Below are 113,685 nucleotides of genomic sequence, written 5' to 3'. Positions count from 1 at the left end.
ACTTGCCCCTGCTGGGGGGAAACCCTGTGATACACAGGAGCCCCAGCAGGCCATTCAGCTTTTCAAAAGCCTCAAATCAGATGATTATTTCTCCTGGCAGCAATCTTTGAGGATTACAGAAAATTTGTTAAAGGAGTAAATATCAATGAATAGCAAGGCTAAGAGTAGTTGAAAGAGATGGCAGCTATCTGTTAAGAACAATCTCTGCAAGCTAGGAGCAAATAAACCATTCCTTTTTTCTATTTTCCAGTGCAGTGTGTTGAAAGGCATGGCTTGATCTCATCCTCAATAACCTTTGTAATTTTGTCATGAAAGGCAATCTAAATATTGCCATGTTGAGAGACATGGTGTTTTTTGAACTTTGTAGCTTAACATGGAGACATTACTGAATATATATATTGTTGGAGGAATTCCCAAGGACTCACTCAGTACAATAAAAGGAGTGGAATGGGCCAGTAAAAGAGAACAAGACGAGAGAAAAGATATGGAGGTGCAGAAGCCTGTGTCTGTTGGGGTTTTCCATTTCTGTATGTTAAAAAATAAAATGATTTTCTTTTAAGTTCATTGGATGTTTATGCATGATATAATTCATCTTAACTATGTGACGTGCTCCTTTTTTTTTTTTTTTGTCTTCGTTCTTTCTAAGCTGTATTGGAAAAGAGGGACCACTTTTTTACTTATTCTGTTTCTGTAAAGAAAGTGTTGCAAGATAGGAGCACAGAATTGCCACTGTGTGATTAGTAAAAGGCTTTGGTTTTAGATCTGAAGATAGATTTGCCATTCCAAATATATATATGATTTAATGTAATAAAACATATTATTTCTTCTTACAAATCTCATTTCATATGTTAAGAATGTTGTACTTACAAAAACATCAGTCATTTGAACGGGCCTTAAAAGATTCTCTGGGTTCAGAGCTGCCACTTATGAAGTAGGATGTTTTCTCCTGAGCTTGCTGTATTATTTGACAGACCTAATGAGAAGGAATTCTGTGTTTGTGCCTGCTGATTCCTCCTGCTGGTTTAATGGGACAATGCTGATTCAGAAATTGCAGAGAAATGCATTATTTTTCCGCAATTTAATTCCTTACAAATACTATTGTAAATCTGAAAGGAGTGAAAATTCAATTTGACATTCCTGAAGGCAAATGGCATACAGTTGCAGCCTCTAATAGAGAACACTGAGGAACACCTTAAATGATTCTCAGTTGTTATGGTCTCTTTGGCCTTTCATGTGTAAGCAAGCCAGCTTCTTCCAGGCTGTGTGGTTGTGCTCTATCTAGGCCGGTAGAAAAAGGAGATGTTCAAATTCATATGCAGATCAGGTATCTGGATTCAGATCTCTGGTATACATCACCTTGATGGGCCTTGAATTGCTACAGTTTTAATAACCAAGAAGAATAGGCAGTGGAAGAATTTCTGTTCTGCTTGAAGTTCATTTATGTTGTGATCAGAACTCTGAGCGCTGCCTTTTCCTCCTGCACTTCACTGAGCATTTGAAGAGACAGCTCTTGGAGACAGGATTTATGGATACAAAGACGTTTATAGGGACAAGAACATGATCTCACAGAGCAGCATGAATAATGTGAAAATTATTTGAGGAGCAAGGAAATTGAAGAGTAACATGCCATTGTCCAGGTAGGGGAGCTGAATGGTGGTTTTCATCACAACTGTAGCAATCATATTGGAACAGAAAGAATTTCTGCTAAAAGTATTAGCTGTACAATATCCAGCTAAGCATCATTAAAGAAAATATGCAATGGACAGTGGAAGCAGGAAAAGAACTTACGGCTTCTCTGTGCTAGGGAAGTCCCTTATTACAGAGTTACAGAATGAAAGCTTCCATAAATTTTGCCTTTGTCTTACATTCCTTTCTGCATGAGGCCTAGCTGCAGTTGGAATGCTAAAATCATGCAGTTCTGTGTTTTGTTGGCTTTGGGACTGTTGCATGTCCTAGGTCTTCGCTTTCCTGACCAGGAGCTCAAGCCCCAGAGTTACTGTGCAAAAGGAGGTTCTGGCTACCTTCCCTTATGCTAGTACTCATGTTCAGGAAAGGAAGCATTATGATGGTTGGGCCATATGATCTTACTGGTCTTTCCAACCTTAATGATTCTGTGATTCTGATGACATAGGATGCACTTGTAATAGGCTCTAGTGATTAGATTTGCCACAAAGCAGTTTAAGTCCCTCACCCTTTATATCTGAGAGGTGATTCTCCTGTATTTCCTAGGTAGCCAAAAAAAGGAGAAGTGGACATCTCAATTAATAGTGTAGATCACCTTTTGCAACTCTCTGACTCAAACTTCAAAGATTCTGCCTGTGTTTTGACAATAAGAAATTTTCTTATTCTCAGGTAATAACTTTATTATTTCTTTATAGGAATAAGCCTCAAACAGAAATGTATTACCCGACTTTGCATGAGATTAAGCTGCTAAGTATATTGTGACCTCAATAGTTGCAAATATGATCCATGTGGAACGAGTCAGTTGTTGTGTTTCTGCAAGTCTGGGGGTTTTCTTTTACATGAAGGAGGAAATTGAGGGTGAATGGTTTAATAGAAAAGGAAACAGGAATGGAAAGCCTGCAAAGAATAGCAGCTGGATAACTTCTGAGAAAATTGTATCTCTACAGCATAATGCAAAACAAGCCCAACCTATCCTGCCAACTGCTATACGCTTGTTTATACACTGTCAAACACATCTGTACACAGTCTTATTGCTATACATCTCCAATGATTAATCTCTGACTCCTCTCACTCCCTATGCACTCCCTCTGTTCTTACTGCAGAGCTGAAATTTCCATGAAAAGAAACCCTCAGAATCATCTTACGTAAATGGAGAAGAGCTCTGCTCATAGCTTACAGTGGATGCTTAAAGGAAGAGTGGAGTACGCACAGAAAAGTGCACAGTAAATAATTAAATCCTTACCTGATATATTTATCCAGCCCAGAATCCTTCAGAGAAGACTTCTTCCTTTATAAGAAGTAACAAATAATCATTCCTTATTTACAATTTCACTCCTGTTTGTGCTACTTTAATCCTCTGTCATACCACCTCCGGGTTTTGTTTTGTTTTATTTTTTTCCCAAGATGAGGAATTCTGGTGGGATTACCCTCTCTTCATATTAATTCAATATTTCTGATATTATTAGTTGGGCTTGTGCACCCTTTCTATTTCTTCAATGTATTCTACAGTATTAATTTAGGCATGAGAGGACAAGAACTGAATACAGGATTAAAGAAATAAGTTATTGATCCAGTCAGTGATGACAGGACTCTCTCACTGCCATTATTGTTTGTCTACTCTTACACCTTCTTTGATATTGTTCTGTAGTTAGAATTATTTTTCTGCAAAGTGAATTACACTGCACTTACTAACATTGAATTTAATATCCCTTTCATACCTAGTAACTCAATGTTTTCCATCAATATTAGATTTGAGTACTCCAGTTAAAACTTTGGACCTCTCTGTTACCCTCTTTTCCAGATCACTTATTATGCTGAACAACATAAATTCATGGGGGAATTCACTTCAAGCTTTTTCCAATATGAAAAATAACCACCTGTTTTCTGTCTTTTGCTGCCTTTAATCTACGTAAAGGAATATTCCATGTTTATTTTTTATTTTTTGAGGGAATTCATGAAGCTTTTCAGAAATCTAAATAGAATACAGCATCAAGATGACCCAGTCTCTGTTAGCTCCTGGAGTTCTTTCAAGAGCTCTAGTAGTTTTGTGACGCAAAACTCTCTATCTACTACTTCTGTTTTTCATTACGGTCTATGTTGGTTACTCAAAAGCCAGTATTTCCCTGGATTATTCTTTGAGTCCTTCTCAAAAAAATCTCATTTAGTACTTCTTTTTCTCTGGTACTGAAACTACCCAAAGCCTTTGATTTATTTGCTGTAATTACTTGGTCAGCAATTGCATTTTGAGTTCCTTTATAGATTTATTATAAGAAAGCAAGTGAGTACAAGTATAGGTTATGCAAGGCTTGTAGGAAAGATACTTGTATTTTATTAAACCAAAGGATTTATTTGGAAAACAAATCGTAAGTTATCACTTTTCTTTACCTGTCTTGCCTCGTTTACCCTTTCAGAAAATTGAGGCTACAGAAATCCTACCTTTATAGCATGGGTGGATTTGCAGAAGGCTTAAGACCTCTTTTGAGTTTTTAAATGATTCTTTTAAACAGCTTTTTTGTTTCTGCAGACATTTGGCACTTTAAATAGCTTTTTGGGCTTATTGTTGTCTCTTTATTTTGTTGTTGCTGTTTCAAATTGTACTGGGTCTTGTTTGTTATTTAGGATTAAATAATAGTTTATCATTTTTTTTCTTGCATGTACTTTCATAAAACGACTCCAAGAAGCAACTGTTTACATAGCCTAATTTGTACCTACATCAATTCTGGGAAATAGATGTCATAAGGTTAGAAGACATGGAACAATCATGGAATCTCCACATACCCAAACTCTTTTCCCCAGTAGTAGGAGGGGACCTTTTCCACACTGTGCATTGGAAATTGTCCTTGACTTGCTCATTGAGATGGATAGCAGACATATTAAACTGTTTGCTAACAATTGAGAGAAGCTTGTGATCACAGTCCAGAGCTCAAGCCTTTGTCTTATCCTAGTGTAGTCCTCCAGTGCAGACAAAGTCTGTGTCACGGTGCACTATTACATTTACCTTGTCTAGTATGATTGGACTGTTCCATTGTTATTGATTGTCTGCCCTTCAAGCTCTCTGATTGTCTCTAGCACTTCACTCACCTCAGTTTGGTCAGATGATTGATAGCACAGCGCCAACAACATATGGCTCTTTTTATCATGGAATGAAATTGCACAGCCATTGAAATTCTGTATTACAACACATACTGTTGTTTGTCACCATATGTTCTTTAGCATTAATGTGTAAAAAGAAACAACTTGTCTTGTATGAAATCTGTTTTCCTTTATTAATGTTCCAATGCACACCTTCCTGTCATTAAACTTTCATAACCAAAGTTTCATTTTAAAACAAATATGGGCATTCCCCAGTGCTTCTGCCATTTAATCTACTTTAAAACTGAGGTATTTGAATGGAGATATTTAGACATTTGACTTGATCTGGTTGCCTATCTTGATGTGAGCTAATTACTTGGAGTATTAGTTGCTTTTCTTTGTTTTGTTTTGCTTGTTTTTCAGTCCCTTCTATTTTTTTTTTATTATTATTTTTTTTTTAAGTCATAGGTTTTCTGTGATTTCATACCACACAGATGTATTGCTCTGAACAATTTACTTTCCACACTTGGCATGTTTTCCTCGGTTTTCAGTTTAAAATTATCTCGCAGCACTTTTAATCTTAAATGTCACCTGCACCGATTCTATTTTGATTAGGTAGAACCATCTTATATAAACTCTGTCTACCTCAAAAATTTACCAGATACTAGTAAATATAATCTCCTTTTCTGTACAAGTTTAATCAATCATGCACTGAGCCTCTGCTGTCTGACACAGTGTACGTGACAAGGACCATTTTGAAAAATGCTTCTATGTAGTAACTGATTTTTTAGTTTCTTGGTTTAAGATTTCTTTCAGGACCTCTCCAGCTGATCCTCTGTTATTCTTGTTCATATGGTTAATTACCATTGAGTGTTTCTCTTCACTGAGTGTGAAGATGTCTGAATTTCTCATGCTATGTGCCATGTTTTCGACAGTATGTGCTTTTTATAGTAAAATGTTTGCTCGTGTTTGTAACTTTTTCATGATCCTGCTTAATTTTGTTAGAAATGAAGGAGATCTTTTTCTCCTAAAGGGAGGCCATCTTGCTTAGGACACTCAGCTACTTTTGAACCACACGATACCTGTTGGGTAACTCTCAGTGAGCACACATAGCTGTCAGGATACCCTTCTTGAAGATGATGTTGTCCTGCAGGTGAAAATCAGATCCTCAGATTAGATCCATTCTTCCCTCCAGGGGTAACTAGCTGCTGCCCTGTCTGTGATATAGCATGCTGGACAGAGCTTCCACTGAGTGCAAGGAAGGCTATGGATGACCTGTACAGATATGACAAGATTCACACTGTGTCTAAAGGATCATCTGGCTTCATCCTCATGTTCTGTCTCAGAGGTGAAAGTCCTTGACTTGTCTATCCTTTCAGCCAAAGTATAATTCATTTTTGGGTTAAAAAATACTGTCTGGCTAGTAAATGGCTTTTTTGTGTTTTATCTGTTTGTGAGTTTGGGTTTTCTAAAATAATTTAACCCTTTCTGGTCAAGGATCCCATCCCAAGTGGAATTTAGTAGTGGTCTTGTACATGTTGCCATTGAATTTGAGGCTGTCTGCTCACCGTTTTATACAACCATGAAGATTGCTTTCACTGTGGCTCTGCTTGCAGAGCAGTGGAAATTCAGGATTTAAGACTCATCCCTCCTACCTGGAGAGGATGGTCTTTTTACAAGAAGAGTTGTCTTCAACGTCTATCCTAAGCTGTTGTTTGAGATTGTTAGTGTATTTCACTTTAGGTAGAAAATGAATATGCTATCACTGATCTATGCACATTCCATGCAAGCTCAAGTCACTCTAGCAGCCTTACTGAAGAGACGTGTTAATTCCAACCACAGGAACTTCATGCTCAACTTTACCAACCATTGTTCTATTGCAGAAGTGCTGCATCTGAAAGGAGACCCTTCATGCTTAGGATACTAAGATCTCATTTGACTTAAATTACGTGAGAGGCATAATGGAACATTGCTTGGAGACACACACATTGTGAAAGTGCTTAACAAACATGAAAAGGAGAAAAAGCAATTATGAATGATTGAAGTATAAAGAAACAGAGTCCATGGTTATTCACTACCAGTCTTTTCTCCTTTAAAGGCTCTGCGAATCAGTGGAATGATTTCTGTCCATTAAGAGTAAAAAAAGCATAAACTTACATCTTTTTCTCGTCTGTGAAAGGAGTGTGAAGAGAAGGACAGTGCAGGTGTGACCTTCAGCAACTGCAAAGACAAGTCTCCAGTCTCAAGCTTGTGTGCATGTAGTGTGCAGTATTAGCTTTTGCAGCATGGCCTGAAAATTACTGCCAACCAGATTCTTCTTCCTTTCTTTGGCTTACTCTGATTTTCTTCTGGTTACCTTTTTTTAAAAATATACTTCCCCCTGCCACTGATTCATAAAAAAAAAAAAAAAAAGTGGAAAATTCTGAATTGCCTGAATTCTGCCTGAACTCTGTTACTTTCAATGCATGAAGGTAAGGTACTTTCAATGGATGAAGTCCTCAGCTCTTCCCTTCCAGAGACTGCACAGTCTAGGTAAGAGAAAGCTGTAAGAAACTTCACATCCTCTCACTCTGCTAGTTGCCACCACTTCCCACCACTATTCTTCCTAAGATTAAAAAGATCTAAATACATGTAAAATTACATTGTCTCCATCTCAGTGCATTTTCTTCAAGTCTACTGATGCAGCGTGATATTATTTAAATTAAAGCGTTACTTGAATTTTAATCCCTTAACTGTGGTTTTCTTATAAACAGAATTAGCACTTCTGATGCTACTATTTTGTATGGAGACAGCATTACAGGAGTCAGGTTGCATCAGCAAGAAAACATTCACAATGCAAACTAATGTTTTATTTAATGACTATTTGAATTTTCCTTTCAGAAAACATTGTACACAAGGAGGACGGTGAGTTAAAGGGGAGATTTTGAGTACAACTCGGCAGAAGAGAGAACAAATTACGTATCCTTTGCTGAAAGATTAGTCTCTTTTCTTGGGAAGTGTTTAAGCAGAACACCGAAAAGTACTTCCTTCCCTCTTCTTCAAAACTGTGTGACATCTGATCAGGCACTTTGCTGTTGAACTTACGCTGTAAGCTGGAAGGTTAGAGATGGTGAGTCACACATCTCTCTTTGCTAAAGACAGTAACAGCATAATCAAAGAGGAAAGAAAGTGCAGGCTTATGCGAAAGGATAAGACTGTAGGTGTCCCACCAGCAGTTGTATTTGCACCAACTCCCTGTGAGTGATAAATAAGAAAGTCACATATCCACTTCCTCTCTGAAGCACCTGTCTTGAAGATCACTCAGCATTCCTTTAAGGCAAGTGGGAGGAAGGAATTGGCAATGAACATTCTCCCTTCAAACAAACAAGGGCTTAAAAGCCCTATGAATCAGGGCTTTTTGTAATGGGAAGAAGTACAGGGACGATATCTCTCAGCTTGCCAGAACTATATTATTGTAAGGGGGAGTGGTAAGAAAGATAAGGAAGTGCTTCCTTTTGAACAGGTTCATTATTCAGTGGAACAGAGGGCGTACTGTGTGTGGATTGGGAGGGTGAATCAGCGTGGATAATTAATTCCTTCTCATAAAATAGGGTTTATTCCTTACTCTCAAGGTGAAAGAAGGTGGTCAAAAACCTTGTCATTAGTTCCAAAAAGCAAGTTTTGATGTTGTCCTCTGTTGAAGCAGTAGAAATTTTTCCTCTTAATAAGCATCTCCATATCAAACTATGTTGAACAGTTTGTTGATAAAAAGGTAGTCTGGGGCCAAGATTAGGCCCAAGGCTTATCCAACAAACCTCATGAGTTTTGCTTCCAGCTATAGCAGATGGCAAAGAAGGATGTACAGTAGCTGTAGAGCATAAAGGAAAAACAGTCAGTGATGCAGGGAGTTGTTGCCTAACAAATCATGCTTGTGTGTAAAGATGTGAAGATGACAGAGTTAATCATTCTTCTGGCTCTATGCACAATTTAGAGAAATGTAACAATTAAAAGTGAATTTCAGGCTATTTGTCTTTATTTATTTCCTTTTTTTCTTTTCTATTGTTGTTTTTCTTTTATCAGGACATTTCTCCATCCTACTTTCATCTTAGTGACAGAAAGAGAACGAGACTTTGAGTGCACATGTGTAGTTACCAGGGCTATACCAAGGGCTCCAGATGTACATTAATGGCAAGGCTGTGAACTGTATTTAGGTGTGACCTCGAACTTCATGGGCCAGACAACATTCAGTCTGCTAGTATTTTTATTTAAACTGAGTAGTCATGAAGTTTCACATCTAGCTAGGCCTGACTATTGCCTGTGTGCTCAGCTTCTTGTCTGCTGGAGTTCCGCGGAGCACTGCAACTTGCAGTTCAGGAAAAGAAACAGAGGTACAACCTCAGAGCTTAGGTCACACTGAGTGTCAGATGGGGAATGGAAAAGAAAGGATGTTTTTCACATTTTAATCAAAGGCACAAAGACCAATGAGGTTTAAAAACATCAAGCATAAGACTTCATACTCATCTTTTGAATCAGAATGTTTTGATACATTTAGAAAATAAATTTTACTGTAATGAAACAATTCTAGCTTTTCTTCAGAGCCTGTAGATCAGATTCTTATTCTTCTTGCATAAACATCTTGATTTGTAGACAACCAATAATCAAAAAGTTGAGGCTTCCTAAGACTTGCAATGAAATTCTGATAAATTGTAACATAACAACAGTCAGGCCTACTTTAAGAGCTGCAGCTGCTGTTGGAGACTTCTTGCCTCTGAGTTTCTATACAAAGGGCCACAATTTATTGGTGAAATCTCAGCAGCATGAGATGTACTGCATAGAGGGTGTCCCAGCAAAGACCATAGGCCTGTTTTTCTCTCCTCTCTCTCTGCTTTATCCAGCACAGGAGCAGAGTTTGTGTTCCTTTTACTACTACTTGTTTCCTACTAGTTTCATGCCCAATTTGTCTTTATTTTCTCCTGTCAGAGAGCATCCCAATGCAGACTTTATACTACCATGATGACCACAACTGTCTTGCAACATGCAGAGTGCTAAGAGGCACATTGCATTCCTGAATGTGGCTGAACTCTAACTATAGCCATGGAAAGTAAATACCTGGCTAGTGTTTTGTGAAGAGTCTGAAGGGGCTTGGCTGCTGAACCTGGGAGATGGAGATGGGCAATACAACAGTGGCCCGGGCTTCAGCTAGTGTAGTATCCAGCATGCAGATGCAAATGTTATGTTCTGGCTCGGGAGAAAGTTGAATCACTACAGGATAAGAAAAACAGTATGCGCAGCATGATGATCAAGGACACATTAATTGTTTTGCTTGAGTGCAGAAGGGTATGCTACATCAGATATAACGTTGTTAACAGCTAGTTAGTATGGCATAAAAGGCTTCTTCTCTGTCCTTATGCTGGTAAGAGCATAGCTACTTGGAAATAGTTTCTTGAAAACAAGCCGTGAGAAAGTCACAAGTTGTACATGTTTGTCTCACTGGGTTTCCTCTCAGAGATACTGGGTTGTGTCTGTCACTATCTTTTCACTACTTCTGCTTCCTTTTAAGAAAACACAGAGCCTGTGAACTGGAGAGTATGAGGGAGAGGAAGGGACAGAGAAGGAGGAAATAATAGAGGAAGGAGAAAAATAGATAGCAGAAGCAGGAGATGGAGGGCTGAACATCAGATAGATTGAAGGGTGTTAAGGAAACATGTGAAATGAGAATGGAAAGAAGTCGTCTTGGTTTTAGCTTTGAGAAAGAGCTATTGGATTTGGTCACAATCTGACATGACAGCTGATGAAGCCAATGGACATAGTGCCCCTTACAATAAAATAAAAACTTAATGGAGTACAGAATCACATTCAGAATTTGAGCAGTTCTACATTTTAGGGGGGAGTGTGTCACTGTGCAATCTTTCAAGAAACCAGTGGAGCTCCTGGAGGTTTGTGCAGTGGTCCTTGGAGCACTGGATGAGATAGGGCTGCACTGCTGAGTGAGGCATACCTGGTGGATCACGTCTACCTGCATGCATCTGGAGGTTCCGGTGATGTTCTTCTCAGTCTGGAGCCAGGAAAAGTTCCTGCACTAGGTGAAAGTAATAGGTTCACATAAGTGCCCCTGGAGATGAACATGCTGTAGAAAATTTGCCAAGAACTGGGAAAACACCCTGAGCGCTAGTAGAATTTACATGCACTCGTCAGTCTTGCTTCTCATGTGTTTCACTCACACAGAGTAATCCTTTTAATGTTTCATATGTAAAAAGGCACTCTAATTGTTTCCTCATAGCAGCTTTTATCTCCTTGAGAGAATATGTTGTTGTTCAGGCATGTTAAACCTGTAGCCTACATGTGGTTCAGCACAGCTGGTTCTGGTGCCTGCCCTGGGCATGGAACCATCACTTAGCACTAATGAAACACTTAATGCTGCCTGGACTGAAAACAGTGCATGGGGAGGGTGCAGTGTAGTGCTGACTCAAATTATGGCAAATAATTGTATGCCACCAATATTCTATCACATTTTGTTGCTGTGTGACAGATGGCAGAGTGGCAGTCTGACAAAATGGCGTCATTTATATATATATATATATACACTCAGAAGTGTATATAGAGCAAAGGCATGTCATTGAATTCCTCCGTGTGGAAAAAATGTCACTCATTGATGCATGCTGAATGTTTATGGAGAACAAACAGTGAGGTGTTTGCACAGGCAGCCCAGAGAGGCTGCAGATGCCCTGTCCCTAATGGTGTTCAAGGCCAGGTTGGATGGGGCTGTGAGCAGCCTGGTCTAGTATTTGATCCTTGAGGTCCCTCTTAACACAGGCCATTCTATGATGCGAGCACAGTGGGGTAGTGGATGCTGTGTTTCAGCAGTGGTGGCAGTAGTGGTGGGTCACCTCTGCAGATGCAAATAGTTATAAGCACAGCATGCAGGCTCTTGTTCATTGCTGGTGAAAATGCATAGCTAATGGTGGTGACTACATTACAAGAAAGTGCTTTGTGGTTGAGAATTTGCCCTATGTGTTGTAGTTTCCATGGAAAATGTTAGGAGGCATTACTTTTGGAGCAACCTTCATAGCTGTGATCCAAGTGGATTTCTCTTCACACAGTGAAGAGTTCACAGCAACCTTTTGGCCCAGGCAAGCCAGAAGGTTGGACACCCGTGCTGTTGTTCCTTTTATTGATGGCCTTATGCCTATTGCTTCTTTTTGAAAAGATCATGACAGCATAGTATGACCAAACACATCCCCGGGAATGGAGCCAGCAAGAAGACTTTCTGCCATGTAGGAAAGGAGAGAGCAAAAAGTAGTGTGTACTTTGTACAGTCTAATCTTTGGAGGCACTTTAAAAAGTAAATGGCTTTCTATTCTCCGTATCTCTCTCTCAGCCATTTCCTGATCTCATCCGTAAGGGCCATGCAAATCTTGTGATCCAAATAAATGACATCCCAATAGGTGGATATCACCAAAACAGGCATGGTGTGATGCATACTTCAGATTTTATGAAAATAGTGGCTGAGTTCCACTGGAGTTGACTCTTGTGTGTCTGTTTCTCACTAGCAGAATTCTGCAGCCTTATCTATCTGCACATCTCTCTTGAACTGCTGGATTTGTTTTTGATCTCACATCTGTGACGTCTCTATCTCCTTAAGGCAATGTTGCTAATCTCCGTTCCACAGACAGAGATCGTGCTATTTTTGCCTCTATGTATTATCTTCTACTTACGCTAATTGACTTCCACCTGATCTCTGGCTCCCTGCAGTCTAAGTCAGTGATGCATAACTCTAGAGAAAGGGTCTTCACAAAGATTAACTTCTCTGTTACTTCTCCAATCCCAATACTTTTAGCTTTCCACCCCTATCTTTGCAATCAGCCTGACCCCTTGCCTTGAAGATCCTTCTGCCCCACTTCATCCCTTGCTCTAAAGAGGAGCTTTGCTTCCTTTTTCAAACCCAGCTTTCCATGCAAAAGTGCTCTCTGTTCTTCATCACATCGTTTCGAGAATTTGGATGCGAAGGAAAAGTTTTCTGGAGGACAAGAATGTATTCTGTAGCCATGAAAGTGTGATTGCTTTGTGTTTTGCTCCTTTGTGGCTTGAAGATTGAAGACAAACAGATCTCATCTTGTTTTGACAGGAGAATGAGGGCTGAAATGTGAAGAGGACCTGCTGTTGGAGCAAGGACAAAAAAGGGAAAAGCTGGTAGATAATGTTAGAACAAATTGAAGGGGTATGAAGGTGCCAGGAATTTATTCACACTGACAGTTTTTAAGCCTGTGTCAATCTATTAAAGATGGCCTGTAGCAATGTTACTGCTGTGTTTAGATAGGGAAGCAGCATGGCCCCTCAGATGAGAATACCAAGGTTGTTGGGACAGAAATTTCTTTGAAAAGATGTCTTATGAAGCACAGGTTGATAAACTGCTAACACTACAAAATGCATTGACCAACCAGAATGGAAATTTTGGCTGAATTCCTCCTTGCCTCTCTGAGCATAACCTCCCTCTCAGGCAAATATGTATATTCCTTTACCTTTCTCACTTAGAAATGACACACTCTCAGCTCATTCAAGCAAAGACTGACTTTGATAGTGGAGAGTGTGCACAAGATTCAACCACCGTGAGTGATCAGTAATAGTTCCAAATTGTTCATACAGCCTCAAGTTTGTGCCAGGTCTTCAAAGGTGGAGGGGTGACCACAGTGCTCTGTTAGAAGCTGCAGAACAGTCAGGGGGAAGCTGGCATAAATAAATTGGCTCTTGTATTTTGCGGTTATATGCTTCTTGAGAGAGAGAGATCAGCTCTTTTACACTTCTGTAAGTCATGTGAAAGACAGATTGGTTATGTTAATTATTTCTTTGAAATCTTGCTTTGCCTTCCGAGCACCCTGATCGAGCTGTAGATGTCCCTATTTATTGCAGGGGAGTTGGGCCAGATGACCTTCAAGAGTTCCTTCCAACTCAAATGATTCTATAATTTTCCTTTTATCAAGCTTCACACTCAGTACATGTAAGATTCCTGAGACAAGGCCCTTTATTTTGAACTGCAAAGTATCACTGAAAGCTCTAGAGCTGCATAAATGCTGATGCTAGCAGTCACATTGCCTGAGTCTATACTGCTAAATAAATCAGGGCCAAGATGTAGTATCAAGCACTGCCTTGGAACTGCTCATACTGCTTTTTGTTGTCAGCACTCTCCGGCTATGGTTTGGCCTCTGCCAACTAATGCTCTCCAGGGCAACATCCTGGTACAATTTGAGAGATAGCACAGTCACTGTTCCCAGTGGGCAACATGGACATCACCGTGGCAGGTTTGGCTTTCTCTAGTGTCCTTCAGCAGAATACTGGTAATTTTGCAACTGGGCCATGCAACACAAAATCTTGCTCTCATGCTATGAGTACAGCTGTAAGACAGTGCTCACATTGTGCTGCATGCATCACTTTGGTGAAAGCAAGCACAAAAACTTCACTTTGTAGGACAAGGGGGTTTGATAGGTTGAAGAAGAAGGACTTTAAACTAAGAGAGGGGAGATCTAAGTTAGATGTTAGGAGGATATTCTTTACTCAGAGAGTGTTCAGGTGCTGGCACAGGCTGCCTAGAGAGCTGTGGGCACCCCATCCCTGGAGGTGTTCAAGGCCAGGTTGGATAGGGCTTTGGGCTTCTTGATCTGGTGGGTAGGCAGCCCTACCCATGGCAGGGGGTGGGACAGCATAGGCTCCAATATAAGCCTTTCTATGATTCTATGACTCTAGTCTGTGTTTTAGACTGTAAAGAAACCATGGGAGACCTGGCAGGCAAGCAGGGCTATACAGTGTGGTTATGCTCATTTAGCATGAGTTCCAAAGAATGGTCCCTGGCTCTGTTTTGCTTACAATAAAAGCACAACCTTTCTCAAAAGCTAATTTGTGCTTGCACATCTTGGCATAGAATTGGAGTTGGCAGTAGATGCGTGGCGCCTTGCTGTTGCATAGAAAAGGCTGAGGCTTGCATCTTCTGAGGAAAATACAAGAGATGTGGCCAAAGATTCATTCTGGCTTCCTGGAAGACTATGCAGCCCCTTACAGGAGCTCTTGTTTGTATGCAGAGATCACCTTAGAGAGCTGTCAATTAGGCAGCTGTCAATAGCAGCTATGCCCTTTGCTTTTCACCTAAACAGGATGACTAAGAACGGTTCAGCTGAGTTCCCTGGAGCTAAGGCAGAGACAGTGAAGATTCCCTATTCTACACTGATTCTACAGATCTCTTGTCAGACATCAGAAGTGCCACTTAAAACCTCACTTTGTCAGCTGTACTTACCTGCTCATAGAATCAGAGCGCAACACAGTGCTGCCTATTGGCCAGGCTTCCATGCATGAGCACTGCTGATGCAAGTATGGCTTCTTAGACAGCAATCCCTTGCTTGGCTTCCAGTGCTCCACACCCAGTGGTGTTCCTCCCAGCCTGAAAGCGGACCCAGCAGGAAACAAGGAGAAATTGCTGTGCATTCAGCCTATTCCTTTCTTCAGTACATGTATTAGCTAAAAAGGGGCAGGCCATAATTCTCATATACCTGCACTTATATAAGCTTGCTTTGCATGCCACTGATAGATATGATTGGCAGGGGAAAAAGCCTGATTTAGCTAGGGCTTCTTTCTAAAAACAGGTAATCAATTTCAGCTCAAGCATCTCAGGTTATAGGAAAAGAAAATGATTTTGCTTGGGCACATAATAAGCTTGGATAATCAGTTTTCCTGCATAAAAGCAATGAATCCAAGTGTTTAAAAGAAAAGGAATCTTATTAAAAGGGGTAAAATGGAAACTCAAAATGAACAGTGGAAGGTCTATTTACTGAAGTCACCAACAGAACCTGAAAGCATCTTAGTAAAGTAACCCACTCCCAAATTTTGCCAGGAGTTGAGAGAGTCCCTTGTTCCTGTGTAAGGAAATGTTGTTCCTAAATCTCTGTTGTTCTCAAATGCAGCGATTTCATCTCTGATGCACCTCCTCTATGACGACAGGCTGAAAGAGCTGGGCTTGTTCAGCCTGGAGAAAAGAAGGCTGCGGGGTGACCTCATGGCAGCCTTTCAGTACCTAAAAGGAGCCTACAAACAGGAGGGGAATCAAATCTTTGAAAAGGTTGATGACTGCAGGACAAGGGAAAATGGTTTTAAGTTCGAGGGAGGGAAGATTTAGGTTGGATGTCAGGGGGAAGTTCTTTACAGAGAGAGTGGTGAGGTGCTGGAACAGGCTGCCCAGAGAGGCTGTGGATGCCCCGTCCCTGGAGGTGTTCAAGGCCAGGTTGGATGGGGCCCTGGGCAGCCTGGTCTAGTGTTAAATGGGGAGGTTGGTGGCCCTGCATGTGGCAGAGGGGTTGGAGATTCATGATCCTTGAGGTTCCTTCCAACCCTGGCCATTCTGTGATTCTGTGAATCTGTGATGCTGGGCCACTGCTGTAGCAGATCTAGCCCAAGAAACCTTGGTTCACAGTCCTCACACTTCCTCCTCAACATTTCAGATCCTCAGGGGAAGAGTCATTGGCAAGCAAAATCCAAAGATAACCCTCAGAAAAGAAAAGAAAAAAATTACACTTCTTCCTCCATAGCTCCTTTGTTCTATGAGTATCAACAACACAGGAAATTCCTAAAGCTCAAAACATTATTCTCTCCTAGTGAGTAATGGTGTTTTAAATGCCTTTCAACAGAAGACAGAATTGCATTTCAGCCATAGTATCCAAGACTGAAATCCACTGAAGCCAATTCACTTGCATTCTCTTTGTTGGGATCTCCAGCCACTTTGGGAAGCTCTGGATTTCTCTTTTATCCCATTATAGGGAGGATTAGCAGGAAGTACTCCATTCCTTTAGGAATACCGGGTTTATCTCGGGAAAGATGTAGCTCTGAATTTAAGTTTTATTTCAGTGGAAGCTTTACAGTATAGTGAACTTATAGCAGGGTGAAGACTTTGATAAGAACCCTTGCACCGACTTCTTACAATTGTTACCATTTCTTTAGTGAGCCATTCTAAATCACTTGCGCTGGAGATGTCGGAGATTGGAATCATTCAGCATAGGATGGGATAGGAAGAAGTCAGAGGGCTGAATGAAAAAATATTGGCTGGAGAACAGAAAATCTTCCTTATCAGTGATATCCTTCAGAACCACTTGTTTCTCAATTACAGGCATGCATAAACCTAAACTAGGAAACATCATTTACTTCAGGAAAAACTAGAAGGTAGGAGAATTATAGAATCATAGATGAATTGGAAGGAATCTTTAAAAGGTCATCTGCTCTAACTCCCTTGCGATGAATAGAGACACCTACAGGTAGATCGGGGCGCACAGCCTCTCCAGCCTGACCTCGGATGTCCCAGGGATGGGGCATCTTCCACCTCTTTGGGCTGCCTGTCCCAGTGCCTCACTACTCTTATTGTAAAAAACTTCTTCCTTATATCCAGTCTAAATCTCCTCTCTTTCAGTTTGAGACCATTTCCCCTTGTCCTATAAAGAACCTTGGATGTAATTGGTATCTTCAATTTCAAATTGCTATAGTATGGTTATCTGTATTTCAAGCACATTAACTGTTTATAGATGTCTGAAACAGCACTTAAATAGCTATTTTGGTAAACAGTTTAAGAAAGCTAGAGAATAATCCTTTTTTTTTTTTTTTTTTTTTTTTTTTTTTTTTGTAAGCTCTTGCCTGCAGATAAAACATTGGCTCACAGCTGCCACCCAATGATAAAACCTGGTAAAATCACTGAAACGCATTGCAAAGTGCTTAGTGAGACTGTACAGCGGATACCAACTAATTTCTCACTGTATAAAAAAGGCAATGAAAAGCCATTTCCCTTTCCATTTCTTTTCCACTCCTCTTCCCCAACATTTTCATAGCCCACCACTCATTTCATTACCTGTACTGAGGTCTTTTCCTTAAGAAAATTTGTTTTGTTAACTTGTTAACTTTGTTTTTCTTTCCCTTCTGTATTGATCTTCTACTGGTCATCAAGTGGAATCTGTTCAAAGTACTGTAGGTAAGCAAGCAAGTAAGAATGAATGGCTGAGAGTATATGAATGGGTAGAATAGAGACATTCAGCTGTGGTGAGAGCTTATTTCAGACCAGCTCTTGCCTACTTGCATCTGACATGCTATTTGGAGATACCAAAACTAGCTTAAAATATGCATGTTTGGGTGCCCAAAGCAATCCAGTCATCATGGAGTGCCACACAGTAGTGTTCCTAGCCAAGATTCTGGCTAAATTATTCTGTTCATCACTCAGAAACTTCAAGTACTCATTGATTTCGGGAGCTGAGCTGTCTCCTTGAAAGCCATCTCAGTTATCTCAGCAGCTTTTGATGTGTCACCCTTTGCAAAGTGTTTGCCCTTGTCTCTGCTGTCATTTGGTGAAGCATAGAGATGAAGGGGAATTGACATGTGTGTGTGTTTAGTTGGCATCGAACAGCTGCCACCCATTCAAGTCCACTATACAGTGTCAACTATTTTGTATCGTTTAACTGCTTATAAATACAATATTTTATTTTATAGGAAGCACGCAAAATGACTTTGCTGCTCTTTGCTGCGGAAGGCAAACAACATGGTTTGTGACAGCATGTAATGATGCAGCAAGACCTTCCAGTCTGTTTTCCTTCTTATCAAGTCTCTTCATTAGCCTTTCATGGGTAGCAAAGTGCATTTTCTCCAAGCTGTACAGTAATTCTGCAGTCTGTCTGCTCAGACATTAGGAAGAGAGCTGTAAAGTCTGTATGCTGATTCAGCCCACATGTTATGTCTTAAGTGTGTATTAGCTAACCATACCCTGAACTGCCTACTTTCAATACGCCAAACAATATTGGTATATTTCTGTTTACTGGATTAGGACTTGCCCCATGCACTGTTTCAGAAGATGGTATTTATTATGGATTCACATTGGTCATCAGTGACAGATGAACCCAGAACGGGGTGTTCTTACAAAGCAGTGCAATGTATGATGCTATGAGGCCCCCCTTCAGCCCCCTCTGATCTGGGCTGAACAGACCAAGAGACCTCAATTACCCCTCATGCTTCTTGCCTTCCAGACCATCTTTGTAGACCTCCTTTGGACACTCTCTAATAGTTTCATATCCTTCTTATATTGGTGCCAAAAACTGCATGCAGTATTTGAGATAAGGCTGCATCAGTGCAGAGCAGTTCATCCTTCACTGCTTTTACGCAGTCAGCGCACTGTTACCTAATCCCCAACCAATGAAGGGTAGAGTAAAAATCTTAATTCTGCCCCCAGAACAGGATGTATCACTTAGTGGAGTAGCAGCCTTTTAAAACTGTGAAAGTTTGGGACCAGAGGGGACTGGACTCAGGACATCACTATTTCCAGATATAAATTGCTGCACCAAACTGGTATGGAGCTGGAAGGACCAATCCTGCAGTAAGGACCAACAGGAATCCCCAAACACCCTACGGGTCTGGCAGCATTCAAACATCTTGGTGATCCTAGGTTATTGTTCAGATACACTTTCTGAACTTCAGATTGTGCACACTGTGTGGTAGATGCATACAGTTTGGTGATGATGCTTCTCTGGGAGATTGGGAAAGGGCTAGCATAGATGAGTACAGTTTATGAGAGTTTCAGTAGGAGTCCATTCACACTGTGGATTCAGGGAGGGTGACATTCAAAAGTCCTGCTCACTTTCACCTGGACTTCATTCTCCCTATTGTCCTCTCATACCACTCAGTGGGATTCCTGGCCCTGCATCATCGGTCCTACTCCATCTTATGAGCTTATATGGCCTTGTCTCACTACCACCTACTTCTACCCTCTGAAAAGGAATCTACTTCACACCTAAGTCAGGCCCACTTTACCAGTGACCATCAAAAGTGTATATATATATATATGTGTATATATATATATATTTTTGCATTTGCATTCAGATTTATCTTGCATTGCTCTCTCAAAGACACTCTACCCGAGAGGGAAGGAGAGTAATAGAAAAAAATCTGTAGCTGACAACTATTAAGCAATGGGTTGGTGCTCTACATGGAGGTTTATTAGATGGTTGAGGAAGAAGATCATGTAGTGAATGCAGTTCAGTACTTCATCTTCTAGGGCTTGACTTTTTTCTTCCCATATTTATCCTCCAATGCCTTCTGCAGGTTAAGATTTAAGGCATTTTTCTGATGCCACCTCCCTGTAAAGAAGAAAACGATGGTTCATTTACTGCCTCCCTTCTGATGCTGTTATCCCTCAGGGATTTTTCTAGTTGCAGAAAATCCTCTCGTTTAAATGCCAATCTGTAGTCCCCATCTTTGTCCAGATTCATCCATTACCCCTGACAGAGGCAGCACCCTGCTCAGGAATTCAGCAACGTACTTTTCCTGACAGATTCCATACCTAGCTCATCAATCCTCCTTCCATGCCAGTTCCTGGGATCCCTGGTTGCCTTCTGAAGTACATCAGGGGTGTAGGAATCTTTCATTAAGCTTCTGCTTTCCAGTGGGCCACCTACAAGAAACAGCAAATGAGGAAATGTATGCAGATATCACCCTAATGCAGTCCTGGAATTGAAGCAGAGGAGCAACACCAGCAGTTTCAAGGGCACAGGAAAAGTCATGTGTTGACTGCAATACCCTTGATCAGATTTGTGGCTTGATGCTGAATAATAGTTTCATTATCACCCAGGAGGGAGCTTATTTTTGCCAGTGCATCTGCTTTTCATACTTAAGGATGAGACATGTTTACAGGGTACAGTAAGGGCATCACCTTTATTTGTATCCCAGTGCACTTTCTTTACTCAAGTGCCCACCTGATCTCCCTTTGAATCTCCTCAACCAACTGAGTAGCTTCCTACTCAACATTACAGCTCCACAAAAAGCACTATTGCACCACTCCAGGCCTTCCTGAGTTCCTATTCTGCCATAATACTTAAAATTAGCTCCTAACTGTGACTTCTCTGTTTACTGCCTCTTGACTTCTGGACATTTGGGGAGCATTATTTTTATTCTCTCCTTCTCAGTTTCCTTTTTATTGTACCCTCTCCGTGATAATAATAATTTTGAGCTTCCTGGGAGAAGATGTTCCTCCTTTCTGTGTGACAAAGCTCAGGACAATGCAATCTCCAATACCTAACAGAGGTTTGAGAAGACATTTCAAAGGCCCATCTCTCTAAATATCTTGAAGATAAGTAATGCTAGTATTGAAAATTGAGGTAATTTGAGACAAGAGATGACAGGGCACATTGAATTCCAAATGGTGTTCATTTAGCACTGAGTAGGGAGAACTGGGGTCATAATACAGCTTCAATTTTCATGCCTTGGAAATTAAAGGGGAGAGAAGAAGAGAGGAAAGAAGTATGTAGAAAGGGAGGCTCTAGCTTTCTTGGGAAAGGAGTAACTGTGGTTATCAAAGAAGTAAGAGGTCAGACTCTGTCCAAACCAATGCAGCTGCTCTGAGCCCAGGCACAACGCAGACAGAACCAGCTTGAAGGTCAGGCATAGGTACAAGCATCTCTTACCTTGGAAGATGTTTGACCTCAGGTTGAAACCCAGCTCGTTGAAATCACCAAATGACTCCAGCTTTTTTTTTAGCACCTCAGAGCGGTCACTGAGTCTTTTCTGTCCTATGACAAGTGCTGTCATGCACAGAGACCGCCGCTCCTGAAAACACAAACAGCAAGAAACAATCATCTTTCAGCACTCCCTACATGCAAGAGACTCCTGGTGTTTCCATCCCTGCATAAGCTTTTGAGCTACAAGAAGTCCCTGGGACTCGACTCTGCCCTTGAGTCTCCTTCAGCAGTTTCTGTATGCATTGCATGGGACATTCGGAAATGGTAAAATAGGTGCAAATCAGAAAGGGACAAGGGTGTTGGACTCTGGACTGGGTCCAGGTGCCACCCTGTTTCACCCTGTGAGCTACTATTCTGCCGGCCTCTGGGAACCTTATAAATGAAGGGGTGAAGGAAAAACAAACTGAAAAAAAAAAACCCACCAATGGAGATGTGAAAGGCTGGCTGTGGAACATGTCACTGTCCCTTACTGTGAAGTCCCAAATCATCTCTCTCTCTGTCTTCTAGAAACTGCTAATATTTCACCCTGTACCATAAAACATCCTTCAGTATGCCATAAAGGAGATGTAAAACATCTTTCCTAATACCTCTTCATTGCTGTTAAGTTCATCAGCACAGGCAAGTTTATTTTTGCTGTTGTCACAGGTCAAACTGTTTTTCTTCTCCAGAGGCATCTTCCATTCTGCTTTCATATCTGGCGCTATTGATGACAGGGACTTATTGGTCTCCTTGGCTTTTTCACAGCTGGTTTTGGTGGTCTTCCACAGAGATCCAGGCATTTTAGAACCTGGGGTTTGCTGCTGGCCTGCTCCTAACTCTTTGCCATTGTGCATGGATTTGGTGTTCTCTGCCTCCGTCTGCCTGGATGCTGCAGACGCATGGGAAATGCTGTTCCTGCTTCTTGGCTCAAGCCTTGCCCTTGGGTCTTTGGTGGCAGAAGTATCTTCTCTTTCCTCTTCAAGTCTTCTTGAATGATGATTCTGCATGTGGGGAGTTTTGGCTTGGAGATTCTGTTTTCTCTGAATATTTTTATTCTGAATACCCTTTACCGAAGGAGATGCTTTGGATTTGATATATGTGGAGTTCTTCATTGTTCCCCGAGCTGCTTGGCTCTTCGAGATCTTGCAGGAGGCTGTGCTGGAAGTCTTTTGGGATATTCTCTGTCTGCTGGGACTTAAGCCTGCTGGAAGATGCTCTTTTTTCTCTTCCTCAGGTTCCACTTAAAGACAAAAGGCATAGCTCAGTGAACTTGATACTGTCTGGATGATTGAAGGGGGTAACTTAAATGGAGCTGGAAAAAACCTGGCATGTCACTCTGTCATTGGCAAACAACAAAAGAATTAAAGTCTTAAAAGAGAGAAAGAAAGCAGAAATGAACAACAATAGACTTGTGTCAAATTTCATGCTGAACCAGAAGGTGCCTGAGGAGTCTTAAATGTTTTTGATACATGAACAGGCACAGAAATATGCAAGTAAAAGTCCTATGGTCAGACATGTACACACATGTCTGTATTTTCTTACATGTAGGTGGTTTTTCCAACTCATGATCATTGCCACACTCATGAAGATCCATTTAGTGTCTGTCACTCATTCATATTTGTTGAGTTTACTGAATAACAGCAGCTTACTGCACAGGGAGATATGGAGACAAGGTTGGGGAAAACACGCAGAGGGATTTTAACCCACCAGTCTCCTCAGGAAGGAAAGAGGGAATGACACACTGCATCACAAGCTGTATTGCAAAGCAAGCTCTGTAGGAGGGACAGCTTCACTGCTATCTTGCTTACCTGATGCACTGTTGGTAGGCACAGAGTCACTTTGGGCCACATCAAGTCTGGGGGATGTTGGGACCTCTGTCAATGCCTTAGAAGAAATACAAATGCTGTGTCAGGTGCAGAGAAGGGAATTAAGGGAATGGCCTTGCTCATTTGCTCATCTTTTGGTGACATACTTTATTCTTAAGCAGATGGAGTGTAGCTAATTTCACTCAAGTGAACTCTGTGAGAGGTTAGAGCTGAAGCCACGCTCTATGATGGTGAACATGTTGTTTGTGAGTCTATCAGTAATATAAGAGTGATCTGGATCAGGCAGGGATATACGTCTGCATTTGTCAAATGAGCTCAGGGTATGTTATACATGCTTAGCTTCTGCTCAGTTTTTTGGAATACAGACACCAGCTGAGGGGGCAGGAAGCCCACTGCTTCAAGGTTAGCTCATGGGAACAAACAGGGCTGATCTGAGCCATCAACTTCTTCCACGGTATACCAGCACTTTGCAGCAGCATGGCTGGTACAACATTGGGAAACTGGAGCCACTGTGTAAGTCAGGCTCCAAGTGTAAATGCTGCGTGCTGTGCAAATGTGGCAAGAGAAATAACTTCTTCCACAAAGAGAAAATTGCCTTGATACGCAAAGAGGGTAGCCCTGACTCATGTGGCGGCATCTCCTCTTCTGTATTGCTTTTAAAGAAGAGCTAAACATTTAAACATGTGCAGGAATCTGTGCTTCTAAATAAACTGTCTTAACTCCCACCTCTTACTTAAAACAAAATTGTGTCTGTTATTATTACTACATTCAGTGGAAAGAACATTCCAGTTCACCATTGTAGAAATTCCTCCTCTCTCAATGAAGCAGAATTTCTGAGTACAGAGGCAATGTTCTAATTTCTCAAGCCCCATTCACTGATAACCTTCATTTTCCCAGTTCGTGCTGGACAAAATGATGCTGAAGTCCTGCAATTGCCCTTACTTTCCTTACTTGTAATTGGATTTGACTTTATTGCTATTGTTTATCGTTCATTTTACTTCTGAGCCAGAAAGTCCAAAGTCAAAATACCATTCTGAGACTCCTAAATCTTAATACGAAAAAGGACTCTAAGATCATTTGGCTATCCTCCTGAGTAACAGACACCACAGAACTATGTCTACTTATTCCTTTGTTAAACCAATTATGTGAGGGACAATAAATGACATACCAGAAAAGACATTTATCGATCAAACATAAAAATGATTAAACTTGATACCTCCTTCTGAAATACAAAAGAAGAGTGTTTCTATAGTCTTTGACTTCCTTTACATCGAGCCATGGAAGAAATACAGATGTAAAATCAGCAGGCCATTCTCACCCAGTCAACAGCCGTGATCAAGCACGGTCTTATATGCCTTCTGCATCTGGCTGGGCCTCCAAAATATGAGGATACTTAATTGACTTTCCAGACCTGAGAAGTTCCATAGATGTTACAGTGTAGTGGGATCATTTCTATCCTCTTTTTTTTTTTTTTTTTTTTTTCTTCCAATACAGAAAAGATTGAAGATTTAACTAGGGGCAAAGCCCCTTCCAAAATTACCTCTCCCATCTGATCCATGGTCCCTGATGTAGTGCCACGGTGATTCTTACAAGCAGGCAGGTCCTGATGGGTATGGAGGTGGTCTGAAGGTTGAAAGGCAGGAACAGTTGCTAGGGAACAACTTTCTCTCTATCTATGAGCTGTAGTCACCATGGGAACCAGAAGAAACATGGCAGAGATGAGCAGCATCCTTGCTGATCAAAAAACAAAACCAAAAACAAGCGAACAAAAACAGAAAAAAACAAAACAAAACAAAACCAAAACCAACATAGGAAAGAGTAAAAGACTCATGTCTGTGTCCATAAGTCTTCATCCCATACATAGGATTTCTTGGAGACTTTCATGAGGCAATCCTGACTATCAACAAGACTATTTCAGCAGAACTGGATCTTATACCAAATGGTTCATGTGAGCTCACTGATCCCCATCAGAGAGGCAGGGAAAGGTGCCCCCATTTTCCACATTGGAAAATGGAGTTGGTTGGCTGTCAAACAGCATCACATCCAGTCAGTAACAGAACCAAAGCCTGGCTCTCCTGTATTCAGCACACAGAGCTATAATTCAGACCCAGAGTTTTCATATGTTGCACTACACCATGGACTTGCATTCTCATAAGGCCACAAGAATTTCTGGAAGTCTCAAGGGAAGAGTGCAAATCTCCCTCATGCTGCAAAGCTGCTTTTCCCACCCAGCACAAAGAAGTCAGGGGCAACAGAAAATAATTGGAGACGTTCATAAGTGCATTATTTTAGAAATAGACTTTATTTCATTGTGAGAAACTGCAAGCTGTGATAGAAAACTACTGATCATTCCGTGAAAAATGGACAAAATAAAATCAGCATGATTTTTTTTTTTTTTCCTCTTTTTTCTACCTCTTCCCTTTCCTTTCTGCACCCTGGCCTACAGAAAGCCTAAGGAACAACTCTCCCTCTAGCCCTTGCTGCGCTTCACCTCAGTGACCTTGTACTGAGGTGGGGCACGGTGGAACCACTCGGACCAGGAGCCATCATAAACTGCCACATCAGGCTTGCCGCAAAGGTAGGCTGCCAAGGCAATGTGGCATGCAGTGACACCTTTGCGGCATGTGGCAGTCAGTGGCTTTGAGAGATCCACTTTCTTCTCACGGAACATCTGCTGAATCTCCTCAATACTCTTCTCGTGGCCGCTTTCTGTTAGGAATGTTGAGAAGGGCATGTTCACAGCACCAGGGATGTGACCGGATTCCAGCCCTGCAAGAGCAAACAAGAAGAAAAAATATGAGCAAGGAGTCATTAATGTGGGTGATGAGGGATACCTGCAAAAGAGACACTAAAGAGACATCACCGCAGATACTCCCCAAGATGCTCAGTTGTTTCAGGTGGTGATGGAGGTGCAAAACAGTTTGCGACTAAAAAGAGGGCAAACATTATTTAACTTGGCTAAAGTTATTTAGAAAACTGTTTCCCCCCGAAAGCAATAGGAGGTAGGAATCTGAAAGCCTTGGCAGCTCTAAATATGACAAGAATCAAAGAGCCATGACAGGAAAGATCCTAGCAAAGGTATTATGCACACCTGCATAAAGAGAAACACAGCAGTATATTTCTGACCTTCCTTAAGTATGCCAGCATCATGTAGGGACACAGCATTCCTGTGTCACATTAAAATCATGCTTCAGAAAAATAAAGCAACCTTAAAGTGATAGACTGATTACTGATAGGACAGATATACCAGGGCAACAGAGCCAGAGGAGTAAGAATTTAAAGTTTCTATCACTTTTTATCTACCTCATGGATGAAATCAGTGCGAGTTCTGTTTCTCAACTGGTAACACTAACCAGTTAAGCTGAAACTTACATCTCAAGAACAAGTTCTCCAGAGAGATGCAGGTACACAAATACAATGGATGAGATTTTCATCACATCCTTGAAACTCTCACCATAGGTTTAATTGAAGTCTATTACATTCAACTCAAGTTTTTCCACAGACTTTGAGAAGCTTTAGATCAAGCCCTGTCAAAGCAGGAAACACTAAGTATTACCTTGAATGGCTCCTTGCTAGGTTTGAATTTCTAACAAGATAGCCCTGGGAAAGTTGCAAAAATGGTAATCTTTCATTTATAGCTTTCCACTTCCCTAAGGCATTAGAGTAGCTGATCTCAGGAGATGGGAAGAGATTGGAGCAGGGAATCTTTGTTGTAGCCAAAAGATTAAAGTAACATTTGGTCATAGACTGGTATCACCATAATGATGCTGCAGTTTCATTGCTCATGCAAAATGATGTCATGACATGACAGGACATCCCACAAGGAAACAGGATTATAAGGTCCTGTTAAAGAGGGGATTTTTGCTCAGCTGGGCAAAACTAGCTTATAGGCAGCCAAAGTTCTCTAGAGAACCTTTAGACAGCACAATCTCTCACTGTTCAAGATGGACCCACTTGATTCATCCTGAGCATCGTACAAATCTGACACTGCTGCACCAACACAGATAAGTCTGTGATAATAACTGCAGCCTCATATCATTCTAGGGCTCTGGGGAAGTAGTTGAAGGTCAAGAAGTCCTGGGGGCTGAACAAGAGAGACCAGTCCTTGCTCAAAGAGGCTTTCTGGGTCACTGATTCAGTTTGTAGCTGTTCCAGGTCTAATGATCACAATATGTATGTTTGCATCCTCTTACTGGAGACTGCAGTCTTACATTCACCACCTTTAAACACATATTTAGTTAGGAGTAAGGCATCAAGAACTCTCATTTTAGAGTATTTTGGCTTATATCTGTAGCGAGATTCAAAAGTTTGTTAGAGTCAGAAAGAGCAGTGCTCAGGCTGTGCAAGGGAAAGTGGGGGAATCTGTAGAAACAGCACTTACTCCTGTGTGTGGGCACTCGGCTGAACAAACTAGCTGACACTGCACTATCACAGCTCCTCAAACTGCTGAACAAGTGCTCTTGAGTGGCTGAGGAAGTTTTACCAGCTCCCTCTCTTCTAGCTCCCTCCCTTGGGCATCAAACAGTACTTGGGTTACTTGCCCTCTTCTCAGATCGAGATAATAATGGTCCCCTTAACCTTATGTCCAAAGTATCAGTGAGACTCAAATGGATCAAATCTGCTTTGAAGCTGCTTTCAATAGCTGGAAGAAAGGATCAAACATTACATCCATGCACGCGTGTTTCCTTTTCTCTTACTTTGCAAATCGATTTTGTTGTCAAATAAACTGAGCCCTTAGTTAAAGTGCAAATTTATGAAGGTATTTTATTCAATTCTGCCGTCACTTCACATATTTTCTTGAAAAGTTTTTTGAAACCATTACAGTCTACTGATGTTACATTATGAGAGCAACAGCTAATAGGCCATTCTGTATCCCCTAGCCTAAGTAAAAAGACAAGCTTTGCCAGTGTTTCTCTCCTTTAAAACCATGTTCTGATGTGATCTTATTAAATGTCTCATTTCGTTAAGCTGCAATGTCACATGACTGATTTTTGACTTCTGTTTGGGACAGAAATTATCTGCCTCACAGATTTGAGCACATGGACATCTTTTGGTTATATACTCCATTTAAAAATGATCATTTCTGCCTCTCTCCCCTTTGTTACCCCTCACACTACTCTGTAATAGACAATATCCTCAGTGGTAAAAAAACAAAAATGACAATAGGAAACACCATATCAAAATACTATGCATGTACAAGAAAACCCAAACATCCAGACAATCAAAAAATCCAACAGCACAGCTCCAGTATAATTCTGAAGAAAGTACACAGTCTTTCACCCAGAACCCCTGCTAACTGCATAGCAACCTTATTTACTCTCTCTCTCCTTGTTCTCTTTTTATTCACTTTGCTCCAGCAGTTTTTGTTGTTTTAATTTCCTTCGCCAAGTCTCTCTCACTCAGCTTGGCTTCTGGCAATTCTTCCTCACACTTTGTAACCTGCAATATGTTATCTTCTTTACTGTTTAATCCCCTTTTCCACATCTGTTAGGTTCTTTGCTTAAACCTCTCTTTTTTATTGGCTATTTATCTAGCTAAGAGTACAGTTCCTTCTCTCCAGACTTTCCCTTTGTGACAAAAGCTCCAAATGGAATTTCCTCTGGGCAAAAAGATTAAAGATGTGCCTTGTTCACATTTAACTCCCTGTGGTCCTGGAGCTAGCAGAGTACAAATAGCTGTTCCCTTCAAAACCCCCTCTGTTTTCAAATAGACCATTCTATTCTATATTCTACTAATGATTACATCTGACCTAATGTGAACTCACTGGAAAGAAAAGTTCAGTCCTGGCCTGATACATCCTTGTAGCCAGATCAAATAAGTCTTTGCCATTAGTCTCAAAACACTGTGCACGTACAGGGCCAGAAGAGTTGACTTGAAGAATTGGCATGATGCTCATTGTGGCATCTGATGTTTGTCAGTCCAGTCAAAGGATGGACACCTTTGCCTGTAAGCTCTTGTAGAATGAAACAGACTTTGGAAGTCTCCATCTCCATGTTGTGCCTCAGGTACTATTTCATGGACAACGTAGAGCCAGTGTGCATTACGCTACAGACTCCTCTTGGAGAAGAGAGGGATGTAGTAGTAACATCTCATTCTCCCCCCCACTGCCACTGAACACTCAAGCTAAGCAAGAGCTTTGTTTCAGAGATCTGAGAGCTTGGAAAATGAGCAGAACCCAAAGAGTAGTGTATGTCCACGGGAGACAGGGACACAGAGGAGCCCAGGAACACAGCACTATGTAGGGTCATTTAACCACTGATCAGCTGTAGATGCACACCATGTACCAACGCAAGAGCTTCTTTTTCATCCAAAGCAATACTTGTATTTAAAACCCATGGCATTCAGCTTAAAGACACGTCATTTATCTTTCTCTACCCTGGCAATTGCTGTAAACCTCTACCAGGAACTAAAAATGAAGCATGTATCGTGGCTTATTTCAAGCATTACAGAGACCTAAGTCCTAGCAAGGTAACGGTTATATAAGAATAAAACAGGGGCAGTTGATTCCTACCACAAGGAGCTGAAAAAATTAAACAGACAAAAGAGTCAGCTGAAATTAGCCTCTTCTGGAGATGGAGTTCATGGAACTGGAGAGATTAATGGACTTAATTAGGAAGTCAAGAGCTGAGGCAATAATTAAACTGAAATCACCTGAGAACACATTAAGTTCCTTAACCTCAAGACCATTCTTCTTTTCTAAATTGCAGGCTACGTTTCTTCTCCCTGATTGAATGACCCCTGTAATTAATCAGCATTGATTTCAAATTGCTCTTTTAGGTATAAGCGCTACCTTTTACCTACCACTGGTTGCAATGCAGCTATTGGCTAGCTTGGCTCAGAAAGTTGACGAGCTCTTGCAGAATGAGCAGCTGCAGATGGAGTGCTTACCCTGCTGGATCTGCTGTGAGAAGCAGAACTGGACTACCACAAATAAACTGTTTCATGCTGACTCACTTCAAAGGAAAAATCTGTTTCCAAGATGCTGTCAGGGGCTGCAGAATTTGTCATCCGGTGACAACTCCCACTTTGGGAAAGAGAATATGAAATCCACCACCACCACCAGCAAAGAATGCTTTATTCATGTTTTGAGGTTAAAATTACATCTTCACTTTGATGGGCTGTAGTAGGCAAGGAAACAGAATGAGCAATAAGCCTAACTACCTTCTCTCTCTGCAACAGCCTACTCTGTTACTCCTGTTAACTCTCCGACCTTCCACAGCACCTAGCAGAGGTGAAGCATGTTTGGGGTTCACCACAGACACTTAGGCATTTAGTATCCAAAGAGGAGCTGCAAGAAAGAAGTGGACTGACTCCTTAGCAGGATCTCTTGCGATATGACAGAGGAGAGATTTAGATTGTAGTTTTCTACAGTAAGGATAGTAAAGCACTGGAACAGCTTGCCTAGAGAGACGGTGGATGCCCTATCCCTGGTGATATCCCTGGAGGGACTCTGAGCACCCTGACTGAGCTGTAGGCATCCCTGTTCGTTGTAGTTGGATCAAATGGTCTACAGGAGTCCCTTCCAACTCAAATGGTTCTGATTTTATGTGTACATAGCCATTACAGCCAAATAGTTTTGGGGTTTGGTGGTGGGAATTTATTTCAGGATGAGACCCTCTGAGTGTAGGACACAATGTCCCACTCAAAGGCTGTAAAGCAGCACACACAATGAAACTAGTCTGAAAGCCCACCTGCAATGCAGAAGCACAGCACAGCTATTGGACCTTGCAATCTTGTTTCACATCCACTCCTGTGGAGCATACTGTAGCTCCAACCAAACTACTGCTGCTGAGTTTTTCTTTCTGTTTTTTAACTCCCACTTTTAAAACCATTTGATTGATTCTGATTTTAGGAGAAGTTATTTTGCAATATACCAAGGTTTACATTACACAGTACAGGCCTCCTTTAGGAACCAACTCAAATTTCATTCCAGGCACGCTGCTGCACCAGCTGTCCCCACTGCACAGTATTTCTTCCACCTCTATTGCTTGTGTGTCCAGTGATTGAGGTAACAAAATCAATTTTAATTTCTGTTATTTGCATCTAAAAAGAGACAGGGTGATAGCACAGAATATCCCAAGTAGGAAGGCGCCCACAAGGATCACCGAATTCAGCTATTGCCTCTATGTCTAGGATGTGTTTGGGGCTTTCCCTTCTTGTTAGATTTATGGCAGAGAGCAGAAGCACAATGATTACAATCAGAAGTTCTCTATTTGTTGGGAATCAGAGCAATAAGGAAAACGTCTCTTGAGTAACAGCACTGCCTGAAACAAACTGGGCTTTCACTAGTGCATTCATTAATGTGAGAAGTGCCTGGATTAATACTGTTAGTTTGTGCGCATCTGTTAGTACTAGATTAAGCTCTAAAGAAACCAGGGAAAGCCCTCATCTCCCATTCTGCATTGTCTCATGTGCCTGACTATCTTCTGCAGGGTGTGGGAAGGAGCATTCTGGAGCCAACTGACTTCAGACTTCTGGGTGTTTTCCATTCCCTTTTCTGCTATTTTCTCCTGCAGCTTTACAACGAATTACAAGAAAAAGCATCCCGTGAGAGTGTTGGAATCCAAGTGCTCAAACACGGATCCCTTAAGGTAAATCCATGAGTTGGGTTGAGGCACGCCCGCTGGCTGGGAGCTGTTCCACCACCAACGCTCATCCTGCAACAACACAGGGAGCAGTTCCCTCTACTTTACCTTGGTCCAGCTCAGTGCCCTGAAACCGGCCCGCAGGGCGGGAATCCACCATCTGGAACTTCTTGGACCCCACATTCTCCATCATCTCCTCGAAGGTCTTTAGCAGGGTCTTGTCCAGCTTGGCCTTAAAGACCGCCGGCGCGGGCTGGCTGAGCTCCGCCGTCACGGGATGGCCCTCCTTCACCCAGTTCTTGAAGCCACCGTTCAGCACGGAGACCTCGCGGTGCCCAAAGACCCGGAACATCCACCAGGCGCGGGGGGCATAGAAGGTACCCAGCTCGTCGCCGTCATACACCACCACGTGGGTGTCGTTGCCGACCCCCAGGCGCCCCACGTAGTCGGCGAAGTGGGCCTCGCTCGGCAGCATGAAATCATACGGGGAGGATTTATCCCGGCACTCCTCGATGTCGAAGAAGGACGCGCCGGGAATGTGCCTCTCCCTGAACTCCTGCCGGGCGTTGCGCTCTTGCGGAGGATACCAGGAGGCATCCAGCACCCGCAGCCCTGCCCCGACCCTACCGGCCCGCACAGCCTCGGACAGCCACTTGGCGCTGACCAGCGCGCGGCCAAACGCCTGCGCCGCCATCTCAAAGCACCGAGGCCAAAGACCGAAGCGGCGACGGCCGCGATGGGCCGGGCCGCGGGCTAGGCGCGGCCAATCAGCCCGCGCGGGCGGGGCGAGGCCCATCCCTCCACAACACGCACAAAATGGCGGCACGGGGGCGGGCGGCACCGCCCCGCTGGGAGGGGCCCGGCTCCCGCCCCCCGAAGCGGTATAGGCCACGGCTGTCGGGGAGCTGCTCGGCAGAGGCGAGGTACAGGGCCTTGTGCGTTCACGCTCTGTGTGCGGGGTGCTCGGGGCGGTTGGCTGCAGGGCAATAGGTGCTGCGGGCTGAGCCTCCCTCGGCACAGGACCCATCTCCTCGGGGTCCTGGGGCTGCCTTGCTCCCTTGGTGCTATCAGTGCTGGGTGTGAAGGGCCCTGGGCATAGCTGCCCTGCTTGGTGCAAGGCTTAGGTTGAGCTCTGTGCGACACTTTATCCTCAGGGCTGGAGCATTTTGTCAAGAGAGGTTCAGGTTGGATATTAAGAAAAATTTCCTCTCCATAAGAGCAGTGCTGCAGTGGCACAGGCTGCCCAGGCAGGTGGTGCAGTCACCGTCCCTGGAGGTGTTCCAGAGCTGTGTGGAAGTGGCGCTGAGAACATGGTCAGTGGGCATGGTGGGGATGGGCTGGAGGTTGGACTGGGTGATCATAGAGGTCTTTTTCAGCCTTAGTGATTCTTTGATTGTAAATTTACCACTGTAGGCTTAGCTAGCATTTCAATGCATACACAGGGCTTTGGTACCTAAATATGTCTTTTTGTGAGGCTGGCCTCTAATATGTAGCTTTCTTGCTTTTGCAGGCAGGTGTCTCAGGTAGTCTCAGCCAGGATTTGGGAGCGATGTCGCAACAACTCCTCTACCGCGCTCTGGTCTCTGCAAAATGGCTTTCAGAAGCCATCAAGTCCAAGCAAACTGGACAGGCTTTGAAGGTTGTGGATGCATCCTGGTATTTGCCAAAGATGAAGCGTGACCCAAAACAGGAGTTTGAGGAGCGCCATATCCCTGATGCAGTTTTCTTTGACATTGACCAGTGCAGTGATCGTACTTCACCTTACGATCACATGATGCCCAAGGCCGATGAGTTTGCAGAGTATGTGGGGAAGCTGGGTGTGGGGAATGATTCCCATGTTGTGGTGTATGATGGCAGCGACCAAGGACTCTTCTCAGCACCACGGGTGTGGTGGATGTTCCGCGTCTTTGGACATGAAGCAGTTTCCCTTCTAGATGGTGGCCTGAAGAACTGGCTGCGAGAGGGATTTCCACTGAGCTCTGGGAAAACCCAGGTAGCTCCAACTGATTTCCATGCCACTTTAGACAAGTGCATGGTGAAAACTTATGAGGACATCTTAGATAACTTGGATTCCCATCGTTTCCAAGTCGTGGATGCGCGTGTTGAAGGACGGTTCCGGGGAATAGAGCCAGAACCCCGAGATGGTAATGTGCCTGCACAGATACTGGCATAGTAAGCCAGTGGGTAGTAGGGAGACTTAACGTGTTCTGAGTTTGACTCCTGTAAAGGTAGGGATGGGAAATGTTATTTTCCTTTATGGGTAGTACTTGAAACAATGTATTCACTCTTTCTCTTTGCCCTTTGGCTGCTGCTGTTTGGAAACTCTGGAGTGGGGAAGCTATGGTTTATTTGTTGGTTTTGTTTTTGTTTTTCTTGAAGGGCTGGGATGAGATAAGCAGTTCTCATACACCTCAAAGATGTATTTTGATCTCTCCATGTACTAGTGCTCCTCTTCCATCAGAAGAGAAGTGGAAGTGCTACTACAGACAGACTGCAGTGTGGGTTGCTCTGATGGAGGAAAGATGTGGAGGGGGTTGAGAGGAAGAACAGAACTTTAACGAAAATTAATGTTATATTTTTTGTTTAAACAAAATACATTTAACAGTAAATACCCCTTGTGAAATACAGAAATACAGAATTTTTGCAGTAGAATCCTCCCAAACAGTAGAAGTTAATTCCTATGTGTACTGCTTTTCTTTCAGGAATTGAGCCTGGTCATATCCCTGGCTCCCTGAACATTCCCTTCACCAGTTTCCTCACAGAATCTGGATTAGAGAAGACCCCAGAGCAGATCAGAAGTCTGTTCCAAGAGAAGAAAGTGGACCTCTCGAAGCCTCTGGTAGCTACATGTGGCTCTGGGGTCACTGCCTGCCACGTGGCTCTGGGGGCATACCTCTGTGGCAAGCCAGATGTTGCTGTGTATGATGGGGCCTGGGTGGAATGGTACATGAGGGCGCAGCCTGAAAATATTATTTCTGAGGGAAAGGGGAAGACTGTGTAATGAGCTGCTTCATCTCTTAGTCATATAGATGCTCTGCCTTGAAACTGGATTTGGGAAAAAGATGAGTTTATATGTTCCTGGTTAAGTGTCATAAGGTGAAGGTGTTAGGGAACACATATTGGCACACGGTGCTTTGCACTTTTGCCTTCTCTGACTCTTTAGGAGCATAAAGATGACCTGACCATCCTGCTCTAGGTGACCATGCATGAGCAGGCAGGTGGGTTGTCCAAGATGATCTCCAGAGCTCTCTTTCAACCTCAACCGTTCTGTTGATCTGTGACAACTTTGCAGTTTCACATGGAGAGAGCACTGATGGCACTGTGGGAATGTTGCTGTGTCAAGCCAGGCTTATGACTCAAGACATTCACCATGTTTAGTCATAGGATGGTAATATTTGTGTATGTGCCTCATGGTCTTACTCTCTGCCTTTGTCCTAGAAGCCAGCCAGATACATCAGGACTATTTTGGATGAAAAGCCCAGGGGAAAAAAAAAAATAAAGTTTTTAAAGGAGGAAGTGTGGCTTCCAAGTTGACACTCGCCAAAGTTAGAGATATAGTTTGCATTTCTTGTATTTGGAGTTTTAAGTGCAATGTGTATATTTAGCCAATTTTGTATCCCTATTGCTCGAAATTCCCCCCTTAAAAAAAAAAAAAAAAAAATCTGGAATTTAAAAAAGAGCAAATAAACATTTGTTTCAAGGTCTTTCTGCTGAATGGTGCTTATCTAAGTGGTGCTTGGATGAATTCTTTCCAAGAAATTGTCTAGATTATTTACACGGGGTGTTTTCTTCTTCAATGAGTAGAGCTCCTTTTCTTACCCTCGAGGAGCTCTTTGGACCTGGAAAGATAATGGTGTGTTTTTCTCTTGGGACATGTTACTCTTGGGTCTTTTTCCCATCTCCCTCCTTACAGTCCTTGATTGTTTTTTGTTTTTAAACTCCATGTTACAATGGACTGTATAGGTGTCACATTCTGTCAGTGGAACATGGAGGGGAGGGAAAGAATGACCAGATTTACTCTTTTCAGTAAGTTTCCCATTGTTTCCATGAGACTTACCATGTAACCTTAAAAAACAGTGCAACTCTAACCTTCAGCAGAGCAGCGCAAAAGGGCAAGATTCTTTTTTTCCAAATGACCATTGTTTTATATTTGAGAGCTGAAAATCCCCATAGGTATCTCTGCCCATGTTCAACAGTTTGTTTTACCTAGGATTTTCTCCCTTAAAAAAAAAAACAAAAAACAAAAAAAAAAAAACCTGCATCTTTTGTGGTTCACTGGTAACTTAGTTAATAAGGTTCTGCTCTGGGGCATGCAGCTACGTGTGCCTGTTGATGTCAGAGATGATGTGGTCATGCTTTCTAGAGAATGCTTATAGTCACAGATTTGCAGGGTTCCTACCAAGACATTGAATCCAGCAGCTGGATGCACTTCCATTTGAGTTTTTTTCTCCATCTGCATTGGCTGTAGCCCTGGCTTATGTGGACACAGGCTCCATTTTTTTTGGATCTCATGTGGAGTAAAGAATTCTACTGTTCAGATGATTTCTTCCTTTTTCCTACCCGCTCACCCACACATACATTATGAACCTTTTCCACAACCCTGCCCCCCCACTTCCAGTGATCGAAAACATTAAATTTCCTTGGTTGCATTCTGTGTAGCAACTCAGCTCCTCAGGTCCTGGGGCTGACACTGCAGCAAGCGTTGAGTATACAGAGTGCATGGGAGACTGAAACAAGTGACCTTCAAGGAGGCAGAGCAAGACACAGATTAAAATAAAATAATAAAGCTTTATCTTCATCAGCTTCTATTTAGCTCTTTCAGTTTAAACTTCCTGAAAGAGCTTTTTGCAAGTTGCATCACATCTTGAAAATTGCGAAGGCTTACCATTCTGGATTAGCTCCTGATCTAATTGGCTGTTTAATTTTATTCTTCCTGCTAGGGAAAGATTTTCTATTCCCATGGTTTATGGATTTCCCCACCCATCTAATTGCTGTATTTGCAAAGGCTGGTAGCAACACTTTGCTTTAATCCAAGTGGGGTAATTTTCTAGCAACTGTTTCCTGCAGTAGAAAGGGAGGGACTGGTCCATGTGTCATGTAGGACATCTGATGCTTTTTTCTAACTGATGGCACTTGTAAAAGGCTTTTTAAGCTGAAGTATGGTACTGGGATAAAAATGGAAGGATAAGCACTGGTGTGAATCAGCTGGCAGGTTCTAAATTCTCTGTGGATGGGCCTCCCAATGTGAACAACAAGAACCCTGCTTTTTAAGACACTTTAAATATATTTGTACAGACAGCATTGTCTAATTCGTGATCCTGTAAGAGGATCTGGCCTCTGACATCTTTTCAAGATTTTTAGCTTTTCATTGCACCAGCCAAGCTTACTTGTGGTTGGTCATGAAGGTTTAACTTTCTGGGTGTGGTAAGGAGGTGTGGCAGATTTTGTCAATATGTACAAATGGGCAAACAGGACTACTGTGCCTGCCCTGCTTCTCCATGAAAATTATTTTCTTAGTGAAAATGAAAGCATTCTTTCAGTGTTCATCATTTACAGTAGATGCAGGGGGCTAGCTTTGTCTTTTATCTTTCAGAGCATCCAGCACACTGCTGCACTGCCCTTGTTTCTTTTTGGGACAAAGCAGTCCTTGGTGTTAGTGGGAATCTCTCTGCTTCCTCTTGATCCTGAGTGTCTTTCCTCTATCATGCGTGTCAGGCAGAGGTGTCTGGTGCAGCCCAGCAAGTCACCTGGAGGCGACAAAATGAAAGATTTTCTTCTCCCCGTGCTCTGTGTTTTTACTGTGTGACTCTGTGGCATCCAGCAGGGCCCTTCCCCTCTCTGGTAAGTGTGCCAAGACTTGCAGAACTCAACTGCTCTTTTCCCTGCTGCCTTTAGAATTACAAAATCTTCTCAGCAGTTTTTCCGATTCCCAGCTTTCAGCAAATCTTTTACCAAGCACTTAGCTTTGCTTTGATTTCCCCTTTCAGGAGAAATGGAGAACTTCCTCCCCACAGCAAGATATTTTGTGTTTTTGGTGTATGCCCTGTTACATCATATACCAAAAATCTGTCCCAGACGGTCTTCTGATGTTTTCCCTCCCTTTAGCTGAGATCTGTTCTCACACTGCGAAGAACTAGGAACACTGTGGGATCTGAGACAAAGTTTTCAAAGCCTGGAAACTGCAAAAGCCTATTTTGAGCCATAACAGATGCTGCCGGACATATGGAACAGCTGAGGGGACTTGCACCAGGACTAAAAATGTTCTGCAGATCTTTATATCTCTGTCTCAGTGGGTGGGTTCCCTATGGAACTGGAAACAGGGAAAGGGAGAAGTGGAGATGAGTGCATATCACTAATGTTTATAACTCTCCTCTGAAAAATTTGCTGTTGGGAAAGAGGAATCGCATATTTTGGGTAACATAGCATTCCTGGTGAAAGAGCAGTAGCTTAAAAATCAACTCTGATGTGGGAATGGGGTCACATTGACCTGTGGCTAACTTCAGGCTTGAGCTTTTCCAGCTCTGTATAAATTTGAGTATTTGAGGTCAACATGTAAACTTTTAATTGGTATATTTTATTATCTGCAATGCTTTTATAGACAGCAAAAGCAGTCTGGGACTTGTGAACAAACAGTCTGGTCAATGAATAACCCTGTGCCTCTTTCAGAGCACAGCTCAGATTTGAGAGTTTGAGTATTCCCAGCCCTGCAGGGATGACCATGGTGGCAATGGCTTGGATCTGCTCTGCACCTGGCAACGTAGCAGTGTGTGCATTATGTGAAGCAGTAGTAATGGAGATGGAGAGGAAACACTGCAGCTGCCTCGTAGGTTCACACATGGATCTGAATTCAGTGGGAAAGGAAAATCTCAGAACCACAGAATCATTAAGTTTGGAAAAGACCACTAAGATGACGTAGTCCAACCTCCAGTCCACCCCCACCATGCCTACTGACCACGTCCCTCAGTGCCACATCCACACGGCGCTGGAACACCTCCAGGGATGATGACTGCACCACTTGCCTGGGCAGCCTGTGCCACTGCAGCACTGCTCTTTTGGAGAGGAAATTTTTCCTAATATCCAACCTGAACTTCTCCTGTCACAGCTTAAGACCATTCCTTCTCATCCTATTACTGTTACCTTGGAGAAGAGGCCAACCTCCAGCTTGCTATAACTTCCTTTCAAGTTATGAGAGTGATAAGCTGACTCTCCTCTTCTCCGGACTGAATAATTCCAGCTCCCCCAGTTACTCTCCATCAGACTTGTGCTCCAGTCCCCTCACGGCTCCATTGCCCTTCTCTGGAAATGCTCCAGGGCCTCAGTGTGTTTCTTGTATGGAGGGGCTCAAAACTGAACACAGTACTTGAGGTACAGCCTCACTAGTGCCAAATACAGAGCGACAGTCACCTCCTTACTCCTGCTGATTGCACTATTTCTGATACAAGCTGCAATGCCACTGGTCTTCTATGCCATCTGGGCACACTGCTAGCTCATATTCAGATGCTGTTGACTAGTAACCCCATATCCTTTACCTCCAATCAGCTTTCCAGCCACTCTGCTCCAGTCCTATAATGTTGCATGGTGTTGTTGTGACCAAAGTGCAGGACCTGGCATTTAGTCTTGCTGAAGCTCATACAGTTGGCCTCTGTCCATTGATCCAGCCTATCCAGTTCTCTGTAGGGCCATCTGCAAACTCACTGAGGGTGCACTCAGTTGCCTTGTCCAGACAGACAATAAAGCTCTTAAACAAGGCCAGCCCCAATACTTACCACAGGGTAATACCACTCGTGGCTGGTTATCATCTGCATTTAACTTCAAAATGCCTAAGAATGAGCATTTCTCTCCTCCTACAATTCCACATCATTGTGTAGCTCATGTTTTGACCACAGGTCTGGCCATATAAGATATCCTTCTGTCTCTGCAGTTCCCTCTCAATCCCTTTTCCCCAGTTCTGGTGCCAGTCATTCTTTCACATACAGAGTTTCACCTTCCAAGAACATGTCTGTGTCTCTCACATGTACCTCCTGCTCATGTCATCATACATTTGCAACACAGCTCCACTTTTTATAGGGATTAAGCATGAACAGGTCTCTAACAACAATCCCACAGTCTCACATTCCTCACCTGTCTTCTTTCTCCCCTGCCACCTTCTTCCTTCCCTGCTTCTGTGAAATCCTGCTGCATTATTTCATGCTTGACTTCCCTGTGGGCCATTTGTTCCCCCACAAACTTTCCCAAATCTCAAAGCAGCACCACTGTCTCTTCCCACACCACTGTTTCTTTCCACTAATATCCACTGCATGAGTGATAGTAATCACTGTTACTTGTAGAGGTTTGTCTTGGTCCTCCCACCTTTTCTGGTCCTAGCACACAACTAGGTGTTATTTACACACTATTCTGTACACAAGTACATTGCTCACAGTAACTCGAGAAAGATCAGCTCACCTGCATACTATAGAATTTTTCTCTTCCTGGTCCAACATGCCTGGCTCAGCTGGCAGTCAAACAGCTCTTCTGGTTGCAAGTCTACTGTCTTCCTCTCATCAGCATGTCCCATGTAGGGATTTTCCTTTGCCCAATTTGTTGTGGGCTTAATGGCAAATATCAGTGCTACTTGCCTTCCACCATAGAGAAGAGAAAAGATGGTTTCTTCTCTCCAGCGCCTCATGCCACAATGTGTTCATTAACTAAATGATCATGCAGGTTGAAACCCAGATGTGTTTGCAGTCTGCCTGAGTGGTGACACTGCCTATGCTGACACACCATGATTCCTTCTCCCACTGATGCTCCAAAACTCAACACCTCCTAAGAGCAGCTCCACAGATTCAGTGATGCATCGCATGCAATGTACCCAGCTGGACTCTTCAGGCTGTGATGTATGTATACTGAATGCTGCAGTGTCTGCAGCTTTCTGCAGGTTTTAACAGCAGGCCTGCTGGCTGCTGAACAAAGAATCTCTCAGTTTACCCCTTCCTGTTTTACCTTTGTCCTTGTTCAGGCCCGCTACTTATCTATAGAGAGGCTACTCAGCTTTCCCTGCCCCTGGTCTGTCTGGGCAACTGGACTGTCCCTGTGATCAGCTTTGTGGGGCTGTATGGCATTGCATACTCGTGTTGCTCTCTATAAGCTCTTGCTCGCTGTTGTCTCTGACTCTGTGGAAATGTCTTATATGTGCTTATCATCAAAGCAGGAGGAGCTGCCATTCATTATTTGAATTTACTTCTCCGCTGTTCTATTGCTTAATTTTAATGGACCTTAAGAAGGGCAGCTCAGAACTATATCCAGTGATGGTGTGCAAATCAGGCTCTTATGTAGCCCACCCCAACTACTCATTATAGCATTTCAGCTGGTAACTCGCCCTGGACTGTCTTCTTCCTAAAAGAGATTTTCACTTACAATGAGAAACTCCCTGGCCTGAGGGAGTTCCAGTAAAGCTCGTACTGTCTATTGCAGAAAACAAGGGATGGGGTTGTTCTACCTTGACCTCTTTTCGTACTTACATGTTACTGCTTCAGATTGAACTACTTGCCTTTCACCCCATTGCCCTTGGGTGAGCAAGTGTTGGCTACAGATGGCAACTAGCATTGGTGGAAGAAGGTGTGCTCTGAATACAGGCCATCCCTGACCCATGAGCAGCATTGGCATGGGAGATGTTGGAGAGGAAGGCATCAAAAACAAGGGATTGGATCTAAACTGGAGAGAGAGACTGAGGGGCTGTGAAACAGGCTTGGAGGAAAGGGAGGCAAGCTGAACCCTTAATAGAAAAAGGAACAAAACAAAGGCAGGGCAGATTCCTGGGAGGGGAAGATAAGGGGCGGTAGGCTGCCACCTTCTACCGCTGCATTCATATCAGGGAGCCACGGTCCTCCTTGTCTGTCTCTGCTGCAGTTGTGGCCAGAGCTCACAGGATCATATATTCCTAATACACCAGAGTGTAATGCAAAGCTTTCATATATGCCATGGCTCTGCCAGAGCCAGAGGTAGGAAGGAAACAGTCTCACAGCCCAGAGTTGTGTTGTACTGTTTGATGCTTCAGCTCAGGTTGGTGACAGTCTAAGCATCCTTTATGTCTTCTGCTCAGTGGAGAGTGGCCCAGGGACTGCAGACTAATTTATTAATGGACCTGCTCAATGCAAATAGGAAAAAAAAAAATTAATCTCTCTCTATTAATGGTCACTATAGAGTTGGCCAGCTCTTGATATAAATTAAAGGAGACCCAAAGTTATTTGATTTTACACCCTGCAGCAGCTGATTTGTTCCTGTGCTTAGATTAGTTGGAGGTCAGCAATTTCAAAACATTTTCCTTGTTACCTTCTCTTCCCCCCCCCCCCTTCCCTTTGCATTCCTCCACAGAAGGAGCAAAGTACAGCTATATCATCTTTGTCAAGAGAATTCTGGGCAATTTGGGGAAGGGTGTCACTATGCTCATGTTCTGTGATGATAAAAGAGAGTGATTTTTAAGCAAAAGAAAAGAGAGAATGAAGAAAAGACAAGAAATGTGAATAAAACATGATCTTTATTTTTCCACTAACTTCCCCCCCAGTAACCCCCACCTCAAAAGACCTAAGACCTATGTGAAAGAACAAAGTGTCTGCAGGGCACAATGGTGCTCCTGCAGTGCTGCATTGCCCTGGCAAGGAGGAACCACAAAGTTGCTTTAGGTGAAGGAAAACTTTGGGCCACATTCAGGTGAAACATCAGCCTTTCCTTTCCATCCCCGATGTGCCTGAGCTGCTGACAAGCACTATTGTGTTTAAGAGGGAGAGGGAAAAGCAGAGCTGCTGCAGAAAGAACTCATTCAGGTCATGTCCATGCCACGGAGTGCATTTGAACAGAGTCCCATGGGTATGAATTGCTGAGCTCCATGCTTGACTTGGCAGGAGGAGTGGCAGAGGCAGGGCTGTGCTCAGCAAGGAGCAATTGGCACATTGGTATCTGCATGTGGTACGCCTGGGGCAGAGGTAAAGATCCATGCAGAGCAGAATTACAATCTGAGCACTCTGCAGCCAAGACAGCAACAGAGCTGGGAAACAGTGGTCTCTGGAATGGTTTGTGACGGTAGGACCACACCAAGGGGGAGGAGGAAGGGGAACATTAGCTGAATCAGCATCTCTTCTGAGTCAGAACAAAAATTATTCCTGTCCCCCTGCCAGCACTTTGTGCAGATCCAAGATACCGTTCCCAGAAGAGTCCCTACGTATGTTAGCAGGAAGACAACTGTCTGCACACTTTGCAGCAAGAACAGCGTGGCAACTGATGCAGCACAGTGCTGTGAGCCTGGGGTAATGTATCTCCTGAAGGGAAAGCTGTGGAGTGCAGTGCTGACGGGCTTAATCTGCTGACTGCCAGAGATCAGAGATCTTCTTTCTGACTCCAGGGATGCCTGCCTGCAAGATCCATGACTCAAAGCAAGCAAATGACTAGCTGTAGTGTCAGGGTTATGTATTACAGCATCCCCTTTTGTGGGGACGGCAGGATGGAAAAAACTACAGTTCCCAGCACCCTTTTGTGCATGTCCCTGAGACTACAGTTCCCAGAACCTTTTCATGAGCTGGGGAGGGTGTACATGGAAGTAATTGCTGAGGAATTTTGCATCACACCCCATACTTTCAGTGCGGCCAGCCCTCGGGTAAAAACCGAAACAGAGGAAAAGCCAGGGAGCACTGAGACTGTGGATTTGCCCACACCTAATAACTGCAACACAGGGCATCCTTCTCCTCCTGGTGTCTCCCTGGGCAGACGCAGGGAGGATCCTTGCCCCTAAGGGAAACACGGCTGCTGCGGAAGGAGAGCAGACAAACTACAGATCCCAGCATTCCCCAGCAGGCAGCACCTGCGGCAGTCCCTGCATGCCAGGGGGAGTGAGGATGTGGATGGAGGGCGGGGAAGAGATGAAGGGTGCTGTGGGGCTGCGCTGCACCTGGGACCCACCCCCCGTTGATGCCCAGGCCAAGTGGGTGAGGCTCAATGTGGGGGGCACCATCTTCCTTACCACCAGGCAGACCCTGTGCCGGGAGCGGAAATCTTTCCTGTGTCGCTTGTGCCAGGGCGAGGAGCTGCAGTCGGACCGGGTAAGGCAGCTGCATTGCCTCCTGCACCATGCCCCTCTGAGCACGGGGAGGGCTGGAGCCAGACCCCAACAGCTGTAGGAGTAACCCAGAGAAAAATACCTTCGCTTTCTCAGCTATCCCAGAAAGAATTTTATCTTTCCAGTTACTGCCTGGCTGTGTTGTAGCCCAGCATCTAATTTCCCCACCTGGGGAAAAGCAAGGCTGTGTCCCCTCCATCACCTCAGATGCCCTGGGGGTACCTCCCAGATGTAGCTGCCTGACTCAACCTTTTTCCCTAGGAGGGATCTCTGCTCCCTCACACCAGGCCTGTACACGTGGTTGCAGGAGCTTGAGGTCAGATTTTTGGCTTTCTAAGCTGGACTGGTCCATGCTGAGATGGACATTCTGAGCATAATAATGCAGGACTTAAAATCTGAGTGAAGTTATCTTTGCTATGGTCTTCTATAGAGATATAGCATATCTCAGGAGAGTGAATTGCAGATGGGTGCAGGCCAAGATGCCCCACATTTTTTCACCTCATGGTCTACCTCTTGTTGCTAGGATGAGACTGGTGCATACCTAATAGACCGGGACCCTACTTACTTTGGACCCATCCTGAATTTCCTCCGTCATGGGAAGCTGGTCCTGGATAAAGATATGGCTGAAGAGGGTGAGTCTTGAAGCTCAGAAGCTTCCCATTTAACCACTGCTGGAGCAGAACAGTAGAATTTGTAGTTGACTTCCTTGTCTTTCATTATTCTGAAGATTGGTGTGGGAGATTTGAGAAGGTCATCCTTGCAGCTCTTGGAAAGCATGTTTCCTTCACTAAGTGGGAACGGAGCAGGTGGAGAAGGCATCCTGCATGTAAGAGTCCTTATGGCTGTTAGTTGAGCAGAGGTGTCACTGAGATGGAAGCAGACTAGGTCTCTCATCCTCGATAAACTGTTTTATTACTTGTTCCTGATACACTTTTAACCAGGCTTTGTGACTGAGGTTTGTGTTAATGACTGAGTGTTTCTAATTAGGAGTGAAAACCCAGAAGACCAAACAGACCAACTGACTGTAATAAACCCCATAATTAATCAGTGACATGTAATGTATGCTAATAGTGCTCTGATGGGCTGTGGACTGCAGCAATTCCAGTGGAGCAAGCCAAACAAACCAATCCCTCATTTGATGTTGACAGAGTCCAATAGGATAACTCAGTAACATCATCATGGTGTTACGAGCCAGCAATCCCCAATGCCTCATTATTTTTTGGATGTTAGGGACTAACAAGCAGCCAATTTCAAAGACAGGCTGTGCTGTCCAGCCCTTGCCAAGCACAGTTGCTGCAGGTTCATTAGCCTTCTTGCCTCTCTTACATATTTTTACCAAGGAGTGTTTTATTCAGAGTCATTTTATGAGTTACAATGCAAAAAATACATCTAAGAAATAGTGCAGAATTTTAATAAGCACGATTCAGAGATGTTCCTTACTTATTGATTGTCACCCTCCGGTCAGACAGAGTTCAGCCAAGGCTTTTAACACCAGATCTGAAACGTAAACAGGAGTCTTGTTCTGTTCACAGCTTATCTGTTGCCTTTTGCTCCTGACACAGACAGGCTAGCATGAAACCAACCCGTTAGAGGGCTCCTGGCTGAATGAGGGACTCTGAGTGGATCTGAGTCCTCAAGTAGGGAAGAATCAAACCCCTACCAGCACCGTCTGCATGCTGATTTGGATACACGTAAATGTTGGTTCCTGGACTCCTTCCCTTCACTAACCCACTGAGAACCCACCTTCCTTTCCCTGATGGCTTGTTAGCAAGCAGGAGGGTCTCAGGAGAGGTGAAGGATGCAAACACCAAGCAGAAAAATCAAAACAGTTCTCTATTTGCCTGCTCTGTGATGAAGCACAGGTGAGAGAAAAAAATCTTGAAATAATATGGGGATGCAACTCTAACAGGAGGAGGATGGAATTTTTTTTCTGTGGACAAGCCAGAACAAATTGTGGTTCTCTACCTTCCAAAGAGGGCTGGAACAAAGTGATAACTAGTGGTCACTGAGAGCATGGATCCTACATTTATTCTGCTTGGCCTGTAATCTGAAAGTCAATTTTGGACTCTCAGGGAAATCCTCTTCTTCCCTGGAAATATAATAGCAGAACTTGGCAACAACCTTCACTGTTCCTGTAATGGTAGACAGCATAAAGAAATTGGGGTGAGCAGTAGAACACAACACAAGAGGGCCAGTGCTCAATTCTCTGCAGTAAAGGTTTCAAGCAACAGGAACTTGTTAAAGTTCTGAGTAAGGCTTATGTATCATTTCACCCAAGGGACATAACCTTGAGAAGTGTACTTAGAGTTGGTTCTTTTTGGCTTGTAAAACAATATGGCTGTTAACTTTGTGGTTTCTGTGTCATTCTTTCTTAGGGGTCCTGGAAGAAGCAGAGTTCTATAACATTGGTCCCTTAATCCGAATAATTAAGGATCGACTGGAGGAGAAGGACTACACAGTGATGCAGGTATTGTGGGAAACATCAAGCAAAGATAGTGAAGGAAGGAGGAAATGCTTAAAAGGAGAATGAAATCTAAAGGGAGAGCAGGCGAGGGAGAGGCAGAAAGGAATGGAAAGAAACAACTAATTAGAGTTTATTGCTAATCTCTGTTTAGCAAAATCTTGCTTGGGGACAGGCTAACACCAATTTAGTCACAATAAACAAGTTCCACATTTGTTTTGCAGCTCCAGAGGTAGTGCTGGATGTAGACTCTGAAACAAAATTGGCTTCTAGAAGAAGCCTGCTAGTTGCTGTGGTTGGCAACCCTGCACACAGCAGGGGAGTTGGAACTAGATGATCATTATGGTCTCTTTCAACCCAGGCCATTCTATGATTCAATGATTCTAAGATTCTGTGTTTGTGGTGAGAGAGAAGGTGTTGTGGGAAGGACTATTCTGGTATGGGGAGTCCTGAGAGTGTAATCACAGTGAAGAATGTAGGGATACTTCTAGAGAAACCTGAAAGGAACAAGTGAAGAAATGTCCGTAGAAGAGAAATGCAGAAAATGAGGCACAAGAAATCAATCCCGTGGCACAGTCACACCTTGTCTTGGCTAATAACCTTTTCAAAACTGTCTTCTGGGAATCTTGACTGATATCTCACTTTTCATCATGTCTGCCCTAGGATGTAAGCCTCCAGCAATGCAATCACTCTGTGCTTGCAAAATCCCATCAATATTTGTGGCATTTGCATAAATGACTTTGTAATGACAAATGCAAACTCCCTGTTGGAAAGAGCCCACTGTCTTCTGAGGACATTGCATAAAGCTCTCAGCTGAGTTCCTTTTCTCCAAAAGTGATAGCATCGTTCTTGCTCCCCAGAACAGCACAGTACAAGGCTTGGTTGTGCTTTCCACCCCATCTTGGATATGGTGAGAAGGATAGGTTTGTAAAGAAGGGGTGCTACCTCTTCCTTCTGCAGATGGGCAGTGGCCTTTAGTATTTGACCTCTGTCAACATCCTTGTCTGCAATTTTTTCTGTCAGGTGCCTCCTAAACATGTCTACCGTGTGCTGCAGTGCCAGGAAGAGGAGCTCACTCAAATGGTTTCCACTATGTCTGATGGATGGCGCTTTGAGCAGGTATGGGGAGGATAGAGGAGGAGGGTGAGGAGTTGTCTTTTGGAACACAGATAGATGGCTGTATGGATGCCATACAGCCCCCAGGCAAGGTATCTTCCCTATCTGAGAATATTGAGTCAGTTGTTGATGGTGCTGTCACACCTACCATCTCTCGCCTCTTCTCTTGAAGCTTAGAGGACGTTCCCTGTTTTCTGCACTTGCTCAGCCTAGTTATAAGGCCTTTCTACTGGGGGTGGAGGCTGGAGTCCTGCTGTGTAGCAGGCTTCCTCCTTTACTCCCTAGGTAAAGTGGAAGTTTGCAGTAACATGTTTGTTATCACTTCTTTTGTCTTCTCCAGCTTGTGAACATTGGCTCGTGCTACAACTATGGGAATGAGGATCAGACAGAGTTCCTGTGTGTGGTCTCCAAGGAACTGTACAACTCTCCCAGTGGTCTGAGCTCTGAGTCCAGCCACAAAGTCAAGGTGAGACCAACTTCACTATGGCCTTTCTCCTATTGCTTATGAAACAATTTGCTCTTGTCACCCCCTCTTCCTTTCTTCTCTCCACTGTGACTGTGGAGCACTCAGTAGTGAAATAGATGGTGATATACAGGGGCTTTATGACATTACACCACGACATTACACCAATGGCCCAAAAAAAGGAATGCATATGTTCAAGTAGTGATGCCTGGCTGTGTGTGCCAAATAGCTTTACCAAGTGATCCTGGCACTTCTCATGCTTCTCTAAAATCTTCCTCATACCTCCTCATGACCATGCTGTGTGATTTCCCCAAGGTTTCTGCAGCATTCTCATTCTTTTTTGAGTCCCATCTAAGTGACAGGAGGTCACTTTCTCCCCTTTGAAGGGAGGGATGGGAAAATGTGGTGTTGCATGACAATGTGTAGACACCTAGATAGAAGAAGGAGCACTAGAAACTGATGGAAGCTGTTGGGCAGTGGGATCACAACACTTGTAAGAACAGCCCTTATATGTTGCTCTATAAGAAAAGTCTCTTTGCCCTCTGACCCAGCGCTGTCTTGGCTGTGGGGAAATGTCCCTTTCTATTTCAGCATCATGACCATTGCTTTATGCACTTGTGTATCAGCAAGAACTTCCATGGCTCATCTGGCAAGTGTCTCCACTCTTTCTTCCCTTTGTCCTGCATGCTGGCCTGCAGAGCGCAGAGGAGGACGTGGAGGAAGAAGAGCAGGAGATGGAGGAGGAGGCAGAGGCAGAAGCAGAAGAGAAAGGTGCAGCAAATCCTTGAGGAAAAAAATAGACTAACCCCCAGGCATAGATTCATCCACCTTTCTGGTGAGAACTCACAGCTAGCAGCAGGGAAGAACTAGGGCAAGTGTGGGGTGGAGGGGACGTCCTCCCAGGGAGCAGGAGTCTATCTGGAGATAAAGCTCGTAGGGAGGGGTTGTTACCTTGGCTGCTGCTTTACATTTTTAACTGTTTGGTTTATTTATATTTTTATTTGCAGACTGTCCATGTACTGGACACTCCCTCCTGCTCCCCTCCATCTCCATCTCTGCACTGTCACCTTCCTGGGACACCCTACCCCATTCCCCAGCCTCCAGAATTCTCCCCTCTGCTCTCTTTGCCCCTCACAGCCTCCTTCCAGTGGACCTGGTTCCCGTCTCCCCTTCCAAACCCAAGATTCTGTTTGTTCCCTCCTCAGGGCCCCATCTCTCTGTTCCTCACTTTTCCTACTCTGCAGGTATGTTACCTATATGCACTCTCAGATCCTGCCAGTTTGAGCTCTGCATGAGTGACTCACATCCTTCCTTCTTGTGGATAAAGTCCTGGTTTGTAGAGCTTGGGGAGGGGGAGAAGCAAGGGGAGGTTGAGTCATTTCAAAGGTGGCTTTTCTGATTTTCATCATACATGTGCCTTTACTTGCCAAGCAGTTCTTCCAGCTCTGGGCTGAAGGCTCTGGAAGCAGCAGGAAAGGTGCAATCAGGAGTAAGGAGGAGGGTGGGGAAGAATGGGGAAGAATGCAAAGCAGGCAGGGATGGCACAGGGGAATGCCTGCCATGTGGCAGCCTGCCATGCATGCCAGATCACTTCTCCTGATTGCCATCCATTCTTGCAGCTCCTCTGCCCTGCTCTGCTCATGCTTCCCTTGACATTGCAGTGCCAGAGGGTGCTGAAGGTGCAGTGGAAGCTGTGGGTCCCTGCTCCAGATGTTCCTACAGCTGCGCTTGGAAGGGGCCTCTGCTCTGCCTCCTACTGAGGCTTCCCATCTGCAGCTGAACAAAGAAAGCATTCATAGGAGGACCCCTCTCTCTAGCCAGAAAACAGATTTCTTGTTGAACTGGTGGCGCTCAGTGCCACTTTCCATGCTAGTGGGGGGCACTTGTTAGCTGGATAGCATTTCTCACTTCCCCTGTTCAAGAGCCCCCTTGTTTGTGGCTATGGGAGATGAGTGTTATTCTCTCAAAAGGCAGTGTGTGTTAATCAGACTTCTCCCTCATTTTTCTCTTTTCACCCCACCCTCAATCCTCTTCCTTTCCTTCTTCTTTTCCCTCTCCCTTTCTTTCTTCTTTTTCCTTTTCCTTTTCCTTTCCTTTCTTTATATCTTGTTTCCTCTGTCACATGCTCTTTCCCTTTTTCTGTTTCTTGCCCTCTTTGATTTGGTTTCTCTCTCTCTCTCTCTCCTTCTCTAGCAGTTACAAGCCAGAGGCCTGAGGATGTGATCCTGAATCTGCACTCCAGCCTTTTAATTTCTGCTTGATATCTTTATTTTTGTACGGTAGCACATGGCAGCCCCCTGTGCCGCAGTGACACCCGCAGCCCCCTTCACTCTCACACTCAGCTGTTGACTTTTACAAACTCATATCTGCCCAGAGGAGGGCAAATGCTCCAAGGAGAGCTGCAGGACCTGGAGCCCCATCCTTTTCCTAGCAGAATGGCTTTCTTTAATGTCACAGTGGCCCCTGCTGGGGACATCAGTGATCAACCACTGCAGAACTTTGCTTCCTTCCTGAGCAATGGTGCCCAGATGTGGCAGCATTTGCACTAGGACCACTCCTTGTCCATTCACAGTTGCAGGCAACTGGTCTGGGCTTTTGCCCAGAGGGCAAATGCAGAGACGCTGTTGTTTTTTGTTTTTTTTTTCTTTCTGGGCCACCTGCATTGCTGGTGGAATATCCCTGTGCTGGGTTTCTCCTTGCTGGTATCTCACTCCCTGTCCCCCTAAACATCTCTACATTGGATGGGTGAATGGAGGCAGGTGTGTGCTGCCTGAGTACCTGTTGGGGATGTGTTGGTACCTGACAGAAGGTCTGGTAGGACAGGAGCATCCCTGCCTCAGAGAGCCAGGGGTTCACTTCACCACTGTGTCTGAAGATGCCAGGTTGTAGCTCCTAAATAAATCTCAGACTTTCTTCCTCCTTGCTGCCTCTCATTCCAAGTGGTAGAAATTTGGCGTTGGGAGGCTGGACGAAAGGATCACCTGGAGCCATCGGAAGTTGAGCCTGACTACTGGGCACAGGGATATCTCCTGCTGCATTTGTGCTGCATCTCCATGCAGGTGGAGCTACAGAGCAGGTTTGCTAATCGCTGTCCACACCCCTAAGCTGTAATGATGAAGACTGCCTATCTTGATGACATGTTGACCCTGCTGTGTCTGGGACATAGCTGGGAGGGAGGGCAGGAAACTTGCACCAGTTTGCCAGTGCCAGGACTGGAGTTTGGCCAAAAAGATTCAAACCCCAAAAGAATTTGTAACAGAATAATCATAGAATCATAGAAGTTGGAAAAGAGGACTAAGATTATCCAGTCCAGCCACCAGCCCACCCCCACCATGCCCACTGACCATATCCCTCAGTGCCGCATCCACACGGCTCTGGAACACCTCCAGGGATGATGACTGCACCACCTCCCTGGGCAGCCTGTGCCACTGCAGCACCGCTCTTTCTGGGAAAAAAAATTTCCAAATATCCAACCTGAACCTCCCCTGGTGCAACTTCAGGCCATCAGCTCTCATCCTAACTAGTAGACAATAATAAATCAAATTAAAGCAAAAAAAAAAAAAAAAAAAATCAAATTATTTTTATTTCCAGAGTGGCCATGTTATATATATACATATACCTACTTATGCATATATATATACATGTATGTATGTATGTATATCGTCAGTAAAAAACAGCTAAACCCATAGCAGTCACTTTCCAAAGCACTGTGCCCCTAAGCCTTCTCCTTCACCTCCTGCATTATCTGAGTTAGGATTCTGAAGCAGCTGAGAATCCCTCATGTTGAAGGTGTTCAGAAGGGCTGAAGGGAGAGAATAGGAGGGACGCTCTAATAGTTTTACTGCAGGCCTGGGATCTTCTGAGGGGCTCCAAGAGCAGCAGCTGGGTGCTGTTCCAACAGGGAGGCAGGGCATGATGCTGAACTCGTGTATGAGAGTCAGTGAGACGTGAAGAGTTGCCTGGCGGAGCTGAACAGCACACACCAGCTAAGAAAATAAGCAATTAGGAAGATGGAAGAGGAGGAGTGATGGGAGGGGAAGTGGGAAGAAGAATGAGCAGCAGGAAGGAAGAGGGAGGGAGATTGATTTCACAGTTACTGGAATCTCTAACTACATCAGTCACATTTTCTTTCAGCAGACGTTCCAGCGTAAGACTGTGGCTGAATCACATGGTTCATGGAAAGTTCAGCTCTTCTTGTACGTGGCTGTGCCTGATTTCCTCTGCAGTCCCCGGTGCAAGCTTTTGTGTTTTTCTTTTCACCCTTCTCAAAAGAGCATCCTGGGGCTGACAACATCCCCTACAGAAACTCTCTTTCTTTGAGAGGCAAATGAGCAAGGTCAGGAATGAGTGCCATTGTGAGCGTAGATCTGATAAGGAGAAAGTAGAGGTGCGTGTTTCTCAGCTCATGGTTTGGTTTATCCAGCTCAGAACTTGTGTGATCCTGGTGTACACTCCATAGTAATTTGGAAGCCCGCATCCCATTCCCCAGCTGACCAAGCCAGCTAGAAACCATCTGCCACTGGGCTCCTCACAGGCCAGTGGACCTCCAGAATCACCCTAGAGAAAGGGAGAGAAAAATGGCGTGATGGTGACCCACTGGCTTCTCCTACTATGTGTTCTTCATTGGCTTCGGAGTCCCTGTGCACATATCTCCTCAACTTATGTCTGCACCATCCACAACATCCCTTATGCCTTAGACAGATGTCAAAATTGTCTCCTGCGCAAACATCTGATGTATTGCTGCATTCTTTCATCATGCAAATCCCTCCCCCTTAGCCAGCTCCCAGGCAGCTGGCAGATCTATTGTTTCCTTCTGCTCTGAGGCATTTGCAAATACATGGAGAGCGAGGAAGCTGGTGGAATTTAACAGGATATCCTGAGGGATGGGAAACAGAGGAATTGCTTGAGATTGATTTACTATAATGAAGGAACTGACTGGTTACTGTGTCTGACAGATGCTAGTGAAAAGAGAGGGGAAGACTGATGTAGACATGTGACTTTGAAGGGGGAGGTGAAGAGTGGAAAATAAGCTGGAATGAGAAACTGAGAAGTTTCTGTGTATTTGGATTGTGTCTAAGGCAAAAATACTGGGAAGAAGTTGTCCTGTGAGCTGTTTTAGGCCACTGAGATCTGAGGAGTAACTGGGAATTCAGGTGTTTGACAGTCAGTCTTCTCACCCTCATTTCAGGCTATGGAGTGCGTTTGGGAGGCCTGGGACACAGTTCACCCATGCTACCCACCCTGCTCCCACAACCCCACTGTCACCTGGCAGGCATCCTTCTTGCCCTTGTTGTAGCCAGCACAGAGCATCCTGGGAGAAATCATGTAGTGATAGGCCTCGCTGCAGATGTCCTGCTGGATGATCTGCACATCCACCTTCTGCAAGATATTGCTAATGTGCCCTGGGGATAGAGCACCAAGAGCAATGCAGGTGAGAAAAGGTGGAGCTTCCCACAGCTGGCCCAGTTCCCCCAGCCCATCCCCATCTCATTGCCTGCTGAAAGCTGCCGCCTGAATTTCTCTTCTGTCCACGAGCATCAGTTTCTGACTTTCAGCAGTGCACTCCACCTGCCTGTCAGGAATAGCATTTCCCTGCTTTCCCTGCAGGAATATGTCATGGGCATTTTAGCTTTTGGGACAAGGAGGGTTCTGTTTTGGGTCAACTTCTGGAATGCCAGCATTTAGGTTTGCTTCTCTTTGAAGTGATTTTTAAGCCATTCTGACTAAGCAAATCCGGGAGTGTTCAGTTCTGGACAGAATCCTCTAAGTATTTCCATTTGAGAAGCAAAGGGAGGAATTCTGATTGTGACTGAAGACACAAAGCTGAACTGAATGAGCATGTATGTATTCCTGTGCCAAGCACTACTAAGCAGTCTGGGTCTGTTTGGTGGCCTTGAGGGAGGGGAATGTGAAGGATTATTCCCAAATTGCTAAACTCTCTTTTCCTTACAAAACAAGTGGACTCTGGGAATCATGGGAACATATCTTGGACCATGCTGTCTCCCAGCTGTGTATGGGCTCTGTGTGTCCAAACTATGCTAATGTGGTTCTTGAACATCACTCAGACCCTGCACTAAATTTACTAGCACAGTTGTTGCTTGTGAAGGTATGGCTGATAGGATCTTTAATAGGGCATCCCCAGGAGAGACAGTTTGATGAAGGGTAGTCTTTTGTCTCAACTCTCTCCATTTGGGCACTGTCTCTGGAGAACAATATGACAGGAGCCAACATGCCTGCATAGTGTGAGGTTGGGCTTTGGGACTGGGGCTGCTCCATGACCACGGGTAGCCAGACTAATAAATTCTGCAGGGTTATTCTAGACTTTGGATGAAGGGACGCATGCTGTCATCAAATATCTTACTAGACTCTCAAATTTACCTCTTTGAAAGAGATTTTGAGACATTCAGCAGGTAAACTGTGACCAAAAAGCAAAGGGAGTGAAGGATGCATAATACTTCAGGGTGAGCAGAAGGCTGTTCTACCTACCCTACACCTGAACCTATGTTTCCACCTTAGTCCTGCTGCTGTAAGCCACCAGCAAAAACACTGCACTTACCACCTTCCTTGAGGGCTCCCCAGCCAGTGATCCAGCAGTGAAGGCCAGGCTCAAAGATGTGGGAAGTGGCAGGCAAGCAGATGGGCTGGATGAAGGGCGAGATGATCACAGGATGGTCCAGCTGGAGCAGGGCCACATCATAGTCATGGCTGTCCTCCTCATAATAAGGGTGGAGGAAGAGGCGGATCACTTTGAAGGACACCTCTGTGTGGCTGGTGATGTTTTGGAAGTATTTGCCCAAGTAAATGGTCCAGACAGAGGGAGAAGCCAGTCTGCAGGATGTAGCAGAGAAGAAAACTCATCACATAAACAGGGAAGGATGGGAAGAGGTTATCATCAAGATGATACCTCTAAGAAAATCCTATCTCCAGCAGGAGAGTGAGGAGCACAGGGGAACTTTCCCTGGCCCTAAGCAGAAAGAAGCAGGAAAAGATTGTTTTAGACTCAAAATTTTGTCTTTTTGCCTTACACATGCTGTTTTCTCCTACACTACCTATCTGGGTACGAAAACCTCCCTGTTTTCCTATGGCCATCTCTCTGTTCCTCTTTTCTATCCTTCTATTTCTTATCTCTCACCCAACTTGCAGTGTCTCCCTGTCAAGCGCATGCACAGACATACCATCTAACAGGGCTGAACTAGCTTTATCCATTCTGCATCAGGACTCCTCAAGATGACCAAAGTTCGTGTTTCCTCCTGAAAGGACAGGCCCTGGGGATGAGGAGTGTGGGAACCAAACAGCATCTTCAGCAGGTGATGGTATCCCAGTCTCATCCTACCACACGCTGATCTGTCCACAGCAGTAGCAGCATTGGGAACAGGTCAGAGCCAAAGGAAAGGAGGACCAACCTATGAGGTGTCTTTCACCACCATTGTTCACCCAATGCCACACTATGAATCTTAACATCCTTCTCTGCTCCATCACCCTCCCCTCTCTATTCACCTCTCATCCTGGAAGCAATGTGCAGCTGAGACCACCCAGCGGTCAGCAATGAGCGTTCCCCCACAGATGTGGCGTCCCCGGACTTGCAGGCTGGCTTGCCATGGCCATTCTCCTTCCACAGAGTTAGCACCACCAATGATCCTGCTGAGAGGGGCCTGCAGCCCACAGTCTGTGGAGAAGAAGACATGGTTCATTCTTTAGTGGATGAAGGAACATGAGATATCTTGTCTGCCCTTCCTTGGAGTTGGAAATTGATGATCTTTGTGGTCCCTTCCAACCCAAGCCATTCTATGATTCTGTGATTCTACAATTCTACTCCTTTGGACCCTTGCCCTACCTGGTAATGCGGAAGCTTCAGAGACACCAAGAAGGGCATTCAAAGCATAAACTCTCTCCCTGCCCAAATTGGGGTTGTGGGGCATCCTGAATCTGTCTGTCTAACTTGGGGTTGAGCATTTTCTTACCACAGTGCTTCTCATCAGATAGGTCCTTGCAGTCCACAGTGGCATCACACAGCGGGTTGGGTTTCTTAACACAGGTCCCATCGTCACAACGGTGGGTGAAAGGACCACAGGGGACCACTGTGAAGATGAAGGGGAGACAAGGCTAGGGGAATGTGAGCTACACTACCAACAGCCTTGGTTTGAGAGTAGGACAAGGCATGTGTCAGCCCCTCCCTGTCCCTTCCCTACCTTCATTGCAGTGCTCCTCATCGCTCCCATTGACACAGTCCTGCTGCTGATTGCAGACCCTGCTGAACTCAATGCAGGTGCTGTCCTCTTGGCACTGGAACTTTGCAGGGCACACTGCACAGGATGAAAGCAACCAGCAATTAAATACACTAGACATAGGTGCAATGTCACCAATAGGCTCCATAACCTCTTTCCCTGCCTCATGAGGGCCTGGCAGCCTGTGCACAAGGCATTTAATTTCAGGTTCTTGTTGTTGGTCTTTGCCTGAGCTACGCTGTAGATATTTCTGCACCACATCTTATACTTTGCTGATTTTGACCTGGCTCGCCTTGATTTCTTGGCTTCACCTCAGACCTGCCTCAACACTGTAGGCTTGTCTCATGGACCTGGGCTCTGAGTTGACTTTGGCTACCATCTCCATAGCTGCTCTGCTTACCTTGCTCAAATTCTACTGGGTGGCATGCTGGCTGCTGAAGTCAGTGTTCCTCCTCTTTGCTCTCACCCTCAGCTCATGGATCACCTTCCCTTACAGAGCAGCTGCTCCTGCTCTGTGGTAGGTGAGTCCTGAACCTTGATGGATTTCCTGATGTCTATGACGTCTGGTAGTTGCTCAGGATGGAAACCAATGCCTACTCATCACAGCTTGATTTCTGATTATGAATTTATATAGCAAGAACTGTTGTTTGCTCTGTTATTTTGTTTATTTATGTGCAACACCAAACATGATGGACTTCTACCTCCTAGGCATTTTCTTACTGCAAAGACTCTAATTTTTTCACTAATTAGTGTGAGGCCTCCAGAAGATTAAAGGCACATGAAGGCATGAGGCAATGTGAAAACTGGTTTTAAAGACAAGATCTGTTCCATATAGGAGGATGAATAATCAGACATGTAACAATTGCAAGAATGTAAGACCATCTATCTGCAAGAGGGAAGTATACAAGCCCCGATGTCAGAGACCTGGATGATGGGACATAGTGCATCCTCAGCAAATCTTCAGAAAATACAAAAGAAGGTGATCCTTCCCCTCTATTCAGCTCTGGTGAGAGACTTCCAGAGCATTGTGTTCATTTCAGGGCTTGATAGTACTCAAAACCTGACTGCCCAAGACCACGAACAACCTAGGTGACCTACTTCAGGTGGTAAGGCACTGGAAGAGGTTGCCCAGAGAGCTATTGGGTATCCCATTCCCATCCAAGGTCAGGCTGGACGGACTCTGAGCACCCTGATAGAGCTGTGGGTGTCCCTGCACGTTGAAGGGGAGTTGGACCAAGATAATTCCATGATTCACTGACACCCCCCCATAGCTGCCCCTCAAACTCAGTAATTCTGTGAGAACTTTCATGGTTTCACCAGCAAATGAAAATTTCCTTTTGAAAGATTTCTCCATTTTTATTCTCTTATTCTCTTTTGTATTTTAGACTGAATTCTGAATCCTTCAGAATTGGCCACTGTCTTCAGTAGTTCAGGGATCTTACTGTCTGAAAAAACAGCCAGAGGGGACAACTAATGAAAAATTAGTTGTGGCAGCAATGTGATGAGCACCCACTCATACCAGGGATGGGATATGGTTTGAATTAGGTGTCTTGTCTGAGTCTGAACAGCTCTTCCTATGAGAACAAAACTTTGCAGCAATCCTGGGATACTGTGGACAGATACTTTCTGAGCCAGTAACAACTGGTATTTGTGCTGAGAATTGATGTTTGGTCAAAATATTTCCCAACTGGTTGGCTACATATTGTTCAGGATTTCTTCATTTAATGTGTCACAAATGGCCTGGGGGAATGAGGAGGGAGCAGAGCGGATGGTGGTTTTGAGGTGGCGTTGACAGGGAAGGAGGGTTGGGAAGGGGACACTGAGTGCAAAGACAGTAGAGGGGGCTGCAGGCCAGGGCTGAGACAGATTGCTGGGACAGGGTGGTGGAGAACAGGATAAGGTGGTGGGCAGAGGGATCTTTCAGACTGTCTGAGCTCTTGGTGCATGATATCAGGGTTCTCCAGGGATGACTGCACTATGCACAGGAGATGTAGTTGATGCTCCATCTCTGGAGACACCCAAGGTCAGGCTGGAAGGGCTCTGAGCACCCTGATATAGCTGTAGGTACTCCTGTACATTGCAGGGGAGTTGGACCAGATGCCCTTTAAAGGTCTCTTCTAACTCAAACCATTCTATGGTTCTATGAATAATTGCTGCTGCTCCTTCTGGAACAATCTGAAACCACTTGGCAGTGGGATAACACTTTTGTGGATGCACAGAGTTTATCTCTTGAAGGGGGAAGCACAGGCTGTACTCTGGTCATGTGGATCCTTCCCCATCTCTTCCTACCTTTGGAAGAGCGAGGAGTTGTGTCCTCCTGGGATCAAGAACAAGCAGCTGGAAATCACCACTTACCACAGTTTCTCTCATCCAGCCCATTGGGGCAATCTTTGATTCCATCACAGGCTGGGACGCACAAGCCATTCACTGAACACAGGAACTCTCTGGGACAGGCTGTGAAACCACCAGAAAGCAATCAGTCCCCACTGACTGGAAACCTTGAAGCAGAGCATGGTGACTTAAAAGTGGAGCATGGAACCGCATACCTTCCTGACTACACACAAGCTGCAGCAGCTTGCACGTGGCCTTACTAAAATCCCCCAATCTTGCTACATCATCCACCTGCCTGGCACACTCTACCTCTGATCTAGCACTGTTCCATGACTCCTGAGCACTGCAGCAAAAATGAAGTCATTTCTCTGGGGCTGTGATTAAATCTTTGTCAGGGCCACAAATGAGCTGTTTTTAGACACTTGTTGCCAGGTACACATTTTCAGGTACTGGCATGGATTACAGCAACCCTATAGAAGGGAACTGGAAAAACCTTGGAAAGGAGTATGGGTGCACAATTGCATACGTATGTGTGCATTATTTGTGTGTAGTTTCATTTCTCTCTCACTTGCACCTCTTCCAAGTCGAGCAGGAAACAGATCTCTCTAAGAGCTCTTATGATTGAAACAAACACCACTTCAAGTCAGAGATGGCCTCCCATTGAAATCCCAAGGCCAATCCATGCTGTGGGCACAGGGGTGAGCCAGTAAGCAGTGTTCTGGAGCTGGGCCTTGGTGCCAGAATGCTCTGGGAACATGAGTCAGAGATGATTGCTGAAGCAGCTTTAGATGTAAACACTTCTTTTTTGGAGATCAGTGGTGTGTGCATCACAGCGTTCATGAACATGTGCACTTGGCACCTGGAGCTCATGGGATGTGCTTTGTGTTTCTCCTAAGACAACCCAAGCACATAAGGGGCTGCTTGTAGACGTCTGGGACCTCCACCACCCTTCTAAGGAGCAAAGGGGAGTCCTGAACTTACGATCAGATTGGTTGTACAGGCTGTAAGCTGCCTGCACGCCGGGGCCAGTTAAGGAGATCTGCGAGGTGAAGGTGATGGCAATGTCAGCAGAGGATGTGACTGGGATCCTCTCGGCATAAGCTTGTAGGGTCCGCAGGCCGCACAACCTGAGGAGCAAACACAGATGGGATGTCCCCGGCAGCAAGGGAGAAGACAGCCAAGTGGGGCAAGCGGGTTTTCTGGGGCTGGGGATGATGGGAAGGAGACCACACAGACAGGCTGCAGGAGATAAGGCAAAATACTTTAAAATGGTATAAGGTTATGAAGGAGCAACGGGAAAAGGCTGTGATTTACACCCATGTCCATTCAGCATGTAGGAGAGCTGACACTGGATCTTGCTCTGCCTGGTTGGATCTTGCTCTTCCTGGCCACAGAACAGTGGCTGAGCAAGACCAAGAGGGGAACGAGTAACCCTGTAGAAACAAGAGGCCCTGTGTGGGCACAAGGCAACATAACATAGCTAGGGCCTGCCCCAAAATGACTGAAAAAGGTGGATGACAAAGACCCAGAGATAAATAGGAATGAAAAAAAAAAACACCACACACGTATGCTGTGGTGGGAACTGATGCAGAAAAAAGGGAAACAAGTAGAAAGGCCAAGAAATCAGAAGCTAAATACCTGGGCACAACAAGGCACAATTAAGCCTGATGAACAAGATGAGAACAACCTACACATATTGTCACTCAGTTCTACCCTCTAGCCATACACAAGTCCAGAGTGACCCTACTTTTGGACATTTCCCAATGTGGGGGCAAGCGTTGAAGCCAGGCTACACAAAGTAGCTCAATTCTTATATATATCTTCCCTAAGAAATCAAGTTGCAGAAACTGTAGATCTGATGGTTGCAGAGAGGAAGGTAAGTTGAAAAAAAAAAAAAAAAAAGAAAATCCTAAGCCAGGGGAATGCAATGTTCAGTAACTTCTGGATCAGATCCTTCAGAGGAAAAGAAGTTACCACTGCAGGAATGGTAGGGAGGAAGTCAGTGAGGCATGCTGGGGAAGGTTTTGGAGGGAAGAAGACAATCTTGCAGTGATTGTTAGGAAACAAAAGGGTCCATCCAGCTCAGAGCCTGCTTTGAGTGCATGCAGCTGTGTCTCCTTGCATCTAGGTGATGGTGAGCAGCAGCCTATGTATGGAGGAGGCTGATTATGGGAAGTCCCACAGGGGTATGCGGTTCTAATCAAAGCAGGAGGATCTGGAACTTGGCGGAAGATCTGTACGGAGGTGGATGCGAGGCAACGGCACACGCAGATAATAGTGCAGAGGTGGTGACAGGCAGATTTGCAAACACAGGAGGCGTGGGAGGACACCAAGGTTACACACAGAGGGGAAAACTAGGAAGCATGATGCAAACAGCAAGACAGAGAAGGCAGGCTGGTAATTCGGAGCAAATTTATAGGAAATGTGTTCACTAGGGAGCCTGTGAATGAGAGAGGCTGAAAAAGAAGTAGGCAGGCAAGAAAGAAGCACCATCCCAGATAGTGACCACGGAGCACAGTGGTGGGATCTCCCTCAGACCTGGTGGCTGAATTGAGAAGGGAACCTACAAAGGTTTCATCCCAGTTGAGGAGTGGAAGCAAGAGGCAGAAACCAGGACACTAGCACAAACCTTCTGTTCTGAATTATCCACTGGCCTTGTGTACAGGGCAGGTCCTGCTTCTGTCTGCTGAGTGCATAAGCGTCAAACCACAGAGTGACCCCATAGTCGAGGGATGGGACCTGCAGGGGAGGAGGTTGAGAGCAGTGTGGAAATGGTGGCTTCCTGTGAGTGCTACAGACCACCCCATGCAACAGAAGTGAGCAGGGTAGATGTGAAGAGGAGAGCTACCAGTTCACACATTGCAAACCAGAAGGAAGGACCATCTAAATGAGGCCCAGGTTATAGCCAAAGGTGGCTCTGCTGCCAGTCTCAGATTGTGGTAATTTCTAGTAATCTGGTTTTGTCTTGAAGAACAGCTCTGGAGCCAAGATTCCAAATTCCTGCTCAGCAATGGCATCTCTGCTTTAGCATGCAATATGAGACTCCCTCGCCTCCAGAAACACATATAAAGTGCAGGCTAGGCAGGCTGCTGCCATCTTCTCATGATTGTCTTATGGAGAGAACTGGCCAAGTGCTGTACACCACCTGAATCATAGAATCAAAGAATCATAGCATTATAGATTTATAGAATCACAGAACCACAGAATGGTGTGGAATACCACATGGATTTCAGGGAGAAGGTGGATGCTCTTGTAGGGGCTGGCTCTTACCGACATGTGCCAGGTGCACTGGGTATTGGGCGAGTAGTAACTGGGGTAATGTGGGGTGCTGATCATCCCCTGCAAGTCCAGGCCTTCCCGCAGGGTTATATTCACTCCACAGGCTGTAAACAAAGACATGGAAAACTCTGCTACCTGTCAGATCATACTCAGCCTGGTATATCATGTACTTAACCAACTCTGGTAGGGAATGAAAGAGGGTCTAAGACCTGATGCTAACATTCATAGAATCGCAGAATCATTGAGGTTGAAAAAAAGACCTCTTACATCAAACAGTTCAGCCATCAGCCCATCCCCACCATGCCCACTAATCATGTCCCTCACATCCATGTGGTTCTTCAACATCTCCCAAGATGGTGACTCCACCACTTCCCTACGCAGCCTGCGCCCATGCAGCAGCACTCTTTGGGAGAAAAAGTTTTTCCTAATATCCAACCTGAACCTCCCTTGGCACAAGTTGAAGCCATTAGCTCTCATCCTATCATGGTTACCTGGGAGGTGAAGACAACCCTCACCTCACCACAACCTGCTTTCAGGTCCTTGTTAGAGAATGCATTGTGGAATGCATTCATGGAAATGTGACTCCCTTTAAAAGGCCATTTCCACCTGGCAAGAGTTTTAGCTTTCTCCTCTTGTCCAAAGAAGCACAACGACAATGTATTTTGTTGCTTTAGTTTCTTATATTAAATTATATGAGTGTAGCTGGATGTGTGGCCCAGATGCTATCTGGTCTGTGCAGTCACAAGAGCTTGAGCTTGTTTCTGATCATTCTGGGCCCTGCTTGCCAGAGTCTGGGCTGCCTAGTCTTGAGGCAGATACTGATATGTGAGCTCAGGCCAGTGAGCAAAATTTAACTTGCTTTTTGCTCACCAGTTCTACCTTTGCAATCTTGGCCCCTAATGGGAATGGAGCACCTCTAGGTGCACTGTATTGTAGGAGATAACCTTTCTGCACTTATGGCCACCCACCTCTAGCCTTCCTCACCTTTGAGGGGCACCACCTGTGCTGAGAGGACGAAGGGGTCATAGTAGCTGTACAGGGCTTTCTTCCACACAATGGACATGACAGGGCCTGATGAAAGGACTTCCACAACAGGCTCCTGCCGGCTGCAACCATAGATCCTGAAAGGAGAACAAAGAAATGGGGAAAAATGATGGGAGTGAAGCAAGAAACAAACAAAGGAAAGAGAAGAATGACAAAGAGAGAAAGCAGATGTCTGTGTTTTGTTGTCCAAAGAACATGCCCATTGTGACACTCTAACTGAATCAAATATAGGGCCAGCAGAGAGACAGCTTGTGCTGCTGTAATCTATCAGACTGCAGGGCTGACTGTGTGCTATCCCACATCAGTGACTTCAGCTCATCAGTGAGAGACAGGCATCAAAGAGAATTTCCTCTGATGAAGTCTAACACCTTCCCCTGCTGTTGTGTGTTCTGCCATCCTGCCTTGCTCCCCCACCATGCCTGCCCTACTCAGGAGCTACTTACGAGGTGATGAGGTGTTTCTCCAGGGGACCAGCTGCGTCATACATAGCCAGGCGGTCCCTGCAGTCTGGCAGAGTCCACTCTAAGCGTAGCTTGATCATGTAGCCCTCGAGGCCATGGAGGTGCCAAAGACAACTGGAGGCCAGGTAGTCAGGGCCCTCCAGTGTTAAGATGTCATCCTCCTGGACGTAGCTGTATCTGTAGCAACCTGAACGCAGAGGAAACATAGACGGTTTTGAATGTCAGGGTGCTGTAACTGGAGGGAAGAGGGGCTTAGGGGTGGTTATAAAGGAACTTAAGATATGGGATTGTCACTTGGAATATCAGTGTGTGCTCCGTTTCAGGGTTAGGTTGAATCATCTCAGTGATCTCAGGTTACTTTCACGCATGTCTCAGTGACACCAATCCCCTCTTACTGGTGTCCCAGCTTCCCTCTGGTTTAGAACTGTCCCCGCTCCCTTGGTTAAGCCCATCCTGTCTCAGGTTTAAAATATAACAGCACAGTCATCTTCCACTGGCTTCCTTTTCTTTTGCATCTCTTTCTTCTCTCTTCCCCATATTCTTCCCAGATTTACAACCCCCATGTTTGCTTTCCAGGCTTTCCTTTTGCTTTCCATGTTCAGCTGCCTCCCAAACCTTCATTTTTGAGTAAGGTCAGCTTATAGGTGAGTTTCTAATAGCAAAGCTAATACAAATTGCCAGCCACAACACTTAAAGCACTGCTCACAATTATTGAAAGCAGTTTCAATCATCATTAGGACAATAGATTGCACCACATCCAGTGCAGAGCCATGGAGGGAAACCCCCAGCTTTATACAATAGATTTTCTTGTGCTCCCTTGCTAGTGCTCTTATCTCCCCTTCCCAGGTTTTACAGCCTCAAGAAACTAATAGACCTTCTGTCCTCTGTAAATATCCCTCCCACAAGGTAATAAACTCAAAAGGAAAATAAAAGATAGCCTACCCAGAGTGGATTTCAGCACTACTATGTCTTTCACAGTGGATTCTGTTAGAAAAGAAATATATAAAGAAAGATAAACAAAAAGAAAAATGGTTGTATCTGCATGCTAGCATAGCAGGTGATTACTCCCTTCCTATGTAGATGACTCCCTTAAAACTTTGGCTTGGGACACTCTCCATGTACTTCTGTTCTCTCAGAGACCTGTTTCAGACATGCATTTCTCATCCTATCCCACTGTAAAATCTCCCTGGCCCCTGCCTCAAATCCAGCATCCCTAATCCCTAATTATTTCCATCCTACCACAGGCTTCTCTGCTTTTTTCCCTTTCCCACTCCCTGGTGCTACTTCAGGGGATTTTTCCCTTTCTTACCAGGGCTGAGCATTGCATTAGGCACTCCTTTCCCTGGAAGCCACAGCACAGATCACAGCCTCCCGTCCCAGAGCCTCCACCTTGTTCTTTGAGTTCAGATAACTGAAAAGCATGGGATTTATTGAAGGTGGAGAAGCAGGTCTCTTGATGGTGTGCTGTTGATAGCTACTGAATAGCCTACAACATCCATCTTTAAGGAATCATAGAATCATTAGGGTTGGAAAAGATCTGCAAGATCATCAAGTCCAACCATAAACTCGTCACCACCAAGAGGAGAGGGGAGCCCAGGAGTGATGCCTCTGGGCTTTAACTCATGCTTTGGAGCTGCTGGCAGCTCTGCCTCCTGGACTGAATGCTCCTGGTATCCTGGTGCTAGTCCCCAAATTAGAGAATCACAAAGGTTGGAAAGGACCTCTAAGATCATCTAGTTCAGTCGTCAACCCATCACCACCAGGCCTGCTAAACCCAGGTCCCCAGGTGCTACATCTCCACTATTCTTGAACACCTCAGTGTTCAGGACAGGGACTCCACCAAATATCCAGGTCCCAGCTGATACCGAAGTCCAGGTCCTGAAATTTTGCATCTGAAGTCATGGGGTAAATTTGATCTCTGCCCTCTCACACTACCAGGAGTTTGGCTTCTTAATTCTACTGCTACGGGTGACAGCTTGTGCTATCAGGCTCTGCTGATATCTTTGTGAATAACCACAGCTTTTTAGGGTTAAACACAGAAGAGTAACTCAAAAATTCAAATGATGCCTCTGTGTCCCCCCCTGAGACCACTCCTTGGTGTGGGATAGACTCCTGGGGAGAGGTTTCTGGGGATGTGCAGAGAAAAGCAACAGCATGGACTCTAAATTTACACAGAACAAAGTTACAGGGTACACAACCCTTTTGGGAGCTGGGCCCTACTTCAGCCTTCCAGCTGAACAGGGAGCAGCCAGGGATCAGGTGCAACTGCCAGAACAAGAGGCACCATGAGGTCAGCTGGGTGTGAGGACTGCTGCTGGAAACTTGTCTAGGCTGGGGCTTTTGTCTTTTTTGGCTACTAAGCAAAGCTTCCAATTCTGCAGGGAGGGCTCTGGTGTTTTGTCATGGTACAAACAGATGTTGTGGAAAGGATGATCCTGCAGGCATAAGGAGAGGCACATGTGCTGTGTGTAGGGAAGGACATGCTGAGATGGCTTTACATGCTCTTTCATGTGAAGGTAATAAAACTGAGTTCCTGCAGGGAGAATGAAGGAAGTCTTGATACTCTCTGGGGGTAATGAGGGACCTGAGGTGAGTGTGGTTGTTAAAAATAAAGGACTGGAAGGCTGGAAAATGTTCCTGCACTAGTCAGTAGTCCACAGCAACAAGAATTCATATTTAGAGCTAAGCAGGTCAGCAAGTGAGACTGTCAGAAAGCAATGAAGTGCTAATGGCTTGCTGTTAGCTGGCTATTTTTTCACTTTGCTTTTAAAGAGCAAAGGAAGCCAGAGGTTAAGACACTGGACTGAACTCACTCTGGCCCTGCAGTGTAAAAGTTTGTGGCTTAGACTGGAATGCAGGAAGGATGAGGGAAAGCAGCAAGAGCCAGAGAAACTATGATTAGCGTGTTAGCTCTAAAATGGGAAGATGTGCTTTCTGCTCACGCAAATCTACCTGAAATGAAGACAGCAGTGAAACAGATGCAAAGGGAATAAGAGGAAACTGGGGACAGCTAAAAGAATGGCACCATCATTTGTATTTTTTGTGAATTACATTATGAAGCAAATAAATAGAAAATGCAAGATGGGCTGACTTTGAAGCAGTTAGCATATTGTCTTTTGACATCTCTCTTAAGAAAGTTAATTTAAGTTGGCTGAGCATAAGGTCTAGTATGCTGGAAACAAATTATAGGCAGAAACAAATGATAAGCAGAAGTGACTAATTCTAACTGCAGGCAGAGAGGTGTTCCTGGGATGCTAATGCAGTTTCAACACAATATCTTAACACAAATATATGGATGAGGGAGTGAGATCATTTTAAGAGAATCAAATTTACTTTAGGGACATCAGAAAAATTACAGCCAAATCAAAACAACTGAGACGTGGAGGGAAAAATTAAAGAAATATGAGTGGGATATATTAACATAAGATTTATCTTTGAAAAATGCAACATTGTCTGGGGAAAAAAAAACTTGGAGCTGTAACATTTAATGTGAAGAAGAAAGTTGGAAGTGAGGTACTGTAGAGGAAAGAAGAAACACAATGTATTTTAAAACCTCTGTGGTTTGGGGCTCTGTAGGAGGGATCAGATCAGGAGGAGCAGCTAAGTTTCATTATAAAGGCTAAATACAAATTCCACTGAACTGCACTGAATGCAGACACATCCTGTAGCCCTTTACCTAGCACACATTTAGAGAACTTCCGTAGGATTTCTTTTTAAACAGGCTGTGATCTTTACTTTGGGAAGGAACTGTAGCTGCTGCAATGCGTTGTCTCAGAGTAAGACTAATGGTGGCTTAAATATGTTGACTTTGTTCCCTCAGTCAAGTAGACTGGCGTATGAAAGGAGACAACGAAAGGAGACAACCTAGTTGATCAGCTCAGTTCAAAATTTGCAATAAAGTCATGAGCTGTGTAAGATGTTTCTTCACAGAAGCCAAGGCTGACTGGGAGAAGGTGAAAAAAAAATTGTTACCTAACTGGTCTTGATCAGCTGCATCTCCAAGAACGTTTAATCCTTCAAATAAAGGATGTTCATTATGAAAGCTGAATTCCTCTATGAGGCAGAAACATATGTAATTGTCTTGATCTTTATTCCTTCCTTATCCTCTTAGATTTGTTCTATTTCCTTCAGCGGTGACTTCTGCTCTCTTCTTATATCCTCTCTTTAGAACCTTTGGCCAAATTTGGGCCATTTCTGACTGCTTAGGCCACATTTGAGCAGCTGGTACTTACCCAGCAGAATCAGAGAGTCTGGATTGACCCTGTACTCTGCCTGGTAGGACAGGCCACCCGAACTGTTGAAGCTCTTGGTAAGCTCTTGGTGGAGCACTGCATTTACCCTCTCAGCAGTCATCTTCTTCTGCTGACTCTCAGGAATTTGGAGGGTAATCCAGAAGAAGAAGGTCAAAGCCCCCTCCCTAACAGAGAAACAGCATGTTAAATATCTTCTGGGGTGGCAAACCCAGGAGATTAAACCCCCAGTGTCTATCCACAAATCCAAGCATTTCTGAGAGGACCCTCAAACTCATTGCTCAGAAGAATTACTGTGGCTGGTGTAGAAGAGCTGCTATGGCCACAGTACTAGTTAAAGCTCAGGCCTTTGCAGGAGGAATCCATTTTATGCCATCTGCCTTTAGTGATGACCATACACAGGCAAATTAATGCAACCAAGTCTGGTTAAATGAGTAGTATCATTTCAGGTACAAGTGACCTTTGGTTACTGCTGACCAGGATCTGAAATGACACCCTCAAGACTTCATTGTATCACCTCTCAGTGGTGGCAAGGGGATGATATGCAACTCATTACCTTATCACAAGCCATTAATGCTGGGGAGGCTCAAGTTGCTGGAGAATGGGACTGGGAAGGCTTTGTCCAACCAGCTGACAGAAAACTGGGTGGTGGATGGGAAAGGACTGGGAAAGGGATGTTGAAGCAAAATCTTCTTCAGTAAAAAGCTAGAGGAAGAATTGCAAGTGAGAGAATTCCTTCCTCTTTGAAAATGGAGTCACATCAAAATTGGATTTTTGTTTATCTGAAGGACAAGTTTAGGGGTGTAGTTTTCCATGGAGGAAAAATAACCAAACACAAAAAAACAGAAGCAATTGTATGTATCAGTTTGGAAGTTATTCCAGCTTTCTTGAATTACTGTGATGGTCCCAGATCTGTCCCATTCTGCTGTTCCCTATTCCCAGCTGGAGCACGTGTCTTGGCCGAAACACCTTTTCCAAGGTGCATTCTGACCTCTCCATTTTGGTGCTTAGAATCAGGACACAAAAAATGACTTCCTCAAATTGGAGAAATTGATTTCCAGCTGCTTAGTTTTTACTGAGAATGCCAAGCCCAGATTTTTTTTGTTCCAGTTCTTCTCAGTCAGATAATTTCAAATTAAAATACAATAATTTTCCCTCACTTGAACTTCTGTCCCTTTGAGGAAAAAAAAAAATCGATTTTGGCTTTTCATCTTGACCATGGATGAATATGAACATCAAAACATCCATAGCTCTATCATACTGGAGTGACTGGACATGGACTGCCCAACCTAGCCTTGTGCTCATAATGGTAACTGCAGCAGCTTGTCATGACCAGATTTCAGTGAAACCAATGTACAAGGGAACTTTCTCCTGCAAACAAGCAAAAATACCGTGGATGTTACTCACCCAAAGGCATACACTGTGCTTGAGTTGTAATACCGACCCAGCTCTGTGGAATGAATGAGATCCTTCAACTGCAATGAGAAAGTCACTTGATAACAATCATGCAATGATTACAGTGATGAAGTACGTATCTCCAGCCCTCCATCCCTCTTGCTGCACAGACCCACCAGGTCTGTTATTTAGACGAGGATATTTGACCCCTTCCTCTTTCACTCACTGAACTGCCTCAGGGCCAGCTCTGGTCATAATATTGCCCTTACCATGTTCTGGAGTTTAGCTGACTCCAGCCAGAAGGCTCTGGATTCCACCTGCCCAAGCTCTGAGAAGTATCGACGATTGAGGACCTGGAGGCTGCCGGAGTAAAACTGCAGGATGGTTGGTTCCAGGTGCCATGGTTTGTAGTCTGCCAACAGAAGACACTCATAGATTACCTTGCTATATGTAGGAGAGAGGGATTTGCTCAGTAATTTACCCATTTTTCATCTATAAAGATCACCAAAAGTCACAAGTGCTCTTTGGCCTGGACATTGCCTTTACTATACCCCATCCACCTCCTATACAGGTATAAAATATGTTGAATTTTTACCTAGGAAGTACCATGTTGCTGCAGCAGCTCCAGCCAGCAAGAGAAAGACTATTCCAAGAGACACATAGCGGAGGCGGACACGTGAGTTAGTCTCTGAATCACTCTTTGAGAGGGAGCTGGCATCTTCCTCCTGTTCCTCAGCCTCCATCAGGGGTATCTAGTGACAGAGTTTACCATAATCAGGATGAGTTTCCAACAACCTCTTACTTGCATCTTGGGAAGTGCAGTCAGCTCTGTGATCCTCTCTCCAGATCTATATCCCCCAAGATATCTGTGGACTAACCATCAAACATTTTGCTCAGTGCAAATGCAAGTTGAACATCTATACAAGTAGAAGACAGGTTTCTGGGACACTGTCCCATCTGTGCTCCCTGGGAATCCCCCAGTTTTCAAAGAAAGTCATAGAATCATAGGATTTGAAGGGACACTTAAAGGCCATCCAACCCAACTCCCCTGCAATGAACAGGGACAGCTACAGCTAGATTAGGGTGCTCAGAGCCTGGTCCAGCCTGAGCAAGAATGTCTCCACGAATGGGGCATACACCAAAATCCCTGGGTTTCCTCTCCTTCTGCCCAAAACGCAAGTGAGTACAATAATAAAATTCCTCACAGACAAGACTGTTGTCCCCTCAGGCTGGGGATGGTTTTAAAACTGATATTTTGTTGACCTGGAGATCAACACAAAAATAAATCAGTGCCCTCAATTTCATAAAGAAGTCCCGCACAGCAGCCCCAGCCTGGGAGCCTGAAGTTGCACTTTGCTCTCAGTCCCCACAAGCAAACAAACCATGCCATTCCCACACAGACACACATCCCAGGGCTAAGCCCATGGTGGCCCTGACTCAGGGGCTGTGCTAGCACAGTGAGAGCATGCAAACAACTTCCATCCTTGGGGATCGTTCACAGGACAAAGACTTCTTGGCCTGCCTCCTCTCCCCCCCATTACTGAGCCTTAACACTCCAGACTGGCTTGCAGCACAGAGACATGCTCACACGACGTAAACACCAAGCGATCCACTCCAGAAAATCAAACCTAGCTTGGCAAACATCGACACTTTGACGCACAGCAGCACAGTGCTTGCTCTGAGGCACTCTTCCAGAGGTGCATGCAGTACAAACAAACCTAGCAGGGCTTCCCTGCAGGGTCACCTTTCTGTGGGTTCTCCTCACCGAACCCATTGGGCGGTCCAGGGGAGCCGCTACTGTAGGATCTTTACAGCAACAGCAGACATAAGCAAAGAACCACAAACCAAGGGGCAGGGCGAGGGGAGGAGAGCAGGAAACAACAGCAGAAGAACCTCTTTCTTTGAAGGTTTAATTGTAGACACAGGGGTTTCCCCCCGGAGCTACAGACCTACCTTTGAAACCTGCTGCTGCCTTGCGAGGATGAGCCCACACGCCCCACGCGAGGCAGCTCACACACGCACAGGGAGGGAGAGGAGAGAACATCTATTTACCCAGGCTCAAGGTCTCTTCAGGGATCAATAATTGGATGCCATGTCCCTTCAGCTCGGCCTTTGTCCTGCACTGTCCCGCTGCGGTGGGTCAGCACACCCTGTGCACTCAGAGATCGAGATTTCAGAGGCTTGCTGCGGGAGATCTGCAGTCTAGGAGCACCTCCAGCTGTAGCGAGAGCAACCCTGGAGGCTGATGCAGGTAGTTAGGCTGTCCTCCTCAGGGGACAGAGAGTTGCTGAGCGACTGTTGTATGTCTCAGACACCCTCCTTGGTCCCATCGGGTGCTGGCAGGCAGAGCTCCTTGTCTGACAGGCGTAGAAGGCTCAAAAGAGGGAAGCAGACTGCATGGAGTGATGGCAGCAGTCGTGCTGATGAAAGCAAAGCACAGTGTCCATCAGTACAGACCTGAAGAAGTCCCTCTGGTCTTCCTGGGCTCCTTGCTGCCCACTGTCCTGCTGTGGTGCTCCTCACACTCAGTTGCACCACTACTCCCTCTTTCCTGCAGCATCTGCTGCCTTCTATTCCCAGGTCTTTCTTGCCTGCACTACTTTCTCCCTATGGCCCCACAGCTCTGTTTGTGTCCCTTATTTTTCACAGTGTAAATAGAGCTATCCTGTCAATAAAGCTGGGAGGAGAACACATGGTCTACTCTTGAGCCAGGACTGAGTTCCAGCCAATGGGGGGCCAACTTGTGATTGAGTGGCATTCTGAACCTGCCTGGCCTATGTACGGCTCAGTGCTTCCTCCTTGCAGTCTGTGGAGGTGTCACACAGTCAGGTTGGGTTTCTTCCCATCATCACTGTTGTAGTAGCTTTGTGGTGGGTTTTAGTAGAGAAAATGTTAAGCGTGGATGAAACCTGCAGCTTTTGACTGGGAACGTGTCAATGTGGTTATTCTGACTAAGCCATTGCTGCACATATGGGAAACTGAGGCATGCAATGATAATAAGAAATGCTTTCAGAACTGCACTTTCAGAAATGTCTCTGAGCCAAATTTTCCCTAGATAACTGAAGAATAGCTGTATCTCTAAGTGTAAATGTATGGCTTTCCAAAACTTACACTATGAGAGTTTGCCACAGTGGGTCAGAACCCAGCTGAGGGTATTTCCCAGTGCCAGAGATCTTACTTTTTTGTATCCATCTTTCCTGGAAAGAAGCACCTTCCTTCTCTGGTATTTTCAGAAGAACAAAATATACAGGATTTCAATCTGATCTATATAAACATACCACATCTATCACCACAGCCTTTTGAATCAACCAAGGACCCAAAACCTTGATCAGATTTGACTTCAGAGGAATTCCTTTATTGCAAATACTATTTACTTACTGCTTCTCCACAGCAAAAAAAGAGAAACAAAATAAAAACAAAACAACCAACAAACAGGAGGAATGTGGGATGTGGCTGAGAGTGATGTTGCAAATAAAGTATTTTGGAAAGAGGGAGATGAGAGATGTCAGAGAGATGACAGCTATCTTTGTTACCTCCAGGTTTAAGATGAAGAGAGCACTGGTGTCTGTGGCTGTTAGCTGAGCTGCTGTTCAGTTTCAGTATGACTCTGGTACTGATGGACACTGTCATCTGTGTTCTGACTTGCACTGCGTGTTCACATCAGCTTGGGAGGGGAACGTTTGCCCCTGTGACATTTCCAGAGAGCTCTCAGGGACCCAGAAGAGAAAGGGCCCCATATCGCTGAGTGTTGTGTCACTGGTGTTCACAACCTGGGTTACTCACATACGAGACCACATGACCTCGTCTTCCTGGAAGAAAGGTCCAGTTATCGACAGATCTTATGTTGAGCGCTTCCTGCCGCAGAGTGTCACACATTCACACCCAGTGTGGCTGCTAATGCAGTGCTAACAGCTTGCCGGTTCGAAAGCTGTCAGCATTTTCACAAGGGGGAAAATTACTGAACCAGCAGGATGGTCCTCAGGGCCCCACAGCGGGATTCACTTCCAGCTCTGCTCTCTGGGCACATCTCAGTAGAACTGCCTCCTTCTTATGGTAGTATACCAAACTTCCTGTGCTTGCTGTAGCTAAGACATCTTTCTTTCTTTCTTAACCTTGGCAACCTGTGAAGTGGTGCATCTGCCCCTCAGAATTTCAGTCTGACCCTTCTCCTATTTGCCTGAATGTTGGAGCTGACTCAGAACCTGCTGAAGTCCATAGGGGAAATGCCATTCACTATGAAGGGCTTCTGATAGTTTACTTGCAGCTGTGCCCTTCAGGCAAATGTCTTTTGATACATCCCCTTTCTTTGCCCTGGCTTCAAAACCTGCTTGCCCACACAGTGCAAATACCCCTGTTTTAGGTGGTGGTGTGCCTTAAGAAAGGGAGGAGCAAGAGGGCTAAAGTCGTCCCATCTTTACCAAGCTTTACCTAGTCCCGCATTTAGAAAATCTTTTTGGGGCCCCCCCCCCCCCCAATTCCAAATAAAACTCTGTAGATTCCTTAATATTTCTTTTATTTACAAAAAGGAAAAAGGGGTAGGTTTTTTATACTCATTATAGCAGCAAGAATAATTGAGAAGCTTATGAAGGTCTACATAGGGACAGGAGAACCATCAGTAGAACTGGGATCCTTGACCTATGTAAGATATCAATTTGCCTGTTGAGGCAAGGGATTCAGTGTCTCCTTTTGAGCTCCACCTGGAAAGAATCCCAAAGCACAGCAAATAGCTGGGCAAATCTTGTGCTTGCTCATCTAGGAAGCTGTGGGGGTATTCTTCACCTGATATGTCCTGGAGGCAAAGGGTCAGTCTACATCTTGAGGCGGATGAAGAAGCTGATAAGCAGAGGATAAGGGTTGCCCCAGACCTCTCTGTTGTAGGCAGAATCAAGTCCCTTGAGCTGCTCTTTTGAGGTGATACTCAAAGGGATGGCAAAAGTACCAAGAGGTTTGATAACTTTGAAAGTTTTTGATCTTAGAAGAAAGATCTGTAGCAATAAATTGGTATTTTCCCATTTCTGAGTACTCCTGAAACACGGCAAGAGAAGAGACAGACAGTACAGATGTTGAATGCAAGGATGGATGGAAGCAGAACAGCATGTCTCGCTCTGCCTTAACGCTTCTCTTCTGTGTTATTGCTGCTTATCAACCCAGATATGCAAAGAAGAAAAGTAGTCTCTGCAGCCTTCATTTTTTTTTTTGGTGCGTGGATTGAAGTTTTCTTTTCAATGAAGGTGCTGATTCGTGAGTTAGTTTTCTGGGCTCATTTACCATATCTTTGCCGCTAACTAGGCAATGGTTTCCCCTGAGCAATGGAAGGAATGGGCAGCACCTTCACGACGTTTTCCACTAATACAGGATGTGGAATGAACTACTCTGCAATCAGCTTATCGTAGTCAAATAATGGTATTTTGCCAGAAAAGCAGAGAGGCTTTCGATTTCATGAAAAATATTGCAGCAAGAATGGGAAATTATGTGTGTTCTTTTTACTGCCATCATTAGACTTGGGGGAGAAAGTGGAAGGGGAGGGGATTTCCCCAGTGTTTTTAACCCAATAATGGGGATTTCTTTTAACACTGCACTGCTTAGACAGCTGACACAGCTATGGCTCTGAGCTAATCTTAGAACCTGAGTTTAAAACTAGAGTGAGCAGCTCAGAATGTACTTTGATTAAAACCTGAAATGAGGAAGAACATCATAGGAAAAAAAAAATAAAAGACACTCTGGGTTAGTCAGGAAGAGATGTCTTCATGTACTTTGTCATCAGCCCCATCTATGAATTTATGCCTTGTTCATCCTATTCCTTCTGCAGTTTTGCATCCCTGTACAGTAACTCTGTTCTCCAGCCTCGTTAAAGAACAGTTCCAGTGGTTCAGTGACTGGAGACTACATTCATGCTCTGAATAGGAGAAATGTCCATCTAGTCTTCCCCACATAGAAGGTCTTTCCTATGCTTGTAGACTTCCCCCAAGTGATCCTAGACAGAGCCACAGCTGTATTGACTTTGGAGGTCCTTAAGAGAAAGGTAGGCACCAGTGTTTGGCACTTGGCTGGAAAAGGTTGTTCTGCAAAGATCCTCATCCTGGGTTTGCCTTAGAGTTGTAGGCTGAGAAAAGGAAGAGGTAGCATGTGCTGCTGGAGCACTGGGATCAATTGGAAGGCCTGCTTTCCCACTTGATACATCAGAAGTATTGTTGTCATGCAGGTCTGGTGAGTCAGGAAAGTCTATGTCCACCTGGCATGGGGCCTCAGCATATTGTAAAGCTGCTTTGTCAGTCATCTGCTCATCCTGCTTCAGAACTGGTGTTGGTGAGGTGCTTGCTCTTGACAGAGAAGCCACAGCCCACTGGGTTTCACTTTGTGTCTCTGCCACGAAGGAGATATTTTGGAAGCCCTGGATCCCATGTATACAGTGCAGAAAGTTATAGGGCAACACTGGCATGTCCTCTGCCAGTGTGCAGAGGTCTGGGGAGGGAAGATCATGGTAAGTCTCGCTGTCCTCACTGCCATTGCTCTCCTGGGTGAAAGGCTCATATGTGAAGTAGACCTGACAGGGCTCAATCTCAAAGGAGTTGGGAAGGTGGAAGAAGAAGTAGCCCTGGTTGGTGAAGCAGCTGGACACAGAGTGTCCACTGGTTTCTGAAGGAGGATCAGGTGCCAAAGTTCCCTTGGAAAGCTGGGATTCCTGATCGTTCTTCTGCATCACCTCCAGCATTGAGATTTCTGGGGCTGTACTGTTCACACACATGGCAGATGTGGAGAATGGGGAGGAGAGCCATTTCTGATGGGAAAGAAACATAGGAGAGAGACTGTTATGCTCAAAATATAACACAGTGAGGAACAAAGAGCCTCTTCTTCTGAGCTATTAAGTGGCCTTTTGTCTGCCCAAGCAATTGGAACTGGGGATACGGAAATCCATGTCTGTGTTGTCCCAATTGCAGTGTTTCAAAGGCACTATATCTTTCTGTCACTATAAAATCAATAGCAGATCTTGCAAATCCATTTTGAGATTTCTAGAGGTAATTGAGGAGGGATGACTAAAAGGAAAGGTGAGGAGAAAAGGAGAGAGAAGAGAGGAGAAGAGAGAGGAGAGGACAGGAGATGAGAGGAAAGGAAAAAGATAAAGTGACAAGACTGGAATGAGGAGTGGAGGTGGAAACAGAGAAAGCAGTACTCAGCTGTGTCTCATGCAATCTATTCCTAGGAACTGAACCAATTTTTAATACTACATGGCTGCATGTAGCTCTCTTGTCTGAACTGCTCTTCCAATTTGATTGTGACTGGACTTTTACATTCACCACAAGTTACATCCTGCAGTGTGCCGTTATCCTTATAAATAATCCGGTTTTGATAATATCCAACTTAATTTCATTTATAGACAGTAAAGCAAATTCTTCTAGTTCTTTTCAACACTGAGAAAGTGACTCTGATGCCCACTGCACCTCGCTCCCTGGCACTCTCTTCCCTTCTAAGTTTAGCTTTCAAAGGCTTTTTGCACTTAGACTTTTCCAAAGCTTTGCTGTCCTATGGATCCTCTGCATTTTGTCTCCATCCTTCTTAAAGTGAGATTGCTCATGGGACCACCTCCCAGTCTTGCATCTGATGCTCCCTTTAAAAATGCACAGAATGGTAATTGTCTCCTTGCAGCTGCCCATATTCAAGAAGAATTTGGGGAAGGAAGAAAGAGGTGAAAGACGAGGTGGGGAAGGAAAGGAAAGGAAAGAAGAATGTAGAATATGGCTAACTATAATCCAGAATAATGGCAACTCACATCAAGAGCAAAGGTAAAACCATCAGCCAGAAGGGAGAGAAAGCAGAAAATCTGTGAAGAGCTGGGCAGTCTGGGACAGGTGGAGGGAAAGAAGCAGGCTGGAAGGGGATCTGAGAGGCCAAGCTGCCTCCCACAAGTTCTTTTTATTTTCTCAGGGTGTCCTGTTAGGGGAGCAGCATGCTGAGGTTTGCGTGGTTTGCCGTTTCTCAGTTCTGAAATCAGAGACGCATCAACCGGGTGTCAGGTTTTAGGTCAAAAAATAAAACTCAGAGAACCCAGCATCTGGTGCTACAGACACATGGGCTGTGTGTGCACGTGTAGGTCCACGCACCCGATGTCTGCCCAAGGCACAAGCAACTGGACCATCCTCTCCCTCATTTTTCCCTAATAACCATCTGGACCCTTCTTGTACCTGAATGTCGCCTCCGTGAACAGAGATGAGTGGGGGAAAGAACTTCTCAGGATCTGGGATGTGAATCTTCAGGATCTTCTTAAACCTTGAGAAAAGAGAAGGAGATTGAGATATGAAGAAGGGCCTGATCCTAACCTCTCTGGCACTGTGGTGGTGGACGAGCACTGCAGCTCACAGGTACTATCTTGATATGGGGGAAAGGTAAAGCACAAGAGTGATCCCAAAGGCTCACAACCAACAGTTCACAGCCTTCTCTACCTTGGTGGTCACCTTAGCATTTCCATTGCCCTCTGCTCATTTATAGGTCTGAAAAGGTTTCTTGTTTTCACAGCCCAGCTACTGCAAGATGTCCCTCTCTTTGCTCACACCACAATAACTCAGTGGACCACATGACATGAACAGGACCTCGCCAAATGATACAGTTGGAACTTATTGGATGTGCAAGCCCATGAGAGCATGCCATACAACAGTAGAATGACCTCTGCTTTACTGGAACCAATGTGTTGTCACTTGAGGCAGCATGAAGTGATATCATCTGCTCCTTGTCCCTCCAAGAGGTTGGCTGGTCCTGTCAGCACATTGCTAGTGCATTGCTGTGGGATGCTCAGAGAAGAGACCCTTCTGACCTCTGCAGGCAATCAAGGCACTCTTGAAGCATGAGAATTTGCTAGTTTTTAAATATAAACTAACATCACTTGAATACAAACTTACATCACCGCAGATGCTATTTTTATTCATGCATGTCTAATCCTTCCTTGCATCTTACCTCAGCATTATCCTTCATCCAAACTCACAAGTTAATTACACTCTGTGGAGATAGGCCTCTTTGTCTCCCTGCGTGCCATATAGCTAGTCCTTCCTCACCTTTTTGTTATGACTGAAGGCAGAGCACAGTGAGCAGTGATTTTACTTGTGTCTATCTTAAATTAATACCTTTCTTCTTTCTTTACAAAGAAGCCATCTCAACTTCTGCTGCCTTCTTCCCTGAGAATATTTTTGTCACCAGTATCATTTGGTGCTGCAGTGGCACAGGCTGCACGGGGAGGTGGTGGAGTCACCCTGGAGGTGTTCCAGAACAGTGGGGATGTGGCACTGAGGAACATGTTTAGTGGGCATGGTGGGGGTGGGCTGATGGTTGGACTGAGTGATCTCAGAGGTCTTTTCCAACCTTAATGATTCTACAATTCTAGGATTAGTGCCCAGTTTCTCTGTGCCTGTCCAGAGAAGAGAAAACCTGAAGCCATTTCTAATCTCACTTCAAAATGCTGAGACATGAATAATATGAGTATGCCGAGTAATGCTTGTTAAAAAATAAACAAGAATATGAAAGACACACAATATACAGCAGAGCAGCAAACAGGAAAACTGATTCTCATTTACCATCTTGGGGTCCGTAAGTTTATAAGGAAGGCAGACCCAATGATCACAAAGATGCACGTGCTCACTATAATCGCTGGCAGGACTGGCCGGGATGTTCCTGCAGGATAGGAGACAAGGAGGGAGTTGCCATGAACATTTAGCCAGGGTTCTGGGCGTTGGAGCTACAGCACATTCATGGCTATTCAGACTGATCTAACTAAGTCTTTCCATGTTATTATTATATGATGAGTTGCTAATAATAATAATAATAAAAATATAGCATAATGCAATGTAACATAATACAATATAATTATAATGAGATGGGATGGGATAGAATTGAATAGAGCAGAATATGTAGGTCAGATAAATGAGTTCTTCTCTGCTATGTGGGATGTGTTGGAGCTTTGATGGGTTTCAGTGTCTGCTTGGCATGGTTTAACAGATAATTCTCGCTAAACAGCTGGAACTCCCTCTTCATAACAGCACCACAGCTGAGGACTGCCATGGATGAGGTGTCACAGTCCACTAGTAGAAGTGCTCAACATCCCGCCCTATTCATTGCAAAAGGAAGCAGAGAGTCCTACAATCAGTTTAAGAGGGGTTGCGGAATTCAAAGAGCATTATGAGTCAGTGGAAAAATAGAATCATGGGGTTCATGGGTCTGGGTGAGAGGGCAGCAGGACCAAGAAGGGACAAGGCTGGGGTCAAGGGCTTAGCCTCTTCCTTTGGATATATGGAGGAAAGCTTTCAGAAGGCTACAGCTTTCCACCACATGCTAATTTTGACACTTGAATTGTAAGGATAGGACAAAGTGAGTGAATTTCCTCATTACTAGCTCTGCCAGCATTCCTCAACCTTTTCTGGCATCATCTCCAACTTTTTAAATCTGCCTCTTTCACACATCTCCCAAAGGCACCTTTGCCTGGTCATCTCCTTCCATCCCTAAGGCCCCTTGCTGTGGGCCTGCACAGCTTTTCTGTAGCACTTGTGAGGAAGCAGAGAGATACGAAAGAAGACAGTTTTAGAAAGCCCTTTCTTTGCCTGTCCTTGAGACACTACTCACATCACTTTGTCTCCTCTGCCTTTGGTACCTTGGTTATCTTTGGGTCTTGGTTGCTATGACAACTGGTTGCGGCTGTATCCTGTTCATTGACATCACACACTGTCAAAATTTGATCGCCACAGCAACACAGTGCCCTTTCTAAACATAGCTCCTGTGTTTATATCAGCACCAGGAACAACAGGGAGGGACTGGGCAGGGACAGAGCAGGGTGACGTGAAGAGGAATAACCTCTAGCAGCTTGTTTTCCAGGAAAGATGTGGCAGAGACCACAGCCCATGACTCACTAAAGAGGCTTGCTCAGAGCCTTGTATTTCAAGGCTGTAGGTGTCCACCGTGCTGTGGTTAATGGTAATGACTGGTGCAACTCTCAGCAGAGCTTTTTGGGAGGGACTTACACACCTGTAAATCTCTTTCCTTCTCTATGAGACTTTACTTCTTAGACTCAAGTCTCATTGCACCGATCAGTGTCTTCACTGAACTGACCCTGATTTGTACCTTCTGAATTTTGCCTGCCCTCTGGGAGGCAGAGGGGTTGCTGCTATTTAATCTGTTGGGACTGGGAATCTTTGTGCTTATGTGCTGTTAAGCCAGACTGACCTGACAGATTAGGAGGAACTGACAGTTTCCAATCATCTCACTGTTCTTCAGTTAATGCAATCCTTCCTACCCCTCTTCTTCCAGATTTTCATCCTGATTTGGGCCTCCTGCCTTGGTCCTCCTGCCTTGTTTTATCTGAGTTCCCTCTTCCCTCTCCCCGTCAGGCTGCCTGACTCTGATCCTTACCTTCAACATGTGTGCTCCACAGTACTGTCTTGCTCCATTCACTCCACACACCTTTGCAGGTACTTGAGGCACCTGGCTTTGCACGGACAGCAGCCTCGTACTTCATGTTGGGGGAGAGTCTTTCAAAAGGTGCCCACATCTGGTCCTGACTAATGATGAAGGTCTTGGCTTCCTGGAACAGGGACAAAATTAGAGCATCTCCAGCATCCTGCTGTGGCTCATATATTCATTCTTTGCAAGGCCCTCAGAGAGGACCTGTCTCAGATCCCTCCACTTTGTGCATTGCTTGTTTGCACTGGAGGACAAATCTTCACTTTGCATTTTTCATCCCAGAGGATACCTGCCCGTTGCTTTGTATTTCTCATCACTTTCAGGTGTGCCCTGGAGCTACCTGGATTTCTTTTGTGACAATGCCAAGTAAAATGAGCTTCCTATCTCTTTCCATGTCATTACCAAACACTGGCAGTAGATGACACACATAAAAGGGAGAGGGGAGGCTAGCCCCTCTCCAGCTTCACAGAATCATAGAATCATAAAGGATGGACAACTAGGATCATAAAATCCAACCGTCAGCCCACCCCCACCATGCCCACTGCCCACGTCCCTCAGTGCCACATCCACATGGCTCTGGAACACCTTCAGGGACGGTGACTGCACCACCTCTCTGGGCAGCCTGTGCCACTGCAGCATTCTCTTATGGAGAATAAGTGTTTCCTAATATCCAGCCTGAACCTATCCTGGCGCAGCTTGAAGCCATTCTCTATACCGTCACTTGTTTCAATCTGAGAGGAATTTCCTGGGTGATGTAAGGAAGACCAGGTTTTGTATGGTGTCTACTCACCTCCCATGACTGACTCGTGGTTCGGTACCGCACTTCGTATTGCCGCTCCCCATTCAAGTAGTGAGAGGAAATATTCAGACTCCACGTTAAGTTGTACGTGTTTTTAGCTTTGCTGAACAGCTGAAGGTTTCCTGGAGGCCACAATTTTACTGGAAAGAGAAAGAGAGCTGGAATGTCACCAGTGCACTCTCTGTCTGTTACCAGGCTCCAGTGTCAGACACCGTGGCAGCTGGGTTGGTGCATAGGCACACAGAGCCATCTATGGCTGAGTGAGATCCTTAGTGATTTCCTTCTCTCTGTTCATCCTTCTTACCCACTGGCCCTGGTGACAAAAGGCCTGGGAGTACAGTAAAGGCAGCTCCTCCAGTAGCCTGTGAGAATGGCCACTGCATTCATCCTGTCTCATGGGGTTATCCACAAGGCAGTTGTATGGACAGGAAAGGAGCACAGTTGGGGTGACAGCTTCTTCTCAGCTGCTCTTTCAGAGAGCTACAGCCACAGGGGCAGGAGTTACACAGACTGTCTGGGGTGAATCTTCTCAACCTCTGATTCTAGGCATGACTTCTTATGACTCACATTGCAGTAACTTCACTGGATGTCTTCTCAAGCCAAATAAACTCACACATCCAGCAAAAAAAAAAAAAAAAAAGAACTAAGAAGATGATTTTTGACTGGATTAGTGAGTTGAATCAAGTCAGCAGATTGATTCTTGGCAAAGCTGGCTTAAAGGAGAGTGGAAGCACATGTCTTGTAGGAGGGGCAGAGCAGCAAGACTTTCTCGCCTTGTAGCACGTATTTTTCAGAAAGTCAGCTGAGCTGTCATAGCTTGTTTGAAGCCAGAACTCCTATCACAATGTATTATCATTCATCAGTGTCCCACGTACAGAGCAGAATGGGAAGTGGCTGACATGACATCACACTGCACACTAAATGGGGTGGGAGTCAATATGGTCAAATTGCTAGTTGTAGCAGGGGACAGTGAAAAGAGGTAATTCTGCTGTGAGCGTTGCTGCTAGTTGTAGACAGGGACAAGAAATTGGGTATCCCTTCATAGGGAAGCTTCAAGGACTGCAAGACAGAAGAGCACTCACTATTTCGAAGTGGACTAAAATCCTCCAGTCGTGCAGGTATAGACCTATTGTCCCCAGTCTGGCAGTGTACAGACATGGTAAGACGATCTGCAGCAGTGAAGCATTGCATCTGCAAAGAAAATTTACCACTAGTAACAAGGAGCCTCATCAACAACCACTGATACTTCCAAGCATTTCCTGCATATAAGAGAGTTAAAAATTCTTGACAATGAGTACGGGTGACACTTGTCTTTGAAAAGCAAAAGCTTCAGTTTTCAGCAGAGGAAACAAAACTCTTTACTCATTTTTTGTTGTTGCTCACTGAAGAGCAGGGCACAAAATATTTTGGTACGGTATTTTGCTGGGATTGCTGTATGTGCTGACTAAGCAGGAAAAAGTTACTTTCAGCAAGTGACATTTATTGAGATAAAATATTTTGACTAAAATGCTTTATGTTCACTGGTAAGATTGAGATAACATTGGTATTCAATTTTACTCTTGAAATGAGTAGAACTCTTGAACTGATAGAACACAGTTCTGCGATGATACTAAAGAGCTATGTACATCACACAGATCTGAATAAGAAATGGACCAAACAGCTTGATTAGAAAGAAAACATGTTTGAAAGAATAGCTTATGGAGTTGTTTACCAGCCCTACAATTTGCCTTCACGTATGATGTGTGAAAGTAAAAAAGCTTGGCTGTTGTCAGAACTCGTTGTGACTCTGCCAATAAGGGGAATTAGCTATTTTATTTTTTCTTTCTGAAAACACAGAAATTACAGCAATTTCTGGATATGACTGAGGGAAGTACCCAACAAGCCTGAAAAAAGAGACTGATTTAAATAACGAATAATAAGCAGAGGTTTTGTATCAATATTGGTTTCATTGATGTACAGCTGTTGCATCTTGCATTTGGCACATTTTACCAGGATTCACAGTAGTTAATAATTTGGAAAATGGTACTGAACTCTTCAAGGGAGATGAGGTCTAGAGGTGTCTTCAGAGCTGGGGTCATGGTCATTCCTCTTCAGAGGAAGAAATGGGGGCAACACCTAGATAAATGTGATATGGGACGCTGCACACAATCTACCCTGCACTTCTTCTGCATGACTCAGGGCATTATGACCCAGCTCACGCCCCACATAGGGCAACACACAACAAGCCCAAGCCTAAAACTGCAGTCAAGGCCTGGATTTTCATAATGCTCCTGAGAGTCACACTCTATATTCCTCAAATTGACATACCATCCTTACAATTAGTCAGGACATCCTAAAGGAATTACTCACATTATAGTCTTTGCTGAAAATCTTGATGCATCTCCTCAGCCCAGTCATGTGTTCTGCCTTGGGTAACGCACATTGCTCAGATCTTTCAGATGAAGAATGTAACCTGGGTTTTAAACAGGAGAATTCCAGTAAGCTGGGGAATCTGTTTTACATGTAGTCAGATTTTATCTGACACTAAAGGCCTTTCAAAGTATGTTGCATCCTACCACACTCATCGAACAGCTTACAGCTAGGATATAGTCCCTCTTTCCCTCCCCACTGCATCACTCAGACAAGTTTTACGTGCTGGCATATGGAGAACAAATGCATCCCAGATATCTCAAACCAAAGACAATAAGAGGCTTCCAAGCTTCTGTCTAACTCCTCTGCTACATATTGAATTGGGAGACAGTTGCCAGTTTCAGCCCCTTTAAGGTTTTACTCATTTCCTTCAAGCCACTGACAGCCCTATAGCATCTCAGATACCAGGCAGGAGGCATTTTCCAAACCAGGTCACATCCCAGCCAGCCAGGAACATACCTTACTTCTTGATTCAATTCCACAGGGCAAGGATATGTTTGGTTGTCAAGGTCCATGTACCCAGCTTCAGAATGTGTCTGCCTACCTCACCCCATTGGAGACATCTCTACTGACAGTCAGGAGCAACTTACCCATGCCAAAACCACACTAGTCTTTTCTTATGATAGGCACTCAGAGAATCCCTGGGTAGGACAGTAACTCTTACTGAAAATGTCATACTTGGAGACCACAGAGAAACAGCCCAGCCCCCGCTGCAGTACTGGCTGCATACCGACCCCTCCTCCTTTGTGAGAGGAAAACATCATAGAACCATTAAAGTCAGAAAAGAGCTCTATGATGATCTAGTCTGACCATCAGCCCTCCCCACCATGCCCACTCACCACGTCCCTCAGTGCCACATCCACACGGCTCTGGAGCACCACCAGGGACGGTGACTGCACCACCTCCCTGGGCAGCCTGTGCCACTGCAGCACCGCTCTTTCAGAGAAGAAAATTTCCCTAATGTTCAACCTGTACTTCCCCGGCGCAACCTGTGGCCAATCCCTCTCATCCTGTCCCTGTTACCTGGGAGAAGAGACTGACCCCCACCTCACCACAACCTCCTTTCAGGTCACTGTAGAGAGCAATAAGGTCTCCCCTGAGCCTCCTCATCTCCAGACTGAACAATCCCAGTTCCCTCCATCACTCCCCATCAGACTTGTGCTCCAGACCTTTCACAGCTCCGTTGCCCGTTTCTGGGGTATCACTGACTCAGAGGGGCATAAGGGCCAGGGATGAAAAATGACAGGAGAACAATATATTCCTTCACTCATTGTTGCTCAGTGTGCAACTTTCCTGTCGTGTCCATCTCACTTTGGCAAAGAGCAGAAGATCCCTATAGATCTCCCTCTGCCTCTTTCTTTGCACATTCCCCTGTTCTGTCAAAAATGGCTTTCAGTACAGAAGGTTGCTACTAGGGATGAAGGATTTTTGGAAAATTAACACAGCATTACAGAGTTGGGATATAAGTGGTGCTAGGCAGTTTAGAACCCCCAGATGACAAACACTGAGCAATATCTCAGATCACCTGGGATCGGAGACAGACAGATTTCAAAGGCAAACCCTTCAGCTGTGTAACTCCACCACACCTGGCTTTGTTAGAAGGAGGCTACATTGATGTTCTCTCCAGGACACTTTTCATTCAAAGCATTGCCTTCCCTCAGCCTTCCCAGTCACCCACCTGTCACAAAATTCGTACTTCGATAAAATTGTCAGATTGCACGGTGCATCAGCAAGGTCCCTGCCTGAGTTCCAGTCACAAAGGAGAGCTGCCCTCGAGTCATACCAACAAGTGAGACTGGAGTTGCCTGTCAGCAGGGAAGAGATGGACAGCATTGCGATTGAATTAGCAATTACTTGACTTTTGGCATTAAGCAGCAACCATTAAGCCCAGACAATTCTGCCCCATCACAAACAACAGACAGACTCCTCAGTAAGATAGCTGTCTCCAGGTAAGAAAAGCAGAGCCACTCACTCCTCTGGCTGCTTTCTGCCTTTGGACATTGGAGTGCTGCTAAAAGCTCTCTCATTAATGCAGCCTCCTCTGGTTGTATGTTACAACGTGGGCATTACTCAACAACTACACCAACACAAGAGATCATTTCTTACCTTGCGTAGAGTCCGATGCCAATGAGAGAGGAATCAGAATGAGCAGCAAGAGGTGGTACAGAAGCAGTGAGGAGGGCTTCATCTGTTCTGGGGACACACTGAAAGACAGAAGATCCCCCACACAACCTCGTTCAGCAGTGCTAATTAAGAAGTTGTCAATTCACATTGGGTATCCACTCTCCCTGAGCTCAAAACCAGTGTTTGTCTTCCACACTCAGAAACTCATACCCCTTCTACTCCAGTCTGGTTTTCCTCAGCACTTTATCATTTTCCTGCCTTGGTGCTGCTTTGCTCAGCACTGAAACCATCCACAGAGTGACACAGATGGGCTGTTTGCAGAGTTGATGCCTTCTGGAAATGTGTGTGAGTACACAGTACTCTGCACACACTGTTTCAGGCTGCTGCTGACTCAGGTAGAGAATGCTGCCGTGGCTGCACACAGCTTTTTTTGGTAAGTCCTGGGACTGAAATCACTAGGGGTCTGCTGAATGAGAGGGCTGCAACTACCAGAAGTTGGCTTAGGAGGTAGATTTTGAATTGGGATTGGGAAAAATCAGGGAAGTTTACCAAGCTCTGGAAAGGCAAAGATTTACCATATCATAAAATATGACAGTCACACACAAACTATGCACCATCCTTGCCAAGCAGACCCTGCATTGCCTTGAAAAGAGGTGTGCTTTCAGGCATAGCAGAAAATTCAGGCTTTGCAATCAGGTAACCCCTGCAAAGCCTGTGCAGCCAATCCCCACAAATGGGGCTTATGCTCAAGCCAGCATCCCCCTCTCCCTATCCACCTGCACACCCATACCTTGAGGTCTGTCACTGCCTGCAGGAGAAGAGACCATCCTCACCTCTCCACACAGGCAGGGCTGGGCACAAGGCAGAGCTCTGCTGAGTTCTACTGGGGAAGTGGGAGCTGGGGTTTTTTAAAAGGCTGGCATGCGGCATGCTATAGATCCCAGTCATGATAAAAGATTAGGATCAGAGGAAGAAAAACAGGATGACAACACATTCATAGACAAATGGGGAGAGAAAGGGAAAGAAAGAAACCAGACGAAGTCGTTTTGAGATGCGGGGTATGATTTGAGAGGATTGTGGAAAGACAGAGATAAATACGCGCTCAGCCCTCCCCAGTGACAAAAATCAGCTTGTCAGACCGAAACTCCATCCAAGACACTTCTCAGATCAGCCACCCCCATGTGGGACAGAGCTGGCATCACTTGCATTACCTTCCAGTTCCAGGCACCCGGTGCTTCAGAGTTGGCGTTGCAAGGACAGATGGATGCAGGTGCTGTTGGCCCAACTGGGAGGGAAGCAGGGAGCAGGGAGAGGGGCTGGAGGGGAGCTCTGCTCAGAGCACATCCACCCACCAGCCAGCGCTGCTGGCATGAGAGGAGACAGGCTGGTCTGCTGCGGAGCTGTTCCTCTCGTGTGTGTTCAGTCTTTGTCTGCTCCCTCTCACCTTTGCACAGGAAGCTGCTGCTTGCTTGCCTTGTCAGAATGAGACGAGGCCCCAAAGTATCGAAAAGGCTAGCGAGGCCGAGAATAAAAAGCCCCAAACCACGTCCTACTTCCTGCTGGTAAAGCAATAGGTGCAGAAACAAGGGTGGAGAATCAGGTGTTAGCTCACAATGCTCAGATATACTAGGGACCAGTTTGTAACTATTACTGGGAAGTGTAAGAGAGGGAGAAAGACCTGTCCTCTCCAGACACCATCAACAGACCTTTAACTTCCTTTTTCAGCCCAGAGAAGCTCACTTTCAGGGTCCGCATACATGCACAGGTCAATTTGAAACTGAGGAAGGAGTCACTCTGTAGAAATACAAAATGAACCACTTCGTAAAAAATAGCTCGAGTCATTGACCTAAGCAACACCAGAATGAAACCAGCATGGCCACCAGTGCCCTAGTTTCAGAGGATCCATCCTGGGTCAGAGCTGGAGTGGAACAAGGGCAGCACTGAACGAGCCAGCAGCACAACCCTCACACTTCAGATGGTGTGACACCACAGGAACACCTGTCCTGTAGCGTGCCTACCCAGCAAAACATCCCACTCACACCACAGAAAAAAGAACCCTTCCCTGTGAGTTGAACCTCTCAGTTCAGACAGGCTATGCTAGCCCACAACAACTGCAGTGCCTACTTCACATGGCTTAGTCCGCTCAGCAGGATGCAAAAAATACATCCATTTTCTTCTAAAGCTCAATCTGCCCCCAGTTCTCCATGGAACAGTTAATAATAGAAGAGCCGTTCACTGTGAACATCTTCCCAACATGACTTGCCCTCCCAAGACAATCCAGATGCACAAGTCCATAGGCCCACTAGTTGCCTGGCTCATAAATAAACTTGCACACACATGTGAACCCACACACCTCTCTTTTTCCATACACAAATAGAATTCTCTGAAACACAACACCTCACATTTCCTGTTTGGTCTGGACAGTACAAAGATGGCCACTGGTGTGTGGCAGGAAGATGAGACTCTCCTTTTACGCACACAGTGGTCACCATTCTCCCTGCTCTTCACTCTTCTCTCTTAGAGCAGCTCAAGGCCAAGGCACATGTCCACCATCGCATTCTCCCAACCAAAAATTACAAATCCCAGGTCTCCAGGCAGTTCCTTTTTGAGGCCTCCTGTAACGACAAAGGGATGTTGGTTTCAGGTAGTGGAAAAAGGGTGTGGGAGGAGGATGGGTTCTTAGTCACAGGCAGTCCAGCCAGAGAGCGGGTCTCAAGAAGATATCAGATCTTAAGAAAAGAGAACGTTGGAGCAAAACAGTGATTTGAAGGCATAGGCAGAAGCATTTTGAAGGAGGCTGCAATGCTGGGTCCTGAAAGCCATTTCTGGCAGAGCATTTCAGTTCAGACTGCAACACAGCGTCAAGCACATGGACTGGTCTGGAGCACAACATCTCTTTCCTGCTCTTGACACAGTCCAGGGGTTTCAGAGGTGTCATCTGGATGCTCTTGCTGACAATCTGAAGACTGGCAAGAGAGAAACTGGAGAATGTGACCAGCCAGCCCCTGTTGAGGAGGAACATGAATGAGAATAGGCTGTATGCTTGCTTGCCCTTGTTGCAGACTGCACAAGTTGCTACCAGCAACCTGTTCAAATCAGATCTACATTTCCCAAAGAACTGGCTGCGATCCTACGTGTCCCCAGGGTATTGGAGACAGCCATCGGGCCCAATGTGTGGCACCTGCTCTCAGCTTCTCCTGAAACAAACTCCTGGCTTTGAGGGCTTTTCTACACCACATCCAGACAGAAGATTCTCCTGATATGGATCATCAGGACACAGCATTTCCCAGAAGCTCTTAGCATGACTGCAGCTACGCTGGTGCTGAAGTCCTGGCTGAAGCAATGACGTGCTCTGTGATTAACTTCTCAGTATCACCAGCTTTGCAGCTGCAATGCAGTATTCATGTTTACCATCATTTTTCTCATTTATCCTTCAGACAAAGAAATCTGCACCTTCCTTCACTTTGGGAAAGAAAGAGCAAAAAGCACACGTTTTATTGTGCGGCTAATCAAGCAAAGAAAATCCCACTGATTTCCTCGCTATTTTGTTTTTGTTTTAATGTGCAAGAATCAGAAACTGATTGATTTTTTCCAAAATTGTGGGGGAAGGAAGAATAGTCTGACTGATCATCTAACAGAAAATACCCATGCATGAATGCATGGACTGCCTTAGTACTGTCAATATCTGTTGGAAACACATTGAGAATATATTAAAACAACAACTTCATGGAGTAGAAAGAAGGGGCTGTGTCTAGACTCTATCTGATACACAGTTTTCAGGCTTGGCTGCTAAGGACACTGCACTACTGAGACTTGGGCACTTTTAAACTCCTTTACATTGGTGTTCTTAGGAATGGTGCCATTTGCAATTTAAAAAAGCCAAACAAACCACACCGTCAACGATAAGTGCGAGGTGTTCTAGTGATTGCCTTCCTGTCCTTATAACAGTGACTGAGGCATGCAAGCTCACCCATAAGCTCAGCTGTGCAGAGTTAAAGCAGCAGGTGAAAGTGCACAGTTGAGGGTTTGGTTAAAGGTGTTGTTTGGGCCAGATCAGTGTGTCAGAAGCAATGTCAGTTTTTTCCAGCTCTCAAGGCTGGGACAGGTTGATCTTTTGCCTCCCTTCTGCTTTCATAAGAGAAATGCAGTGCTGCTGAAACTTCTCATTTTCAGTTGCACGTCTGCTGAGTGACTCTTCAGGGTGGACAGGGGAATACTCTCACTAAATAGAGAGAGAGTGAAGAAGTGTGAAGTGCAAAAGTATGGCATTATTTATTGTCTCGTTAGCTGGTTAGGCTAGACACATCACTTCCCTTTGCTGGCTCTCAGCTGGAGCTGAGGTCCCAAGCTCATTGGGATGCCTTGCTTGTGGTTTAGAAATCATCCAGTTTACCAAGGACAAGCTCGGTGGAGGGCTCTGTAGATCCGTCTCAATGTCATGTCCCTGTGATCTTCTTAACTTGAGTGGAGGGAAGGTTGTAGACTCAGCAGGAAGCATGGAGATGTGGACAGAGATGGCCCCGATGGCCACCAAAGCTCGCTTTCGGCTAGGATATATTGTGAAGATCTCTAGACGCTCTTCAAGTTATTTCTGGTACTTTCCAAATAATGCTCTCTTAACCTTTACTTTGAATTTCCTGCCCTGCACATACAAGCGCTTCTCAAAACTACAACATTGCTCTGTATCTGCTGTTATCTTCCCCTTAAACTTTGGTTCTACTCTGAAAAACGTCTGTTAAAATGGCTCTGCAGGGAGCCACTGTTTATTGTACCAGTGATCTTTTTATCAAATTTGTTAACATTACCAGGATGCAAGAGGCTCTGCTTTGTACCAAAATGGCATCCTTGGTGTGGCATTAAAGCGTCAAACTGTTTTTGTTCCCCCAGTCTAACATCCCTAGTGACACTTTTGTTATAGACTAGACACTGCCCCCAGGTTAATTGACATAACGGTGTTTAAGAGGAGCAGCACTTAAATGATGGAATTTAAGTTCTGGGATCACGTACTTTTGTCCAGCTTTTGTCCCACAGAGAGCAACCCGATAGATCTGCCTGATAATAGCAGAAGGCATCAGATATAGAAAGAAATACACAGTGTTCAAGAACAGAAATTCTCTAGTCCTGCAGGCTGTGGAAGAACATGGATAAAAGTAGTACGAAGCTGAGTTATTTGCAGATGCTCTCACGTGCAGCAAGTCTGAGGCTGTAGGTGGGAGGAAGTGTTCACTTTCCCTCCCTGCTGGTGATGGTCGCAGGCCCAGAGAAGAGAAACAAGAATGGGAGGGGAAGCATACTACTTTCAAGCAGTTTCACTCTTAGCCTGGTTGGTCATAAACTCATCTGCATGAACATGAACATGGAGCAGTCATGAGATGCTCTGTCTCATGGCTCTTGGGGACATGGTTTAGTGGTCAATATTGGAAGTAGGTGAATGGCTAGACTAGATGATCTCAGAGGTCTTTTCCAACCTTCTGTGATTCTGTGATTCTACAGAACACCCGTGGGCTCAGTGACCTGAAAGAATGCCAGTACTTATGCCCTTCTCTGAGCACATGGACTTACTGTGGGAAGGAGAGCATGTGTTTGAGGCAGTGTGACAAATGGCTGCTAAACTGTAATCTGCATCTGTGGATGTTCTTAGCCTGGGACACCTGCGATGGAAAGCTTATCAGTGTGAAGCGGAAGGAAGGTGACATACTTATGGGACTCCTGACATATTTATACAGCTCTCACATCCTCTCTCTGTTTCCTTAGCATAAAAAGGGGTCTGAAGGATGTTTCCCAACTTCTTCAAGAACTGAGATTCTCAGGACAGAGGCTACATCCTGCACGACAAACAGGTATTCGTTGACCAGGTCTGAAGCGACACTATATACTTATAGTTCCTGAAAGTCATCCTGGCATTAAAAGCTGAAGATGCAAGGCTGAAGCACCTTGTGAACTTGCTTATAGACCTGTACTGAAGGACATCCAGGATATCTGCTCAAGTTATATGATCTAGAGGTGTGTAATGCCAAATTCAGAGACCAGAGTTATAACAAATCTGTACCTAAGCACAATTAGCAAGTGTTCCATTGGCCAATTTACTATCCAGCACCAGAGACTGCTATTGGTCTTGAGGTAGATTATTACCTTGTTAGTTGAACAGGCTTGGAAATGCAAAGCCCTGTTTTGTTTTGTAGCTTGTCAAGGTGTTACGTCTCTCTCTATTTAAAGTTGGAAGGCTTTGTGTGCAAGCCTAATAGGAAGAAATAATGGCTTCCAGACATAATAAATTGAGAAAAATTCAGAGATTTATTTTACATTCAAAATTGCTTGAGGGCAATATATGATGCTGCAAGGAGATTCTTGGGAATAAACTCTCAGGTGCTCAGATAAGCAGGGCTTCCTCTCATTTCCCTTCCTTCTCTATGGAATTTCTGTTTTCTTCATCTCTCTCTTGCAAAGTGGTTAGAAGGGGATTAATTATATTGTTTATTTTATTTTCAAATAAGTTTGATGATGCCATGCTTATCCAGACTTTTCCTCCCAGAGAGGCTGAAGTAAACCATCTCTAGCAGAGCACCTCTGCAGCTTGAGAAGACAAGGTGACACTAAGGTGACACTTAGTTCACAAGGTGAACTAAGAATCTATTATTTTCTAGCTGGGGATGCTGGCTTAGAAAGGTCTTCACGGAATCATAGAATGGCTTGGGTTGGGAGAGCCCACGAAGACGACAGTTCCAACTCTTTGCCATGGGCAGGGCTGCCCCCACCAGCTCAGGCTGCCCAGGGCCCCATCCAACCTGGCCTTGAGCCTCCAGGGATGGGGCACCACAGCTTCTCTGGGCAGCTGTGCCAGTGCCTCACTGCCCTCTGAGTAGAGAATTTCTTCCTAACACCTAACCTAAATCTCCCTTCTTTTAGTTCAAAGCAATTACCCCTTGTCCTACCACTATCACACCATGTAAAAAGTTGATGCTTTCTTCTTGATGCTGAGACAACTGACCTAATCTTGGTGAACATTTCAAGATCATCACTTGGAGGGAAAAAAAAAAAAAAAAAAAGAAGCAATGTGAAAATTGCTATTTTTTCCCCTCTGTGGCCTCTGAGAAGCCTGAAGGTTTTGCATGTGTTAGTATAGATAGTATTGTGGAATCACAGAATTATAGAATCATTAAGGTTGAAAAGACCACAAGGGTCATCTAGTCCAAGGATTTGTTACCCCATTGACTATATTTGTGCCTGTATTTGTAAATGGGATGTGAAGATCTCAGAGAAAATGGAAATTGGTTCCTTGAGAGGAGGATAAGAGCAGGACGCCTCTTCCCTCCAATTCTGGTTGCTGAGAATGGTATGCACGGACACAAGGGAAAGGCTCTGTAGAACTTTGTTCCAACACGTCATGCAAAAGAAGCAGAAAAGTACACAGAACACTGAAGCAGTTAATAGTTTCACTCTCCTGCTCTCTTCGGCTCAAAAGAGCAGTGACGGCTGTTGCAGCCAGCACTGGGCTGGGAGGGCTGCTTTGGGTAGGGTGCTGTGCTGCATGGCTGGGAACAGGCTGGGGAAAAGGCCTTGAGGGGAATGCCCATTACCTGCACCTGTGCACACAGTCACACCGACAAATGCACGTACACAGCTGCAGCCAACAGGAGAAACACAGAGGGGATCGAGTGCTTGGCTCCACTCGAATGCTTACCCTGGAAACAGCCCAAGGACAGCATGTGTCCACAGTCACCAGGATCCCATCCCTCAGCCACAGGTGAGACCTGAATTCTAAAGGAAATGTGCACCATAGCTTCTATGTTTCAAGGACAGGAGTGCCAATGTAGTTATCTGACCAACCATCAGTAAGTACCCCACTTTCTTTCTTTGCAAGAAGCAGGTTCTCAGTGCCTGGAGGGAAGCTGGCTGTGGAGAAGGACTGCTCTGAGGCTTTTATTCCCCTTCCGTCTTGGAAACGATGCTGGCAGCCCCGTGCAGCAGCTCTCCTCCTTCCTCCTCCCTTGCCTCAGCCCCCATGAGGGGGGAGGAAGAGCGTGGGTGGTGGAAGGAGCTGTGGTCCCCAGATGTGTGAATTGTTGCCGAGAAGAAATAGCGCACCGCGGACAAAAGGCAGAGCAGCTCAGCTGAAGGAGAGCCATTGCGCTGGGTTTGCGTCACTGACCTTTTCCTCTAGCCCTTCTCAGTCCTCACCTGACCCTCCCACTGCTTCCCCTGCACTTTGTACTCAGCCATCTCTCTGCACAGCGCTCCGCAATGGTGATTAAAGCAGGCACGGGAGCTTAGAGAGGGGGAGGAAAGTGGAAAAAAAAAACCACCCTAAAGCAAAAAGAGGGCATTGCAGTGATCATCTCTTCATTTCCTTCGAGTCCACGTCGCCCATCCCACCACTGACCCAGCACACCGCAGTCGCTGCCTGCTGCAGACCATTGCAGTGTAAGCACAGTGGTTCTGCCCCTGTTGGCAGCATTGTGGATGGGGGAGGAGAAGCAAGCTGTCCCGGGGTCAGGGGAGTGCTTCAGACTGAAGTACATGAACAAATGGAAATATTAAAAAAAAAAAAAAAAAAAAAGGGGAATAACCTTGAAAATGTGGTGCAATTGCAAAAGTCTACATAAGTATTCTAGAAACTCAAACAGTGTCACCAACAGAGTAGATCACAGAATCATAGAATGGCTTCGGCTGAAAGGGACTTTCAGAGCAGGTCATTTAGTTCCAACCCCAAATGAAAAGAAGCGGGAGTCAGCATGTGGAGAGGATTTGGGGAGTGTTTTGGACCGTGTGTGGAGTGGTGTGTGGGTCCATAACCCAAAAGATATGCTTGTTACTACCTGTGGCTGCACAGGCAGGGCTGGGCTTCCATCCTTTCTAGTGATCTGCTCCATTCCACTGCTTCACAAGAAGAATCAAGGACGCATGGGAAAAAAAGTGTGTGTGTGTCAGGGTGGGAAGTGAATGGGAGGGTGCCGTGAGCCAACAAAAGCGTGTGTGAGCCTCAGGTAGTGAGCCTCAGGCATCCCATGAAATGTTTACCCATTTTTATAGCTACACCCAAAGGTTCCTTTGCTCCTTCTTTCAAAAACCATGTGGATGTGACACTGAGGCACGTGGCTAGTGGTCACGGTGGGGATGGGCTGACAGTTGCACAAGATGATCTTAGTGGTCTTTCCAAACATAATGATTTTATGACTCAGTGATTCTCTTTTCCCTCACATCACCACGTTGGACCATGTGTAAAGAAGGCTGGGAAAGGGCAGAAGAACAGAGAGACCCCATCCTTTGAAGGTGCTTGGCCCAAGTCTTGCCTTAGGACATTATTCTGTGAAACACCCAGAGTGTGTTCAGGGCTTTAGAGCAGGGAACCAGGTTAGTGAAAATTGTGCCTGTGTGATGAGCTTCAGTGAGGCAAGAGACCTGCTGCCCTCCTTCTATTTTGATGGGTGTTTCCCACCCCTGGCTTCTTTGAAGAATTGCAACAGTCCTCAGTGGCAACCTGTGAGGTTTAGACCATGCTTATGTTTTCTGGGTTCTGTGGTCGTTGAGGCATATTAACAGCTTTGAGGTTGATGCAGACAAGCCTTGCTTCTTGTAGGCATGGCTGCAAGTAGGTTAGCATGAATCAAAAGCCAACACCGCTCATCCAGTGCTGGGTTTCCAGCCTTGCATGCAGATGGGCAGCCCACTGCCCCTTAAATTTTTGGACCTATCTGCTCTCCATCCTGCTCCCTCCCATCTTAGCTGCTGTGAAACCGCATACGAAAAGGCATGAGATTCTGCAATAGTTCCCTGGTCATTTGTGAATTGGGTGACACAAACTCAAGAGGTTGAACTGGCCTGTGGGTTAAGTAATGGTCAGAAGCCTTTGAGTGGGACCTTCTGCCTGTTCCTCACAGTGGTAGGTATAACTGAAGAGAGAGATCGCAGAGTCTTGTGGGAGTGGAGGAGACATGCATCAATGGGAGCGGTACTTGTACAGAAGAGGCTGGTTCCTCAGCCCCTCTCTACCCACCTTCTGATAGCATCTTCAAAGTGAGCTGGGCTTGCAAAGGGCAATGGTTTCCGTTGGCAGGAAGGCAAGAGATGTCCATATGGGGTTGGTATGTGTGTGTGTACACATGTGTGGGTGTGACAACAGAGCACAGCTCTGAGATGGCCTCTGAAGCCTTGCTTGGCCCAGTGAACGCCCGTTTAACCATTGTGGAAAACTCGCCCACAAGACTGAGGTGTGAATGAAGCTGGTTATCTGGCTGGTTTGGGAATGAGAGCAGCCTGGAGCTATGTTAGAGAGCCTCCAAAGTGGTACAGAAATCCCCAGTATGCGGCAGATCCTGCGCTGCAGCTGGAAGCTAAGCTGAGGCTCAAGGGGATGCTTGAGACTTTCCCCATGACTCTCCCATGGTGCTTGGGGTGCAAGCACTCACACTTGTGTCCATGTGGGCTTCTGCTGCAGAGCTGATGGACTCCTTCTGGGCCTCCCACTCAAGTACTAACTCTATTCCACCCTTTTGGCCTTTCATTCCCCTTTTCTTGCCCTGGTCCTCTCTTACCTTTTCCCACAGTTACCACAGAACAAGAAATGATTGCATTCTCCTGAGCTGGCTCTGACATGCACTTCCTCTCTCCGTGACAGAACCATCTCCTGCCCTTTACCTTCTCTCTCCTCTATCCTCCCCCTTCATACCTTCAAGACCACAAACCCACAGGAAACCAGTTTAAAGGGCCAACTTCGTGGAAGATACCTTCATAAGATTTTCATGGGCTCACATCTCAAGCCTGACATACAGAAGAGATTTTTTAATATGAGTGTGGTTAGATAGAGGGACAGGTTGCCCAGAGAAGTCGTGGATGCTCCTTCCCAAGGGAACAGGTGGGTTGGGAAGTTTAGAAACTTGATCAAACGTCATCTGGGAAGATGCCTGTGCCCATGGCACGAGAGTTGGAACTACACGATCTTTAAAGGTTCCCTCCAAACCAAGCCATTCTGTGATTGTACAATTCAATTCTATGCTTTGCAGAAACAAGAAACAAAGCAATGGAGCTCTTTGCAACAGGGCTTGGAATTCTCTCCTTCAGGGAAGAAGAGAGGTTCCCACCCCATAACATGCTTCTTGCTTCACCTAAGAGAGAGGTGCTGGCCATCACATGGCTCACATGTTGCAAAGCAGCTACCCTGCATGGAGAACACAGCACTGGGGGTGAATGGCATGACTGGAGGTCTCATGGCCTTCAGGGCATGGCTGTATCCACTGATACAGAGATGTCTCCAACTTTAGAACTGTTCTCCCTACAGTACTGCAGGGTCCAGATTGCTTGAGCTGAAGTCTCACCTATGTCAGCTCCCCAGTCAAACCATGGTATGATGGATGGCATGGGCCTCAGACTCTGCCAGTGGTGCACCTATTATAGCCTTGAAGAATTGAGCTGAACAGATTGTTCAGACAGCATTCTTCTCTCCAAGTGGACAGGCTGAAGGACTGAATCGCAGAAAGCTTTTCTAAAAGGTTTGACTGCACATTTCCCCTCCTCCCTTGATCCACGTATTTTCAAGTGCGACAGAAGCACCTCCAATCTACCAGCATCTTACCTCAAGGGGCCAGGAGCACGCACAAGCACAACCCTGGCATTTCCTGAGGATACACTTCTCAGAAGTAAATAAGAAACGATGAAAAAAAGTCTGTCTCGGGTCTGACAAAGTGTCACGTTCACTAGCATACACACAGCCCAAACTCTGGGCCTGACACAGGACCAAAGAGACCTGTAAGGCATATGGTTATGTTTTCCACCCCTTGCCAAATGGAGCATCTGGTACATGTCAAACCACAGCAGAAGCTATTTGAAGATGAATGAATCTCAAAACAGAAGCTCCTATATGGGCATCTGCTCTTGTTTTCTTGCCTATTTCTCTACCTAATCAGGAGTGTTTGTCCAACCAGTTCAAACCCCAAGGACTATTTTACCTCTTCTACCTGTACTGAGACCTCCTATAAGAGTCATCTCCCTCCCTGGGACTCTATCCCTCCTAGATCTTCCATTCAAGACTCCAAATCTTCCCACCCGCTAACCTTCAATTTCAACGTTTTCCCCAAGCTTATGTGCAGTTGTCACTTGTCTTTTCACCTCTGATCTGAATCTTTGTGTTAGGCTCAGGTCTTCCAAAATAGGTGTCCAGATTGAATCTGGAGCCTCACTAGACAGATGTCTAGTCAAAAGTTTAATGTCCCCATTGCCTGCACATCCTGGCTTTTACCTCTTGGCAGAGAAAACAAACACCACAGAGAGAACACACTCTTATCATGCTTACTATATGCCTGATGGAAGGATGTACCAAAATTGAAACAAGACAAAGAAGCCGATCCCCTCTGGAAAAGTCCAGCCTTGGTCCAGCCTTTCTCAGTAGAATTAGTTAAGTGCTTGAAGATTAATCCTAATTCTTTTCTAATCCTTTTCTTGGGTTATTTTCAAAGCATTCTGCCCTGAATTTGCTTAAAGCTATCCCAGGAGAGAGAAGAGAGCTGTCATAACTGAAAGTGTCTGTGAAAGCAACTGTCTTTAAGGAAACAGAAAGGGATTGCCAAGGATTTCCTAAGGAAGTTTCACAGCTGAATTAGACTTTGTACCTGTTTCTTTCAGAACAATATCTATTTTATTGCACTGTTTAGCTATAATTGGAGGTAGAATGGATAGACAGGGAAGAAAAAAACAGATGTAAGTGCAAAACAACCAAGGAAAAAAAGTTTAATATCAATGAAATTATATATATATATATATATACACACACAAAGGTTCTCAGAGTTTGTTTCTGTAACATAAAGCACCATTAATTCCACAGTACTTTACAACTCAGCCTATTATACCTTCCAGAAAGCAACCAAAACTGAAAACTTATTTAGCACCAAGGGATTGCCATCTTGTTTAGCACCAAGAAGCCTGTTAAACATATCCTTTGGCCCACCTGTCTTCCTCTACCACATGCATCAAGCACCATCTGGATGCTCTTGAGTAACACATGAGATCTACCACTGGAATTAAAAAAAAAACAATCAGAAAAGGAGGAAAATAGAAGCTTGTTTTTGGAGATATTCAGTGTTATTCAGTGCTTGCTTCTCTTCAGGAAGACATGGGGCACTATACACTGTAAATACACAATACCTGGGTTTGCAGCCTGTGGCTTAGGAAGACGGAAAGGGATTCAGACCTGAGCATCACTTTCAGCATGCTTCTTCCTTTCTGCTGCCTGTAATCCTGTCTCTGAGCAGTTCCATACACTTCTCCTACTAAGGGAGAGGAAGAAGCCCAGTTTCCTTCCATTCCCATGATCTTGTCATCATGTGGTTCCCTGGAAAAGCTTCACCTCAGCGAAACCTTTTTTTTATACACCTTGCATCAGTGACAACGGCAAAGAGGATCAGGGGCCAGAAAGTGCCTGAAATTCATTCCAGTCTGCACAGCTTCCTTAGGAGAACAGGGAGGGTAAGTAAGCAGGGCAAGAGAGAAAATGTCCTGCAATTCTCTCAAGCATTTTCAATAGTTAACCTGTGTTCCTGCACCTTTGCCGTCCTGGGCTGAGTGTACCTGATCAAGAACTAATATAATAATTTGATTTGTATCTCCAATGGAGCTCTCTCATAGTCCCAGTACTATAGACATGGCTAATCATGAGACTGCGGAAACATAAGTCAGAAGACTTCATTATCAATGATGGGCAGCAGAGAAATACAGTTTTTCCTGCTTGTCCTGAGACTCAAAAAAGAGACAACTCTTGGCTCTGCTGTTTGTGGCAGCATCACAACACATGGAAGTGATTTTCCCAAAGTGCTGAGTCAGCCTCACATCCCCAGAGGGATGTGAATGAGGCCAGTGTGAAGCCAGTATAAATGGTACCCTAATATCCCACCACTGGCATCGTTTCCCACTGCAACATCTCTGACCTGACAAGGAGAGCAAGGATTTGTTTTAGTCATACGTTTTTCTCAGTTGCTCTAATGAGATTGCCAGAAAAAGGCACACAACACATGCTTTTAATATGGGTCGAGTTGCTTAAGTCTTGCTTCCTTTCACACCGCTGTTTTGCCTCTAGTTTTTTTCCATCACACGAGCAAAGAGATGCCAACTCATCCAGGGCTGGAAACTGTGGTTTAACTGCAATTGGCCTTGCAACCTACAGCTCCCTAGAGCTCATGTTGTGAAACAGCAGTCTCTCAACACCAATGTGAGAGAACCACCTTCAGGAAGAATGACATAATAGCATGCAGGAGCCAGGGCCATGCCATTGGTACCAAGGTGCATCTCTGTCACAGAAGTGAGCAGAATCGAGTTCACCAAAATGCACTTGGGAAAGGGAAAGCCCTTTCTGGACTGGGCTGGCTTCCCACAGCTGGGGAACCGAGACCAAGTGGCACCCCAGCAGGTTTGGGAGAATGGTTTATAGGGTTGTCTCTCATCCTGTGCTTGTGGTTTAATGGGAACAGAGTGGTGGGTTCTACTCATTCAACAGCAGATATCTCTGAATTATTTGGCTGAATGTCCAGCCTGGTACCTCCCAGAAGAGCTAGAGCTGGCACAGTGGAGGACTGTCCCCCTGTGCCACAGTTTTACAGCCAGCTTGGGGAAGGACCACAGGATCCATAGACACCACAATGGTGTCTATGGAAAGTCAATGACATAACAGAAAGGCCAACAGACCTTTTTTTGGAAAGACAGTATCATCTCCCACCACTCCTACCTCTTCCTCTGTTCTAAAGAAGGCCAGTAGACCCCAGTCCACTCTCAAAGCTACAGGTGTGAGTGCTGGCATTAGGGCCACGTTGCAGGGACAGAAAGAAGCCAGCATGCACCTGGGCAACAAGGAATTTCCAGACCTTTCTATGGGAGTCCTTTGTGTAGGAAATCTCAAGGAAGGACACATCTCCAGGAACAACATCTTAGTTTTCCTCCCACTTTAGGACCCTACAAGCCAGCCACATCCTGCTCATGGATTTAGAACAAGCCAATCACTTAAGCTAGGTCATGAGGTGAGGTATGAGAGATGATAGTGTCATGCTGTAAATGCACAGCTATAGGCCTGGCTGCTAGAGGGCGTGAGGTGGGAATAAGAGCAGCAAGTTTCACACTCAATGCCTGAGACTTCACAGGCCCATTTCTAAGAGATTTGCAGTGGTTACGGGCAATAAAAGAGAGAGAGAGAGAGAGGAAGAAGGCCAGAGAGGCTTTGGAAGGGAGGAGAGACAATTAGTCAAGGCTTGGCTTGACCAGATACCCACTGAAGGTGATGTACACATCAACATCATCACTGTAAATGGCATTCTCTCGCTCCCGCTTGTAGAGCCTCACCCAGATCTCATCATTTTCCTGAAGATCCAGCATGAGGCTCTGGCTCTGCATGATGCTGCGGTCACTTGGCTGGGCATACAAGATGACTGTCTCTTCTTCGTTGCGCATGATGTGCATGTAGGTCTCCTTGAAGTTCCAGGTGTGGACGTTGAGGCTGAAATAGTAAAGGCCAGCTACAGAGCAGTAGAACTTGCCATTGAACATGTCGAAGTGACTGTAGAGGTTGACAAAGACGGTGTCAAAGATCAAGACCTGGAAGCCCTCGCTGCTGTGCAGTGCTTTCCTGCGGCCAACAGAGAATGCAGCATACTGGTGCTTGCAGGGATCACCTGCTGTGCCCATCTGTCCTTTGCTCCCTTTCTGGCCCTGGGCACCCCGCTCTCCACGTGGCCCTTCTTTGCCCCACTTCCCTGGCATCCCAGGCTCTCCTCGATCTCCTTTCTCTCCTACAAGATGAAGCAGAGAACACAATCCCTGTGTGATATCAGAGGGAGAGATGTAAGAAGTGGTGAGAAAACCCAGTGAGGAGACAGAGGATTGCTAAAGGACTGAGGAATCACAGAAGAAGGAACACTCTTTGATGCTCACAATATTGAGCTTTACGGAAAAGGGGCCAACAGAGCTATGGATGTGACTGGGGTCTTTTTTCTTTCTAACCTTTTGTTCATTGCCTGGTATGGCTTTGCTGGAAGCACTAGGGCCTACTTCTAGGAGACTCCAGAGCAAGATGGAGAACAACAGTGCCAAGTACTTCTCTTGGCCTCTTCTTCATCCTCCACACTCCCTTACCTGCACCGCAGTCTCTGTCCTCCTACAAACGTCTTCCAGGACCCAGTTATCTACATACTGCTCTTGCTACAGGCTGGAAAAGTGGTTATGGGCAATAAAAAGAGAGAGGAAGAAGGCCAGAGAGGCTTTGGAAGGGAGCAGAGACAATTAGTCAAGGCTTGGCTTGACCAGATACCTGCTGAAGGTGATGTACACATCAACATTATCACTATAAATGGCATTCTCCTGCTCCCGCTTGTAGAGCCTCACCCAGACCTCATCATTTTCCTGAAGATCCAGCATGAGGCTCTGGCTCTGCAGCATCTGGCTCATGATGCTGCTGTCACTGGTTTGGGCATACAAGATGACTGCATACAAGATGACTGTGGAGAAGTGCTAGTATATGTAGGAGAATATGACTAGAGAGGAACAAGGAGTGAGGTTGAAGAGACAGTGTCCAAACTCAACTGGTCAGTGGGAAAAGATCCAAGCTGAACTTTATGAGTGATGCAGTGTAGGTTAGAGGGCTGGTACTTTGACAACATCAATATGATTTGGGCATCCTCTGTAATTAATACTGCAGCTCTACCCTGTTGGTAAAGTGTTCCTCCTTCCAAAGTGGTGTTGGTGTGTTGCTTGTCACAGGTTTTGGCAGACATAAAAACATCGAGAAGAGCACCAGAACTCACTTTTTGTGTATAGAGAAAGTGAAGGTCAGAGCAGCCTCCAGCAGAATTTCTAGCCTCCCAGATTTCAGCTTTGTTTCCCCATGTGTTCTAGGTTAACTGGTCTTGGCACTTTGGGGCCAAGATGAGCACTCACCCTTCAGTATAGTGATATTGATATAGGGACGGATCTCTGGCATTGGGTAGGGCAGATGGTGGTGGCTTGAAGTCGGTGGTGGGGCATCTGCAGAAGAGTCTGGTGGGTCACAGCAGCGCCTGCAAGCACCAGGGGCAGGTTCTGTGAGCTGGTGTTCATCAGTGGGTGCCCCAAGCACAACAAGAGGAAGAAGGAGGAAGGCCAGGGGTGTGCGTAGGTAAATTATGTCCATGGTGACCTGGGAAGATATGAAAAAGTGCCAGAGTTAAGCATAAGAAGAGAAGGACATGGGGGATAGAGCAGAGATCAGCAAGAAACAATAAATCTTGGCGGCTGGAGCCAGTGATGGGACAGAATTGCACTGTCCTGTGAGGGAGATACATGCTTGGTGTCTCTGGAGACTCAAGGCTGCAATCTGTGTAGCAAGCACATGGCCCCAGGAGGATGCCCCACACCCTTCAGCCCAGACCAACAAAGATTGGCTGCTAGCCCTGATGGAAGGCTTGAGCCTCAAAGCCTGTCACTAGGCAAACCACTGGAGCCACTCATCCCAGCTGGCAAACCACTGGAGCCACTCAAAGCTGCCAGGCTGGGATAGAGAAAGAATCACAGAATCACAGATCACAGAATCACAGAATCACCCGGGTTGGAAGGGACCCCAAGGATCACGTAGTTCCAACCCCCCTGCCTAGCAGGGCCACCAAACATACACATTTAGATCAGGTTGCCCAGGACCCCGTCCAACCTGGCCTTAAACACGTCCAAGGACGGGGCATCCACAACCTCTCTGGGCAGCCCGTTCCAGGGCCTAACCACTCTCCTAGTAAAGAACTTCCCCTAACATCCAACCTAAATCTTCCCTCCTTCAACTTAAAACCATTTCCCCTAGTCCTGCTGTTATCAGCCCTTTTGAAGAGTTTACTCCCCTCCTGGGTGTAGGTTCCCTTCAGGTATTGATAGGCTGCAATGAGGTCACCCCGCAGCCTTCTCTTCTCCAGGCTGAACAAGCCCAAATCCCTCAGCCTGTCCTCATAGGGGAGGTGCTCCAGCCCCCTGATCATCTTAGTCGCCCTCCTCTGGACCCTTTCCAAAATCTCTATGTCTTTCTTGTACTGAGGGCTCCACACCTGGACACAGTACTCCAGATGGGGCCTCACAAGAGCCGAGTAGAGAGGGACAATCACCTCCCTGTCCCTGCTGGCCACCCCTCTCCTGATGGAGCCCAGGATCCCATTTGCCTTTCGAGCTGCCAGAGCGCACTGCTGGCTCATGTTCAGTCTCTCGTCCATCAGGACCCCCAGGTCCTTCTCTGCCGAGCTGCTCTCAAGGACCACTCCTCCCAGCCTGTACAGGTGCCTGGGGTTCTTCCAGCCCAAATGCAAAACCTTGCACTTTGCCGTGTTGAACCTCATCAGGTTTACCCGAGCCCAGCCCTCCAGCCTGTCGAGGTCCCTCTGAATGGCATCCCTTCCTTCCACCGTATCAACCGCACCACTCAGCTTGGTGCAGAAAACCACACAGCTCCTTCAGCAAAAGCACACTCCAATAGGATGCTGAATCTGTGAGGACAGCTGTGAAAAACTTGTCCAGATCTCCAGTAAGTAGCTGTCAGCTATTCACAAAGTTAACTCAATATCCCAGCAGGAGTCAGACCCATGTCTCCCTGCACAAAGACTTCACTCCAGACTCTTTTCTCTAACACCGTATCTCATCCCACTGTGTTCCTTGGCCCCCCACCACAGAATCATAGAATTATTTGAGTTGGAAGGAACCCTTAAAAGTCATCTGATCCAACTCCCCTGCAATGAACAGGGACACCTACAGGCAGATAAAGGTACTCAGAGTCTCTCCAGACTGACCTTGAATGCCTACAGGGACAGGGCATCCACCACCTCTCTGGGAAGCATTTTCCAGAGATCTTCCAATTCCTGTCCCAGTGCTCAGTAGCGTCTCAGCTCCTCGCTTCCCTTCTGTCACAGGAGGAGAGCAAAACCCCAGCACCTCACCTAAAGGGATGACTGACTCTTGCAAAAGGTCTGGAGTAGAGTTGCTGCACTGGAGAGAGAGAGCAAGCAGAGCAGAGCAGGCAGCTTTCAGACAAGTTGTGTATGCTAAAGACAGACATGCAAGCATGCTCAGACACTCCCCACTCAGCTGCTGCCCACCCTGCTTCTGCCCACACCCCAGTGCAGCTCACCCTGGGTGCCGAAGCCTTCCTGCTGTGCTCTCCAGCCCCCCTGCTTGCTGGCTGCCCTCTGCCTGTAAAGCCAGCCTCGGGACCCATGGCTTTAAGAGCCTGCGCTTGGCAGTGGCTTTTGAGTGCTGGCAGGGTGCATGGTCTGGGATTGGACCTACTCCCTCCCCTCTCCTCCCCCTCCTTTTCCCTCCCTGGCTTTGGGCACATTGCAGACTGACTTGGGTAGCAGTGCCTCTTAACCCTTTCCTAGGTGGTTCGTTTCCCTTTTTTTCCTCCCCTGCCTTTTGTCTTCTGGAATGGATTGCACTCTCTGAAAAGGGTGGGTAAGGCAGAAGGGGAGCATCTCACACCAAGCATCTTGGGGTGCGATGGTGCAGGATTCTTCCCTGTCTGCCGAACCTCTATGTTAGCCCTCCTCAACCTTTTACCTGACAGCCCACGCTTTCTCCCAAACTTCATCTTTCATTCTTTTCTGCATGGTTCCTCTTTGTGCATCACTGCAGTTTCTCACCCCAGTCATGCTTTTTCTAGCAGGCTCATTTGCCAACTGGGAGAGGCACCGTCTTTTTTCCTCTCTGGTCATCCTTCCCGAGGCAGAGCCCCAAGTCTCACACTTGGGCACGTGTCACGGAAAGGTCACATCCTGGGCAGAGAGGTTTGCGTGGCAGGGATGTGCTGGTGCCAAGCTCAGCTCTGTTGCTGCTTGCCAAAGCTGAGGCTCTGCAGCAAATCATGGTAGTGGTCTCTGCCCCAGCCTGGTGCCAGGTGATCTCCTTGTGCCCTTTGGGTGAGAGCTGTGTGGCTGCACTGGGAGTTTGGAGGAAGGAAGACTTTAGGGTTCCTATGCTGTGGCAAAGGTGGATTTAAGATTTTATACCCTATAAGAGTGCATATATGTGGCAGGAGGAAGGATGGGCAGTAATCCTTTCTGCAGGGGCCCAAAGTGGCAAGTCAGCACTGTACATTTGCCAAGCGAATCTGGAGAAAACTCCCACATTTCTGCAGGGAAAAGGGTTTTGTGCGTGTCTATGTGTTCTTGGATATTTGTTTTTGGTTTTGTTTTACTTCTCCCAGTTATGCGGTTTGGGAATGGGAGGCCCTCGCTTCCCAGAGAGTGGCTGGCGCTTGGCAGGACCCCAGCACCATTGGAGGAGCAAACGGAAAAGTCTGGGAAAATATGTGCTGTGAACTGGGGGGATGGGAAGGAGGGGGCTGGGAGGGCTGGAGATACTCTTGGGCTGTCTGTCAGCCTGCAACTTAACGAGCACAGAGCAAACAAACGTCCATCCATGACCAGAGGAGCCCCACGGCACTCACTGCCCTGTTCATGAGCTCCCAGGATGGAGTCACTCCCCTCTCTCTCAGATTTCCCCGCCTGCCTCATTTCCAAGCATGACTTGGAAATGACACTCCCCCTTTTTGCAGCTCCCTGCTTCACCTCTGCCTTATCTCTGCCTTTCCAACAGAGCAGGCAGAAGGAAGGTGTTTTCCCCCATTCCCCTCCCACCTCTCCATCTGCACATTGATTTGCTCACAAACTAGCAAATGTTCTTCATGGAGAATCACAGAATTATAGAATGGCTTGGGTTGGAAGAGACCTTAAAGATCATCTAGTTCCTACCTGAGCACCCTGTTGGAAAGGCCCCTGCCATGTTCTTGTCTGTGAGCAGGACTTTGTACCTAATGTCTTTCCAAAACTGAACTGAGACACTCAAGGAGCCAGCAAACAAAGACAAGGGGAAATGGTTTTGTACTAAAAGAGGGAACATTTAGATTGTGTGTAAGGAAGAAGTTGTTTACAGTAAGGGGTAGTGAAGCACTGGGACAGGTTGGCCAGAGAGGTGATGGATGTCCCATCCTTGAAGACATCCGAGGTCAGGCTGGAGGGGCTCTGAACACCCTGATCAAGCTGTGGGTGTTCCTATTCATTGCAGGGGAATTGGACTAGATGACCTTTAAAGATCCCTTAGAACTCAAACAATTCTGATTCCAAGACTTGCTCTGGTAGTATCACCCTACTAGGCAGCAGTTAATGCCAATAAAAACACCTTTGTCGGGGCGATATTGCACTTCTCTCTGAAAGCAGTGGGCTGCACTACCACTGTTTTGCTGGTGCAGACACTTTTCCAAGAGGTTCTGGCTTGTGTGGCCAACTGCTCCAGTGTATGGGTTTTGAGAGCACTCTCCTCTGTCCACATGCCAGGCACACTGCTGAGCGTAGCCCAACCTGCAGGCACCATGTGTGTGTGCTCAGCTGTCCTCCAGCTCTCTCCTCACACACTGCCTTGGAGGCAGCCCAGGGAAGCTCTGGCCAGATTGGACAACAGCAACCCTTGCTCAAAAGCAGCTGCTTCCTCCTCCTGCATTTCCTCCCTTCTCCTGCAACCTTCTCCACAAAGGACGGGGCAGGGGGTAAGCCTGGCCCTCCCTCAGCCACTCCCCACATCCTATTAACCCTATCTGCCACAAGCACCGAAGGAAGGAAGCTCCTTGCTGTTTACTCCCCTTCCCACCCCCTGTGTACAGCTCAGCTCCTCCTGCATATGGACCCCCTGCCCTGCTGCCCATGCACACATCTACCCACAAACACTACCGTGCATCTCTTCCATATGTCAACCCTCTGGAGAAAAGGCATTGTCAGCATCAAGAGGCAGAGGAGCAGCCCCTTCTATTCTCCTTCTAGGCTGCTTCCCCTGGAGAAGGGCAGTTTTCCCCTTCCCCATCTCTCTTCCCCTGCTCCCCTAGAGCAGCACAAGCAGGAAGGGGAAGCAGAACAGCTCTTACCTCCGTGCCCCTCCGCAGAGGAGTCCCGCGTTGGGTTTGGTGTATCCTCAGCTGCTCCTGGTTAGCAGTGCAGGGAGGAAGGGAGCGAGGGAGGGAAGGATGGAAGGAGGGAGGGAGGGAGAGCTGGCGGGGCCCAGCTGACTCCAGCCAGATGCTCGCCAAGTGCTCTTATGTAATTATCGTCCTTTCCATCCTGCCTCGGAGGCCTTGGTGAGTGCCTCCCCCCCCACGCTGCCCCGTGTCAGGCTTGGCTCACGCTCCCTCCCTCCTTCCTTCCACCCGCCTCACGCTTTGCTCAGCAAAACAGCTGATCCTTTCTGGAAGCAAAGTTCCTGCTCCTGGCTACTGCCTCTGCTGCCCTTAGGAAGGGAGAGCACATGCTCCAAGAGCACGGGACCAGTGAGCAGCGTGGCTCTGTGCTCAGCTCCTCTCCATCACTGCTCAACTCTGGTGGTGGCCCTCGTATTGATCCCAGAAAGAAACATTGTGCTGACTCTTCCTCCATTATCCGTCTCATTTTCCAGAAGTGGAGAGTGAGGCACAGACAGAGGTGGGATGTTCAGTGCCTGCAGATGGGGAGGAGAAACTTGCAGTACAGAAGGATAATCATAGAATCATGGAACAGCCTGGGTTGAAAAGGACCACAATGATCATCTAGTTTCAACCCTCTGCTATGTGCAGGGTCACCAATCACCAGACCAGGCTGCCCAGAGCCACATCCAGCCTGGCCTTGCATGCCTCCAGATATGGGGCATCCACAGCCTCCTTGGGCAACCTGTTCCAGTGCGTCACCACTTCTGTGTGAAAAACTTCCTCCTAAAATCTAACCTAAACCTCCCCTGTCTTGCTTTAAAACTATTCCCCCTTGTCCTATCACTGTTAACAGAGGTAACAGTGAGTTTCCATGCTGCAGTGCTTTGGGGCGCTCCCGAGTCACCCCACAACACCAGCATGCCCTCTGTGTTCTCTGGATCCCTGATCATCGCAGGCCTAACTGCAGAGCGGGATGGGAAAACAAACCTTGCCCAGCCTGCGGGCTTGTGCATCAGCCAATCCCTGCTCACCAGGAGCACTGCCTCCTGCCGTGAAACCCTTTGGCAGGGACAGCTGAGGATGTGCAGGCTTGCTAGAAGCTATCTGCGTGGCTGCATTTCACTCATAGCTGCTGCTCAAGCAGGGCCTGGCTCAGAAAGCAATGACACGTTCCTTGGCCTTACGCAGGCAGCCGCAGCGTGTGAGGGCACTTCTGCCAGCAGCAATTCCTGCTGGGGCTGCTCTGTTAGCGTGGCGGCCTGGGCTTCCTCACACAGACATCAAGGCCTGCCAAAGCTGCTGCACTGTCTTTTTTTTTTTTTTTTGTGTGTGTGTGTGTTGTTTAAATGCCACGTGGCTGAGGAGCAGCTAGGAGAACTGTTCACCTTGCAACTTGTTTTCTTTTGTCACTCCTCCTTAGGAGCCCTCCTGCCTACCATGGGTATGGAACCAGCCTTATGCCAGGGGTCTGAAACTGTTTCCACCATTGCTTAGTGTCCATGTCCTGTACTGGTCCTAAATCTGGTCAGCAGAGTCCTGCCATGTTCTCTGGTAATTTGGTCCATCACAAGACTGTGAGTCAACAGTGTTCCCTTATGGCCAAGAAAGCAAATTCTATCGTGGGGTACATTTAGAAAGAGCATAAATGAAGGGGATCCTCTCCTGCTTCTCTGCCTTGCTGAGGCCAAATCTGGAGTGTTGTGTCCAGTTCTGGGCTCCCCACATGAAGAAAGACGGGGAACTTCTAGAGAGAGCCCAGTGGAGGGCCACCAAGATGATGAAGGGCCTGGGAAAGGCTGAGAGCCGTGGGAAGACGAAGCTGAGAGGGAGTTATATCAATGCTTATAAATATCTAATGGTGGGAGTCTGCTTCTCTGGAGATATTCAGGACCTTCAGGACCTATTGAGGATGTTTTCCTGGGTAACCTGCTGTAGGGAACCTGCTTTAGCAGGGGGATTGGACTAGATCATAGAATCACAGAACCATTAAGGCTGGAAAAGACCTTTATGATCACCTAGCCAACCTGTCAGCCCATGCCCACCATGCCCACTGACAGTGTCCCTCAATGCCACATCCACATGGTTCTGGAACACCTCCAGGGAACTCCACCAACTCCCTGGGCAGATGATCTCCAGAGGTTCCTTCCAACCCTACCATTCTGTGATTCTGTGATTACTTCAGCCTCCAGGCAGAGGGCAAGGGCACAGGCTTCTTAACACAGCAATGCAGCAAAGCACCATGCTTTTTCAGTAACAGATCTCTGGGGGGCTCAGCTTGGGGACCCAGGACTGTGTGTCCCCAAAAGACACACGGAAAGTGGCTGGGGATAACATCCCAGTGAGTGGCAGCAGGTTTGGGTGCTGGGCTCTCCTCGGCCAGCTGGAAGAGCCATGAGAGGGCACAGATGAAATGTCTGTGTTGTGCACACACTACACATGAGTCAAGGTATATATATTTCATCCCTGCATGTCCTCTTTTGTCATGTTAGAGAGGGACATGCCACAGCTGGCTGCGCTGACATCCCAGTGTGTGTGTTTGTGCATGACACACTGAGTGAGAGATCTGAGTGAGCTGGCTGTGTGCTGCGTGACGTTTGCATATTTTATGCTTGGGAAGGCAAAGCACACCAAGTTTTCATGAGCAAATATTTGCATATTTTCCACTCGTTCGAGCAGATAAAGCATTTTGGTTCTCCGTTGCATCCTCAAGAGATGCAGAAGCGTCTTCTTTTCACGGGTATTTCCATTTCTTGATCTCCCTGGCTCCCCTATTTCCCCTATAACAACTGGTTAACTGCTTCCTGACCCCTCTCCACACTCCCTTGTTCCAGAGTCCTGTGTAGCAGCTGAAGCAGAAAGTGGACACTACTGTGCTTGCCTGAGCTGAGCTGAGCCACTGCATTACCTTGCTGATTATAAATACACTGGCTCCCTAACAACAGCTTCCAATTACATTAAAGTGTGGGCTGCACTGGTAACAAACTGGAAACTCACCCCCTTGCCTTGCTGCAGGACTTCTTCCCCTTAGCACCCTGCCTTTTCTGTTAATGGGTCCAAAGCTGCCCTGTGCCTCAGTTAGGATTGCAAAATTGTGCTTGGGCACGCATTCATCCAAATTTTGTCTCATACACTCACAGATAATGCATGGATTAAAGCACCCACAGACGTGAATATATATGCACGCATTCACACATACCCACACGTGCAGCCACGTAAATACTCGTTTGCATGCACGCAAACACATCGCATGCATATGGCTCTCAGTATCTGCTCTCTGACGTGTGCACACGAACTCTCAGCAGGGTGGGCTCCCTGCAGCTCGTACACCCTTCTCTGTGATCAAACATTTGCTGGGAGAGGCATTGCACAACACTGCTGAAATCACTGCGGCCCTTTCTAGTCCTGCAGCTCCAATCTCTACGTGATGAGAATAAAAACCTTTGTGCGGCACAGTGCTTGTTGGAGCCCTTATCTCCGTGCCTCTGCACCCAGAATAGAAAAATCCATTTCCACATCTGACTGGAACAAATCCTCCTGAACTCGGCCATCATTTCACTGCGCACAGTCCCTGTGGCCCCTGGGGTGCCCAGAAACAACCTCGCTGTCCTTAGGAGGATCAGAAGGGTAACTGGATTAGCACTGTTGTCACAGAGAAAGCTGAGAATTCACCAGGAGGGAGGAGGAGCTGAGCTGAGAGGCTGGTGGTGGGAGGCAGAGGGGTAACCTTCGTCATTCCCAACAGCCTTTAATCGATGAGAATACTTTGCAGAATTGTGTAACGTTTGTTTTATCATCATGAACTGTAGGCAAAAATACCTTTTTCCCCCCCTCCTCCAGTTTTATTCTTGGTTTATCTCATTATTCCCCCTCACCCCCACACCTCAATTTGTCACTGAACAGCAGGATGTGGCATAGCGAGAAGAAAACAAAAACAGAAAAATACAACCATGGAATCAATTGAGTTGGAAGGGACCCATAAAGGCTATTTAGTCCAACTCCCCTGCAATGAACAGGGACACCTGCAGGCAGGTTAGGGTGCTCAGAGCCTCTCTAGCCTGACCTTGCATGTCTCCATGGGCAGGGCATCCACCACCTCTCTAGACAACCTGTTCCAGTCCTTCCCTGCCCTTATGATACTTGTGAACCTTTTTCTTTAAACTCCTATTTAAACTAAAACCCCAGAGTTGCTTTCCACAGCTGAATCCCCTGCAGAGATGCCTTCTTACTGGGCTCACATTTGGTGTACCAAAATGATGTCTCTTTGGCATACCTGCTCAGTGCTGGCATTGCAGTGCTTGGGCTCTTCAGAGATGTAGGTGTTTTAAGAAGTCAACCAGTTGGTGGAGTTTCTCGAATGGTGACTTGAAGCAGATGGAATTACAAAGGCGTGTGAAGTGAAGCCTCAGCTCAGTTTGGTAGGGAAAGCAGTGGCTTACTATGCCTCCTCTCACTCCTCTCAGATGCTTTCAGGTTGGATATTAGGAAAAATTTCTTCTCAGAAAGAGGGATGCTGCAGTGGCACAGGCTGCCCAGGGAGGTGTTGCAGTCATCATCCCTGGAGGTGTTCCAGAACCGTGTGGATGTGGCACTGAGGGACGTGGTCAATGGGCATGGTGGGGATGGGCTGGAGGTTGGACCAGGTGATCTTAGAGATCTTTTCCAGCCTTAATGATTCTATGATTGCAGCAAGGTCCTCATTCTTTATCCCATGCCTTTTTCAGTCCCTGGCTATCAGCCACCACCATAGTTGATATCGTTTTTCCTCTGTTCTACAGGGATTGCTGTGCTGGCTGTGCTCCACATTCACTTTGCTCTACTCATTGATGCAAGAAGCACAGGACAGGCTGCCATTTAAAGAGCTGCGTTGTCCACACGTCTGGCTACTTGGTAGCCGTATCTTTTTCCTTTTCTACTCATTTTAACCCTTTAGGCAGGCAGGGGCTTCAGCAGTTCATCTTCATTCTGCTAAGAGTTTTTCACTGTGCTCCATTGGGTGCTGTGGGAGCTTCCCAAGGAAAAAAAAAAGAAAAAAAAGAAAAAAGGAGCCTCTTTAGTGCAACAGATTGTGAATCCCACAGCCATGAATAGTTTGGCTGCTTTTCTCACTACAGCCTCACTACAGCCTACGGAGTGGGGAGCTGGTGCATGTATGGAAGGAGGGGGGGATATGAAAAGGTAGCAGAAGATAGAAACTGGCTACCAATCATTTTCTTTTCTCCATGAGTTGAGCCTACACTCCTCAGCATATGACTGCTCTTGTTCAGGGGAGTAAGTGTGTTTTATAAGAGGAGCTAAGCAAAAGGTTGGTACTGTTACTGGGAGTTCAGCTTTGGCTAGTGAGGCTGAGCCTCCTGTCCTAGCGCACTTCCCCCATGACATCCTTCACATCACATGTCTTCTTTCAGGTGTCCTGTGAGACATCTCTTTATCACTCAGCCAGCTCTTGTAGACTATATAGACCCTACCTGGAGTCTATATCTCCATAGCTAAGGGAACTTTAAATTGTCTGTGGACGAAAGTGCCCATACACTACCAGGGGCTCTGGTATGAGAATCTTCTTGGTGGCTGTAGCTTAGCAACAGCATTCATGGAGAAGCTCGAGGTGTGAGGACAGACAGAGCCTGTAGGAATGAAGCCAAAGTGATCGGAAAGACCTTCATCCCACCCACCCTTGTGCATTGCTGCTGTTCCACAGGCTCACTTACAGCTTCCTTCCAGCAGCTGATGCACACTCATCCAACACTCACAGCAGCACACACCCTCTCGCACTCTGACACAACTTGTCACATGCACACTCACTGCTATATATACTTGCATGCCTACACTTAAACATCCCACAGTTGCATAAACATTCTTCCTCACCTGCATTTTTATGCACTTATGCACACACACACAAATCTTTATCTGTACATATCTGTATCCATCCCACAGTGCCAAACCCCTATGCATTCCCCTCCAATGCTGACTCCTCAGTCCTTGACCCTGTTCAGCCATTCTCACACACATACAGTCCACTGATCAAATTTTTACATACAACCACTTTCAAACATTTGCAGGCACATCATTTCCTCTCCATCCAGAGCCAAACACTCCACAGTTTCCCACAAGAACAATCAGCTGCTAGTATTTCCCAGACTCCTCCAACACACACTGGAGATCCCTCTGGCCTCCTCTCCTTCCTGTCCCCATTCTCTGCTGATACATACTTTGATCTCCTGTACCAGCCAAACATTCCTTTATACAGAGA

The 113,685-nt window shown here is 45.7% G+C and overlaps 7 protein-coding genes across 16 annotated transcripts; 2 read left to right on the top strand and 5 right to left on the bottom strand.

Moving 5' to 3' along the window:
- Window positions 1-19,689: 19,689 nt before the first annotated feature.
- Window positions 19,690-25,262, bottom strand: TEX33 (testis expressed 33). The gene is made up of 6 exons (XM_042890472.1): window positions 24,597-25,262; window positions 23,039-23,114; window positions 21,839-22,470; window positions 21,198-21,339; window positions 20,078-20,188; window positions 19,690-19,874 (listed from the first exon to the last, which is right to left on the bottom strand). Exons 1-6 carry the CDS (start codon window positions 24,612-24,614, stop codon window positions 19,789-19,791), a joined length of 1,065 nt encoding a protein of 354 aa, XP_042746406.1. The 5' UTR covers window positions 24,615-25,262; the 3' UTR covers window positions 19,690-19,788.
- Window positions 25,263-25,339: 77 nt separating this feature from the next.
- TST (thiosulfate sulfurtransferase) lies at window positions 25,340-32,370 on the bottom strand. Its single transcript, XM_042890473.1, has 2 exons — window positions 31,750-32,370; window positions 25,340-25,825 (listed from the first exon to the last, which is right to left on the bottom strand). The coding sequence occupies exons 1-2, from the start codon at window positions 32,333-32,335 to the stop codon at window positions 25,527-25,529; spliced, it is 885 nt and encodes a 294-aa protein (XP_042746407.1). The 5' UTR covers window positions 32,336-32,370; the 3' UTR covers window positions 25,340-25,526.
- A 97-nt stretch (window positions 32,371-32,467) lies between these two features.
- MPST (mercaptopyruvate sulfurtransferase) lies at window positions 32,468-35,345 on the top strand. 2 transcript variants are annotated; one of them, XM_042890007.1, is made up of 3 exons: window positions 32,468-32,564; window positions 33,152-33,785; window positions 34,344-35,345. In XM_042890007.1, exons 2-3 carry the CDS (start codon window positions 33,191-33,193, stop codon window positions 34,640-34,642), a joined length of 894 nt encoding a protein of 297 aa, XP_042745941.1. In that variant the 5' UTR covers window positions 32,468-32,564; window positions 33,152-33,190; the 3' UTR covers window positions 34,643-35,345. The 2 variants fall into 2 exon arrangements, with proteins under 2 accessions (XP_042745941.1, XP_042745940.1); XM_042890006.1 differs by lacking the exon at window positions 32,468-32,564 and adding an exon at window positions 32,922-32,954.
- A 7,918-nt stretch (window positions 35,346-43,263) lies between these two features.
- Window positions 43,264-51,081, top strand: KCTD17 (potassium channel tetramerization domain containing 17). 4 transcript variants are annotated; one of them, XM_042889546.1, is made up of 7 exons: window positions 43,264-43,709; window positions 44,250-44,358; window positions 46,102-46,193; window positions 47,211-47,306; window positions 47,644-47,769; window positions 48,465-48,537; window positions 49,960-50,685. In XM_042889546.1, the coding sequence occupies exons 1-7, from the start codon at window positions 43,488-43,490 to the stop codon at window positions 50,025-50,027; spliced, it is 786 nt and encodes a 261-aa protein (XP_042745480.1). In that variant the 5' UTR covers window positions 43,264-43,487; the 3' UTR covers window positions 50,028-50,685. The 4 variants fall into 4 exon arrangements, with proteins under 4 accessions (XP_042745480.1, XP_042745481.1, XP_042745483.1 ...); XM_042889547.1 differs by having other exon boundaries at window positions 48,465-48,601; window positions 49,960-50,031; XM_042889549.1 differs by lacking the exons at window positions 48,465-48,537; window positions 49,960-50,685 and adding an exon at window positions 50,707-51,081.
- Window positions 51,082-51,356: 275 nt separating this feature from the next.
- On the bottom strand, window positions 51,357-71,392 carry TMPRSS6 (transmembrane serine protease 6). Of its 3 annotated transcripts, none has more exons than XM_042889542.1 (18): window positions 70,804-71,392; window positions 69,347-69,503; window positions 69,021-69,163; window positions 68,764-68,831; window positions 67,339-67,523; window positions 64,049-64,090; window positions 63,089-63,293; window positions 62,586-62,722; window positions 61,593-61,705; window positions 60,952-61,061; window positions 59,304-59,449; window positions 58,347-58,445; window positions 55,956-56,069; window positions 55,728-55,844; window positions 55,264-55,432; window positions 54,323-54,594; window positions 53,032-53,168; window positions 51,357-52,323 (listed from the first exon to the last, which is right to left on the bottom strand). In XM_042889542.1, the coding sequence occupies exons 2-18, from the start codon at window positions 69,492-69,494 to the stop codon at window positions 52,165-52,167; spliced, it is 2,364 nt and encodes a 787-aa protein (XP_042745476.1). In that variant the 5' UTR covers window positions 69,495-69,503; window positions 70,804-71,392; the 3' UTR covers window positions 51,357-52,164. The 3 variants fall into 3 exon arrangements, with proteins under 3 accessions (XP_042745476.1, XP_042745477.1, XP_042745478.1); XM_042889543.1 differs by lacking the exon at window positions 70,804-71,392 and adding an exon at window positions 70,705-70,797; XM_042889544.1 differs by lacking the exon at window positions 70,804-71,392 and adding an exon at window positions 69,957-70,022.
- Window positions 71,393-73,292: 1,900 nt separating this feature from the next.
- On the bottom strand, window positions 73,293-87,064 carry IL2RB (interleukin 2 receptor subunit beta). The gene is made up of 10 exons (XM_042889545.1): window positions 86,731-87,064; window positions 85,502-85,599; window positions 85,074-85,200; window positions 83,336-83,438; window positions 82,069-82,177; window positions 80,978-81,126; window positions 80,137-80,308; window positions 78,312-78,408; window positions 76,932-77,016; window positions 73,293-75,529 (listed from the first exon to the last, which is right to left on the bottom strand). Exons 2-10 carry the CDS (start codon window positions 85,581-85,583, stop codon window positions 74,726-74,728), a joined length of 1,728 nt encoding a protein of 575 aa, XP_042745479.1. The 5' UTR covers window positions 85,584-85,599; window positions 86,731-87,064; the 3' UTR covers window positions 73,293-74,725.
- Window positions 87,065-98,227: 11,163 nt separating this feature from the next.
- On the bottom strand, window positions 98,228-107,618 carry C1QTNF6 (C1q and TNF related 6). Of its 4 annotated transcripts, none has more exons than XM_042890527.1 (4): window positions 107,406-107,618; window positions 104,284-104,479; window positions 102,425-102,662; window positions 98,228-101,280 (listed from the first exon to the last, which is right to left on the bottom strand). In XM_042890527.1, exons 3-4 carry the CDS (start codon window positions 102,654-102,656, stop codon window positions 100,733-100,735), a joined length of 780 nt encoding a protein of 259 aa, XP_042746461.1. In that variant the 5' UTR covers window positions 102,657-102,662; window positions 104,284-104,479; window positions 107,406-107,618; the 3' UTR covers window positions 98,228-100,732. The 4 variants fall into 4 exon arrangements, with proteins under 4 accessions (XP_042746461.1, XP_042746460.1, XP_042746462.1 ...); XM_042890526.1 differs by lacking the exon at window positions 107,406-107,618 and adding an exon at window positions 104,622-104,711; XM_042890528.1 differs by lacking the exon at window positions 104,284-104,479.
- Window positions 107,619-113,685: the final 6,067 nt, after the last annotated feature.

This window comes from Lagopus leucura, unplaced genomic scaffold (assembly GCF_019238085.1).
Source record: "Lagopus leucura isolate 7727_CA_CO unplaced genomic scaffold, USGS_WTPT01 Super-Scaffold_100159, whole genome shotgun sequence".
In the NCBI taxonomy this organism is placed as follows: domain Eukaryota; kingdom Metazoa; phylum Chordata; class Aves; order Galliformes; family Phasianidae; genus Lagopus; species Lagopus leucura.
The sequence above is the reverse complement of the archived record's forward strand: the minus strand, read 5'-3'. Positions and strand labels throughout refer to the sequence as shown.

Coding starts and splice junctions, on each gene's coding strand:
- TEX33 (XM_042890472.1), bottom strand. Junction 22,471..23,038: donor GCCTACCAACAGTGCATCAG/GTAAGCAAGATA, acceptor TTTGTCTTTAAG/TGGAACCTGAGGAAGAGAAA. Junction 20,189..21,197: donor GAGGTCAAACATCTTCCAAG/GTAAGAGATGCT, acceptor TGTTTCTTGTAG/GTGGCCCACTGGAAAGCAGA.
- TST (XM_042890473.1), bottom strand. CDS start 32,335: ATGGCGGCGCAGGCGTTTGGCCGCGCGCTGGTCAGCGCCAAGTGGCTG. Junction 25,826..31,749: donor GGGCACTGAGCTGGACCAAG/GTAAAGTAGAGG, acceptor TTGCTCTTGCAG/GGCTGGAATCCGGTCACATC.
- MPST (XM_042890006.1), top strand. Junction 33,786..34,343: donor AGAGCCAGAACCCCGAGATG/GTAATGTGCCTG, acceptor CTTTTCTTTCAG/GAATTGAGCCTGGTCATATC.
- KCTD17 (XM_042889546.1), top strand. CDS start 43,488: ATGCCAGGGGGAGTGAGGATGTGGATGGAGGGCGGGGAAGAGATGAAG. Junction 44,359..46,101: donor TAAAGATATGGCTGAAGAGG/GTGAGTCTTGAA, acceptor ATTCTTTCTTAG/GGGTCCTGGAAGAAGCAGAG. Junction 47,307..47,643: donor ATGGATGGCGCTTTGAGCAG/GTATGGGGAGGA, acceptor TGTCTTCTCCAG/CTTGTGAACATTGGCTCGTG.
- TMPRSS6 (XM_042889542.1), bottom strand. CDS start 69,494: ATGGAGGCTGAGGAACAGGAGGAAGATGCCAGCTCCCTCTCAAAGAGT. Junction 67,524..68,763: donor AGCACAGTGTATGCCTTTGG/GTGAGTAACATC, acceptor TTTCTCTGTTAG/GGAGGGGGCTTTGACCTTCT. Junction 55,845..55,955: donor TGAGGAGCACTGCAATGAAG/GTAGGGAAGGGA, acceptor TCATCTTCACAG/TGGTCCCCTGTGGTCCTTTC.
- IL2RB (XM_042889545.1), bottom strand. CDS start 85,583: ATGAAGCCCTCCTCACTGCTTCTGTACCACCTCTTGCTGCTCATTCTG. Junction 85,201..85,501: donor GGCATCGGACTCTACGCAAG/GTAAGAAATGAT, acceptor CCCTGCTGACAG/GCAACTCCAGTCTCACTTGT. Junction 83,439..85,073: donor AAGTACGAATTTTGTGACAG/GTGGGTGACTGG, acceptor TTTAAAACCCAG/GTTACATTCTTCATCTGAAA.
- C1QTNF6 (XM_042890525.1), bottom strand. CDS start 104,708: ATGGGTCCCGAGGCTGGCTTTACAGGCAGAGGGCAGCCAGCAAGCAGG. Junction 102,663..104,621: donor GGAAGGCTTCGGCACCCAGG/GTGAGCTGCACT, acceptor ATATCTTCCCAG/GTCACCATGGACATAATTTA. Junction 101,281..102,424: donor CAATATCACTATACTGAAGG/GTGAGTGCTCAT, acceptor TTCATCTTGTAG/GAGAGAAAGGAGATCGAGGA.